Source organism: Quercus robur, chromosome 11 (genome assembly GCF_932294415.1).
Source record: "Quercus robur chromosome 11, dhQueRobu3.1, whole genome shotgun sequence".
NCBI classification, from domain to species: domain Eukaryota; kingdom Viridiplantae; phylum Streptophyta; class Magnoliopsida; order Fagales; family Fagaceae; genus Quercus; species Quercus robur.
The window spans coordinates 42,987,689-43,131,867 of record NC_065544.1 but is presented as its reverse complement, the minus strand read 5'-3'; the positions used below and the strand labels follow the sequence as shown (position 1 = coordinate 43,131,867).

At 34.3% G+C, this 144,179-nt stretch overlaps 4 protein-coding genes, 1 long non-coding RNA gene and 1 pseudogene across 13 annotated transcripts; 2 read left to right on the top strand and 4 right to left on the bottom strand.

Annotated features, from left to right (window-relative positions):
• Positions 1 to 3,634: 3,634 nt before the first annotated feature.
• On the bottom strand, positions 3,635 to 18,015 carry LOC126706645 (putative inactive disease susceptibility protein LOV1). Its single transcript, XM_050406180.1, has 2 exons — positions 17,806 to 18,015; positions 3,635 to 6,656 (listed from the first exon to the last, which is right to left on the bottom strand). The coding sequence occupies exons 1-2, from the start codon at positions 17,898 to 17,900 to the stop codon at positions 3,710 to 3,712; spliced, it is 3,042 nt and encodes a 1,013-aa protein (XP_050262137.1). The 5' UTR covers positions 17,901 to 18,015; the 3' UTR covers positions 3,635 to 3,709.
• Positions 18,016 to 29,198: 11,183 nt separating this feature from the next.
• LOC126704603 (4-hydroxy-3-methylbut-2-enyl diphosphate reductase, chloroplastic-like) lies at positions 29,199 to 123,526 on the bottom strand. Of its 3 annotated transcripts, none has more exons than XM_050403636.1 (10): positions 123,416 to 123,526; positions 120,472 to 120,668; positions 31,150 to 31,329; positions 30,921 to 31,049; positions 30,720 to 30,794; positions 30,524 to 30,629; positions 30,318 to 30,409; positions 29,779 to 29,964; positions 29,558 to 29,644; positions 29,199 to 29,411 (listed from the first exon to the last, which is right to left on the bottom strand). In XM_050403636.1, the coding sequence occupies exons 1-10, from the start codon at positions 123,486 to 123,488 to the stop codon at positions 29,346 to 29,348; spliced, it is 1,191 nt and encodes a 396-aa protein (XP_050259593.1). In that variant the 5' UTR covers positions 123,489 to 123,526; the 3' UTR covers positions 29,199 to 29,345. The 3 variants fall into 3 exon arrangements, with proteins under 3 accessions (XP_050259593.1, XP_050259592.1, XP_050259591.1); XM_050403635.1 differs by lacking the exon at positions 120,472 to 120,668 and adding an exon at positions 31,708 to 31,904 and having other exon boundaries at positions 123,416 to 123,520; XM_050403634.1 differs by lacking the exons at positions 30,720 to 30,794; positions 30,921 to 31,049; positions 31,150 to 31,329 and adding exons at positions 119,479 to 119,553; positions 119,680 to 119,811; positions 119,915 to 120,094 and having other exon boundaries at positions 123,416 to 123,503.
• LOC126704601 (disease resistance protein RPP13-like) lies at positions 73,665 to 87,980 on the top strand. 7 transcript variants are annotated; one of them, XR_007648231.1, is made up of 7 exons: positions 73,665 to 74,028; positions 74,114 to 74,161; positions 75,381 to 75,466; positions 76,851 to 77,031; positions 77,364 to 77,493; positions 80,410 to 80,498; positions 81,739 to 82,087. XR_007648231.1 is itself a non-coding variant. In XM_050403629.1 (7 exons), exon 7 carries the CDS (start codon positions 84,794 to 84,796, stop codon positions 86,474 to 86,476), a length of 1,683 nt encoding a protein of 560 aa, XP_050259586.1. In that variant the 5' UTR covers positions 73,666 to 74,028; positions 74,114 to 74,161; positions 75,381 to 75,466; positions 76,908 to 77,031; positions 77,364 to 77,493; positions 80,410 to 80,498; positions 84,680 to 84,793; the 3' UTR covers positions 86,477 to 87,980. The 7 variants fall into 7 exon arrangements, 6 of the variants coding, with proteins under 6 accessions (XP_050259586.1, XP_050259585.1, XP_050259583.1 ...); XM_050403629.1 differs by lacking the exon at positions 81,739 to 82,087 and adding an exon at positions 84,680 to 87,980 and having other exon boundaries at positions 73,666 to 74,028; positions 76,908 to 77,031; XM_050403628.1 differs by lacking the exon at positions 81,739 to 82,087 and adding an exon at positions 84,680 to 87,980 and having other exon boundaries at positions 73,666 to 74,028; positions 76,856 to 77,031.
• Positions 123,509 to 126,550, bottom strand: LOC126704599 (putative disease resistance RPP13-like protein 3). Its single transcript, XM_050403624.1, has one exon. The coding sequence runs from the start codon at positions 126,398 to 126,400 to the stop codon at positions 123,509 to 123,511; it is 2,892 nt and encodes a 963-aa protein (XP_050259581.1). The 5' UTR covers positions 126,401 to 126,550.
• A 1,612-nt stretch (positions 126,551 to 128,162) lies between these two features.
• On the top strand, positions 128,163 to 128,834 carry LOC126704605 (uncharacterized). Its single transcript, XR_007648232.1, has 2 exons — positions 128,163 to 128,478; positions 128,798 to 128,834. It is a non-coding gene; the product is annotated as an uncharacterized LOC126704605 (long non-coding RNA).
• Positions 128,835 to 130,426: 1,592 nt separating this feature from the next.
• On the bottom strand, positions 130,427 to 133,564 carry LOC126705060 (disease resistance protein RPP13-like; annotated as a pseudogene).
• Between the last annotated feature and the right edge of the window lie 10,615 nt (positions 133,565 to 144,179).

The window sequence follows — 144,179 nt, the reverse complement described above, 5'->3', positions numbered from 1 at the left end:
CTCTACCGCCATACTCTTCAAAAGTGGATCCCCATCAACACTACACAACTGCTGCAATTGATCTTCAATGCTAATTAGCTTATGGAAGTATGTATTAGAAGTGACAAACAAGGACCCAGAAAATCTAAGTGTTGCCTCATAAAATATGCCTAGAAATTTCACAAAAGTCTTGACATTTTCCCAATCAAGATAGTTAGGAGGACCAATAGGCTTTTTCCCATTCCCATCCACTTCACAAAAATAAAGTTTGTAATGCCCATCCTCTTCTTCCAACCTATCAAATGCTCTTACAAATTTCAAAGCACAATCTAACATGAGATAAGTGGAATTCCACCTTGTTGGCACATCAAGGGACAACAAACATTTGGCTTTGATTTTCTCATTTTCAACACATTCTTGAAACTTTTCAAACCTTGCAGGAGAGGCTCTCACATATCTCACCGAATTTCGAACTTTGGCAATTGATTCATAAATGGACTTCAACCCACTTTGCACAATCAAATTCAAGATATGCGCACAACAACGCATATGCATAAACTCACCACCCAATATGCTACTATCTCTTTCTTTTGTTTTCTTCTTCACATAATCAATTGCCACCTCATTAGAACTAGCATTGTCCGCGGTGATTAAAAACAACCGGTCTATACCCCACTTCAACAAACATGACTCAATCGCTCTACCTATGGTGTCCCCTTTGTGATTAGCTATAGGGCAAAAGTTCAAGATTTTCTTTTGGTAAGTCCAATCCCCATCAATGAAGTGCGTGGTGACTACTATGTAATTCAAGTTTTGTATGGATGTCCAAGTATCCGTTGTCACACAAACCCATTGCCCAACAAAAGCCCTTCTCAAAACATCCACCTCACTAGAATAAATCTTCATACAAGCCCTTGCAATGGTAGTGCGATGGGGAATTGGAAACCTAGGCTCAACTATTTCCACAAATTCTTAAAAGCCTTGATGCTCCACAAATTTAAAAGGCAATTCATCAATGACAATCATCCTTGCCAATGCCAACCTTATCCTCTCTTCACTATAATTTGCAACCACTAACACATTTGAACCACTTTCCCCTTCTCTCTTAGCTTGGAAAGACAAAATTTTTTGCTTATCATCACGAGGAAAAGGCCACTTCTTACACACCTTCATGTGTTGCAACATGCCCGAAGTACCATTTTTCTTGCTATGACATTTATATTGATTTTTACAATACTTGCATTGAGACCTAGGATTATTGGAATCAGAACCCGCCAACTTAATGAAGTGTTGTCATACTATAGATGGGTCCTTACCACCTTGTTTAGGTGATAGTGGGGGAAATGATGCACCAAGTCCAATTGGTGCTGCAGGTTCAGGTGGGTTAGGGTTAGCACTATCAAGACTAGGAGGAGGTGGGTTAGGGTCCCCAGGTGCACCAAATCCAGGTGGAGCATCGACATCCATCTAATAAAAAAATTTCCAACCAACAAAAAAACAAAGTTTCACAACAATATCAAAATATAATTAATCAATTTAGTTACAACAATAACAAATTAACAATCATTAGTCATTACTCAACAATTCATGTCACTAATATTAACAAGGGATTTATTATATTGTTCCCAATATAAATATAAAATAAAAGCTAATTATATATATATAAACTTAAAACAATTCTTACTAAGTACTAAAAATTTAAAATTAAAATGCTGAATATAGTGAGTGATTAGTGATTACCTCTCCGTGAATGATTGAAAGCGTGAACTCTATCAATCTCTGTCTCCCTCAAAAATTAAAATGCTGAAAAAAAAAGAAAAAAAGTTAGTACTTAATAGACTAATAGTTACTATAAACTTACTAAAGTAACAACTAAGACTAATGACATAGTTAAGACATAGTTTATACTTTATACTGTTACTATAAACTTACTAAAGTAACAACATAGACTAACGACATAATTATTTTATGTAAGCATCCGTATATATAATATTATTATTATCTAATGACATAGTTATTTTATGTAAGCATCTGTATATATAATAATAATATTATTATTATTATTATTATTATATGTGTAATATAAGCCGCTACAGTACAAACAGCCAAGCCAACCTTAATAGTTAATATTATATTATCGTATATATAAGCATCCGTGTATAATATATAATGCTACAAACTCTCAAACAGCCAATCTTACACTGTGTATTACTGTATTATATATAATATATAATATAATATTATATTACTTGGAGTTAGACATGATTACACTATGTATCCAGCTTCGTGTAACAGCCAACCTTATATATAATATTAATATAATATTATATTACTTGGAGTTGGACATGATTACACTGTGTATCAGCTTCGTGAATGATAAAACTTTCAGGCTGCTTACATCCATCCAACCTTACATATATCGAAGTGTAAGCGGCTCACATTAGTCCAACTTGGACCCCCCACAAAATAGAAAGACACAATACAGACACACTCACACTCACACAAGCTTTGCTTTGAGAGACACAGTCACACAGCAATGGCAATAAAATCAATCATTCTTGCTTTCAGCTTTCCCAAACAAATGAAAAAGAAAAAACAGTAAAACACGAAGACAAACTACAAAACTGAAAACACAAAGAAGCTTTACGGCTTACCGGTGTTCTGCATCAGGTGAGACTTGAGTAGAGAGGCGAGAGCGAGAGAGAGAGTTAAAAGATACTGAGAGAAACATACGAACTTATATACCCCTGTGAATCTGAAAACCTAGATAAAACGCACCGTTTTGCTTCTTTTTTTTTTTAATAACACCCATACATACGAATACAATGTCGTTTATCAGCTTCATTAAAAAAAAAAACAGAACGGCAAAACAGATCTTGTATCGGTTCGGTTCAGTTCGGCCACAGCTCGGTTTCGAATTTGTCAATCCAGTGATTTCACCGCACCGGCATCGGAATGGAGGACGAAGTCCGAACGCCAGCCTCGACTCATTCGGTCGGCACAACAGTCGGAACGGTGTCGTCAGCGCCGATCGGTTGGGTCGGTTCCAGTGAAATTTTGCACACCCCTAATTTCGGGTTTCCTTCCTTTTTACGTATTTGAAAAATGGACTATAGTGGCTTGGATGTACCTTTGCTTCAGATTTTACAGTATCCAATGAGAAATTACTCCTCGAACATGTTCTCTTTACCCCAGTGGACCTGAGTAAGAATTGCTTGGACCCTGCTGACTCCTCGGATGGGCTACGTCCATGGACGGACCTCGGGCCCAGCCAACCTGTTATTTTGGGCGGTCCCCACACATAATATAATCAAGCCCAAACACAGACTTACTAAACATTTCAATTAACCTCCTCCAAGCCCAAACACAGACTTCTAAACATTTCAATTAAACTCCTCCAGACCAAAATGGATATATCACCATATACATAATACAAAATAAATTATTATAAAAGGAAAAAAAAAAAAGAAAAAAAAAAGAAAATAGCAATAAAAGCTTAAAAGCTTGGATAATTAGGAAATAAAAAAGGACTTGTTCCACAAACTATTTTACAAAAAATTAGAAGTAATCCTAAAAACAGCAAAAATCAGGGAATTAGAAAAAAAGTAACAAAATACATGTGATATCATATCATACAATCAAAACACGAATAAACGGACAAAGCAAACGACCATTGACCCCTCAGGTCTCAGCACCGCACCAAAGCATAGCACAACTTATCAACTTTTTCTCAATTAATTGGATTGAGAGGTGGATAGACATTGAGCTTACATCCATCCCTCATCTGCAACTGTCGAAGCCTCTCTGCGAAATATCTATCGGGATGTAAAACTTCCACATCCCGCAAGGCACTCAGGCACCATAGTTCGTCCGGGAGCAGACAAGGACCAATGCAATTTTCGATAACCAAACGTTGAAGGTTTGCCATTGCACCTTGCCCCATATGCCATTCAGAACCGTCCACATATGCCATTTTAAATACTTCAAGTTGCTGAAAACTTCTTTCATCGCAATTGAGGAAACCAGAGATGTGATGATCGGCAGATCCTCTTACTTTGAGTATTCGAAGTTGGGTAAGGCTACCCAACACTCGCATGATGGCTGAAGTAACGGGTGCACCTACTAAGGTTATTTTTGTGAGGGTCAACCAAATTGAAGTTGGATTTGATTCATTTGAAAACTCATAACGTTGATAAATCTTCAAAGTTTGTAGATGACACAAGGGACGGAGGCTTGACAATATCCCTGACTTTAACCCTCTCAAAGGATACAATCCTAATTTTTTTAGGTTAGGGAATCTGGCCTTGGCAAAGTGATGATTCTTGGTGTCTTCATTTATAGCTATACCAGTAAGGACTTGAAGATTGGGTAAAGCCGCAGTTTCTTTTCTAGTTTTAGGTAGAGATGTTGGCCCATCCAGGTACAAATGTCTTAATCTTTGTAACTTCCATATCCCCTTCGGCAAGCATTTTGTTTTCATTGCAGAATTTCTCATGTCCAAAGTCTCTAGATTCCAAAGGTTGCATATGGAATTTGGAATGACATGAAGCTCACTAGACGAAATGCTTAAGTACCTCAGTAGGACCAGCTTTTCAATTCCCTTGGAGATTAAGCAACAAATGCCTATATTTCTGAGCTCTACCACCCGAACCAACTTGTTACTTGTGCAAATCCATTTCAAGTAGCTTTTATCAACAGGACGCTCATGCTCAACAACCCCCTTGAAAACTATTATAGAGCGACTATTTGAAGGCTTACAAGGGCTCGGATTGTTGCCATAGTGGATGGAAATTCTCCGAGATTTGCCTTTTGGTGAAAGGTTAACATTTGAATCAACCTCAAGAAACTTCTCTCCAGAACTCTCCGATATACAGAGGTCTCGCAGAAGATCATGGATACGACATGATTTGACTCCTCCATCTAGCCTTTTCGCTGCCACTTGAATCAAGCTTCGATTAATGAGTTCCTCCAAGTAGTCCTCAGCAACATCCTCTATATTTCTATTCCCAATTTGCTGTATGAATCCCTCAGCTATCCAAAGTCGGATTAGTTGCCTCACTGGTATCTCAAAGTCTTCTGGGTAGATTCCAAGATATAGAAAGCATGGTTTCAAGCACCGGGGTAAGTGATTGTAACTTAGAGCCAATATGTCTATTGATCCATCTTCAGTCAAATATGAATTGACATGACCCATATATTTTGACCATATTCGATGTGTTTTCTCCTTACCCGCCAAAAGACCTCCCAATACTACAATAGCAAGTGGTAAACCATGACAACTTTTCACAAGTTGTCTACCTAGAGTTTCTAGTTCTGGAGGACAGGTACCTTCCCAAAATACCTTTTTACGGAAGAGTTCCCAACTTTTATCTTCTTTAAGAAATGGGAGTTCATAAGGGACAATAGAAGGAACACCATTATTAACACTAGTTGCATGTAATGCTACTTCTTTTATTCGGCTAGTGATCAATATTCTACTCCCATTTGAGTTATTCGGAAAGGCAGGACTTACCTCAATCCATACGTCAGTTTTCCAGATGTCGTCCATGACAATTAAGTACCTCTTGTCTTCCAAGCTTTCAAGCAGTACACTTTTCAATTCATCATCTGTCATATCTTGCAATTTAACACCATTCTTCTTGTAAAAATTTTGAACGAAGTCCGACAACAAATTTTTCAAATCTAGTATCTCTCTCTTTCTTTTTTTTTCTTTTTTTTCTTCTTCCTTTTTTTTTTTTCCTTCGTCTCCTTCTTCTTCTTCTCCTTCTTCTTCTTCTTTTTTTCTTCTTCTTCTTTTTCTTCTTCTTCTTCTTTTTTCTTTTTTTTCTTCTTTTTTCTCTTTTTCTTCTTTTTTTTCTTCTTTATCGGTGCAACCATCTTCCACTTTTATGCTTTCCAAGAACTTAGACCATGCCTTTCTGAATTCTTCATCATTCATTTTCTCGATAAGTTTAAGGTCCAGAATTTGTGTCCCGTCCAATATTTCCTCATTCAAGGTATACATAATTTCCAACTCACTGAGTAATTTCTCTTTCAATTCAGCTCTACACATCACTCTTGGCAGTGGTGTCAGTCCCTTCAAAATTTCAAGCAACAGCTCTCTGATTCTATATTCTTGAGAGACAAAAACCCACCCACGGAAATCAAAGGAATTCTCGACATCATTGTTGTTGTAGATCTTCCTAGCAAGAGTGGTTTTGCCTAAGCCGCCCATGCCAATGATTGAAACAATATTCCGTTGCAAACTCCCTTCCATAAGCTCCTTCACCAATACCTCAGCGTCATGAACGAAGCCCACTACTTGATCTTCCTCAACATGTTTCCTGCGCCTGTGCAGTATCCCCTCTGCTTCTGCATCTCCTCCGGATGATTCAGCAATTTCTATGCCGTACTTGCTCCTATTGTCGTTAATTTCCTTGTTGATGCTCTTGATGCGCTCTATCTTGCTTGCAACCTCGTGAAACGTAATTGCTCGGTCACATGAATGGATTAACTTCCTCAGCTTGCTTCTTCTCCTGTGCTCTGTCACAGTAATGATGAATGTATCAATAACATCCTCAGCCTCATAGGCTACGTCCCTAATTTGGCTGACTACCTCCTTCACCAATTCGTCTCGTCGTTTGCCTTCAGTATTTTGGAGGAAGAGGTTGATCAGAGACAGCTCGTTCTCAAGTGACCTGACTTCATCCTTAACTCCAAGTAGCAATTTTGATTCTTGGATAAGCAACTGAGTCAGGTTCTCCAACAGGAAACTCACAACACTGTCTGCCATGTCTGCTTATTTATTTTCCCTCCTTTGTGGGTAAAACACTAAAACTTAGTACAACAATTACAGGTTTTTTTCTCAGGGGGCAGAGGGTTGTTGGGAAGGGAAAGTCTTGAAGGATGAAGGAAGGTTTTTCCCGTATCAAAAGTCTGAAGTCTCTTTGAAGAGTGAAGACAAAACTTCTTAGCTGGAAAGTTTACGTGTATCATTGGTTTTGCCTTTTCTTTATTTCTTTTTTTTTAATATGGGAGAGTCGGGAAGCTTGAAGTGAAATTAGTAAAAGGCAAAGCATTAGCGTCTTTCCAAAAAGTGAAGTTACTTTCCTATTTATTTATCTAAGATTGTAATTTTATTACTAAAAATATTATTAAAAAAGTTAAAAATTAGTTTAATAATGTGGTGAAACTGATAAATAATACTAAAATTTAAAAGATGCAACGAGACTCATAAATAGTAACAAAAATAAATTTTAAATTACAACTTTCATCACTTCCCAACCACCATTTATATGTGAGTTGTGAACATTTTCTTTTCTTTATATATAATAATAATAATAATAATAATAGTTCATCTTTCACTCTAGAAAAAGAAAAAGCAAAAGCAATGTTACATAAAGATAAATATATAAAAAAAATCCTTGATTTTTTCTCAAAAGAAGAAAAAGAAAAAAAAGGACCATTGATCAAAGCAATATTTAAAATTCCGTTACATTTCAACCCAAGTTGCAAAGGTAGCCCCGCTTTCCTATCTTAATTATTGAATCCAAATGGGTAGAGAAGTCAGATTTTGAATCTTCAATATTTGAGGTTTTTCTCCCAAATTAAAATCTAAAGTAGCCATGATAGGCAAGTTGAAATTAATTTGACCCATCTGCCTTTCTTCTCCTATTTTTGGGTAACAATAGTAACAAATTACTGTAATCCATTCGAAGAAATCATAGTTTCCATTACTTCTTCAGTTGGCTATGTCAATTTTTCCTTTGTAGTTTGCCATTTGTTATTTTTACCGTTGGGATTTACATTTCTAATTTGTTTGTTTGGTTTGCTCAATCCATTTCTAGTTTTCCGACTATAAAATTCAAGTTGTGTTCTATAAAAATATGAAAACAGTGCAGAATTTATTTTACAATTTGAATTATCAAATTTTCATCAAAAAAATTTTTGAATCATCAAATGCTGCAGAAGCAAATCCGTTTGGAAAGGTTATCAACAAAATCATGTTATTGTTATATTATTTTAAAGATAAAATTTAGTTACAAAATTAATTGTAACCTAATGCTACTATCTTATTTATATTTTTATATTAAAAAAATTTTTTGACAAATCTACCATCTTCTAAAAAATTGAAGACCAATAGTACAACAATTACAGATTTTTTTTCTTCTCAGAGGGCAGAGGGTTGTTGGGAAAGGAAAGTCCGGAAGGATGAAGGAAGGTGTTTTATGATAACTATCAATCATGTGGACTTTGAAGTTGGAAATGAAGGGAGAAGGAAAGGTTCCTAATTTCTAACGCCTAAAATTCTTAGCTGGAATGTGGGGTAGTGCAAACAGCAATGTTCATGTCTTGTTTCATAGGCTTGTTGGTCTTTTCCGTCGTGGGATCTATAATAATGAGTGCTGCTTTCATTTCCTTTTTCTTTCGCTGGTTAGAGACATTACTACATTAATATTCATTTTACAATACTGCCGACACATATTATTTATATGATATGTTGTGGTAGTAAAAGTGGCTTGATTAATTGAATTGATATTTGACAAGTAAATTAAATTAATTTCAAGTACATGTAATAAACTAAAATCTCCAATTTTATCATCCACATTAACAATCAGTGAGATTTTTGGGATGTCTCACAAGAAGGGAGTGTGAATATTGAAACACCGTTCTCTTAAATCCAAAATTAAAAAAATAATAATAATAATTATAACATATTTGTAAGGACTCAATTTGTAACGACCCTAAGTTGGTGTGTTGGGTTCAAACGTTAAAAGCCTAAATAATAAAATTTATAGAGAATGGGCTGAAAGGCTAGGCCTTAGTCACTGGTCGGTAATAAGTCACGGTTTTCATGATGATCGCACTAGGATGAACCTAGCGTATCTAACAAGACTTTTTCCTGGCACGGCCTAAGTGGCTCCGATCCTTAGACCTCGTCCGAGGAACTTCATGATCTTATCATTCTCTTTTCTTAGGGCTCAATGGTCCGGAAGACGATCTGTCCCCCATTTTTTGGCGCATGAACCCTTACATTATATAGCTCTTCCCAATTGATCCTGACCTTCCATCTATCGATCAGGCAGGTAACTACTCAAGTGTTTGTCCCATTAGCCGCCTCTCTCTACTTTCTGTTAGTTGCAATAACCGAAACCACACTATTCAGGGGTCTTTTCCCATCAATGTAGTTAGGACGTTTGTTGGCGCATTCAATGCAGATGTGACGTCTTTTCCTTGATCCATTCCCACACTGCACCCCCGTACGAGTCCCATTCCATTCGCCTTTCTTCTGGGAGCACTTTGGAGGCTGCCTTTGATGACATGTCATTATTCCCTCTTAGTCCTCGGGATGTCAAGGATAGAGTTATCCTCGGCTGCCTCCCTAGGCCATTGGGACTTTTGCTACTTGTCCTCGGCAATTACTCTCCTCGGTGCGGGTCTTGGGCCCTAACGGGAAGTAGGCCCTAACGGAAAGTGGGCCGAGACCAGAAATTCTCTGGCCCCACAATATTGTATAAACAATAGTTAAAAAAAGAAATGCACCTTGTCTTTACAAATTTTATAGGCCAAACAATTGTGGGTGAGTTTAGGCTAGCTTTTTAAAATATGCTTTTATAAAAAATTGACGGTTTTAAATAGTGCCGTATGAATTTTTTTTTTTTTAAGCAGAGTATTTGATAAAAGTTGTCAGAAAGTAATTTTTGAAAAAATTGAGTGTTTGATAAGTACTTATCAATATTGCGGTTTGATATATTTGTGTTCTTTTTTTTTTTTTGCTGAATTTTTATTTATTTTTTTTTAAATTCATACTTGTGGCTTTATTATTATTAATGGTTTCACAATAATAATAAATTATTCTCTTAAAAAAAATTGTTAAAAAGCATGTGGATTTATCAGTTTTTATAATACAAAATTATTATCTTAAAAGTTAAAATCCAATAATTTTGGTAAAATGAATATTTTTAAAATAAAATTTCATTAACACTTATGTTTTAAATGAGTAGCTCTAGCACTGCAAACTATTTCAAAATTTTTTTATCATAATTATTTAGAGAAATATTATGGGTAATTGTCTATCACTTATATATAAATCCAAATTTTTTTCCCTACTACTCAATATAATTTGTGAGAAAAAAATTATAAAATAATTTGTAGTACTATATTTTTTTTTCTTTTAAATTTTTATAATTTAAAATTTTATCTTTAAAATTTTATTTACTTCAGTGCATGTCATTCATATATATATATATATATATATATTTTACCTGAATGCATGTCTTCCACGTATCTCCCTTTTTTTTTTTTTTTTTTTTTTTTTCTCATCCACTTATTCGCTTCTTCCTCATCTTCAAAAGTCTCTTTGCAGCGTTAAGACAAAAATTCTTAGCTGGAAAGGTTACATCAGTAAAATTACGTTGTCACGCTTGTCTATCTTAATTATTGAATCCAAATGGGTAGAGAAGTCAGATTTTGAAGAGTGAAGACAAAAATTCTTAACTGGAAAGGTTCCTATCTTAATTATTGAATCCAAATGAAGAGTGAAGTCAGATCAAGTTGAAAAGATGGTCACGCTTTCCTATCTTAATTATTGAATCCACACGGGCAGAGAAGTCAGATTTTGAAGAGTGAAGACAAAAATTCTTAGCTGGAAAGGTTCAAACCAAGTTGAAAAGATCGTCACGCTTTCCTATCTTAATTATTGAATCCAAACGGGCAGAGAAGTAAGTCAGATTTTGAAGACTGAATTTTAATTATTGAATCCAAACGGGCAGAGAAGTCAGATTTTGAAGACTGAAGACAAAAAATTCTTAGCTGGAAAGGTTCAAACCAAGTTGAAAAGATGGTCACGCTTTCCTATCTCTGAAGACAAAAATTCTTAGCTGAAAAGGTCACGCTTTCCTATCTTAATTATTGAATCCAAATAGAGAAGTCAGATTTTGAAGCTGAAGACAAAAATTCTTAGCTGGAAAGGTTACATAAGTAAAATTCCGTTACTTTTAAAACCAAGTTGAAAAGATGGCCACGCTTTCTTATCTTAATTATTGAATCCAAATGGGTAGAGAAGTCAGATTTTGAATCTTCAATATTTGAGGTTTTTGGCCCAAATTAAAATCTAAAGTAGCAATGAATCCAATGATAGGCAAGTAGAAATTAATTTGACCTGTCTACTTTTCTCCTCCTATTTTTGGATAATAATAGTAAGAGCATCAGTATTATTGAAAAATTTTAATGTTATTTTATTTTACCATTCTAAAACACTACTTTATCAATATACTATACAATTTTATAATATTTTCACATCCCAAAACTCTATTTTTATTAAAATATATTTTTTAACCCATTCTTTATTATTTCTTTCCAACAGTACAGTCTCACTTTCCTGAGCTTTCCAACAGTCATTTTTATTCCTCTCTCCTCTAGCACCGGTTCAACACACAACACACACTCATGATACACCGATCAACTTATCCAAACCCATCACCACACCCACACACACAAACACAAACATCAAACCAGCAACAAAGCCACACACACAAACACAAACCAGCAACAAAGCGAAGTCACACACACAAACACAAACCCATTCAAAAATCGGGCCACCGATCAAAAACCCAGGCCAGGCCACCGATCCACGCCACCGATCAACCAATCCACGCCGCCGATTTGAAACCCAGGCCACTGATCAAAAACCGGAGCAAACCCATTAAAAAAAAATCATCACCGGAGCAAACCCATTCAAAAAACATCATCACCGGAGCAAACCCATTCAAAAAAAATCATCATTGGAGCAAACCCATTCAAAAAACATTATCATCAGAGCAAACCCATTCAAAAAAAATCATCACCGGAGCCATCGGAGCAAATCCATTCAAAAAAATGAGAGAGATGAGAGAGCAGATGGAGAGCAGAGACGAGAGAGCAAACCCATTCAAAAAACATCATCACCGAAGCTACCGGAGCAAACCCATTCAAAAAAAAATCACTGGAGCCATCGGAGCAAATCCATTCAAAAAAATGAGAGAGCAGATGGAGAGCAAAGACGAGAGAGAAGATGGAGAGCAGAGATGAGAGAGAGAGAAGAGCACAGAAAAAATAAGAGAGATGAGAGATAGAGGAGAGAGAGTAGAGATAAAATATTATTATTATTTTTTTTTTACAATACTGCTACAGTGCAATTCTATCTTTAGAATTGCACTGTAGCAAGAATTGCAAAAAATTTACAATACTTGTCTTTACAATTTTCTGATGTAGATGATTTTAAGGTTGCAAATGCTAAATTTCCCTTAGATATGGCATTAGCATTCTCCAATGCTAATGTTCTAACAAACTACTGTAATCTGTACATCAACAAATGGATAATTCAGTTTTTGAAAATAACATTCAAAGAAATCATAGTTTCCTATACTTCTTCAGTTGGATATATATGTCAATTTTTCCTTTGTAGTTTGCCATTTGTCATTTTAAAAGTTGGGATTTACATTTCTAATTTGTTTGTTTGTTTTGCTCAATCCATTTCTAGTTTTCAGACGGTAAAATTCTAGCTGTGTTCTATAAAAATATGAAAACAGTGCAGAAGTTATTTTACAATTTGAATTATCAAATTTTCATTAAATTTTTTTTTTTTTGAATCGTCAAATGATGCAGAAGCAAATCCGTTTGGAGCGGTTATCAACAAAATCATGTTATTGTCATCTGTATATATTAAAAGAATTCGAAAAGTTAATTATTACTTTTTTTTACTAACAAAAATACCCCTAATTTAATTAATCTATTCTTATTCCTTAAAAAGAGAAATAAGGTTAAAATGGTAAATCAACTAAAATTTTCCCACTACCCTCACACTTCCAGTCCCACTACCCCATGATTCTAACCAAAAATAAGGAAGAACGGCTACCCACCCACGGCTCCTATATTATAAAATAAAATAAAACTACCAGCAGTTCCAATAAAAATAAAAAAAAATTCCATAAAATTTAAAAAAAAAAAAAAAAAAACTACTCACATCACATAAAATTTAAAAAATACTAGCCTCTGAGCAACTACTCACATCACATAAAATTATTTCACTACAAATTTTTAACACTCATAACACTCCCAAATTTTTTTTGTGATTGGAAAATATATTAATCCCAAATTATAATTTATGCAAATTATTAACTTTTATCCCAAAAAAATAGAAAAGTATCTGAGCACACACATAAACTCATGCTCAGAGGCTAGTATTATTTTAATGTTTTCTAAACACTTTCTTTAAAATTGTTTTTATGGCAAGCTTTATTAATTTTATGAAGTTTCTATTGCTCACTCTGTTTTGTAAGAAAAAAAATTGACCACTGTGTTTATCAATTTATGGAGAAGTATATAAGGAATTAAAATATTAGTATCATCTTCAGATCATATCTATATAATATCTAATTTTTTTTTTTTTTAAGAAACAAACACACACAAGAAATGGGAAATGAGTTATAACACAAAAAAACATTTTGAAATCTAAACGCTTAAGCGTAGTACACTCATATTGAATCATATTAACATAGCATTTCAATCCTTTCGGTTTGTTTCAATCCAAAATTCTTAGCTGGAAAGTTTGGTAGTGCAAACAGCAATGTTGATTTCCTATTCATAGCTTTATGGTCCTGTGGGATCAAAAATAATAGAGTAGCGCAACACACATTATTTATATGATATGTTGCGGTGGGTGCCTAATAAAAGTGTGGTGACTAATTGATTTTCCATATTAAAAAAAAAAAGTGGTGTGGGTGTGTGACAAACAAACCCAAGCAATAATCATTGTGTCTAGTTTCGTAAGTGATAATTGACAAGTAAATTCAATTGATTTGAAGAAGGTGCAATAAACTAAGATCACAAATTTCATCATCCACATAAATAATCAAGATAAGATTTTGGAAATACCTCACAAAAAGGGAGTGGATATGTTCAGACACCACTCCCTTAAATCCAAACAAATTTTAAAAATGATTATAACAATTTATGTAAACAATTGTTTAAAAAAAGAAAAAGAAAAGTGCACCCCTTAGTCAGGACACGATCAACGTTTTCAACTACTCCATTGTACTAAAATTTATTTTCTTTGATCTCCCTCCTGTGCATTGTGATTATGCTTCTCAATGAACAGTGGTCTGAGCTAAAAAATCACTTTTATATAAATCCATAACAATTTTTTCACTACCGGTCACAATCAACCACACTTTCTCAAAGCTCAATTAATCTGCTTAGGGGAAGAATTCTCGATTCATAATCCTCTTTGGAATCATAATTATTATTCCAAAAGTAGATAAAAAGAAATGCATTTTGAGTAAAAATTCTACATTTTCATGCCTGATTCGACAAATTCCAAAATGATTTTTAAACATTATAAAAAGAGAAATATTATATCCACAACATTTTCAGAATGCTTACACAACAAATCTTTAATGATATTTTGTTATTAATTGTTACTGGTGGGTTAAAAAGTAATTTCAGAATATGTTTAAATAAGAACTAATAGTAATGTTCATGATGCAAATCTCGGTAAGGGGTATTGCCTACACTCTCTCCACTGTAGCAGTGTGTTTCGCTTCCTTTTGCGAAGGATGATGAGGTCCCTCTAGTAACTATGTTACTACTAGAGTTTTGTTTTATTTATTTTGTCTTCTACGCTACTATTTCTTTTGTTCTTTCTATTTGGTGCTTGGTGCTTTTGAGTATTTCCCTTCTTACTCCTAGGGTTCCTGATCTCTTTCTTATCAAGCTTAGGAGGTGCTCCTAAGATAGATTTACCCTTGTCTATGTTCTCACTAGCTAATTCATTTTTAACATCATTGTTCTCATTTTCAACATTATTAGCAGTGAAAACAAAAACGGTAGTACTAGAAGTAGCAATACTAGGAGAAGAGAAATCATACCCTAAACCAATTCGATCGGAAGCATATTTCTGAAAACTGAGCATCTCATCGAGCTTTGCACTTGAAGTCCTTTCCAATTGGGCTCTGACTTGGAACAGTTCTGCCTCAAGCTTCTTGGTCTTCTTAGCCAAGAAATTATTCTCAAATCTCAGTGCTCCAATGGTCTGATTTACTTCATCAAACTTTGTGGAAATTTCTTCTCGTTCAAGCTCCACTTCACTAAGCTTCTTGGTGGCCAACCTATATAACTTCTCATACTTTTCTGAGACCTTGTATAACTTTGCATAGGCTGTGTGGATGTCATCTTACTCATCCATTTTTTCAAACTTAGACTCCACCAATTCCTCTTCTTCATTCACATCTTCAACAATCCCTTCAGTAAGATTTACAGTGTCAGTGAAGGCATTTAGGATTCCATCATCCTCATTATTAGAATCATCCTCAAGCTCATTTTTGCTCAACGTAGTAGCAAGTGCCTTGCTCTTTCCAATAGTCTTGAGATACGTAGGGCACTCTTATTTCATATGACCGAAGCCCTAACACCCAAAGCATTATGGTCCTAAGGGAACAATGTACTGACCGCCATCCTTAATATCCTTCTTCACTTTGTCTTGGCTCTTGAACTGCAAAGAACTAGATTGCTTTCGGTCCATGTCAAATCCTTTCACGTTGGCATTCTTCATAAACTTCTTGAACTACCTCGTGATATAGGATTTCATCTTAGAATCTTCATCGTCTGAAGAATCATCAGTGTCACTGCTCTTGGCCTTCAATGCCATGCTCTTACTCTTGCTTGATTTCCCTATCCTTGTCAACCCCAACTCATAGGTTTGTAGATTGCCAACCAGCTCTGTCAAATAAATTTTGTCAATATCCTTCGATTCCTCAATTGTAGTGATCTTGACATGAAATCTCTCAGGTTGAGATCTAATGACTCATCCTCCTCCATCTTAATCTCTTCAAAGCTCGTAGTAAGCCTTTGAAGTTTTGAATCCTTGACAGTCTTGGTTCCTTTATAGGTTGTCTGGAAAATAATCCATGCTTCCTTAGCGGTTTCAGTAGAGGATATCTTCTTAAACTCCTCATTCGTGACTGCACTGAATAAAACATTCAATGCCCTACTATTGAAGTTTGCCGCCTTGATCTTAGCATCGTCCCAGTCAATCGGTGCTTTCGTAGGCTTGGTCCAGCCTATCTCCACAGCTTGCCACACCTTTTCATTTAGTGACTGCAAGAAAACTCTCATGCATACTTTCCAGTATGCATAGTTAGTGCCATCAAATAAAGGAGGTATAATAAGAGATTGTCCTCTATCCATGACAAACAGGGGTCAATGGATCACACATGAAAGATTAAACCCTAATCAAAGTGAGCCTGTTTTGATACCACTTTATAAGCCAAGAATGTATTGACCCCTTGTGATAAATTAACCAATTGATTTAGTCAAGTTAATTAATTAATTCAATTAACATGTAAAATGCGTGGTAGCACAAACAAATTACCAATTAACTAAATGCAACAGAAATTAAATTGACACAGTGATTTGTTTACGAATGGGGAAAACCTACACGGTAAAAACCCCATTGGATGATTTTAAGATCACCACTCCCTAGAATTCACTATTATCACAACAAGCGGTTACAAATAAAGGAATCTCAATACCTTATACCAACCTACAGTTGAACCCTTACCCCAATACCTAATTGGACTTGTTCTGTAGTGACAATCTTTCCTTTTCAATGATGACTCCCAGTACGTGACTAACTAATAGTTGCACGGATCCCAGTACGCAACTTAATCACCAACTTGAGAAAAAAAATAGTTGCAAATTTTTTCAGTTCATCACACGATGAAGATCATGAAACTCCTTGGTCACAAAACTCAACAATGTACAAACACAGCAGCTTCTTCAAGAGAAAAATGAATTAGGGCAAATTCTGTCTCCGGTCATAATTTGCATGAACAAAACTTTGCTTCACACTTGCGCAACCTTTGACGGTCCTTAAAATAATCCTTATAAATGTTTAGGTTTGTGAGAAAAGAAAATCCAAATATATACCCACGGATTGGATGAAAATCAGTTCTGAAAAACTGAATTTCATAAACGTCTATAGATAGGGAATTTATCGAGCTAGCTGTCGAGCATCAGGTTTCAGCAGCTTTTTAACCTCGATAGACACTAGCTGTCGAGATTTAAAATCCAGCACTTCTTCATTTGTTTCTTGGACAGATTTGTATGGCTTTAACACTTGAACTTGAAACCTTATTTCTTGAAATATTAAACACATCCTAAATCTACCCAATTACAAGTAAAGTGTGTTTTGTCAAAAGATTAGCCAATTATATAAAATATTGACATATGTTCCTAATATGATTCACATATGTCCTAACATTTTGTCTAACAAACTTGTTGATGAGCTAAAATGTGAAAATGAATCTCTTAAGACGTATGCCAAATGTTTGATTACTGAACCTATTTCTAAAAAGGATGAAAATATTTGTTGCAATCATGTTGTGGTACCCGTTTTGTGCCTATTGTGTGTTCTGCCTCAAATGACAAATTGGTGTACATTCCTCCACATACAAAAAATCAAAAGGTGGAAAGAAAAGCTCTTAAGTCAAAGCCTCCGTTTAGGGCTCAACCTAAGGTTTTGGATGGATCTAAGTTTGTTCCAACTTGTCACCATTGTAGTGTGATTGGTCATATAAGACCTCAATGTCATAAGTTGAAGAAAGAACAAAACCATGTTGCTAGATCCTTTCCCAAAAAGCTTAATGGACCTAAACACAGTGTTTGTCACCATTATAGTGCTTTTGGTCATCTAAGACCTCATTGCTCTAAATTTCATGCTCTTAAAAGAATCAAAAGAAAAGAGAAACTTGAACTTCTCGGAAGTTCTGCTAAAAAGAGTAAACCAGAGAGAGCTCATTCTTAAGTGACCTGACTTGATCCTTAACTCCAAGTAGCAATTTTGATTCTTGGGTAAGCAACTGAGTCAAGTTCTCCAACAGGAAACTCACAACACTATCTGCCATGTCTGCTTAATTATTTTCCCTCCTTTATGGGTAAAACACTAAAACTTAGTACAACAATTACAATTTTTTTTTTCTCAGGGGGCAGAGGGTTGTCGGGAAAGGAAAGTCTGGAAAGATGAAGTGTTTTATGATGACTATCAACCATGTGGACTTTGAAGTTGGAAATGAAGGGAGGAGGAAAGTTTCCAAATTTCTAACGCCTAAAATTCTTATCTGGAGTGTGTGGTAGTGCAAACAGCAATGTTCATGTCTTGTTCATAGGCTTGTTGGTCTTATCTATTGTGGGATCAATAATAATGAGTGCTGCTTTCATTTCCTTTTTCTTTTGCTGGTTAGAGACATTACTACATTAATATCCGTTTTACAATACCGCCTACACATATTATTTATATGATATGTTGTGGTAGTAAAAGTGGCTTGATTAATTGATTTGATATTTGACAAGTAAATTAAATTAATTTGAAGTACATGTAATAAACTAAAATCTCCAATTTTATCATCCACAATCAGTAAGATTTTTGGGATGTCTCACAAGAAGGGAGTGTGTATATTGAGACATCGTTCCCTTAAATCCAAAATAAAAAATAATTATAACATAGTGTACAAACAATTGTTAAAAAGAGAAGTGCACCCTGTTTTTACAAATATTATAGGCCAAACATCTAAGGGTGAGTTTGCTTCAATTTTTTAATATGTGCTTTTATGAAAAAGTGGCGGTTTTAAATTTTGCGGTGTGAAATTGTGTTTTTTTTTAAAAATGGAGTGTTTGATAAAAACTGTTAGAAGATATTTTTAGAAAAAATTGAGTGTTTGTTTAGCACTTATTAATATTGTGGTTTGAAGTATAAATTAGCAAAAAGGACAACATACTGAAGGAATTCTTTATATTTGTATTCTTTTATTTTTATTTTTTAAGAATTCATACTTGTGGTTTTATTATTATTATTATTATTAATAATAATGATTTCACGAAAATAATAAATGATTCTCTTAATAATAATAAAAATTTGTTAAAAAGTATGCGGATTTATCATTTTTTATAATACAAAATTAGTATCTTAAAAGTTAAAATCCAATAATTTTGGTAAAATGAATCTTTATAAAATAAAATTTTATTAACACTTATGTTTTAAATGATTGGTTATAACACTAAAAATTATTTCACAATTTTTTTGTCATAATTATTTACTAACATAACGTGGGTGGTTACCTACCACTTATACATAAACTTATAATTTTTTCTCTACCACTCACACACTTTCACATTACAATTATGAGAAAAAAGTTGTAAAATAATTTGTAGTTCTATATTTTTTTTCTTTTAAATTTTTGTAATTTAAAATTTTATCTTTAAAATTTTATTGCTTTAGTGCATGTCTTCCACATTATTTTTTTACCTGAATGCATGTCTTCCACATATCTCCTTTTTTTTTTTTTTTTTTTTTTTTTTTTTTTTTTACTTTTTTCTCATCCACTCATTCACTTGTTCATTATCTTCATATTTTTCCTTTTCTTCACTTTCCTCCACACGGGTCTCTGTCTCTCGCTCTCCCTATGCCCTAAAATGAAGAGCAGCATTGTAGCACCAAGCCACCAAAACATAACCTCCACCATGCCATAGTTACAGACCTTAGTTTTCACTGTCACACATAACCCCACCATGACATCCTCACTAAACCCACAAATCAAGCCTCAGCCTTTACAACTCCAATCTGACCTTCCATCTTCAATGATCTCCTTCACTACGCCGCCACTTCCAATTCCCCAACTCCGTTAGTGAGTCTCTTTTCTTAATATATTTTTTGTTAGAGATTTGGGTAAAATTGGGATTAAAAAAGGCTAAGGACATTAGCTATAAGATTGAGAATAACATTATATTCATTGAATAATTATAAAATTTGGAATACAAATTTGTGACGTAATACACAACTTTTCCTTATTTGTGGTTCGTGAAAACTTACCTTGACTGTGGACAAAGGACATTAGCTATTGAACACAAGGTTACCGCCAATGTGAGAAATTGAGATTGTCTTTATAATTATTTCAAGTAATAAGGGAGAGAGAGAATAGAGAGAAACTCAAAAGTTGGAGAAGATATAAAGATTGGGGAAGCATATTAGAAAGAGGAAAATAACAAATGAAAAAAGGGGAGGTATTTAAGTATAACTCCAATGACTCGTCTGTGTTTATTGTACTAACACATATGAAATGTTTTTTATTTAAATTTTTTGTTAGGAGGAGAACCAGATTTTTTTTTCTAAATAACAATAAATATTAAAAAATTTAGCTAGTTGTCACGTTTCAAAACAATGTTGAAAACTAACATCTCGAGTATCTAAAACTCGAGTTTTTAAGTCTCGATTTGTAAGAGGATGGCTTAAAAGTGAGAAAAAAATCGACATGAAAATCAAGTTTTAAAGACTCGATTTTCGTAAATTGCAGAAAAACGCTGCTATAGTGCTTTAAAACGTCACTATAGGGCTCCTTAAACCTAGTACTTATAATTTTTTTTTTGCAGGAAAACGCCGCTATAGGGCTTTAAAACGTCACTGTAAGGCTTAAAAACGCCATTATAGGTGAAATTTTTTTTGCATGAAACTCGAGTCTTAAAGACTCGAGATCTATGTGGCATTTACTCGAGTTGTAATATGGATCTCGAGTTTCTAAAACTCGAGATGTTACTTTTCTTAAATTTTTCTAACCGTTCCTAACTTACTATTTGGAAACACTATTCACATCTGTTCGGCACAAAATCTCAGGAGAACCATATCAATCATGTATACGGTAATACATGCATGGTATTGTAACTGTACTATTGGTAGACAACTAATTGACCACTTACCATTTTTATTTCACCATTTAATTGATTTACACATTGTCTTTTTGATTTCTTTTAGTATCCATAAAATTGTCTATTCAAATCTCTCTTCTATATTTTTCTATAAATATATATGTCAACTAATACTAATAGGTCATAATGAGGGAATTTAAAAAGTATAAGTGATTTAATTTATAGTATTAGTTAACCGGCCCATGATTCTCAACCCAAAAAAAAAAAAAAAAAAATGTTATACGGCCCATGATTTGTCTATCCAAATCTCTCTTCTATATTTTGCCATAAATACATATGTGCACTAATAGTGATTTAATTATGATATTAGAATTTCTCAATTTCATATAAACTAGTGTGTAACCTCATGCATATGCATGTATACATTTAAAAACAATCACAATTATATATATATATATATATATATAATATTTAGAATCTAATTAGATGTAGACTATTCTATTTTTCCATTCAACAATTTACTTGCTACAAAAATTTAAAAATTAGATAGAATACATGCGCAAAATTGAACTTTAATTCAAATTCAATTTAATTCTAAATTGAATTTAGACTTTTTAATTTTTACACCTAATAATTCACTTGACACACAAATTTAAAAATTAGATAAGACACGTCGTGCAAAATTAGACTTCAATTTAAAATTTAATTGGATTTTCTCTTAACTTTGGCTATCAATATATATATATATATATATGACTTATAAACTTGAATTGTTTTTAGTTATACAAAAAAAAAAAAAAACTCATAAATAAAAAATCATTCAAAAATTATATTTTTTTATGGTTTACATATATTGAACTCCTTGTTTTTTACACTAAATTAGCTCATTTGACACAAAAAAAAAAAAAAAAATAGATTAAATGGGACACATGATACAAAATTAAATTCTAATTGAAATCCAATTTTTACATTAAATTAACTCACTTGGCAAAAAAAAATTAAAAACTTAGATTAGATGGGACACATGGTATAAAATTAGGCTCTAATTTTATTCCAATTTGGAGAGAGTTTTAACTTATGGCGTCCGTTCTTGATGATAACTCTTTATTATCAGACCAAGACACCAATCAGTTTTTGATATTGACAGTAATTGAACCCCAGATCTCTTATACAACCATCAGAGACTTTACCAGTTGAGCTAACTGGAACTCACATTCCAATTTGAAATCTAATTGAATTTTCTCTCAGGTTTACCTATTATTATATATATAAATAACGTGCATTAATTTATAATATGAGTTTTTTTTTTCCTCCTTATCAATTATTCATTAAGTCTTTACAATTATTATGCTTTTTATAAATTACATGTTATGTGGCATAATTGGCTCACGTGTATCACTTAAACAAATTGAAATTGGAAGTTTAGAATGTTTTGGGATGTTTAAAATATAAATTATACAACATCAAATTATCAAGAATAAATTACTAAATGTCAAATAATACAAATTATTTAGTCTTAAGTCTTAATATTAATAAACTTCACACGATAAGAAAATTTATAATAAGTCATTACTCACACAATAGTAATTAATAAAATAATCTTTTACTAATTGCTATTAGAAAGCCAAGTGATATAAATTAATGAAATTGATATGGTGATTTAAAAAAAAAAAAAATCTTAATAAAAGGGATTAGATTGGTTAATTGATTAAAAGCTTCAAATTTGAGTTTTTTTATTTTATTTTTTTATAAATAAATGAATGGAAATGTTAACAAGCACCGTTTAGTGCTTGTTAAAATTTCTCTTTTTGAGTTTTACTTTAAAAAAAGAAAAAAAAATTGTCAAAAACATTGCTAAAAAATTATCAAAAATTGTCCAAAAATCTGAAAAACTGTCAAAAACTATTAGATTGGTCAATCACGAAGCTTCTAGCAAGTTGCACTCCCACCTACAACCCACGTGCATTGACTCCTAATATCACACTTCATAACCTTTTATCATTTTCAAGAATCAAGAGTCATCTCCACTCCCACCTACTATTATGTATTGATGCCGCTTGGATTCTACTATTATGTATTGATGCCGTTTGGATTCAATGTTTACTTTTTTTTTTTTTTTTTTTTTTTTTTTCATGTGTTTCAAGGAGTAATGCGGCTCCTGTTTATAGACGGTAGCTGTAAAGGTTGACTTTTTCACTGTGAACAGTGCATTCGTGCACTGTTTACGGACCCACAAATTCTACTTTTCAACAACTTTTTCATTAAAAATGTGTCTCATGACACTAATCACACATTTAAAAATTACTTTGCTACAGTGTTTTCAATTTCAAATTTCAGTTTTCAGTTCTTATCTCTTTAGAACTTGAGATTGGATTTTTTTTTCTTTTTTCTTCTTCATCATCGACTCATCGCCTTCTTCTCCTTCTCTAGTCTTTTTTTTTTCTTTTTTTTAACAAATCATTTGGTGCACGCACATTTTCTCTCTCTTGTATACTGACATTTTTTTTGGGGGGGGATAGATGCACCCTCGCTAGAACTATCAACTGAGCTAGTTTTCGTCCTACTTGTGAAAGTTCACATTGCACTTATTAATAAATAATTTTTTTAAAAAAATTAATGGACTGTTTAGTTGAAGGAGTAGAAAAGTAAAAGGATAAAAAATAAAGATAAAATAGAAAATGAGAAGATAAAAAAAAATTAATTTTTCGCTTACTTTTGAGTGAAAAAGTGAAAAGATAAAAAATGTAATTCGTATAAATTTATTTTTATGTCCCTGTTAGATTAAAAAAAAAGAACAAATTATAAAATAAAATAATTAAAAAAAACGGTTTAACCAAAAAAAACAAAACACATGAAAAGAAAAACTAATGGACATGACAAAAGAAAAAAAAACCAATGAAGGAAATTAAATATTAAAAAAAAAATGTAGCAATTGAATAGAAAATGACAAAACTAAAAAAACAAAACAAAGAAGAAACCAAGCAAAACCCAGTTTGCTTGTCAAAAAGAAGCAAAACCCAGTTAACATTGAGCAACAGCACAGCTGCACATAGGTGCTTTAGTCCATAACATGGCAAACAATCTAGTCATGTTGAGTTTAGGTTGAGTTAATCAAGTTGCGGTCTAAATGGGCTGGGTTAAAATACGAGTCATTTTAAATGAGTTGAAAACATGTTGAGTCAATCAAATTGCAAGTCAGACGATTCGGGCCGACTTGTATTTTCACATTAAAAAAAAAAAAACTTAAAAAAAAATGTCAAATTTTTAGAATGAATGAATTAAATCAATCAAAGCAACGAATTGTACATAATGCCCTTTTTTTCCGCCTGCTAAGTGGGCCCCTACTATTATTAGACTATTTGTGTTATTAGTATACATGTAAAAAGAAAAAAACATAAAACCAAAAAACATAAAACTTTCCATATCTTTCCAATTCTGATCGTTTTGTGCATAACTAAAATTCTTTACACTCATAATAACAAAATCTTCCATGTTAATAACTCACAAGCATAATGCTTATAATTACAAATTTACAACTTGAGAGAGAGAGAGATTTTAAGGAGCACAAAAAGTATATATTAAGTTTACACACTTTTAATTCAAAGTTCACTAATGATATGGACTTTTGAACTTTTTCTTTTACTTTAGTTTTGTATTGTGCTAGTTAGACTTAGTGTTAGTAACTTAGTCTTAGTATTTAACTTAGTGTAGACATGTAATTGTAAATGATTTTGCCTTTTGTATTTTTTTCCTCTACTACTTAGCATTTAACTTAGTGTTAGATGGTTAATAGTGTAGACATGTAGTTGTAAATGCTTTTGCCTTTTGTTTTTTTTTTTTTTCCTCTACTATTTGGTATTTAACTTTGTGTTAGACGTCCCCCTCAAAAAAAAAAAAAAAAACTTTGTGTTAGACGTTTAATAGTGCAGATGTATAGTTGTAGATGCTTTTGCCTTTGTATTTATTTCCAATTAATTAATATTTTTTAATAAATGGGGGCATGGCCACTGCCACCAGTGGCTGCTAAATGGCTTAATAGTGTGTGTGCAGTACTTTATGCATTTATGATTATATACCTAGCACCTTGGTATGTAGTCTAAATATTTTTAGGAAAAAAAAAAATTTAAATGGGTCAATTGGTTGGTTAGGTTGCCCCACAAGAAACGGGTAGGCCACAGGTTGGCCCATTTTTAAATAAGAAAAAATGGGCAAGTTCGAGTCAAGTTAGCAACTTTTGGTCCTTTTTCCATGTCTATCCATTTTTGTTCTCTCTAGTTTTTCCCCAATTTGGAGAGAGAAAATTTTGGTGGGCCCGAGGAGAAAACAGTTAGGCCCCACTAGTTTTTTTTTCCTCCCCTTCCTTCAACCAAACACTTACAAAAAATGTTTTCTCTCCCATTCTCTCTCTCTCTCTCTCTCTTTGGAGAAATAGGTCCGTGCCTGAAAATTATTATTAAGAAATAGAACAATCCGCTAAAACAAAAGCGTCTACATTTGACGGAATAGATTCCATCCAAACTAACAAAGAAAAAGAAAGCCTAGCTCTTTGGCTTAAAGTATGTGCAACAACATTGCCTTACCTAATGGTGTAAGAGAAAAAAAAAATCCGAAATGAGTTTACATGAAATAAAGTGTCCCTAACTAAATGACCATAAGATGAGGAAAACAACTTGCCCTTTTGAAGAGCTTTGATACAAGTCTCCAAGTCTCTTTTTTTTTTTTTTTTCATCCTCCCAAAATCCACCCAACCAAACATACCTTAATACTAGGAAATATATAAAAAATTTATCAAAAATTTAGTTATTTCTTTCTCATAAAAAAATATTTTACCTTTGTAAATATTTTACCTCAAAACAAGCAAAGCATTAGTGACTTAGTTTATCATTAGAGCATTGCAAAACAAAATTCCTTCAAAATATGCATACTCAAATACTCTATCTCTCTCAAAGCGTTAGTGACTTAGTGTAGCACAAAAATTTTAGATGGATGATTACACTGCACAATATTGTGAGTGTCTATTATATGTTCAAAATGCTAAAAAATAGGCATGATTTAGATTAAGCCTCCATGATAATGTTAGTGTGAAAAGAGCAATGCCACACCACTACACACCCTTAGTGTAATGGTCACTCCACAAGTATAAGTACCACTATATTAGGATTTGAGAATCTCCGATAAATCACCTTCAATTTAGTTTCTATAGCGGCATAATAAAAGCCAATTAATTGCTCACCACAATAAGAAAGCCGACTCAAGTAATTTTTTTTTATAGACCTGATTAGTATAAGTTTTTGTAGAGTGGAAGGCAAGAGTTAGGATTTTTTTTTTTTTTTTTGAGAAAAAGCAAGAAACAGGATTTAAGTCTTCAAAAGAGAACTTCATGCAAATATACACTTAGATTATACTAAATTATGATTTCTATCTATATAAAATAAATAATAAAAAAAAAACAACAACAACAACAACAACAACAACGACTACTACTACTACTACTATAATAAAAGCCAATTAATTGTTCATCACAATCTTCATAACAAAGAAAGCCAACTCAAGTAAATTGGTTCTCAAAAAAATAAAAGATAAAAAAAACCTCAAGTAATTTTTTTTTTTTTTTTTATAGACCTAATTAGTATAAGTTTTTTTGTAGCGTGGAAGGCAAGAATTGGGATTTTTTTTTTTTTTTTGAGAAAAAGCAAGAAACGGGATTTAAGTCTTCAAAAGAGAACTTCATACCTATATACACTTAAATTATACTAAATTATGATTTCTATATATATAAAAATAAAAATAAAAAAACAACAACTACTACTACTATAAGGTTGTTACCCCCATCGACGTCGCGAGATCTACAACATCAATCACAGCAATCCAATGAAAAGTAAAAAGGTTGCTAATCTAAGAATACATTGTTGTCATTCAGCAAAAAAAAAAAAAAAGAATGCTTTGTTGTCCATTAGAAATTGAAAGTAACCTAAACAACTATCATCAAAGCAGAGAAAAATTGTTGATGAATGATGTCATAAAACTAAGTGCCTAATTGGACAACCCATAAATAGAGATCTACAATTATTGTCCATAAATCCAAGCACCCATGGCCCACCAAGACCCTCCAAATAGGGGTGGCAATTTTTCCTCGCCCCACTTAACCCGCCCCTCCCAGTTTCGCCCCACGCAAGTTTTTCCCATCCCACAAAGTTGGTAAGGTGAGGATGGGGCAAGATTTTAGTCCCACATCACGGGATGGGGCGAGGATGGGTTTAGACTTTTTAGACTCACCTCGCCCCACGTTGTTAAGGGTTATAATTATAAAATTTTCATACTCTAAAACCCTACTATTTAAACAAACATATTAATATTAGCTTATTTTATTGAGAAAGTCTAGTGCCACAGAAAAATACACAACTTATGCCATAACTTGCCACATGGTGAGTTGTGGTTGGTGGAAAGGTAATGTGGGGACACCCTTCCACCAACCATAACTCACCATGTGGCAAGTTGTGGCATAAGTTGTGCATTATGGTTGTAGCACTAGACTTTCTCTATTTTATTTTACCCAATGTGATTTTTTGCCTTTATTTTGTCATGTGTTATACATGAGTTTTTTTTTTTTTTTTTTTCAATGATTGTCTTGTTAAACGTATGGATATATTATTCAATTTTTTCTAAAAATTAATTTGATTTTATGGGATAAATTTAGTTGTAATTTCAAGTATACTTTTATTAATGAAATAGGTTTCATTAAAAAATTTGTACTAGTTGTCAGGTAAATTAACAAAAAATAGAGTTTTACAGGGTGAGACATGGTTTCACAAGGCCCCAAGGGGTAGGGATAGGGTAAGAAAATTTTCCCCATCCTGAGGGGCAGGGATGGGGAAAGACAAAATTTGTGGGTAGGGCGAAGACCCCATCCTTTAGACCCGCCCCGTCCCATTGCCATTCCTACCTCCAAAAACCCAACAACCCATCCACAACAAATAACCCAAACACCACCTAGAAGACAAACCATATGTTCCTTTTTGTACCAAACATATAACAAAAAGTAACATATATACACACAAAAAATTACTGTGAAATGTCGCATATCTCCATAAAGGAAATCATAATAGAGAAAGTCACCAGTTATAGATCTACATTATAGGTAGATAGAAAAACAAAGATTCCATAATATAAGATAACTGCATAGGATAGGAGATGCATATTCGGTAACAATACTATAATAGACTAAACCCAATGGGTTGATCATCCAAAAAAAAAAAAAAAAAAAAAAAAAACCAATGGGCTCCTCATTTTTAACAATTTTAGGGCCTCTCGTTCAAAAAATAGGGATCTTTGTCTTTGAAAATATTTGTCAATTATATCTAGTGATTAATTAATAGTTTTGAACCCAAAGGGAGACAGAACCGATAAAATAATCCTCTAATTTATTTAACAATTTGATAAATAAAAATATACAATATTATGGACAGACAAATGCCATCTCCATTGAAGTAATTAACAGCTTGGGAGATACAAAAAATGTTCAAAACATCTTTAGACCTTTGCAACATGAGGTGAAGGGTGTTTGTCAGCAACACATAAGTCCATAACCAGATTGTTTGGACCAAAATGATCCGAATGGACCAAAGTGAATCAAAATAGATCGAAGTGGACCAATAATTACATTAATATTATATTCCTAAAAGTCTAGGGAAACACTCTTAATGTACATTTTGCCATAAATAATACAGAAGTCAAGCAGTGATTGAATTAATTAGTACCAATGGGTAAGGAATGGAATTCAATCTTGACAAATTTATAAGTTATATCAAAATGTGAGGTAATATAGACTCATACCTATATTCCTGCACGCACGTGAAAGTGCACTAACATCCCCAGAAAAATTACATCACTTTCCATCATATGTGGAGCAAAAATTATACAGACCAAAGAAATTAAAGCCCGGACACAATTATTGACTGATTTTCAAGGATTTGGTTATTTTCATCTACTTCGCTGTACTACAATTTGATCTCTCTCTCTCTCTTCATTGAGATGTTTCCCGTGGACAGCTGTATCTTGGCTAGATTGCTAGAAATATCAATTGAACTAGTTTTCGTACATTTTTTTTTCGAAAAGTTCAATTGATCTGAAAGCAACTTGGACATATTGTTTACACCAAGTGAAAGTAGGTAAATTGAACAGAAGTTTCGAGCAGACCAAGAAGCAGACTTCACTGTCAAAACAGATGACAAATTCACCAATGCCCTACACTCCCTTTCCAGTAAACGTCTTCAAAGAATCAACTTGAAAACATAATTACCTCTAGATATCATGTACACAAGTAATGCTAGAGGCTTTTTTCACAACTTACTTTGCAAGTTGCTGAGGTGAGTATTACAAAATCATTTTTACATGGCTCCCCACAGACTGACATCATGTTTATTGTGCACCATTCACAACATACCACCTCAGTAGTTTTGAAAATTTTTGGGTCACTGAGCATATTAATTAAGAAATTCAAAACATGATAGCCACAATAACCATAACCTTCAATACAACATAAAAATTTGATGGTACATTGGGACTGCATAACATAGACTCTTCAACTATACTCCTGTTTAGTTGTATGGTTACACTGATGCTCTGGCAAATGTATACATCTGAAGCTAAACTAATTACGCAAGTTGCAAGGCCTCTTCACGTTTGATGTCGAACACTTTGATAAGGGCATCCTCAACAACCTAGTTAAAATCCAAATTATTATATCACTTCTATAGCCAATATCATTAAAAATTCAGCATGGCATATAATGGCTGGGAGTTACCCTAGCTTATGACAAAGGATTGCTATGGTAAAAAAAAACATTCTTCTACTGTAATAAAATTACCTTATCTGGAGTAGAGGCACCAGATGTCACACCAATTGTTATGGGACCCTCTGGTAGAAAGTTTTCTTTCTCAACCAACTCCCCACGCTATTGCAAAGTCACATTGAAACAATTCAAAGACAAGTATTTAGAGAAAAGGAGGGGGGGGGGGGGGGGGGGGGGTGGGGGAGAGAAAGAAAATGGGAAACATTGGAACTCTATGCATTCATACTCACTGTCACATTCAGCTTATATGCAATTTTGTTGCCAGGACCTATTCTCTTCTCACTGTCAATCCAGTATGAGGGGATTCCACGTTCTTCTGCAATCTCTTGTAGGTGCGAGGTGTTGCTTGAGTTCCAACCACCAATCACCAACATTAGATCTAATTTTTCCTCTACCAGCTTGTACATTGCATCTTGGCGCTCCTAACAACGAAACAAATTACTAAATTAGTTGAAGTCCACCTGAAAAATCAGAAAGCTGGGACATAAACATATTGGGTGGCAGCTGTCTCAAGGCAGATTAGCTTTTGGCTAAAATGCAAGCTGGTTATGCTACACAAGGGCATATGAGTGGGTAGATGAAGGGCTGCTAATGGGTGTTAGGAGAACATCTTCTCTCTTCCTTTATTGTATTTTAGTACAGCCAACAAGGAGGATAAGTTGAAGATTGTGATCACACGAAGAAAGATTACATATTCTTAAAATTGTTGAACACAACATTTTAATATAATTTTAATGGAAAAGCAATACCATGCACCAAGAAAGGAGAAAATTACTTGAGTAGCATCACAAATGGTATTGAAGCTTAAGATGTGCTCATTAACATTTTCCACTCCATACTTGCGCATCGTCCTTTCTAGTAATTTACCTGTCAAATGATTTTTTTTCCTCTTTTTGGGTAAGTGAAAACTATATAAAAATATCACAAGTAACAACTTCTTGCAAAAATAGAAACTGAAGTAGTTTTAAGTGCATAACTAACCAATCTCTTCTGTTTCTCCTTTGAGCATTGTTGTCTGATTTGCAATGCCAAGCTTTACCAGGTCACTATCTGGATCAAACTCCATTGAAACTGCATATTTAAATTTCTGCAGGCAAGCCAATGATTATCACTAAAACCTTGCATTATACCAAAAGTAGTTGACATTAAAGCTCAAATCAGAAACAAAAATCTTTACCTTTAGAAATTCCTCTTTGGTTGAGCTAGATCCATTAAGTTCATCCCCAAGAATGTAGTCACACACATACATTGCCTGCATTCATTAAAAAGTTCATAGTAAAAGCATATTTCTTGAACAAAAATGTACGTACAGTTCTACACCAAAAACAATGAAATATAATAAAACAGAGTAAAATTATTATCTGCATCTTGGACAAACCTCTGTCATATTCTTGACAATAATATACTTCCCAGCAAAAGATGCAGTTGCTACTGTTTCCTCATGAGCATATTTACCATGAATGATTGAGGTGTAATCTCCTTTCTTGTGCTTAACAGTATTCCAGACCTACACACAAATTTATTAAGTATCATCTGAATATAAAAAGGAATACTTTTTTTTTTTTTAAATGCATGACAAAACAGAGGCCAATATCTGCAAAAGGTACCTTAGACACCCATGGGCAAGTTGTATCAACAATTTGCACATTTTTGTCACTCAAAGTCAACATCTCATCCACTGCAGCTCCAAAAGCAGGCAAAATAACAACATCACCCTTATCAACAACTTCAAATTGCTTCTTCCCTTCCTCAAGGGGAATATTCTGCACTTCCATCTCCTCCAAACGCTGTGATAAAGATTTAAAACTTAATTAGCAAAATTAGTTAAAACCAAATATAGAACAAACACCATATAAACCAATGAGGAACTTCTTCGCAACATATTACACAATATCCAAACTTAAGGAAATTCCCTGAAGTGCCTAGAGAAAGGACTATTTTCTTAAAAAAGTCTCCTATTATGCAGTCGGTAAAGTAGTAAACTCATGACTAACATAATTATCAGCTATATATAAAACATCAGTTGTTTCAAAAGGCATATAACCACAGTTGACTACTTCCATTTTTCTAAAAATTCAGCACCAGAAAACAGCAAAAAGAAACCAAAACTGGGCAAGTTCCTTTCAAATTCAAGCGTATGAAGGCCAAGTATAAGATTGAAAGACCTTATTAACAGTCGGGTTGTGAATAATCTCATTGGTGACCCAAATCCTCTCATCCGGAAACTGTTTCCTCGCCTCATAAGCAATCTGAACAGCCCGCTCAACAGCCCAGCAAAAGCCATACGCTTCGACCAATTTCACAGTAACATTTCCCCATTTATACTCATATCCATTCTCCTTCAAAGTCTTTATGATATCACCTGAAATTTCCCACGCAAAAATATTAGCACAGGAACTAGAGATGTTTTTTTCTGAGACTGATCCCGGTGTGCCAAATTATGCTGGATTTGGGGCTCTAATGCTCACAACTTGCAAAAGTTGTCTATCGTATTCACAGGTCAAATTTCTTTACTTGATAGAGGTTTGCTGTATATGTTTCAAAACTTGCAATTATATTCCTGAATTTTTATAAAGGTTCATAATAGTGTTATAGTTGGTCATACTAATCAGGCTATGATTACAATTTACCTATTGATGCCTGTCATAATAATCAGGAATCTCACTTTTATTATATCTTTAGTAATAAACCAAAGTTGAAATGTTTTTCTAATCTAGTCTAATCTAAGTGTATATGTGTGTGAAGCTTCCTCTTAGAAACTTGAAACCCGGCCCTTACTCTCGACACCCCACAAGTACTTATACTTGTAGGGGATACAAATTTATAAATTATAATTCCTGGTCTATCTCTCATCATCTATTTTTGGGTAACTTTTTTTTTTTTTTTTCCTGAACTATTTTTGGGTTACTGAAAGTGTTCATATTGACAAATTACTGTAATCTACAAAAGGGTAATTAAAACAATAACTCTAGGCAGAAGCAGATATCTAGTTCTTGAGCCAGAACTAAGATGAGAAGTGGCCTTTAGTGAACAACAACTGGGAAAAAACTTAAGATTGTGCAAAGCTTGAAACAAGCCCTAACATCCTCAGAAAAGGTGTGTGATTACATACCTACTATATTTCAGCATGCATGTGAAATATGCCCTAACATCCTCAAAAAAATTAGAGGACCATCACTTTCCATCATATGGTAAGTGGAGCAAATTATATTACCCAAGAACTATAAGTCAAGAATTTCAACAACTCTGTTGTACTAGAATTATGATTTTTCTCCTGTGTGTGTGTTAAGATGTTTCTCATTGACAGCTTGTGTTATTGTCTTTGGAACTATCAACTGAGCCATTTTGCTCTTCTTTATGAAACTTCTAATTCCATTCTTTTTTTCATCTCCTAATACAACAATGACGTAGCTCAATTATTAATTCCCAATTGATAATCTTCATCGAATCATACAAACTAATTAACTACTTGGTAAACAAATTATTTAACCAATTGCAGATAGAAAAAATATTGTTAAGCATTGAAAAGAAAAAGAACAAAAAGGACTAAGAAAATAGTGCATTTACTGATGTACCGATGATAACTACTTTTGAGTACAATCACAGCAGAATTTACTGCCAAAACTGATAACAAATTCGTAAATGCCTCCTTTCCATGATATCTTTGAAGAAAAAAACTAACGGCTAGATATTATATTCCATGTTCATTTTCAAAACCGAAGGCTGTCAGATCAGTAAACTTAAGTTTAGAATACCAATTTAGAACCTCATTCTCTCTCCCTTATGTGTGTGTCTGTGGCTTAGTAATATTATTCAGTCTCAATTGTAGAGAAATCAAGATTCAAATCTCCCACCTAACTTCTTGTAAAAATGAAAAATTTTAAAAATTAAAAAAAAAGAACCTTAAGAAATCAATATAAGATAATTGATCCCAATCACAGACTTATTAAGTAGTGTCCCAAGATACCTTCCTCCAAATCAATGGCAGCTCTATGAATTTTTTTTTAGGGTGGTCACTAAGAAATTTAAATTATACAAAATCTAATAAAGCGATAACTTGAATATTTGCTACAATTGCGAGTCAAGTCACTAAAGAAAGCAAAATTGTTGCGATTGCAAAGCCAAAAAAAAGTATAACTGTCATCACTATCAAAGTGAACTCACAACCACAATATTTTTCATAGTACCATTTATTAAGGAAAAATGAAATTAGAGATTATTTTATTGAATATGTTGAATGATCTACAAATTTAAATGATTAGCGATTTTTATCTTTTTGTTTTATAATAGGCTTTTTGTTGAACAATTTGTTCACTTGTTGTTTGGTATTGTCTTGTTTTTGTTTGGTTTATGTTTATTGTTATTTGGGCTAATATTTATTATTGTTATTTAAGATTTTTTTTAAAAAAATTATAAAAGGGATTAAGGATTATGTTTGGGGGGCAGAATTAATTTTGGAGTAATGCTATATCCACAACATTTTTACAATAAATCTTATGCAAAAAATTGTTATTGATGGGTAAAAAAATAATATCGGTATTTGGGTCAAATTAGAATTAGCAACAGCTTATTACATTGACTTTGTTGTGAAATTATTGTTAAAATGTTGTGAATATAGCATTACTTTTATTTTTGTTGAACCCAAATTTTTGTAATTCTCAAGTCAGGCTATTCAACAATTTTATTAGATTGGTCACAATAGGTTAGTTTAGCATATAATATTTTTTAACAAGTGTATATATACATTTTTTTGCAAGCCAAGATGGTCACACATTTTTTTTGCAAGCTAGGGTGGTCCTGTGACCACCTTGGCTTGCATGTGGAGTCGTTAGTGCTCCAAACCTAAATGAATTTATCATCATAAACATAATAAATTATTAGAAAGTTTATTTTATATTTTTAAGTAGCAGTAAAGATTTAAAAGCTAGGATAATTAGGGATGTAGAAAAAGTAACAAGTACACAGCATATCATACCAGCAAAATGTGAACGAACGGACGAAACAGAGGAGCACTGACCCCCTCAGGCCTCTGCCCCCCGCCAAAGCATAGCACAACAAATGAAGCCTCTCAACTTCTACTCTCTCGTTAAGTTGGGTCGAGAGGTGGATACACTTGGAGCTTGCATCCATCCCTCATCTGATTCTGCAACTGTTGAACCATCTTTTCCAATGTTGGACCAGGATATAAAACTTCAACATTCCAAATGGCAGTCAACCAACGTAGTTCTTCAGGGGGCATAAAAAAAAAATCACAACACTCGATGATCAAACGTTGAAGCCTTGGCATTTCACCTTTCCCCATAGAGCAATGTACAACTTGCATTTTTGCCATTTTAAAGACTTCAAGTTGACAAAAACTACTTTCATCACAATCGAGGGTGATCTGATGATGGCCATCTCCTACTACTTTGAGTATTCGAAGGTTTGTAAGGCTACCCAACACTCTCATCACGCCACCACCAAATAAGTTTGCGCCTACAAATATGGTTATCTTTGTGAGTGTCAAGTGGAATGAAGTTGGACTTGAAAGCAACATAAGTTCATAAATCTTCAAAGTTTGTAAATGCCGCAAGGGATGGAGGCTTGACAAAAGTCCTGACTCCGTCCATCTTATAGAATGCAATTCTAATTTTCGTACATTAGGAAATCTGGCCTTGGCAAAGAGACTCTCAATGTCTTCATTTATAGCTACACCAGTAAGGACTTGAAGATTCGGTAAAGTCACTGTATTGTCAGTTCTCGGTAGAGATGTTGGCCCATCCAAGTACAAATGTCTTAATTTTTGTAACTTCCATATCCCTTTAGGCAAGCATTTTATTTTATAATTTGTCCTTTCAGAATTTCTCAGGTCCAACGTCTCTAGATTCCAAAGGCTGCATATGGAATCTGGAATGACATGAAGCTCTCCAGATTGAATGCTCAAGTACCTCAAAAGGATCAGGTTTTCAATTTTGTTGGGGATCAAACAACAAATGCCCATATTACTAAGCTCTACCACCCGAACCAACTTGTTAGTTTCACATAGCCATTTCAAGTAGTTGCTTTTATCAAGAGGACTCTCGAGCTTGACAACCTCCCCAAAGCCTATGAAAGAACGACTATTTGAAGGCTCACAAGGGTTGGAAGAAATGTCTGGATGGTTGGCACTGTGGATGGAAATTCTACGGGATTTGCTCATAGGTGAAAGGTTAACATTTGAACGAACCTCAAGAAACTTCTCTTCAGCACTCACCGATATACAGAGGTGTCGTAGAAGATCATGGATACGACATGTTTTGACTCCTCCATCAAGCCTCTTCGTTGCTATTTGAATCAAGCTTTGATCAATGAGTTCCTCCAAGTAATCCTCAGCAACATCCTCCATATTTCTACTCCCAGTTTGCTGTATGAATCCCTCAGCTATCCAAAGTCGGATTAGTTGCATCACTGGTATCTCAAAGTCTTTTGGGTAGATACCAAAATATAGAAAGCACGGTTTCAAGTATTGGGATAGGTGGTTGTAGCTTAAAGCCAATATGTCTCTGCAAAATGATTTATTGTGATCCAGATACCAATTGACATGGCCAATCAATTTCAACCATGTTCGATGTGTTTTCTCCTTATTTGCCAAAAAACCTCCTAATACCACAATTGCAAGTGGTAAACCATGGCAATTTTCTACAATTTGTCTCCCTAGAGTTTCAAGTTCCGGAGGACATGTATCTCCCCGAAACACCTTCTTAGAGAAGAGCTCCCAACTTTTATCTTGGTCAAGTAATTGGAGTTCATAAGGGGGAATATAAATACTATTATTATGACTACTTGCATGTAATGCTACTTCTTTTATTCTGCTAGTAATCAATATTCTACTTCCATTCAAGTTTTTAGGAAAGGCAGTACTTACCTCATTCCATACTTCAGTTTTCCAGATGTCGTCCATGACAAGTAGGTACCTCTTGTCTTTCAAGTAATGGAACAACGCACTTTTCAATTCATCATCATTCAAATCTTGTAATCCTTCACCATTCTTTCTGTAAATACCTCGCACGAAACCCGACAAGGAATTTCTCAATGTATGGTCTTGTATGTGTTCCAAGAACTCAAACAATGCCTTTCTAAATTCTTCATCATTCATTTCCACGGTACCTTTCAAGTCTTCAACTAGTGTCCCTTTCAGTTTATCCTTGTTTAGGCTATACTTAGTTTCCAAACCATGGAGTAATTCGTCTTTCAATTCGACTTTCAACATAAATTTTTTCAGTTTTGGCATTGGTGTCACATCCTTCAAAATTTCAAGCAACAGGTCTTTGATTCTATATTCTTGAGAGACATAAACCCACCCTTGGACATCAAAGTAGTTCTTGACATTATTATTGTTGTAGATCTTCCTAGCAAGAGTTGTCTTACCCAGACCCCCCATGCCAATGATTGAAACAACGTTATGTTGCAAATTCCCTTCAATAAGCTGCTTCACCAATGCCTCTGTGTCATGACCAAAGCCCACCACATGATCTTCCTCTACATATCTCCTGCGCCTGTGCAGTATCTCCTCGGCTTCTGCATCTCCTCCAGATGATTCAGCTATTTCTATGCCATACTTGCTCCTATTGTTGTAAGTTTCCTTGATCAAGTTCTTGATGCTCTCTATCTTGTGTGCTACCTCATGAAGTGCGATTGCTTTGTCAAAGAAATGGATTACCTTCCTTGGCTTGCTTCTTTTCCTGTGCTTGGTCATTGTTATGATGAATGTATCAATAACATCCTCAGCCTCATAGGCTACGTCCCTGATTTGGTTGACCAACTCCTTCACCAAGCCACTGTCATGCCGCTTCCCTTCAGTATTTTGGAGGAAGACGTTGACCAGAGACAGCTCGTTCTTAAGTAATTTGACTTGATCCTCTACTCCAGCTAGCAAGTTTGATTCTTGGGAAAGCAACTGAGTCAGGTTCTGCAACAGGAAAGTCACAACAGCGTCTGCCATATCTGCTTATTTCGTTTCTTTGTGAGTAAAACACTAGAAATTGAACAAGAATTACAGATTTTTTTTTTATAGGGGGATAATCCGGAAAGGTGAAGGAAAGTGTTTTATTCATTTTGACTCAATGTCATGTGGACTTCGAAGTTGGGAATGAAAGGTTGGAGTGAAGATGAAAATTCTTGGCAGGAACATTTTGTGGTGCAAATTCAATTATGTCCTGTCACCTGTGGGACCAATTTGCTTATGATAGACACGCAATTTGCTATGATTTTGTTTCACAATTGTTGAAAGTTGAAACTAATTGCAGACCCGCGCTAAAAGTAAAGGCACGCTATGAGAATGAAGGAGACACTGAGGTTTCTTATTAACTCTTGATTACATTGATATACAGTGCTGACAGATTACCAACTAACAACTAACAACACTAACCTCTTAACTAATTAATCAAATAAGAAGCGCTACCTTCACAATATTTTCACTACAAATTTAAGATAATAAGTTGCTATTGGTTCTAATTTAAACACACTATTAAATTTATTTTTTGTCCACTAGTAATAGTTAATAACAACTTGGGGCTTAAGATTTGTTGTTGAAGTATGATGAAAATGTTTGGACATAGCATTTTTCCTAATCAAATAGGTACACGTGGTAAACCAACTAACTCTGTCTATACTCTATCGTTTCTCTCAAAAAAAAAAAAAAAAAAAAAACTCTTGTCTATACTCCATACAAAAAATGACACGGTGGAGATCAAAGACTAAATGTAACGACTTGTAGCACAGCTCCAGTTCTTGTGAGAAGATGATGAATGACATGTCGTAAATACCCAGTTGGCTACACAACTTGTACTTTTTTTTTGCTTTCCTTGAAAATATTGTAGGACGGCCAACGAGGAGGATAAGGAAAAAGACATGTTACTATGTTAGTGTGTTTTTCCTTTCTAGTATTTTCCCTTCATTCTAGTTTCCTTTTCACTTTTCCATTTGGAAATCCAGATCATTGCTTGCTTGTGATCTATAATAACTTGTCACTAAAAATAACAGCTGTACTAATAAAATATAGGATTTTCTTTGACTGCTTATTTTTGTTAGTGTTGGAATTGATCCCGGGGTGCCGATTGTTTATGCTGGATTTTGTTCTCTAATGTTCACAACTTGCATCAGTTTTCTTTTCTATCTCATTCACAGGTAAAACTGTTTTTTTTACTTGATTGAGGTTGCCTGTACCTGTATATCGGAATTATGAATTTTCAAAAAAAAAAAAAAAAAAAAAAAAAAAAAAAAAAAAATACAAACAAACAAACAAACATATACCTGAATTATGATCAATATTCATAATAATGTTATATTTGGTCATACTGAGTAACTGATCTCGCTGTTCTCACTAAAGATAATTTACGTTCTAGCACCTATTATAACAATCATGACTTTTGCTTTTACATTTAAAAAATGACATCTTTAATAATTTTCAAAATTGTATACTGAGGTTCTGGACTTAAGAATGGTTATAAAAATTAATAAAGCGTATTTCCAGCATCGGTACTTTTACACTGTAAGGGTGCACATACAGATGTGTTAAATTGCTCATTTTCTTTTCAATTAATAATTTCATTTTGGTTTGATATTGTCATTGTTAAAACCATGATTCCAATTTAATACATACTCATCTGTTCCACTATTTTCTTTCTTGAACATCCAAAAGATTTGGGCCTTACAAGATGAAACTATGGTTATCGTTGGAGGAAAAACTAATCGAGCCAAGGCTGAATTTCCAGAGGAGATGAACCGCTTACCTGATCAGGTTCCAGAAATGGTTGAATCATCTCGTTCCAAGGAACCTGATAAAGTTAGCGGCTAGGTTATGAGGCATTTAGATGGGAAGAAAGAACACTTGTAGTGGGATGAAAGATGCAATTTTAAACTTTGAAGTATAGCAGAGAGGTGTCTTAAATACAATTTGACGTCCGGCTCACAAATTAAGGACACCACTCCATCCTGATTGAACTAAACTTTGGCACAGAAGGTTCAGTGCCCATTATTTCAGAACCAATTTCTATTACTTGGATTCAACTTTCCTTTCCTACTTGATGTAAAAAATAAAATAAGACCGAAATCTATCCCAGGAAAAAAAAAAAGGAAATTAATATAACATAATTGAATTCAAACACAGTTTCAAGATTATTGTCTCAGTCTCAAGATTATACCTTCCCCCAAACCAAAATGGATTTATCACCATAGGTCAATAGACAAAAAACAAAAACAAAACAGTAAAGGCTTAAACAACTAGGATGATCAGGGAAGAGAGAAACAATGACCACTCAGGCCAAAGCATAGCACAACAGATCAACTACTTATCTCAATTAGTTGTTGGGAATGGATTCAGAGGTGGATAGACTTGGAGCTTACATCCATCCCACATCTGCAACTGTCGAAGCATATTTGCCAATTCTGGATCGGGATGTAAAACTTCCACATCCCTCAAAGCACTCAAGCACCATAGTTCATCCAGGGGCATCGTTTTAAAGTTGCAACGCTCGATGACCAAACGTTGTAGCCTTGGCATTGCACCTTTCTCCATAGTCCATTTTGAATAAGTTACTTTTGCCATTTTGAGGACTTCGAGTTGACAAAAACTACTTTCATTGCAATTGATTGTGAGCGTGCGACATTCAACTACTTTGAGTATCCGAAGGTTGGTAAGGCTACCCAACACTCCCTAGGTAGATGGCCAACATCTAGTTAAATCCAGCAAGGTTATCTTTGTTAACTGGAGTGAAATTTCAAATGAGAGAGCCATAATAAATTTAAAAAACTTCAATGTCTGTAGATGACGCAAGGGATGGATGCTTGACAATGACAATGCAAGAGACTCTGAGTACATCGACCCTCCTGAGGTACACAATCCTAATTCTCTTAGGTTAGGAAATCTGGCCTTGGCAAAGAGACTCTCAGTGATGTGATTTAATGGTATACCGATAAGGACTTGAAGATTGGGTAAACCCGCTTTATTGTCAGTTCTAGGTATAAATATCTCAAATTTTGTAACTTCCATATCCCCTTGGGCAAGCATTTCATATTATATTTTCTCATATCCAGCGTCTCAAGATTCCAAAGGTTGCATATAGAATTTGGAATGACATGAGGCGCACCAAATGAAATGCTCAAGTACCTCAAAAGAACCAGGTTTTCAATCTTTTTGGGGATTTCGCAACAAATGGCCATCTTACTAAGCTCTACCACCCGAACCAACTTTGAAAGTTCAAATAGTGTATAAAATACCTTTGAACGTTTAGACCCCCAATTACAAAATAACCAATTCAAGCTTTATGACAAACAACTAGTGTGCGGAAAATGAACAAAAGCTATGAACAGAATTAGTAAACAATCTAAGCCAATTAAAATCACATCCACAATAGAAAATAAAAGGCAAAAATTAAGGGAAGGAAGATGCAAACACAAGGACAACACACGATGTGTTATCGAAGAGGAAACCGAAGCCCTAGGCATAAAACCTCTCCACCGCCCTCCAAGCGGTAAGTAATCCACTAGAAAATGTAGTTGAGATACATGAATAGCAATAGACCCTCCAAGCCTAATCTACCCAATGTACCTAAGCCCTCCAAGCTTCTTGCTCTAACGAGGTTGCGCTGAACCTATTTCTTTTCTAGCTTCCCGGATTCCGCTACTTGACCATAGCATCAACCGATGTAGATTGGTTCCTTCCTAACTGTTTCCCAGAACAACAAATAGCCCTCTCACAGTAATGGATATGGTGAGAAAATGTTTTGGTAAAAAGACCTCTCAAGGGTTTAACAATGGAGAGAAAGAGAGTTGAGGAATTTGAAAAGTCTCTTATGTGAAGATTGTGGATGAATCAATCTTGTATAACACTAGGGTTTCTCTCTCAAAATTCTCTCTGGAAGCTCTCATTCTTTTGTGGGTATAAGGGGTATTTATACTGGGGTGAGAATGGAATGTGAAGAGTCAGGTTTTTCAAAACAGGGCTGGCTCGCGGCTTGACTGAGTCGTGAGATTCAGCCGCGAGATAACAGAACGGCCAATTGTCCTATTTTGTCCTGTAGTGCTCCAGCTAGCATGACGCTTCAACTTTTGGCATGCCTGGCACGTGTGCATGTTCTGGCGGCTTGCAGCCGCGAGTCACCTGCGAGATCCAATCGCGAGTCTCTGTTTTCTTGCATACTCTTGAGCATTTCAACACTCTATCTCACTCACTACCCTTACAACAATCTCACCTAAATACAGGGTTATTAATTGCTGAAATACAAGCAAATTTGGCACGGAATAAAGCCAACAAGATGGTTGATTAAATTCAACCTTACAAACTTATTACTTTCACATAGCCATTTCAAGTAGTAGCCTTTGTCAAGAGGACTCTCAAGCCTGACAACCCTCCCAAAGCACCATTACATAACGAATATTTGAAGACTCACAAGGGTTGGAAGAAATGTATGGATGGTTGGCAAAGTGAATGGAAATTCTAAGACATTTGCTCATGGGTGAAAGCTTAATATCTGAACAAACCTCAAGAAACTTCTCTTTAGCACTCTCCGATATACAAAGGTCTAAAAGATCATGGATTCGACATGTTTTGACTGCTCCGTCTAGCCTTTTTGTTGCCACTTGAATCAAGCTCCAATCAATAAGTTCCTCCAAGTAGTCTTCAACAACATCCTCTATATTTCTATTCCCGATTTGTCGAATGAATCCCTCAGCTATCCAAAGTCGGATAAGTTGCCTCACTGGTATCTCAAAGTCTTCTGGGTAGATACCAAAATATAGAAAGCATGATTTCAAGCGTCGGGGTAAGTGATTGTAGCTTAGAGCCAATATATCCATGCAACTTGATCTATCCTCAGTCAAATACAAATTGACATGACCAACATATTTTGACCATGTTCAATGCGTTTTCTCCTTATTGGCCAAAAGTCCTCCCAATACCACAATTGCAAGTGGTAAACCATGACAACTTTCCACAATTTGTCTGCCTAGAGTTTCAAGTTCTAGAGGACACGTACCTCCCCGAAACACCTTCTTTGAGAAGAGTTCCCAACTTTTATCTTCTTTAAGTAATGGGAGATCATAAGGGGGAATAGGAGGAATGATATCATTAACACTACTTGCATGTAATGCTACTTCTTTTATTCGGCTAGTGATCAACATTCTACTCCCATTTAAGTTATTAGGAAAGGCAGCACTTACCTCATTCCATACTTCAGATTTCCAGATGTCGTCCAAGACAAGTAGATACCTCTTGTCTTCCAAGTTTTCAAGCAGTATAATTTTCAATTTATCATCAGTCATATCTTGCAATTGTAAACCATTCTTGCTGTAAAAATCTTGCAAAAAACCCAACAACGACTTCTTTAAATCATGATCTCGTATGCATTCCAAGAACCTAGACCATGCCTTTTGGAATTCTTTATCATTCATTTCATTGATATTAACTTCCAACTTTTCATTTAGTGCCCCTTTCAAGCTTTTCTTATTCTTGCTATACATAGCTTCCAAACTTTGGAGTAATTTCTCTTTCAATTCAGCTCTTAACATCACTCTTGAAAGTAGTGGTGACATACCCTTCAAAATTTCAAGCAATAACTCTCTGATTCTATATTCTTGAGAGACATACACCCACCCACGAAAATTGAAGGAGTTCTTGACATGATTGTTGTTGTAGATCTTCCTAGCAAGAGTGGTCTTACCTAAGCCACCCATGCCAATGATTGAAACAACATTAAGATGTAAACTCCCTTTAATAATCTGCTTCACCAATACCTCGGTGTCATGACCAAAGCCCACCACGTGATCTACCTCAACATTTCTCCTACGCCTGTGCAGTATCTCCTCCACTTTCGCATCTCCTCCAGATGATTCAGCTATTTCTATGCTGTACTTGCTCCTATTCTTGTAAATTTCCTTGATGACATTCTTGATGCTCTCTATCTTGCTTGCAACCTCGTGAAGCACACTACCTCGGTCAAAGTAATGGATTGCCTTTCTTAGCTTGCTTCTTTTGTTGCGCTTCGTCTCTGTCATGATGAACGTATCAATAACATCCTCAGCCTCATAAGCTACGTCCCTGATTTAGCTTAGTACCTCCTTCACCAACTCGTTGTCATGGTGTTTCCCTACAGTATTTTTCAGGAAGGCATTGATCAGAGACAGCTCATTCTGAAGTGACCTGACTTGATCCTTTACTCCCCCTAGCAATTTTGATTCTTGGATGAGCAACTGACTCAGGTTTTCCAATAGGAAACTCACAACAGTGTCTGCCATGTCTGCTTAATTATTTTCTCTCCCTCGTGGGTAAAACACTAAAATTTGTACAACAATTTCAGATATTTTCTCAGAGGGAGAAGGATTGTTGGGAAGGGAAAGTCTTGAAGGATGAAGGAAAGTTTTTCCCGTATCAAAAGTCTGAAGTCTCTTTGAAGAGTACGTTAGAAATCAACACTAACTCTGTCTCTAGAAATTTTTAGAGTATTCTAGAAATCACTAGAAACTTCTAGAGTTCCACTCAATTTACTTCTCTTCGGAATTCTTTAGAAAGTTCTCTTGCATTTCGGAAATTTCTCCATGATGCTCTTTCCAGATTTCTCTATGAGATATCTCTAGAGACTTCTATGAAGAAGTAAATCTTAGCCACATGTTTATAGAATAGTCTAGAAGCTTGGTAAATAAAGTATTCAAAAAGGAAGATGCTAGAAGCTTCAAGTTGGTTTCCTAACCAACATACACCTAGTATAAATAGATGTGGTGGTATGTGAAGAAGTGTGTGAGACTAGTGTGAGACTAGTGTGTGAGATTAGTGAGATGTGTGAGGGACTAGTGAGAGCGTGAAGTGGAGAAATAAGTAAGAGCTATTGTGTAGTGTCAATACATAGGTGTCTAGAGAGTTGGTGTGTGTCTTGTAAAAGCAAAGTGTGCTAGAGTAGCTTTGCCATGTGGTGTTACTGAGTCTTGTAATTGTGTCATACGTGGAGCCACATTAGGCTTTCCATAAGTCTTAAGTGTTATCATTCAAAAAGTCAAGTTTTAAATAAAAGCTCTTTATTCAGTCGTTTGTTCAACAATCTAGTGTCAAAGCTTCCGCTAACTCAACAATCTAGTATCAGAGCGAGGCAGTCATGGACCGTGTTTGTGGTGTCTAGGACAGTATTTTTGGAGGTGTTCATTCTGCTCGTGTACAGTCTGAGACTGTGAAGCTCGTGGTCTGGGACCAAGCTTATTTGGTAAAGCGTGAGATTTCACCAAGTTGTGATAGCGGAACTCCAAGCTGTCGGTAGCATTAGAAAGCTCAATAACCAGAATTACAACACATGGTCAACTTGTCTGGAGTCATACTTGCAGGGGCAAGATCTGTGGGAGATCGTGGCTGGTGGCGAAACCACACCTCCTGAGAATGCTGAAACTTTGTGAAAGTGGAAGATTAAAGCCGGGGAGGCTTTGTTTGCAATCAAGACAAGCATCGAAGAAGAGATGTTGGAGCACATCAAACATGTAAACACACCAAAGGCTGCGTGGGACACCTTTTCAACACTATTTTCAAAGAAGAATGATGTAAGGCTACAGTTGCCTGAGAACAAGCTAATGTCAGTGGCACAACGAGATATGACGATTACGCAATACTTCACCAAGGTAAAGTCTCTCTGTTGCGAAATCTCTGAATTAGATCCTGCATCAAATATTTCTGATTCAAGAATGAGAATGATAATAATTCATGGGTTGAGACCCGAATATAGAAGTTTTGTAGCTGCCATTTAAGGTTGGCCTATCCAACCATCATTAGTAGAATTGGAAAATTTGCTAGCTGACCAAGAAGCATTGGTCAAGCAAATGGTTGGGGCCTTACTAAAAGAGTGAAGATGAGGCACTCTTTAGTGGTCAATATAAAGACCGACCCAAGAGAAGATTTAATGTAGGTTCTAAGAATAGAAATGATAAAGATAGAGAAGATAAAGAGAGCTCTCAAGATATAGGAGCTCGAGGAAGTCACGACAATAATGTTCGACGATCTACTAGTCCCAAAAGCCGTAATGTCAAGTGTTTCAAGTGTGGAAAAATGGGCCACTTTGCACGAGACTGTCGATTCAAGTGGAGAACAGCTCAAGGAAATACAGTGACGTTAAATAACCAAGAAGATGATAGCGAAGAAGAATGGGCTATGTAAGGTTGAATTTATTCAACCATCTAATTGGCTTTATTCCGTGCCAAATTTGCTTGTATTTCAGCATTTAGTAAGCCTGTATTTAGGTGGGTTTGTTGTAAGGGTAGTGAGTGAGATAGAGTGAAGTTTGCTCAAGAGTGTGCAAGAAAACAGAGCTCGCGGCTTGGCCTCGCGGGTGACTCGCGGCTTCAAGCCACCAAACGTAGCACACGTGCCACGCATGCCGGAAGGTGAACAGTCATGCCAGCTGGAGCACTACAGGACAAAACAGGACAACTGGCCATACGGTAATCTCGCGACTGGATCTCGCGACTTAGTCAAGTCGCGAGGTCAAGCCGCGAGCGACCCCTGTTTTGTAAAACCTGACGTTTCACATTCCTCTTTCACTCCAGTATAAATACCCCTTTTACCCACGATTGTAAGAGAGCTTCCAGAGAGAATTTTGAGAGAGAAACCCTAAAGAAAAACAAGATTGATTCACCAACAATCTATATATTAGAGTCTCTTCAAATTCCTCAACTCTCTTCCTCTCCATTGTCAAATCCTTGAGAGGCATTTTACCAAACCTTGTTCTCACCATATTTATCATTGTGAGTGGGCTGTTTGGATTTCTGGGAAGCAGTTAGAAAGGAACCAATCTACATTGGTTGATACTATGGAGTAAGAAGCTTGAAGGGCTTAGGTACATCGGGTAGATTAGGCTTGGAGGGTCTATTGCTGTTCATGTATCCCAACTACATTTTCTAGTGGATTATTGACCGCTTGGAGGGCGGCGGAGAGGTTTTACGCCGAGGGCTTCGGTTTCCTCTTCGATAACACATCGTGTGTTGTCCTTGTGTTTGCATCTCTCTTCCCTTTATCTTTGCCTTTTATTTTCTGCTGTGGATGTGATTTTAATTGGCATAGTTTGTTTACCAATTCTATATTATAGCTTATGTTAATTTTCCGCACACTAGTTGTTTGACATAATGCTTGAATTGGTTAAGTTGTAATTTGGGGGTCTAAACGTTCAAGGGTGTTTATACACATATTTGAACTTTCAGGCTATTAAATCGTGTTTGGTTGTGATAGAGCCAGTTAAAGAAGCAGTGGAAGAGGAAGCAATGCTAACAGTTTCAAAGGAAATTGAAGAGAAAATGCCTGAGAGCATGGGGGAGCAGTCTAGGAAAGATCAATTCATGGTAACTGATGAGTTACAATCTTTTGAAGATGAAGCTGAGCTAGAATCTAGAGAAGTAACCCATCCTTGGCAAACTAGTGTTCACCATAGGACACTAGAGGAGGATCGACCAAGAATTAAAGAAGAGATTCACGCATTAAAGCAAGTGCCAATGCCCAAGGATATGAAACCCATTAAATCTTGGAAGTTATGGCAAATAGATGATGTAAAGAATGCTTTCCTGCATGGAGAGTTGGATCGAGAAGTTTACATGGAGCAGCCAAAGAGATTTGAGGGCAAAGCCCAGCCAGACAATGTCTGCAAGCTACGAAGAACACTTTACGGGTTGAAACAAGCGCCAAGGGAATGGTATGACGACAATAGCAAAATTAGGAGAGAGTCAGTGTTGAGGGGGAGTGTTAGAAATCAACACTAACTCTCTTGTCTCTAGAAATTTTTAGAGTATTCTAGAAATCTCTAGAAACTTCTAGAGTTCCACTCAATTTACTTCTCTTCAAAATTCTCTAGAAAGTTCTCTTGCATTCTGGAAATTTCTCCATGATACTCTTTCCAGATTTCTCTATGAGATATCTCTAGAGACTTCTATGAAGAAGTAAATCTTAGCCACATGTTTATAGAATAGTCTAGAAGCTTGGTAAATAAAGTATTCAAAAAGGAAGATGCTAGAAGCTTCAAGTTGGTTTCCTAACCAACATACACCTAGTATAAATAGATGTGGTGGTATGTGAAGAAGTGTGTGAGACTAGTGTGTGAGATTAGTGAGATGTGTGAGAGACTAGTGAGAGCGTGAAGTGGAGAATAAGTAAGAGCTATTGTGTAGTGTCAATACATAGGTGTCTAGAGAGTTGGTGTGTGTCTTGTAAAAGCAAAGTGTACTAGAGTAGCTTTGCCGTGTGGTGTTACTGAGTCTTGTAATTGTGTCATACGTGGAGCCACATTAGGCTTTCCATAAGTCTTAAGTGTTGTAATTCAAAGAGTCAAGTTTTAAATAAAAGCTTTTTGTTCAGTCATTTGTTCAACAATCTAGTGTCAAAGCTTCCACTAACTCAACAGAGTGAAGACAAAAATTCTTAGCTAGAAAGTTTACGTGAGTGTATCATTGCTTTTGCTTTTTTTCCTTTTATATAATGGGAGAGTCCGGGAAGCATGAAGTGAAATTAGAAAAAGGCAAAGCATTAATGTCTTTCCAAAAAGTGAAATTATTTTCCTGTTTATTTAGCTCAGGTAAATTTTTTGCTAAAAAATAAAAATACTATAGAAAAAATTAAAAATTAACTGAATAATGTAGTGAGACTTATAAATAATACTAAAAAGTGTAATGAATAATGTAGTGAAACTTATAAATAATACTAAAAAGTGTAATGAGACTCATAAATAGTAGCAAAAATTAGCTAAAAATTATAAGTTACAACTTTCATCACTTCCCAACCACATTCTATATATGAATTGTGAACATTTTCTTTTTCTTTATATAAAATAATAATAATAATAATAATAATAATAATAATAATAATAATAATAATTAATAATAGTTCATCTTTCACTTTAGAAAAAGAAAAAACAAAAGCAATGTTACATAAAGATAAATATAAAAAAAGACCCTTGATCAAAGCAATATTTAAAATTCCATTACTTTTCAAACCAAGTTGCAAAGATGGCCCCGCTTTCCTATCTTAATTATTGAATCCAAATGGGCAGAGAAGTCAGATTTTGAATCTTCAATATTTGAAGTTTTTGGCCTAAATAGAAATTAATTTGACCCGTCTACCTTTCTTCTCCTATTTTTGGGTAACAATAGTAACAAATTACTATAATCTGTACATCAACAAATGGATAATTAAGTTATTGAAAATAACATTCAAAGAAATCATAGTTTACTTCTTCAGTTTGGCTATGTCAATTTTTCCTTTGTAGTTTGCCATTTGTTATTTTTACAGTTGGTATTTATATTTCTAATTTGTTTGTTTGGTTTGCTCAATCCATTTCTAGCTTTCCGACTGTAAAATTCAAGTTGTGTTCTATAAAAATATGAAAACAGTGCAGAAGTTATTTTACAATTTGAATTATCAATTTTTTATCAAAAAAAATAAAAAAATGAATCATCAAATGATGATGAAGAAAATCCGTTTGGAGAGATTATCAACAAAATCATATTATTGTTATATTATTTTAAGGATAAAATTTATTTACAAAATTGGTTGTAGCCTAAGGCTACTACTTTACTTAATATCTTTTTATTATATGTGACTTTTGACAAATCCACCATGTATTATAATGTTTTCTAAACACTTTCTTTAAAATTGTTTATATGGCAAGCTTTATTAATTTTATGAAGTTTCTATTGCTCACTTTATTTTGTAAGAAAAAAATTTACCCAATGTATTTATCAATTCATGGAGAAGTATATATGGAATTAAAATATTAGCATCCTCTTCTGGTCATATCTATATAATATCTAAGAGCTTAAGCGTAGTACACTCCCATTGAGCCATATTAGTATAGCATTTCAATTAATTTGGTCTGCTTTAGTCTATTTCGGTCCATTATGTCCAGTTTGGTCCACTGTAGTCCAATATGGTCCACTTTAGTTTTTTGGTCCATTTTGGTTCACTTTAGTCCAATAAACTAAGATCACAAATTTCATCATACACATAAATAATCAAGATAAGATTTTCGGGATACCTCACAAAAAGGGAGTGGATATTTTCAGACACCACCCCCTTAAATCCAAACAAATTTTAAAAATTATTATAATAAATTAAGTAAGCAATTGTTTAAAAATAAAAAAATAAAAAAAAAAGTACACCCCTTAGTTAGGACACGATTGGCATTTTCAACTACTCCATTGTACTAAAATTTATTTTCTCTGACGTCCCTCCTGTGCATTGAGATTATGCTTCTCAAAGATAGTTGTCTGAGCTAGATAATCACTTTTATATAAAGCTGTAACATTTTTTTCACTACCACTCACAATCAACTACACTTTCTCAAAGCTCAATTAATCTGCTTAGGGAAGAATTCTATTCTTTTTATTTTGCTAATACAACAATTCCCGATTCATAATCTATTTTGGAATCATAATTATTTTTCCAAAAGTGGATAAAAAGAATGCATTTTGAGTTAAAATTCTATATTTTCATGCCTAATTCACACAAATTCCAAAATGATTTTTAAACATTATAAAAAGAGAAATGTTATGTTCAAAACATTTTCAGAAAGTGATATTTTGTTATTGGTTGTTACTGGTGTGTTAAAAAGTAATTTCAGAGATATGTTTAAATAAGAACAAGAAAACAACTTACTACTTATGATTTATTGTGAAAAATTGTGGACATAACACTTCTCTTAAAAAAATATCCACGGAAGATAGTTTGATAATAGCTATATATTAAAATGTAGTTACTTTCTTTATTTGCTTAGATTGTACATATAGGAGTAGTGATTTATTCTTTCATTCATTGGATTCTTTTCATCAATCAATAAGATCAGAAGTTCTATTTAGAGAGAGAGAGAGAGATACACATAGCTATACCAGTAAGGACTTGGAAGATTGGGTAAAGCTAAAGCCACTTCACTAGCTAGAGATTTTGGCCAGTCCAGGTACAAAGTTCTTAATATTTTTAACTTCCGTATCCCATCCGGCAAGTGCAAGCATTTTTCTGTAGAACTCTCTTTTGGCTTAGAATTTCTTATGTCCAACGTCTCCAAGTTCCAAAGTGTTAGAAATACTGAATGATTGTATTGTATTTCTTGAATAAAAGAATATACATCATTGCCTTTATATAGGAGACATATGTGTGCAGTACAAGTAGAGTGTAGTACAAGTACAAGTGTGATATACAAGTAACCTAATTGGGCCTAAAGCCCATAACACAATACACGTTAACAGCCCCCCTCAAACTCAAGGTGGATGTGAGACCAACTTGAGGTTGTCAACCAAATCACGAGTGCGTCCCTTAGGAAGTGACTTGGTGAAGATATCTGCAAGTTGATCTTTGGAGGAGACGGAGAAAAGCTTAAGAGCACCATGGACAAGATGATAACGGATAAAATGACAATCAATCTCGATGTGTTTAGTCCGTTCATGAAAGACATCATTATGAGCAATATGAATGGCACTCTGGTTGTCACAATAAAGGGGAGTAGCAGAGGAGGTGGACACACCTAAATCCTTAAGGAGCCATCGTAGCCAAAGGAGCTCAGATGTGGTATCAGCAAGAGCACGATATTCTGCTTCAGTACTGGAGCGGGCCACAAAGGTTTGTCTCTTGCTTCGCCAAGAAATCAAAGAAGAACCAAGGAGAAAACAGTAACCTGTAGTAGACCTGCGATCAGTAGGATCTCCTGCCCAATCAGCATCAGAGAATGCACGGAGTACAAGAGGAGACTGAGCTGAGTAGAAAAGGCCATGAAAGAGGGTGCCCTTCAAGTATCGAAGAATGCGCAGAACAGCAGCATAGTGAGTTGATCGTGGAGCAGACAGATACTGGCTCACCTGATGAACAGCATAGGAGATGTCTGGACGAGTAACTGTGAGATAAACTAGGCTGCCAACCAATCGTCTGTAAAAAGAGGGATTAGACAATGGTTTCCCCCCTGAGGGAGTCAGATGCGCATTAAGCTCAACTGGAGTGTCAACAGTCTTGCTATCAGTGAGTCCAGCTCGAGACAAGAGCTCAGAAGCATACTTAGCTTGAGTAAGATAAAGTCCATCAGTAGAATGAGTGATTTCAAGACCCAAGAAGTAGCTGAGATGTCCAAGATCTTTCATCTCAAATTGCTGACTAAGAAAATCCTTGAGTTCTTGAATGCCACTGAGGTCATCACCAGTTATGATCATATCATCCACATACAGGAGAAGTAAAATAGTGCCTTTGTCAGTGCGACGAAGAAATAAGGCAGAATCATAATGACTGGCCATGTAACCCAAATGAGAGATGGTAGAGCTGAATTTGGCAAACCAAGCTCGTGGAGCTTGTTTAAGGCCATAAAGTGCACGTCGAAGGTAACAAACCTTGTTTGAGTCAACAGAGAGACCAGGAGGAGGTTGCATATAAAATTCTTCATGTAAATCCCCATTAAGGAATGCATTTTTGACATCCATCTGAAAAAGATCCCATTTACGGGCAGCAGCAACAGCTAAGAGGGCACGGACAGATGAGATACGAGCAACCGGAGCAAAGGTCTCTTCATAATCAATCCCATACTCCTGTGTAAAGCCTTTTGCAACAAGACGAGCTTTGTAGCGCTCAATGGACCCATCAGAGCGAGTCTTAATCTTGTAGATCCACTTACAACCAACCACAGATTTCCCGGGAGGGAGTGTCACCAAATCCCAAGTATGGTTTTTAGATAATGCATCAAGTTCCTCTTTCATTGCAATCTGCCATAAAGGGTCAGTGGAAGCCTCACGATAGGTGTGAGGCTCATGTAATGTAGCAAGAGCAGTGTAACAATGATAGTCAAGTAAATGTGTAGGAATAGATCTTACTCGAGTTGAGTGACGAGGTGGAATGTCTTGTGCAAGATCTTCAGGCGGAGCAGGAGCAGGGGACCCAAGCTCAGGGTTGGGGTTGGGTAGCTCGTCTTCAACCTGTTCATCTTCCACCTGTTCATTAAAGGGTGAACTAGGAAAGGGATCAGTGATATCTGGTGGTTGGACAGAGAAGTCTACAAGAGAATCAGGAGCAATTACAGGAGGATCAGGAGCAGCTACAGAAAGAATATGTGCCTCATCTGGAAAAAGATCTAAAACAGAAGAGGAAGATAGGGAGGCACGAAAGTGAGAGAGCTCGACAAAGAGGCGATGTTCCCAAAAGACAACATTGCGAGAAATACGAAGACGATGAGAGACAGGGTCATAACACCGATACCCCTTTTGAGTTTTGCCATAGCCAAGAAAACAACAAAGCCTTGACCGAGGCTCAAGTTTGTTATGCTCATGTGGCTGAAGAAGAACGAAACAAGCAGAACCAAAGGAGCGAAGGTGGTGATAGTCTGGACATGACCCAAAAAGGCGCTCATATGGAGTTTGATTTTGGATAACCGGACTCGGAATGCGATTAATAGTATGAACAGCATGAAGAGCAGCTTCACCCCAAAAAGGAGCAGGAACTTTGGCAGAGAGAAGAAGAGCACGAACAGTGTCAAGAATATGACGAAGTTTCCGTTCGGCTCTACCATTTTGCTGAGAGGTACCTGGACAAGTTAGTTGATGAACAGTGCCATAGGAATGCAAAACAGCTTGGAAAGCATATTGAGTATATTCAAGAGCATTATCAGATCGAAAAATTTTGATGCGCTTGGAAAACTGAGTTTCAACCATTTTTGCAAAATTAGAATATACTTGCAATAATTCAGAACGATGTTTCATATTAAAAATCCAGCTATAGCGAGAGTAATCATCAACAAAGACAACAAAATATCGAGATCCACCAATACTAGAGACAGAAGAAGGGCCCCAAACATCAAAATGAATAAGGTCAAAGATATCAGTGGATATTGATTCACTAGTATTGAAAGGCAAAGCTGGTTGTTTTCCTAATTGGCACGAAACACAATCAAAATTTTTTGTAGACACTGAACCTAACAAACCTCTAGAAGCTAATTGTTGTACCCGAGAGGAAGATGCATGACCAAGTTGAGCATGCCAAAGTGCAAGGGAAGGAATTGAAGAAGCAGTAGCAGCTGCAGCAACAGAAACTGGAGCAACAAGTGGAAGACGAAGGTTGTCCACGGGAAACATACGCCCAACTCTGGGACCAGTCCCAAGCTCCTGTCCCGTCCTCGGATCCTGCACAATACACCCAGAATAATCAAAGATAATGCAATAACCCAACTCAGCTAATTGTCCAACAGAAAATAAATTATAAGAAAGGTCAGGAACATTAAAGACTCCAGGAACTGAGAGATTGGAGGTCGCAACGGAACCTATACTATGACCAGACATTGTGGAACCATTTGCTGTGCGAATATTAAGAGGGTGCGGTGCAGGTTTAAGGTCAGAAAATAAGGACGAGTAAGGTGTCATGTGATTGCAACAAGCAGAATCCATAAGCCAAGAGGTAGGAGACATACCAGATAAAGCTGAGAGAGAAGAGGAATAAGATGCATTACCAACCATACGAATGACATTGGCGATGATATTTATAAGGTCATCTCTGGAAATGGTGAAAGTGGATCCAGAAGACTGAGACTTTGCAGAGACGGGAGCCATAGGTTGGACACTCTCAGTGTTAGCAACAGTAGCAGCAGAGATGGAAACAGCTGATTTGTTGCGTTGATAGCAAGTCTCAATATTATGGCCAAAAAGTTTGCAAAAATTGCAAAAACGTTTGTTGGATTGTCGGCGACGATTGTTGCAAGAGGAAGAAGACTTGTCCTTATTCTTCATTTTGAAGCAAAATATGCAAAAATAGACTGCAAAAATGAAATCTACGCGAAAAACTGGGTAAGGAGAACCTGGACTAAAAAAGTCAACCCTGGAAAAGTCAAAGGTCAACGGCCAGTCAAAGTCAACGGTCAACCTGAAAGTCAACGGTCAAATCTAGATCAGAAGGTGACGTCAGCGGATGACGCAAGCAGTGACGTCAGCAAGCTGTTAGGGCTGACGTCAGCGATGACGTCAGCGAGGCCGTTGATGCACGTGACGGCGCGTGGAAGCGCGTGGAGGCGCGTGACGGTGAGTGACGGCGAGTGGTCGGAGCGTGAAAAGAAGATGTGGCGCATGGAGGCGCGTGACGGCACGTGACGGCGCGTTGTCGGCGCGTGAAAAGAAGCTGTGGCGCGTGATGGCGCGTGTGGCGCGTGATCGGCGGAACAGCAACTTTGAACGGCGCGTGGGGGCGCGTGCAGTCTCCGATGGCGACGAGGCTTCCACGAGTGTGTAGATCGGCCCTGGACGATCTCAGTGGTACCTTCAAAAACGTAATCGGAGCAATAATTGCAGCGGCGATGCAAAGAGCAGTGGTCTGTGCAGTGTGAAACTCCTTAACGACGGCGGCTGTAGGTCCGGAACCCAAGGACGACGACGGCTGTAGGTCCGGAACCCAAGGACGACGACTGGATGACGTCAGAAGTTCAACGGCGAGAGGCTGCGGCGGCAGTGTAATAGCGGAAGCGTTGTTAAAAAGAAATTCACACTAATGAAGACAAGACTGCTATGAAAAGGTCAGAGCAGTGGCTCTGATACCATGTTAGAAATACTGAATGATTGTATTGTATTTGTTGAATAAAAGAATATACATCACTGCCTTTGTATAGGAGGCATATGTGTGCAGTACAAGTAGAGTGTAGTACAAGTACAAGTGTGCTATACAAGTAACCTAATTGGGCCTAAAGCCCATAACACAATACACATTAACACAAAGGTTGCATATGGAATCTGGAATGACATCAGTCCAAAAACTCAAGTACCTCAAAACGATCAGATTTTCAATATTCCTGAGCTCTACCACCCTAACCAACTCGTTACTTTCGCTTACTTTATCAAGAGGACTCTTGAGCCCAACAAACCCCCCCAAGGCAATTTAAGAACGACTATTTGAAAGTTCACAAGACTAGAAGAAATGTACTGCTGGTTGGCATAGTGGATAGAAATTCTACAAGAAATAATGCTATAATTTACGTTCTAACACCTATTATAGCAATCACGAGTTTTGCTTTTAAATTTAAAAAACGACATCTTTAGTAATTTCCAGACTTTTACTGAGGTTCTGGACTTAAGAATGGTTATAGAAAGTAATAAAAAGCGCATTTCCTGCATTAGTACTTTTACATTGTAAGGGTGCACAGATATGTTAAATTGCCCATTTTCTTTTCAATTAATAATTTCATTTTGGTTTGATATTCCCATTGTTGAAACCATGATTCCAATTTAATACATACTCATCTGTTCCACTATTTTCTTTCTTGAACATCCAAAAGATTTGGGCCTTACAAGATGGAACTACGGTTATCATTTGAGGAAAAACTAATCGAGCAAAGGCTGAATTTCCAGAGGAGATGACTTGATCGGGTTCCAGAAATAGTTAAATCATCTCTTTCCAACGAACCTGATAAAGTTAGTGGCTAGGTTATGAGGCATTTAGATGGAAACAAAGAACACTTGCAGTGGGAAGATGATGCAATTTTAAACTTTGAAGTAAAGCAGAGAGGTGGCTTGAATACAATCTGACGTCCAGATCTCAAATCAAGGGCACCTGCTCCATCCCAATTGAAATAAAGTTTAGCACAGAAGGTGAATTTGTCTTTCCAAATGTATAGTTTCGGGCCTTTTTCAGCTCATATTGCAGATTCCACAGCCAGGTTTTGAGACACAAGTTTTACAGTCTTTTTCTGCTGAATCGCTTATCCTCCAATTATTTCACTTACCATAGAAGATGTAAATTACAGACTGAAAAAAATATCATAAATACAATATCATTCTTTACTGTCTAGGTCTACATTCCTTTATATTTTTTGTGATTGAAGGGATGTTGTTTGATAATTCAGACTCTAAAGATTGAGAGTTTATCACTGCCCTATTTTTATTAATAACTTGTGTCCTTGATTGCCTGGATGGTTGATAAATTTCTTTCCTCATTTTAAGTACTTATGTTATTGGAGTCGAACATATATTTTCTAGTATTTGATAATTAAGTATTTTCCAATGGGTGTTGTGACAAGCTTGTACTTGAGTAGTAATGGGTGCTAACTAGCCAAAGTTTGATAATTGCAGAGAAGTTGTGGACTAAAAATAGACGAGTACAAGTCCATTGTATGATCTAGTCAACCCCCATGTATGTTGTATTATCCTAATTCAGGTTCATTCTACTAAGAATTCTAATGACTTGTATTAAAAAAAACCTAATCCATTTTTGTAGTGTAAGTAATTAGTCCATCAAACCGAATCACATTAATTCCATATATTTCTCTTGAAATTTTAGTTCTCTTCATATATTTTTTCCATTTACTTTAACAATTAAAAAGCAATTAACAATTAACTGTAATCTACAAATCCACAGAAAAGGATAAATAAAAATAATAACTTTAGGCATAAGCAAATTTCTAGTTTTGGAGCCAAAACTGAGATGAGAAGTGGCCCTAGTAAATGACAATGGGGAAGAACTCAAGATTGTGCAAAGTTTGAGAAGTTAACTATAAGGCCATCAATAAAGGTCTGTAATTACATACCAATTATATTTCAGCATGCTTGTGAAACATGCTCTAACATCCTCAGAGAAAAAAGAAAAAAAAAAAAAAAAAAAAAGGACCATCACTTTCCATAATATGGTAAGCGGGGCAAGTTATACAGAGCCAAGAACTAAAAGTCACGAATTTCAACAACTTTGTTGTACTAGAATTATGATTTTTCTCCTGTGTGTGTGTGTTAAGATGTTCCTCATGGACATCAAGTGAGCTAGCATTTTGCACTTCTTTAGGGAAGTTCTAATTCTTTCTTTTTCATCTCTTAATTCAACAATGCATAGCACAACAGATCAACTACTTTTCTCAATTAGTTGTTGGCAATGGGTCTTGTAGCTTACATCCATCCCCCATCTGCAACTATTGAAGCATCTCTGCCAATTCTTGATTGGGACGTAAAACTTCCACATCCCTCAGGGCACTTAAACTTGGGTAGATTTTTTTTTTTTTTTCCCTAAGGGAGAGAGACTGTGGGGAAGGGAAAGTCCAGATGGATGATTGAAAGGTTTCCTTATCTCTAAAGTCTAAAGTCACTTTGAAGAGTGACAAAAATTATTAGCTGAAAAGTTTATGTAACGCTGCTTTCGCCTTTTGTTTTTATAAAAGGAAAATCAGGAAGATGAAGTGAAATTTGTGAAAGGTGAGCATTATGTGAATTGCAAGGCAAGAGGCTACATTATTAGTAGTATCCAAGGTCCTCTCTCTCTCTCTCAAGCAGAGTATCTTTTAGTTGCATCTTTCACTTTATAAAAAGAAAAAAAAAAAAAAAAAAGCAAAAGCAATCTATATCTATATATTACTAAAAGCTGAAGCATAACGTTTAATGTTACTGTGCTCACGTTGAGCCACATCAGCATCCACGTCATTATCTTTTTTCTTTCCAATTTTCCTATAATTGTTTTTTAACATTTACTTTTTTTTTAATAATTGCACTTTCTCGAACCTCTCTCATGCCTTTACCTTTTCATCTCCCCACTACCCTCAACCTTAATTTCACTTTTCATCTTTCTTTATTTTGTCTCTTCATCTTTCCCTCCCTTACCTTTTCATCTCCCCACTACCCTAAACCTTAATGTTACTATTCATCTATCCATTCATCTTCCTTTATTTTGTCTATTCATATTCACATCATCTTTTATAAATTTGTTATTCTTTCTTCCATTCTTCGCATAATTTTCCATCACAGAAAAGTTTCTTTTCATCTTTCCCTATCTTATCTTTTTATCTCCCCACTACCCTCAACCTTAATATCACTATTTATCTTCCTTTATTTTGTTTCTTCATATTCACACCATCTTCTATAAATTTGTTATTCTCTCTTCCATTCTTTGCATAGTTTTCCATCATAGAAAGGTTGTTTCTCTCTCTCCCTCTCTCTCTCTCTCTCTCTCTCTCACACACAATAATTTTTGGAGTAGTTTTTTTTCCTACATCTCTGCTTAAGTTGATCAATTTTTGTGTTTGTTATAACTCTATGTTGGGTTGGTATGATTTAGTTTTGTGTTTTAAGTTTTTTTGTTCTATTTGATTGTTAAATATTATACTATTGCGATATAAAAAAATTAAAAAAGATAATATATAAGAATATAATATATATTATTCTATTACATAACATGATTTGGGTAATTTGGTGTTTATTGTTATATATATATATATATATATATATTATACTTTTACTTTTTTAATCTTTTCATCTTATTTTATTCAATATTTAAAATCAATCACATCCTCCATATAATTAACTTATTTATATTTTCTTTTTTTTAATTAAACATATAATTTTTTATTTAAATTTAAATAAATTAAATTGTACTCACTTTTTTAACATTTACACTTTCTCCAACCTTTCTCTTTCCCTTTACATTTTCATCTCCCCACTACCCTCTCTCTTAATATCACTCTTCATCTTTCCCTTTATTTTGTTTCTTCTTATTGTTATCCTTTTAATATAAATTTGACTTTCTCTTTTTCATTATATGCATAATTTTTTTCACAAAAAAAAACTTATTTCCCTCTCTTTCTCTCTCAATTTTTGGTGATATATATATATATATATATATATATATTGCATCTCTGCTTTAGGTTGAGAAATTTTTTGTGTTTTTTAGAACTCTACTTTAGGTTGATGCAATTTAATTGTTTTTTTTTTTTTTTTTTCCCACTTTGGTTGTTAAATTTTATCATATTGCATTGTAAAGAATTAAAGATAGTATATAAGAATGTAATATTATAATATTACATAATATGATTTAAATAATTTGGTATTTATTTAGAGATAATTAATTTGGTGTTTATTGTTATATCTTTTATTTTTACTTTTTTCCTTCTCATATTTTTTTAATCAACATTATTATTATTCTTGTTGTTGAATTAATATATTAGATTGTATATTTTTTTAAAGTCAATATATTAACTTGAAAGAAAATGAAAAACCAACTATTAACCAATAATAACTAAAACGATAATATTATCACGCGCAACGCGTGGGTCTACGACTAGTGTTACATAAAGATGAATATAACATTAAACCAATATTTAAAATTTCATTATTCTTTAATCCAAATCATAAAGATGGCCTTGCTTTCCTATCTTAATATTGAATCCAGATGGGTAGAGGAGACAGATTTTGAATCTTTAGTGTGTGTTTGGGAATAGCTTATTTATCTGAAATTGAAAACTTTTTGCTAAAAGTACTGTAGATAAAAGTAAAAGTTAACTGAACAGCACAGTAGGATCCATGAATAGTATCAAAAAGTACAGTGAGATCCATGAATAATAGCTAAAATAAGCTAAAATTGCAAATAAGCTTAAATTTCCAGTTTTTCCCAAACGGAAACTTAATATTTGAGTTTTTTACCCAAATTAAAATCTAAAGTAGCAGATCACAATACTTCAAAAAAAGAAAATTAGCATATCACCCAAAACAATTCTATAAAGCAATGATAAGCAAGTAGAAATTAATTTTTGCTAGATATTCAACAAGGGATACACTATTTTATAGCAGGTGAAAGTAGGTGTATTAAACCTACTTTCAAGTTCAACAAGCAGGGTTCACTGTCAAGAAAGATGACAAATTCAACAATGCCCTACTTTCCCTTTCGTGAATGTCTTCAAAGAATCATATGCTCCCATCACACCACCAATTTGTTTTTTTATATGGGGAATCAATTAGTCAAGCCACTTTTATTAGGCACTCACTGCCATATAAATAATGTGTGTCGATAGCTTTACTCTATTGTTAAAGAAAGTAGTGCTTTCCATTGGATGAGTTGAGCCAAAGATACATTCCCATGCTTAAAATCTAAGGAAAATTACAACTTACTTATTTGTGGTTTGGCCGAAATTTAAGTTGTTTATCTGTAATTTGAAATTTGACACTTTACTCACCCGAGGTTAGCTCAGTTAGAGTTCCAAAACCCACTTCTGTTAAAAACATAGTTAAATATGTAATTTTCCTTCACTTTTATGTCTCTTTCATTTAAAACACAAAATATAAAAATACAAGATCAAATAAGATAAAAAAACAATCTAGCTAAATTCTTGTATCATGAGATTTCAAGCCAAAGGTAGACAACTTAAATTTCGATCAAACCTCAGGTGGGTAAAGTGTCAAATTTCAAACCGCATTTGGCAACTTAAATTTTGACCCAACTACAAGTGAATAAGTTGTAATTTGCCCTAAAAAAAAAAAAAGAAAAAAAGAAAAGAATAGAAGGCATTACTTATTTATTATTGATCCCACAAGACCGACCTGCTATGAATCAATCATCAATCAAAATATCATATCATATCATTTATCTATTATATCTATAATATCTATAAGAAAGCCTCTCATTATAAATAAATAAATAAATAAAAATTAAAAGCCTCTCATTATAAATAAATAATTAACCACTTAAATTGCAATCAAGAGATTTGTTTGCTTGTTCCTAAAAAAAAAAAATGAAAAAATGAAAAAGAAAATAAACTTGCTTGCTATACGGAGAAAGAGGAAGAGAATAGAGTTTGACGGAACTAAACATAGACCAAAAAAAAAAAAAAAAAACAATTCCCTTCAATCCATCGTTTCAATTTCATCTTAATTTATGCTCTAATCGTTCTCAACCCTATATCTGCCCCCATCAACGGTGTATTCAGAAGGTACGCACTAATTTTCCTAGAACTTCTCACCAGCACTTTTTCTTATTCGAATTTGAATTAAAACCCAGCCGTTTATTCTCTTTCTTTGGATGCTTTGGTTTTGATTTGATTTTTTTTTTATTTCTCTCAAAATTTTTCTTTCTCGATTTGATTTACAATAAGCCTATTAAATTATATTTGCTTTTGTTATGTTTTATAGATTGCTACAATTGATTTTTTTTTTTTTTTTTTGGAGTTTTCATTGTAAAGAAAAGGAATGCTTACTAGGTTTCAGGTTCATTAAAACATTGATTACAAGTTTCTCAATATAAAAAAAAAGTGAAAAAAAAAAAATAATAACCAGTTCAGAATTCTGATATGTGACTATTTTTATTCAGTGTTTTCAGTAGTGGGTTTGTTTTGCATTCGTCTCTTTTGGATTTAAATCATTCAATTTCTTTCTCTATAGAGATGATGTGGAATCTTTCTACAATCTATAGCCTCTAATTTTATCAAAGCAGAAGCAGAGGTTGAAGTATTAGTTTATGTTCCTAATATTCTCTTCAATTATGGTTTGTTGTCAATTTAGAAATTTCGACTCATAACCCTTTTCCTCTCTATCTATTGAAATCAAAGGAAACACCCACCAAATGAAATCCTACATGAGTTTTAATGGTTAGTAATCCTTTCAACTTAATCCTTTCAACTTAATCATTTCACTTTAAATCTTGATATTTGTTTTCCCTCTTACCCATTTTGTTATTTGTAAGGGGGATTGAAATTGTTGGACTTTGAAATTTAAAAGTATAATGTTCTTTATAGAAAACATTTTTGGATGAAGTACAGTTTGTCTTCTTTTCTTGGTTTGGATGGAATTAGATTTTTTGTAGTCTAAGTCTAAGATAACCTGGAATTTTTTTTTTTTTTTTTTTGGGTGTGGGAATCACAGACTTTTTTAGGCAAAGATACATATATTTATGGAAGTTAGCACAATTTCCAGTTACGTCTATAACTCCTACGTTGTTGGTAGTTGTTGGGAAATTTAGACCCCGGTTAGTAGAATTAACAAGTTTTAAACCTAAGTTATTAATTAGATTTATTATGAATAAACCTTGTTACAACAAACAAACATCAATATCATGTCAATATTATGCACAACAGAATAGTAAATAAGACAAGTTATGATGACCTAGGAAAACTAATGAAACAAACTAGTTTTACAGTAAAAAAGCTGGGGGGAAACCTTCCCGAAAAGCAATTCACTATAGTAAAGAGAAGTTTTAAATTTAGTACAAAACCTTTGTCCCTAGACTCTACAATCCCTATAGATGAACTTACAACAAAAACCTTCTACCACTTCAGAACCTCTGAACTCTTCAATATATGAACGCTACCCTTTTGCACGAATCCTAGTACGTGATTAACTCCAGCAACTTGAAGATGTTGTTGGTTACAAAGTTCTTCACTTCATCAACAATGAAGATCAAGAAGTACTTGGTTACAAAACCCTAAGGCGCAAAAGCCGCAGTAACTTCTTGTAAAGAGAATAAGGCACTAGGTCACTTTTTGCACGTGTTCTCTATGTATAACGGCCTTTAAAATAAGTCTAATATATGTCTAGGATTGTGAAAAAAGAAACCCTACACATACATGTCAGCATGAGCCGAAAATCAGATTTGGAAATTTTGATTTCGTAGATCTCAACAAATTAAGCTTCTATCGAGCTTCTGTTGAGCTTCGTTCTTAAATCTCAGTGGATACTATTTCTGTCAAGGTATCTGTCGAGCTTTAATGAACAGTTTTTCTTCACTTGTTTATTGGTCCAATCTTCATGGCTTTAATACTTGACTTGAACTCTTGTTTCTTGAAGTATTAAACTCATCCTAGATCTACCCAATTACAAGTAAAGTGCATTTTGTTAAAGGATTAGCTAATTACATAAAATATGCCCTTAACAATCTCCCCCTTTGCCAATCCGTGACAAAACCACAACAAAACAACTAATCATGAGAGAAGTCTTAAATTACTTAACTTATAACCACTAGTTGTATTACAAAACAAATCTATCCATACTACAAACTCTTGAAAAACTTTGCAAGAAGAGAGTTCATGGCAAGATAGACTTTCACAACTTGTATTTCTGAAACACTTAAACAAAACTCATCAAGGCATCATGTGAGAAACAGAAATAAAGATTGCATACATAAAGAAACATGTGTATAAAGATAGAGAAGAAACAACACATGTAAAGAGAGGTGAAGAAGACATACATCATATATATATATATATATATATATATTAAAGATAAGCACAATGTATGTAAAAATGGTCACAAGACCGGTGTACAAGAAGCTAAAAGAAAATCTCCTAAAACAACATGGAAGTAAACACTCCCTCTAACAAGATGAAACACAACTCCCCCTTACAAAGGCATGTATTTCTCCCCCAACATGTAGAATCTTAAAAAGAAACCATATTTTCTCCCCCTTTTTGTCATGATTGACAAAGTGTACAAGAAACTATAAAGCTTCACCCAAGAAACATAAAGATGATCTAAGATGATCAAGGGGGCACAAGGAATCCATATAAATGCATGAAAAATAAAAAATGAGGGTTTAAGAAAACTTACTAGAGGATTGAAACTTGATCTAGGCCGAAAAAGGAGTGGGTTAGGAGATTTGAGTGAGAGATAGAGGTTTGGGGCGAGAGAGAAGTGTTTTTTGTTGAAAGAGAAGTGAAAAAGTGAGATCTGATTCACGCCTCAGCTTTAAATAGAAAATGCAGCTCGATGGATCGAGGTATCTATTGAGATCTGTCAAGCACTAAATCTCGACAGAAATGAATCTGTTAAGGTGTTGTTGAGGATCTGTCGACGACAAAACACACCTTGATGGATCGAGTATCTGTTGAAAAGCTATCGGGCAAATAGAAGGTTCAGAAATATGGCTCGATGGATTGAAGAATCTGTTGGGAATCTATTGAGGAGAAACCCAAAAATCTCGATGGATTGAGGATCTATCGAGATCTATCAAGAAAGGAGAAAGAAGGGCTCGATAGAAATGTATTTGTCGAGGCTCTGTCAAGAAGTTGTCAAGCTTGAAGAAAAGGAGTTTTTTAAGAAGGGAAAAAGACAAAGAGATGAATGCAACAAGCAAGCTACTCAAACAAAGATCCAATCAACATGTTAAGCTCTCAAAACATCTCTCAACATATAAGCAAAGCAACCATAAATCCAAAAACACGCACACAAACTAAACAAGTCTAACCAATTTTATATTTCAAAAACAAGTTAAGACAGTTTAGTGAGCATATATTAACACATGTATTCCCTGTAATGACGAAATCACATTATACCTGCACATGTATCAAAAGTAGCAAAGAATTTGCGTGTTATGTGTAAAACAAAGCAAGAGTGTATAAGTGTCTCATATTATGAAGATTTTAGACTAGAGAGAATCAAATACACTCACACACAATCATAACTGCTTGATGGGGACTATCACCTTCGAGGTTCATCCTATAACTCCCATATCTCCTAGAAATATGCTTGCTACCATATTTGAAAGCATTTTGATTTTTTTTCTTTTGTTTTTCTTTGCATGTTTTCATTTTGAACATATCATGCATGGGCATATAAGAGAGAGAAGAAAAGAAATACCCAATTATGTAAGCCAAAAACATCACAATTTTGCTATACCGAAGCACACAGATGTTATACATGATTGGCGGGCTTTAGTGGTGAGATGGTTATTTATGCCTTTCTCTTAGGATTTTCTAGCCCTTCCCGTCAAAAAGAGTGATATGAGTGTTAAGATATAAGAGATAATCTTAATCATACTTATCACAAACACGAGCCACAAAACTCACTTGCTTAGTTGTGCATTGAGATGCTTATCTAAGTTACAAGAGATACAAAATTTAGAAAACTTTGTTTCAATGGCCATCCAAGGTACATAAGTACTAATATACACAAACACACACTGTTTTTCGTTTTTCTTTTTTTTTCTTTTTCTTTTTATTTTGAAAAACAAACAAAACAAATAAAAAAAAAATAATCAAACAAAAATAGACAAACAACAGGAAAGCATGAAAGAAAGATGCAGTTGCATGAAAGAATGATTCCTAAAGCAAATAAGAAATCAAGCAAAGAGAGTCCTATTTTAAATAGAAAAAATTAAAGTAGAGGACAATAGAAAAGACAATTAAGTCTTAAGCTTCTTTCTCACCCACACAACACGAGTCTTTGGCCATGAAGATGAAAAGACACGTGTCCTAGTATGTCTACTAAAGGACAAAGAAGAATTAGAATTCTCCTGAAATTGAGTTAAAATGCTCAAAACTTTTAATAACTCTCCAAACAAAAGTGTTGAACCTTGAGAGGGAACCTGTGACCATTTGGATACTTGCTTTTGAGGATACAACTTAAAGCAATTAGGACAAATGTGTCCAAAAACACCACAATGGTGACAAACATGAGCACTTTTAAGACTACTAGACTTCCTAGAATGAGGTCTAACAAAGGATTTAGAATTATACAAATCAGTTATGGATTTCATACCTTTATCACCTTTCTCAGATTGGGGCACAAAGACAGTCTTTGATCCAGAAGCTGTGGAAGAGGAGGGTCCGAAGGAAACAACATATCCTAAGCTAGTCTTATTAGAACTAGGCTTTTGAGCACTTAATACCTCATCAAGCTTTGCACTAGACATCCTCTTTATTTGAGTTCTAGCTTGACTAAGCTCAATCTCGAGATTCTTGACCTTCTCTTCTAATAAGGTGTTCTCCATAACAAGAGTCTCAACTAACCTTGTAGTCTCGTCTAGTTTGACTAACAGTTTAGCTTTTTCAGTTTTTACCTCATTAAGCTCCTCAACCAACCCTTTACCTTTTGAATTCTTGGTCTTTTCCTTCATAAGATAGTTTGGACACTCTATCCTCATGTGACCAAAACCTTTGCACTCATGGCACTAGATGAGGGGTTTCTCATTCTTGCCCTTCCTAGAGGATTTAGATTTCTGAGGAGGTTTGTCCTTTTCCTTTTTCCTATATTGAAGAAGCTTGATAATCTCATTAGCTATGAAGGTTAGATCCTCATCCTCATCATCATCTTCATCTTCATCTTCGCTTTCATCTTAATCTTCAAAGTCACAATCTCTTCCTCTATACCCTTAAGAGCCATGTTCCTACTCTTTCCACCTTTTCCCATTTTAACTATGATAGTTTTTAGACCCCTTAAAACCACAATTGAATTAACCTAGGTAATTAGCGAAGTTGTTACTTAGTCCAAATTCCAAATCTAGGTTATCACAATCAAACAATCATATCATGCAAAGCAGCAGAAAGATAAATAACACAATGATATGATCACCAGGATACCAAACCGGTAAAAACCTGAGGAGGATTTAACCTAACTATCCGCAAGATAAACCTGAATCCACTATGAAAGAATCGAAGTTGTTTAACAGGACTTAGACCACTAACATCCTATTGCTACCCACCAGTAGAAACTTACTGACACGACCACGTGCAAGCTCCGAGACCACGGACTCCGTCTTTCTTGGATTCTCCAGCAAGTACAAGCACACCCGCTTATGTATCTTTAAGCTTTTATTGCAGCAACTGAATGATCATCAAGTTCTTGAAGAAATCTCCTTCTTGATAATCCTAAGCTTGTGTGAAGGAAAGCTCCTCACAGATCTCACAAGAGATTCACACAAACAGCAATATGAGCAACCTCTAAAATGTGGCTAGGGTTTGCCTTATATACCTAGGGCAAAACATAAAACCCTAAAACATTTTAATGAGCTAGGGCTGAGTTGAACTTTCTACAGAAAAACGCATCTAACTCGAAATTCGATCGATCCAGCCTAAGCTTCGATCGATCGAGCAAGGCCGAGATGCATAGTAACTTCTGCATCAGCTCGATTCTAACTTTACAAAAAAGGCACAACTTTGAGCAAGTCTAAACAAGACTAAACACCCTGTTTTGATCATGATTTGCCAACAATACAAATTAGAATTCTAAATACATTAATTCTAAGTCTTTAGAACCTAACAACCTAATCCCATCTCATAGGAAGGTTCCCTACAAGCTCAATTAAAGGAATTTGATCAATGTCCTTCACTTCTTCAATGACAGTGATTTTGGCATGGAATCTTTCAGGTAGGGACCTAAGGATTTTCCTAACAATTTTGGATTTTGCAATAGATTCTCCAAGATTGAAGGCAGAATTCACAATATCATTGAGTTTAGCATAGAACTCATCAAAGGTCTCATCCTGCTCCATCCTTATTTCTTCAAAACTACTAGTGAGTCTTTGAAACTTCACAGTCTTTATTGCCTTGGTACCTTCATAGGTGGTCTCAAGAATGGCCCATGCTTCTGTAGCAATTTTCGTGGATGATATTTTCTTGAATTCCTCATTGGTCACACCACTAAACAGAGCATTCAAAGCCCTACTGTTGAAATTTAATGCTTTGATCTTTACTTTATCCCAATCCATCAGTGCTTCCTTTGGCTTAATCAAGCCAACTTCAACAGCTTGTCATACTTTTTCATCTAGAGCCCGCAAAAAAACTTTCATACGAACTTCCCAGTATGCATAATTAGTGTCATCAAATAAAGGAGGAATCAAAAGAGATTGTCCACTATCCATGACAACGGGTGTCTAGGATCACACTCAGGAATTTAATCCAGAGTGTACCCGTTCTGATACCACTTATTGGGAAATTTAGAGCTCGACCGGTTGATAGAATTAACAAGTTTTAAACCCAATCTGTTAATTAGATTTATTATGAATAACCTTGTTCATGTCAATATCATGCACAGTAGAATAGTAAATAAGACAAGATATAATGACCTAGGAAAACTAATAAAAAAACTAGTTTCACAATAAAAAACCTGGGGGTAAACCTTCTCGAAAAGCAATTCACTGTAGTAAAGAGAAGTTTCAGATCTAGTACAAAACCTTTTGTCCTTAGATTCTACAATCCCCGTAGATGAACTTACAGCAGAAACCTTTTACCGATTCAAAACCTCTAAACTCTTCAATATATAAACACTGCCCTTTTGCACGGATCCCAGTACGCGACTAACTCCAGCAACTTGAAGATGCTGTTGGCTGCAAAGTTCTTCACTTCATCAATAATGAAGATCAAGAAGTACTTGGTTACAAAACCCTAAGGTGCAAAAAACGCAGTAACTTCTTGTAGAGAGAATAAGACACTAGGTCACGTTTTGCATGTGTTCTCTATGTATAATGGCCTTTAAAAATAAGCTTTATATATGTCTAGGGTAGTGAGAAAAGAAACCCTACACATACATGTCAGCATGAGCCAAAAATCAGATCTGGAAATTTTGATTTCATAGATCTTGACATATTTAGCTTCTGTTGAGCTTCGTTCTTAAATCTCGATAGATACTGTTTCTGTCGAGGTATTTGTCAACTTTTAATGAACAGTTTTCTTCATTTATTTCTTGGTCCAATCTTCATGGATTTAATACTTGACTTGAACTCTTGTTTCTTGAAGTACTAAATCCATCCTAGATTTATCCAATTACAAGTAAAGTGCATTTTGTCAAAGGATTAGCCAATTACATAAAATATGTCCTTAACAGTAGTAAACTTGGGACTATTTTCAATTCACAAGTAGAATATTAACAAATATGTTATTTGTGCTTGATGAGATGTATACTTTTTTTTTTTTTTTTTTTTTTTAATTTTTATATACAAGATAGAAATTCTACTCTAGCCTAATCTAAGTGTATATGTGTGTGAAGCTCCCTCTTAAAGACTTGAACCCTGACTCATACCCCCCACACCCCACAAGCACTTATACTTGTAGAGTGATCATCACACCAAGGGTGTACGGTGGTAGATGTATATATATTGATTGTGATTTTCATGTTGCAGAATGATTAATAGATTTGAAAAGGACAAACAAAAACAAAAAAGAAGAAGAAGAAGAAGAAGAAGAAGATGATGCATGAGAGCCACTGAGAAGGAAAAAAAACCCTTAAAATTGCTTCAAATATTGCTACATTTGGATGATTTAAAAGTTATATAGGCATGGCTTTATGCATAAATTTGTGGTGTTTCTTTTGTTGCTTTTAAGTGTTTGACATTTGAGTTTTTTGAGTAAATGATCTATTGCCTTTTTCTCCTATGTATGTGTGTTTTTTAATGTGCTATATGTGTGCCAATCTTTGGTATTATTCAATTCTAAGATACAGATGTTGCATTCTGTTAATCTTATAGAAGTTAACACTAATCATCTTGAATGCCATTTGATTTTCTGGCACATGTTAGTTTATTGGTTAAATATTTTCATATTTAAGCTTCTGTTGAGAGATGATGTCTTTAGGAAATGTCTTTGAAATTCCTATCCACAATCTATCTTTTTCGAGTGAGTTATTTTCTTAAACCAATGCTTACTCCTAAATCAGTTTTATATATGTTCATGATTATTGATATGCAGATTATTTACAAATAGACTTTGCTTTTAATGGATATATATATTATTTTAAATGCTTGCTGAACATTGAATTTACATTTTAAACCAGTTTAGTCTTGGTCCTATGAGCATTCAACATTACAAGCTTCTTTTTTTCTTTTTCTTTTTTTGCTTCTACCCAAATTCTTCACATGCATGTTTTTGCTACATATTTCAAAATTTTGAAAAGTGAAAGATACAGAGCTATAGATATAAAGGGAAGCAACCAAATTGATTTAATAATGCCCCCCTTGTTATAATGCTAACAGTTAAGCTGATTGTTTATTAAAATGTCTCATGTTATGCCACGTAGGATAAATATCCACTTAAACTTATACCACATGTATAGTTAAAAAAACGAAAAATTATACTGTATGAATCTAAACCAATGCACTAGTTGAAAATTCCATTGAAATGCATTTATAAAAGTAAAAACACGTTATTCCGCTTAATGTAACAGTAAGTTAACAGGCATTTCCTATTTGCATAGGGAGCAAAGAGTATTTTTGGGAATGGTTATTTTGAATTTGTGTCTTTTGGAAATCCAAATTCTGATCTGTGGTTAGTATTATTAAATCTTTTTTTTTCTCAATGGGTATCTTTGATCTTTTGGTTTTTGTTAAATTTTTTATTCAAAATCTTGGTTTCTCTGTTTATGCTTGCCTTTTGGTAGTGCTTCTAAATTTCCATAGACGTTGTTTTCATGTCTAACATTGAAAATTCATTGCAATGTGGCAACTGTGGAATGACAATGGTTAAACACAAATGCAAAGGTGAATTTAGCCCTTTAGATATAAATATATATATATATATATATTTTTTTTTTTTTAAGGAGAAAAAGCTTGATGCAGTTATTTCCCACCCTCCCTTATTTATGATGCTTTGATATTGAGTATTTTTTCTTGTTATCCATTATTAATTTTTCAATATGCCTAGATAGCAAAGAGTAGATGAGAGAATCAAAAGCATGTCCAACAAAGGTTACTAGAAGATCTAGGAAGCAAAAAAATCATTCTAAGTTCGCTGTATTGGACAAGGGAATTGAAATTTGTTCTAATTTGAAAGAGATCAGTGACTCAAATATGTTATTGCCACACCAGATCCAAGATATGGTTTTGAAAGATGGATAGAAGAAGAACGAGAAGACTATATTTAGGTAATACTAACTATTATGCTCGCTTCTGAATTGGTTATGAATAAATAGTTTAGAAGAAGCTATAATTTTCATATATATTAATAAAAGAAATTTCATAAACCTGAGTGGTTCTGTCACCTGTTACTTTGATTTGGAAACTTGATCCTATTGATACAATTTACTGAATACATTTGACTACATTTGTTTATCCTAAGTGGTTCTATTTGAAAAAAAATCTAAAGGATTTGTCACTTAGTTAAAACTGTGAAATTTGAAAGTAAAATGTTAATTACTTTTAGGTTTTGATAGAGATTTATTTCTTAAGATATTTTTAACTGTTGATTTGATTGTTTACAATGCTCAGTTTTATAGTTTTTTAAAATTGTATTCCATTCTTAAAATTAGATTGGCAATTTATTTGGTGCTAAGAATTAAAAAGAGAAGCAAAGGTAACCGGTTCTCAATTTCGTTCCGTCGTACCCTTTTGTTATTTACTTAATTTTTTGTTTTCTTTCAGATTATGAGAGATTTAATATTCTATATTTAGGTTATGGTTTTATAATTGTTGGAGGATTTGTTTTAGTTTATTAAACCATATTTTTCATTAAATTTTTGGTTTTGTCATAGGATATTCCAAGCATCCTAAGACTTATATCAACATGAAATTCAAGTGATGTAATATTTGTGATTCCAATTTTGAACTCAGTTGTAATTTTTACCTAATGTTGCTTGCTTAATTGTAGTTATGGATATGGTTTTTTAAGGTAGATCTTGCTTACATCTCAATGTGTTAATGTCATTCTTTCCATCTTATCATTTTCTCTGTGTCTTTGTTCATTTTAAACTCTCTCTTTTCCTTCTTTTCTTTTCTTTTTTCTCTTTTGGTGTTTGTTTAGGTGATTTTGCAGATTTTCCTGCACCTAAGTATATCTTACATGCCCACATTGCCTATCATAAACCAAGAACCCATGCTACAAATAAATAAATGCTATGAACAAAATGTTATTGTTGTTCTAGATGTAAGTAGAGCATAGTGTAGACGTAAATACTTCATTCTATTTTTATTACAAATAGATCAAATCAATTGATGTTTGTTTTGTATTGCATTTATGATTTTGCAATTTGTTGGGGAAAACACAATAATAATGGAAATAACACAACAAGAAACTGAATAATACTTTTGAATATTATTAATTTAAAGAAAAAAATTACACAACACTATTTAGACTGAGGTGCGACACTCGCTCTCTTTCAGGAGATTCAAGCCCTTGGTTGGCTAAACTTTGTAACCGGTGCAGACCTTCTTTGACTTGTCTCCTTCAGGATACAACAGCTTAACAAGTGTCGTATGGCTAGAACAACCTTTGCACAAAGTATTCAAGCCCAAAGCTCCACCAGAAAGAACACCCTTCCTTGCCAAGAACCTCTTTGAATGAGTTTATATATAGGTTCAATGGGCCTCACGAAATTACTACCCAAATTAATCTAATTAATTAGGTCAATTATTCTAATGTAGTGGGTGTTACAAGATTAATTATTGGATATTAATCTGATGAACTAGAGTTACACAATTAATGGTGAGATAATTAGCCCATTAATCACCACAATTAAAAAGAACAAAATATTTTCTTTCTTTTTCAATGTGGGATTAAACATTTTCACTAACTCTTCATCTTCCATATTCACTCCCACATCTTTACATTTAATGTTGTAATATTTATTCATTTTAATTGATTAATATTAAAATTCTCCAACATAATTTTTATAGACTTAAAGCTGGAGGTTAATTGCATCTAAAATTCTTCTCCACCTAAATAGAATAATTATGATTACTACGTAATCATTCATTTTAAACTCTCTCATTTTCTGTTTTTGTGGAGGTGATTTTGTAGATTTGCATGCTGATATTGCCTATCATGAACCAAGAACTCACAATATACGCTGTGGATTAGGTTTGGATCAAATACCCCTTTTCCACAAGTTTGCAAACAATGCTAAGATCATTGTTTACGTTGTTTATGACGATTGTTTTTAATTTTTTAAATTTAAAATTAATTTACTTTTAAACTAAATTCTTTTTCTTTAAATTTTGTATCTCAATTAGTACAATTTAATTGTTCTATAAAATGAATGGATGTACTACATTATCTGGATTAATTTTGATGTATTTTATTGTATTGTTATGTCAAGTTGATGATATTTTAAATGTGTACAATGTTTCCGCGCATTGCACAGGTTAAATGCTAGTTTATATCTATATCATATTGTATCATATACTATATATAATAGCATAAGTTTTTTCCTGTAATTAAGGAGGTATACATTATGAGTCCGTTTGGATTGAACTTATTGTTACTGAAACTGAAAACACTGTAGCAAAATAATTTTTAAATGTATAAATAGTATCGTGGGATCCATTTTTAATATTTTTTAATACGTAAACAGTATATGTACAGTACATAAATAGTATATACACTGTTTATAACAATACATTTTGTCTCCCAAAGTCAACAAATGCGGGCAAAAAAAAAAAAAAAAAAAAAAACAAAGGAAAACGCAACACTAGGAAACGTGGACGCAGGATTCTTCTGAGGGTCCGTTTGGATTGAGCTTATTGTTGCTAAAACTGAAAACACCGTAGCAAAATAATTTTTAAACGTGTGAATAGTGTTGTGGATTCATGAACAGTATATGAACAGTATGTGAACAGTGAATGAATAGTATTTTTTGTAAAAAAAAAAAAAAAAAAGGCATGAAAACGCAGGGCAACTTTCAGCCCTGCCCAAACGCTCACTGAATCCAAATGCGGGCAACACTACAACACTGTTTAGAAGGGTATAAAAGGAAAACTAACCGGTTAAAATCCAATTATAAGGGCTTGCAATACTCCCAAATAAAACCTACGATACAGAGAACGGAGAAGGAGAGAGAGATCGAGAGATCAAAAATTGCACGCTTTAAAAACTAAAACCCAAAACGTTAGACACCATTCAAGATGGAGAAGAGTACGAGTTTTTGAATTGACTAATCTCACAACCGAGCCGAAGCGTTGTGTTTCTATGTTTCGAAAGCTTGGAACGGGTTTAGAAAACAGCGATCAAAGATTTTTGTGGGTTGTGAGAAATCCACCGCCAGATAAGGATAAAGATCCAAACTTCTCATTTGGCCGATTAAGCAAACCGCTTCACTATTTTTCCTACCGTTCTGTCACTTCGTCGAAACCTTTACCGGTAAGGGTTTTTGTTTTGTTTTAAAATTATATCATTTAAATATTATTTATGCTTGGTAATTTCAATCGAATTGATTTTGATTTAGGGTTAAGTCTGGGCAGCCACCACCGTAGTGCAGCCGGAACTATTACCGGTAAAGGTTTTCTTTATTCTTTTTAAAATTATGCCATAATTATGATTTATGTTTGGGTGTTTGGTACTATAGATTCTTTTTAGGCATTTGGGTTAGATTTGATTTTGATTAAGGTTATTGGATTAGATTTGGTGTATGGTTAGGCTGTTATGTGATTAATTTTACAATATGTATACTATGCTGCCAACCATATTTTCTTTGTCGGCCGCTTCTCTCTCTACAACAATCTGTCACTAAATAGTTACTTATTCTTTTACGCATTTCTTGTATGAGTTATTCTATTCTCTTTTCTATTCGTTTATAGGACTTCTACTAGATGTTTCTAAGTTTCTTTACTTATATTTAATTTGAATATACTTTAGCCATGTATACCCAAGGTTAGCATAATGTGTTTTATTTTATTTATTTATTTTTTTAATTTTTTTTTTTTTAAATTTGTATTTTTAATCAAATATTGTTTCTGCCAGTAGTTTATGCAATTCCCAGTTCATTGTTTCCCGCGGTTGCTTTTCCTATTCAAATACTATTACTTCAACTGCATAGTTAATTGATGTGGTAATGCTCTTTCTTTGTATGTTTTTCCTTGGCATTTATAACCTTTGGCTTTCTATTTGCTTTCTAATGTATTCTGTGTTTTTTTTTAATTGAAATGTCTTTCATTAATGTTTCCTTTACATTTTTGCTTTCTCTATTTCTTATTGTGTTGATTATAGGGTTTTGATTGAGGCATTTGGGTTAAATATGGTTTCGATAAAGGTATTTTGGTGCTTAGCTTTGGTTTTGGTTTGGAAATTTGGATAATTTTTTTTTGGGGGTAATTTTGCAATCATCATAGATAGCAAACTGAATCAATATTGGATAGTGTCTTTTGCTTTTTTGTTAGATTTCTGATTCAATATCTTGGTTTCTCTGTTTGTGTTTGGCTTTTGGTGGGCAATTGGATTGGAATATATATTGACTTTATATGTATGACATTGAAAATTTCATTGTAATGTGGCAATTGTGGAATGATAAGGTAATGGGCAATGATTACGATCATTGGCAAAGACAATTGTGAATAAGGCTTTAGACCTTTAGATTTGTTCTATTAATGTTCTCTAGGTTTTTTGCTTTCTTACTCTTTTTTCATGCTTGATTTGTTTTTTTCCCCCTATATATGATGCTTTTATTAGATTTTTTTTCTTGTTCATCTATCATTGACATGATTTTTCCATCAAAGGATGTAATTTCCCCGTGATTGGTTGGAGATTTGGAGTTGACAGAGTACCTCTTCACTCTCTTTAAAGCAATCTTTCACTAACACAGGTTTTATTTCTTCTTCACCTTTCTTATATGAGACGCTTTGTAATTTTTCCTATTTGTTTTTGGACTTCTATTACTTCTATTAAATACCTTTTCACACTGATCTTATTTTAAAATTTTTTTATGCCATTTTTTAGTGTGTGCTGCCATGATCAGCATGAAGATTAGTTTTCTGGTGTTTATTAATTATATGTTGTTGAATCACAACTGTTAGGTCCTAAGAATGGCTTTAAGTTCAAGTTTTGTACAAGTTGCATTGGTCCACTTAAGTTTGTAGCCTAAGATATATGGTTATTTATATTTGTATAATTGGGGCACGTGAGGATTGATCTGAAAGTATGTACGTAATCAGCTATATGTGCTGATTCAATAATTACAGAGTATAGCCTGCACGATTGAATTTATGGCCTATGGGACCAAGGTTAGAGTTTGATTTGGGCCTTATTCCCAATGTTAACCATGCAATTCATTTTGTTATGAGTTTCCCTTGATAAGTTGTTGATAGCATGGTCCTTAGAAATCAACTATTTTTAAATTTTTGATTGTCCCTTCCTACTGCTTGCAGTTCATTTGTACGGCCATGTTGTAGTTTTTGAGCACCATGGTTAGTAGCCAAAAAAAAAAAAAAAATCAATGTTATGTAGAAGGTAGAAGTGTTTAAGGGTATGAAACTGCCTTGAGTACTGTTTCTTTTTTGGGAATTTTGGTTAAGAAGGCCAATGATAGGAGGGTTTAAACATTTCCTTGCAATTAAGGCCATTGCGACATGTAGGAAAACTCACCACTTAAAAATCTGCCACGTATAGAGTTTAATTAGAAAAGTTACACCTATGAAAAACTCAAAACCAAACGATAAACCCATTTGTTCAAGACCCAAAAAAAAAAAAAAAAACCTTCCCTTCCTCTCTCAATATTCACTCTAAACTGACATTTGCTATTCCACTTTGTTCCGTTTCTTCTTTGCAATTTCATATTCACAAGGTTAGCATAGCGTTCTTAATTTTCCTCTTTCATATACTCTTCCTGTTGTGTAATTTAGCAATTTTCTGCCACCTGAAGGATAAACTCATCAGTTCAGCCACTTTCTTACAGTTTGCACATTCCATTCTGAACCAACAGTCGGAGGAAAAAGAAAACCCAAAATCAGCCTCTTTAGAAATTGAACAGAGTCGTTCTCTTTGGTCAAGAACCAATAGCATCTCTTACAATCTAAACCATTTTGTGACTTTCAAATCCTCCAAAAATAAAATAATTATTGTCCTATAAATACAACTTATCCCATGATTTCAAACTCTATTGTACATTTTTGTCTGATCTTTCATTGAACAAATGTTGATTCTTGGCTTAGAATATAATTTTTAATTTTTTTTTTTATTATGCCTTCTAGAACAGTTGTTAAAGAGAGAGAGAAATCCGAGGGTTAGCAAGTTTTTTGGCCTTGCAGAGAAAGAGAGAGAGATAAATCTGAAGGTCGCTGCCACCATTTGGCCAGCATCCCGCCACCGTCAAACTCAAATTTTAATGATGGGGTTATTCGACAATGAAATGGGCAACAATGGCTTTCATTGGTAAGCTAATATAAATACTTGAATCCTGCAATATATGTTTTGGTATATTTGCACTGTTTAATATATGTAAATTTTGGTATTCTATATATTCATTTTTATTACATTTCACACGTTTGATGAAATCTCTTTTAGACCTTAACATGTGATGATTGTATTGATTTTTTCATTTATGAAAATGAATATGAACAAAAGTTTTCAAGGATGAATGCTAGAAGATATCAGCATGGTGGATAGAATAAATTATCAACCAAATATGATGCAATTGGTAATATTACATAACATGTACATAGTTTTTTGTCATAACGATGTGATGATGTGTTTATTTATTGCAGATAGTATTGCACCACAATTTCAGATGAATAAGCAACAATCCTCCAAGAACTTCTCTGGCATTTCCTACCCAAATATCAACCCAACTGTATATAATTTGATGGTCTCTATGTTAGAAATATTGCTCTAATGGTAATGGTAACTACATTTTAGTAACACGCTTGCAAAATTTTTGATAAAATTCTAATGTTATTCGAAAATTCCTTTTGTATTGTTCATGGTTTTAAGTTTAATAAATGATGTGTATAATTCTCCCTAAATTACTTACATTACCTGACTACGTAAAGAGTTCACTATCTACATTGGCCATGGTCAATAATATTTCAAATCATTGCCTTCTTTTTCCTCCGTCTTTGTATCAGTTTGTTTTATATTTTCCTCTTTTTTTTCTTTTTTTTTTTTTTTTTTTTTTTTTTTTAATGTAATTAGTAATGTACTTCATATATTATAATTGTTTTCTTAATTTTATAATCACTATGAAATTAGAGGGTGGGAGAGAGAGACTAACTTTTACTATGATATTGGTCAAAGATTAATGAAAATGTTGGGCAATGATGGCATTATCCTTTGAAAGAGCATGTAATTCAGTAACTTATCACTATGCTTAGCTATTTGATTCCATGAAATTTCAAGTTAATTGAGCCACGAGTGAAAGGAAAAGATTTACTCTGACTGTGATATTGCTTTAAGTCCTTTTTCTTTCGGGTTTGTTTTCTACTAAATTATCTCTATCTTTATCTTTATCTTTTTTATAATTCTTTTGTTAGCATTGTATAGATTTTCATTATTAACATAATAAAGCATTGTATTAAAATTACCTAATATATGTGTTAGATGAAGATGACGTTGCCAGTTTTATTTTGTGCAGCAATTGGTTATATGATTTTATTCCTAGGTCACAAATTTCATGTCTTTGATTATTAATAAAGTCAAAAATTTCCAAAATCAAAAGATGAAAAAAAAAAATAAAGAGAAATAAAGGAAAGTCAAAGAAAGAAAAAGAGAATGAAAAATTAAAGGGTAGACAAAATAATAGTTGTTATAGGTGTCATAGAAATTGCAAAAATCATCTTGAGTTTGAATCAAATTTATAAGTCCTGGAAGTATTTTATGTGTTGATATTACTCCAACAAATGGTATTTTAAGAATTACAAGGAATTTTATCATTAGCAGAACCTATATTATATTTTAGTTACTCACTAAAAAAGAAAAACATATTTAGTAGCTTTCTTGGTAGATTTCTATTGATAATTGTTTGTTCTAAGTTTATTTTATGTTTTTACTATCAGATTGTATCTGAAAAACCAATGACTTAAATCATGGTGCTAATATCCTATAAACCATTACATCTTTGTTGGGCTAATATTACATCTTTGTGGCATTCTAACTAATATTATGGTTTTGTATTTTCAGCCAAATCAACTTATAGATAAATATTGACAAATGGTATGTGGTAGTTATACAGTTGACTAAAATCACAAGAAATGTTGGTTAGGGTTAAAAATGTGTCTTTGTTTCAACCTATATGTATTAATCCGAAGGATAACACACTCTATCATGTCTATGAAATTCTATATGTATCATTTTTGTGATCTTTTAAATTTATGAAATTCTATGTCAAGTATTTTCTGTTTTTGTTAGTACCGTGGGTTAAAAATGTGACAAAATGAATGTGTAGAACCTTTGAACATTTGGATTTCTATATTGAAATCATGCAGGTTTAATAAGCATTTGGAATTTACAAGAGATGTGAAATGAGTCATCTTTCTTCTTTTTTTTCCTTTGTAGATAGTATAATACATTTGATTAATCAAAATTTTTATTACTATTTGTAAGGTTAAAGTTAAAAATTATTAATATTTTTTATAGTGCAATTTTTTTTTTTTTTCATTACCATTATAATTTTTTTTATTTGACTAATATTTTTCTAACTTTCTGTTTCAGCCATTTTTATTTTTCTCTTTTAAACTTTTTGGTTGTAAAATTCTCTAATCTCATGGTTTAATTCATTGTGGTTCCTAGGAATGGTAGATTTTGTATTTGAAATTGTCTTGCAAGTTTTAGTTCGGTGTGATTCATTGTGGTTCCTAGGAATAGTAGATTTGCTATTTGAAATTGTCATGTAAGTTTTAATTGCTTAAAGTTAGACTCTTTTTTTTTTTGAGTCTCTCATAGCAGGGAGGTACACGAGTGATTTGAAGAAACTAATTTTTTAAAATTTTAGGTGATATTGGACACTATATGCTTAAATATACTACGTTATTTAAGTTTGAACATATGTAGTAGAAGTATGATAACTAAGTTTATGTTGGATGCAAAGTTCGTTAATATGTTAAACGATCCTGTGCATTGCACGGGTTAAACACTAGTATTACTAAAAACTGAAGTGTAGTATTTATTGTTGCTATACTCCAGTTGAGCCACGTCATCATCCATGTCATCTTTTTATTTTTTTTATTTTTCATTTTTTGTTAATTTATAACCTTTTTTAAAAGAATGCAAAATAAATGATGACTGTACATATTTTCATGACTTTACACATTCTAAATGGTTTTAATTCTTTTGCTTTGCTACATATTCTCATAACTTTAAAATATATCATGACTTTACATATTCTCATGACTTTGTATATTCTCACGACTTTGTTGCATTAAATTATTCTCTCCTCCTATTATTCAAACCTTCTTTAAAAAAATTAAAAAAGAAAAAAAGAAAAAGAAAAACCCAACTATCCATTGAATGTTTTCCTATTTTTCAACTTCCTCGTTGTTTTTTTTTTTGGATAGAATATGTAGAATCATTTCCATAATGACTAAGTGCAACCCACTTATCTTCCCCATTTACTCCATTAAACCCCACCGGCCAACTATTCCAATTCTCAATTAACCGTCCTCCTTGGTCTCTCTCTCCATCAATCAAAGGGATAACATCACCCCACTTTTCCACCACCATATTAAATCCATTTTAACCTCGATTCAGCACTACTTCAATTCTTTGATCTCAACTCCTATTCTCTCTTTATTGATTTATTTTCTTTATATATTGCAGTTGCCTGTTCTCCACTTCTATAGAAGCTGCCGAAACACCATCGGACTTGGTAATGCTACAGTCTTTTTTGCCCTTCTTCAATCAACCAGGTAACCAATTTGTCTCTCCTAATTTCTATCTCATGCTCTCAGTTCCTCCTTTCTACATCTAATTTAATCTATTGAGAAGACCAGAGAACTAGATAGTGCAAAAGCAAAAGAGACAAATTGAAAAAGAGATCAATCTTTAGACCTGATTTTTTGTCAATTATTTTTCTCCTTTTTGTCAATAAATACATTTTAATTGTCACCCATTCGTTTTTTTATCCCATGTGGAATGTCAATAAATTTTTTTTTGGTTATTGATGTGTGACGTATACTTGATGAAATTTCTCTTAAACGTGTGGTAGTAGGTAATCAATGGGGAGAATACTTTTGAACACTATTTCTAAGCTTGGGCAACCTATTCTCTTTTGAGCTTCAAATGTTTTTGTGGCATGTAACGGTTGGGAGAATTTTCTTAAGTTTACGTCCATAAATGCCATCTACATATTGCATGAATTATAGCTCCTTACAGTGAGGGTTTTGATTTTAATATTTTTGTTTCTATTGGTCACATTTGCATATGCACTCTCTCTTTGTAGGGTTTGGCTTAGCTCCAGTATTTTTTTAATTGGAAGTCTCTTTTTGTTTTAAATACACAATAGCAAGTAATTGCAGGAATAAGATTAAAGGGGTAAAAGACCTGCTTTGTTAGTAGTAGAAATAAGATGCTTGATGTGGGTTTGAAATGTTCGATAGTTGTAAAACTATATTTTACACTTTTTGTATAATTTTATAGACATGACTTGAAAAGCTAAAAAACTATAAAAGTTTCTAATTATAAAAATAAAAAATGACCAAACAAAAAAAATGACCAAACTATAAAAGTAATTTATTTATTTATTTATTTTGATGAATTGCAAGATTTTATTGAAGGAAAAAAGCAAAAAAAAAAAAAAAAAAAATACAACAAGGGGACAATTGCCAACATCAAAAGAACCAAAAAAATTGATTTGTAGTAACCAATGTTCCTTTTAAACTAATTTACAAATGTTTTGTTGTTGGAAACAATCAAGCTTAATCAGTTATTGAAGCTTACGGATTTTTGTTGTCACTTATTATTATTCCAATTATCCTTATATCTAGCCCCTTAGATTAATTTTGGGGGGCTCAAGACTTCAAGTGATAGCCTACCAGTAATGACATCTTTTGTAGTATCCCATTATTTACTTCAACATTTCATATATGCAATGCTTATTTCATTTAACATTTTTGAATTAATATTTTTGTTTTTCATTTCCCATTTTAGTCTCTTTGCAAGTTTTGATATTGCATAACTTCTATTACAACATCTAGCACCAGCTAAAGCACTGCACCGCATAAGCTTCTCAATAGTGTTGGTTTCAATGATTAAGTCATTGGTATTTGTAATGCAAACCTAAATGGAGAATAAACTTTGAGATTCCATAACTATGTACAACACATGGAACAAGAGGTTGAATTTATATGTACAAAGTTTTGAACAATAATGTATCAAACAGTTTTGCATAACTACTTTACAATTGTTGTAGTTTGTATATGCCAATGTCATCTTCATTCTAAAAAGTGAGAAACCAGGAAAATTAAAGAGAACACTCACATGGTTGACAGTGATTAAATATTTCTTGATTAATTCCTCTTGGTTGAACATGTACACTCTCTAGGAAAAAAAAATATCTTGGTCTCAATGTTGAGGGCAGTCTACTAGAATTCTTTATCATATGTTACCTTTTAAAGATCTTATCAGCTGTATAGATGGTACTTTTGGTTTATGAGACAAGATCAGCAAAACGGAGGTTTTGTATGATTATATTTAGATGACTTTACAATGCCATGATGGATGTGTTGGTCTTATTTTACCATATAATGCAAGTAATCATGTAATTTATGAATTTAAAGGGAAATATATTGTGGGATTTTTTCATATGTTATAATTTGAAACACAATTTCAAATAACACATATTGACTTTCTAAAAATATACATTCTATATTATATTAATTCAATAATATTCCAATAAAAAGTAATTATATCAAATTTTCTAGTATATACAAAACCAAAGATCTCATGCGGGAGAGCATGAGATTCTGCCATGTGGCGCGCTCTTGAAAAGAAAATTGAAATACTCTTAAGCCACAAGATAAGAAAAAAAAAAAAATAGGGACTTTTTGTTTCTTTGATTCAATGTTTCAAGACTTTTCTCATTAAAGAATAAGGATTTTTTGTATGACTCTTTGTTTTCTTTGGTTCAATGTTTCATGACAAACCTCTTGCACTTCTACTCCTTTATATATAGTCTAGAACCCTTCATGCCATCTCATTTCAAATACATCCTGACAAAGAATGGTGTCATTTATCTTCAACCTTTCAGTGACACATACCTAGCTCCAACTTTGTCATCCTATATAATCTTAACCTATATGTATTGGCTATAACCAAGGAAAAGGGTTTGCTTCTTTTATTGGATGTCGACAAATTGTAGTTTTGATATTAAGGTAAGAAGTTGTGGGTTCTATAAAGGCTGTAATTGGCTTTGGATTTTTGGGTGTTTGGTGTTAGAAAGACATAAATGTATTTTGTTTTAGAACTAAAGAGAAATAGAAAGAAACCTTCTAATTGATTATTGATGAGATCACTCTTTGTAAAGAAAATTGAAATATTCTTAAGCCACAAGATAAGAACAAAAAAATAGGGACTTTTTGTTTCTTTAATTCAATGTTTCAAGACTTTTCTCATTAAAGAATAAGGATTCTTTTGTATGATTATTTGTTTTTTTTTTGGGTTCAATGTTTCAAGACAAACCTCTTGCAGTTCTACTCCTTTATATATAGCCTACAACCCTTCATGCTATCTCATTTCAAATACATCCTAACAAAAAATGGTGAATGACACCTACCTAGCTCCAACTTTGTCATCCTATATAATCCTAACGTATATGTATTGGCTATAACCAAGGAAGAGGCTTGCTTCTTTTATTGAATGTCGACAAATTGTAGTTTTGATATTGAGGTAAGAAGTTGTCATGGGTTCTGTAAAGGCTGTAATTGGCTTTGGATTTTTGGGTGTTTGGTGTTAGAAAGCCATAAATGTATTTTGTTTTAGAACTAAAGAGAAATAGAAAGAAACCTACTAATTGATTATTGATGAGATTAGTTTTTTTTTATTTTTTTATTTTTTTTATTTTTTTTATTTTTTTTATATTATGTTTTAGAACTTATAATTTATAAGTTTCTTTGTAGTTTTTTACTGCTATTTATTACAATATCGATATGAGCCACGATAATAAAAGTAAAAGTTATTGATGATTTTAGAGTGTATTTTGTGCTTTTTTTAATTTTTTTTTAATTTTTAATGTGGAATCTTTGCTAAAGGCAATTAAATCTTTGATAAATGGAAATGTTTTAACCATTATTTCTTTATTTTATCACATTCTCCATATGCCAATACTTACAAATGATTTCCTTTTGTTGAGATAATGAAATGAGTATTTGAGATTTGGGGCTCGGTATTTGGTTGTGAAAATAGAGTAGTTGAGGAAGTATTTGAGGTTGCTTGAATTTTTGTAATTTTAGGGTATGAAAGTATTTAAGGCTTTGAATTTAGATTTATAAATTTCAAATTTCAAATTCATTTGATCAATTTAAAAAATAAAGTCTACAAATAATATAATATGTTAGTCATTTACAAATGTCGAATAACTTAAATGTTCCAACTTTAGAAATTTTAGATTAGTAGAGAAATTCCACTCAATAATCAGAAACTAATTCTATGACAGTTTTTTATTATATAAAATATGATTTAAGAAAATTGAGTTTCAAAGCATTCAACAATATTGTAGTAAAACATATTTATAAATGAGTATTATAATAGGTCTTAAAAAAGATAAAAAAAAATTATTTCAAATGAATTTGCAAAATATCCATGCATCGCACGGAAAATTATCTAGTTGAGAATAATTTTAGGACCACAAAAAAATTACATAATTTTTATTACAGTTTGTCATCGTAAGTGGTGGTGGTGGTGCGGGTAGGACAACAATAAAGTACACAATTTTTATCACACTTTGTCATGTAGCAAGTTGTAAGCTGTGGAAGTATGTACCATTACAGAACATAAGCATTGTTGTTTGCATGCATATTGCTGCTTGCACCCTAAAACTTTCCATGAACTGATCAGGACATGAATATTGCTGTTTGCACCCTAAACTTTCCAGGTAAGAAGTGACTTTAGGCGTTGGAAAAGGAAAACGATTGGGAACCTTCCCTCACTTCATTTCCAACTTTAAAGCAAAACACTTTCCTTCCGGACATTCCCGTTCCCAACAGAGATGGCAGACAGTGTTGTTACTTTCCTGTTGCAGAACCTGACTCAGTTGCTCGCCCAAGAATCAAAACTGCTTGGTGGAGTGGAGAATCAAGTCAGGTTACTTCAGAATGAGCTGTCTCTGATCAACGTCTTCCTCCAAAATACTAAAGGGAAACGACATGGCAATGAGTTGGTGAAGCAGGTAGTAAGCCAAATCAGGGACGTAGCCTATGAGGCTGAGGACGTTATCGATACATTCATTGTGACTGTGACAAAGCACAGAAGAAGAAGCAAGCTGAGGAAGGTAATCCATTGCTTTGACCGAGCTATAGCGCTTCACGAGGTTGCAAACAAGATAGAGAGCATCAAGACTGTCATCAAGGAAATCTATGACAATCGGAGCAAGTATGGCATAGAAATAGCTGAATCATCTAGAGGAGATGCAGAAGTGGAGGAGATACTGCACAGACGCAGGAGATATGTAGAGGAAGATGACGTGGTGGGCTTCAATTATGACACAAAGGCATTGATGAAGCACCTTATTGAAGGGAGTTTGCAACGTAATGTTGTCTCAATCATTGGCATGGGTGGCTTAGGAAAAACCACCCTTGCTAGGAAGATCTACAACAACAATGATGTCAAGAATTACTTTGATGTCCGTGTTTGGGTTTATGTCTCCCAAGAATATAGAATCAGAGAGTTGTTGGTTGAAATTTTGAAGGGTGCGACTCCAAGGCCAAAACTGAAAAAATTTATCTTGAAAGCAGAATTGAAAGACGAATTATTCCATGGTTTGGAAGCTATGTATAGCTCGAATAAGGATAAATTGAAAGGGACACTAATCGAAGACTTGAAAGTTATCGAGGAAATGAGTGATGAAGAATGCAAAAAGACATTGTTTGAAGTCTTGATGCTGAAGAATGCAGAGGACCAAATACAAGACCATATAACGAAAATTTCACAAGACCAAAAATTGAATAAATTGTTGTCGCGTTTTGTGAAAGGTATTTACAAAAAGAATGGGGATGGATGGCAAGATTTGAATGATAATGAATTGAAAAGTGGGCTGTTCGAATGCTTGAAAGACAAGAGGTACCTAATTGTCATGGACGACATCTGGAAAACTGAACTATGGAATGAGATAAGTACTGTCTTTTGTGATAACTTGAATGGAAGTAGAATATTGATCACTAGCCGAATAAAAGAAGTAGCATTACATGCAAGTAGTTTTAATAGTATTCCTCCTATTCCCCCTTATGAACTCCCTTTTCTTAAAGAAGATAATAGTTGGGAACTCTTCTCTAAGAAGGTGTTTCGGGGTGCTACATGTCCTCCAAAACTTGAAACAGTAGGTAGAAAAATTGTCAAAACTTGCCATGGTTTACCACTTGCTATTGTGGTATTGGGGGGTCTATTGGCGAATAAGGAGAAAACACACCGAACATGGTCAAAATATGCTGGCCATGTGAATTCGTATTTGACTGAGGATAGATCAAGTTGCATAGACATATTGGCTCTAAGCTACAACCACTTACCCCAGTGCTTGAAACCTTTCTTTCTATATTTTGGCATATACCCAGAAGACTTTGAGATACCGGTGAGGCAACTATTCCGACTTTGGATAGCCGAGGGATTCATACGGCAAATTGGGAGCAGAAATATGGAGGATGTTGCTGAAGACTACTTGGAGGAACTCATTGATTGAAGCTTGATTCAAGTGGCAACGAAAAGGCTAGATGGAGGAGTCAAAACATGTCGTATCCATGATCTTCTACGAGACCTTTGTATATTGAAGAGTACTGAAGAGAAGTTTCTTGAGGTTCATTCAGATGTTAACCTTTCAGCCAAAAGCATCTCTCGTAGAATTTCCATCCACTATGCCAACCAGCCATATATTTCTTCCAGCCCTTGTAAGCCTTCAAATAGTCGTTCTATAATAGGCTTTGGGGGTGTTGTCGAGCTCGAGAGTCCTCCTGATAATTGCTACTTGGAATGGATTTGCAAAAGTAACAAATTGGTTCGGGTGGTAGAGCTCAGTAATATGGGCATTTGTTGCTTAATCCCCAACAGGATTGAAAACCTGATCCTTTTGAGGTACTTGAGCATTAAATCTGGTGAGCTTGGTGTCATTCCAGATTCCATATGCAAACTTTGCAATCTAGAGACACTGGACATGAGAAATTCTATAATACGACGCTTGCCCAGGGGGATATGGAAGTTACAAAAATTGAGACATTTGTACCTGGATGGGCGAACATCTCTACCTATTACTGACAATGACGCAGCATTGCCTAATATTCAAGTCCTTACTGGTATAGCTGTAAATCAAGACATTGAGAATCTCTTTGCCAAGGGCAGATTTCCTAATGTAAGAAAATTAGCATTGTATTCTTCAAGAGCATTGGAGTCAAAGCTTTTGTCAAGTCTCCATCCCTTGTGTCATCTACAAACTTTGAAGATTTACTTTGATCTTTTCGAGGTTTCAAGTCCAATTTCATTCTACTTGACCCTCACAAAGATAACCTTACTTTGTGCAAGCTTATCTCCAGCGGGCTTGGGAGTGTTGGGTAGCCTTACCAACCTTCGAATACTCAAGGTACGAGGTGTCATGGATGTCCGGTTCCAGTTCACCCTTGATTGCAATGAAAGTAGTTTTCATCAACTCGAAGTCTTGAAAATTGAAAAAGGAGATGTTTTACAATGGACTATGGAGAAAGGTGCAATGCCAAGCCTTCAACGCTTGGTCATCAAGCGTTGTGACTTTCATATAATGCCCCCCAAGGAACTATGGTGCTTGACTGCCTTGCGGGATGTGGAAGTTTCATATCCCTCTCAAAAATTGGCAAAGATGATTCAACAGTTGCGGATGAGGGATGGATGTAAGCTCCATGTCTATCCACCTAATTGAGAAAAAGATTCTTAATTTGCTGTGCTATGCTTTGGTGGGGGCTGAGGCCTGAGGGGTCAATGGTCTTATGCTTATGTGATTGTCTCTTCTTCATTTTCCTAATCACCCTAGCTTGTTATGCCTAAACTGCCCTTTTTAAAAATAAATTTTTTTATTTAAAAAAAATCCTTCCAATAATTTATTATGTTTATGGTGATAAATTTGCTCAAAAAAAGAAGAAGAAATTGGTGATATATCCATTTGGGTTTGGAGGAAGGTCTTTGGGACACTACTTAATCAAAAAATTTTAAGTTTTTATGTTGAGGTTCAATTATATTATATTAATTTCTTAGGCTTTATTTATTTATTTTTATACATGTATTTAAGACTTCAACTCAGTTTTTTTTTTTTTTTTTTTTTTTTTTTTTTTTTTTTTTAATTCTTTTTCCTTTCCAACAAATGAGGGAATTTGAATCTAGATTCTCTATACAAGTGAGACTGAATAATATTACTAATTCTGTTTATGGTGATAGATCCATTTTCGTTTGAAGGTATCTTGGGACACTACTAAAAAAGTTAAATAAGTGTGTGCTTGGTTTCAATTATATTAATTTTTTAAGTTTTCTTTTCTTCTTATATTGGAAACTTCCACTCACTTTTTATTATTTTCAGCAAGTGAGGAGGAAGATATGTACAACTGAACTCACAAGCCTTCTTTCTATCTGCCCCTAGTTAAATAGTTAAATTACATTGTTTGATTCCAAGAAGAATATGAATTGGTAATTGATAACTGAGATGCGTCATTGTTGAATTAGGAGGTGAAAGGGAATGGTATCAGAACTTTCATAAAGAAGTATAAAAAGCCTATCTCAATTGATCGTTCTAGTTGGGACAATTTTACTATCTTTCATGAGAAACATTTTAACACACTCACACACGAGAAAAATCAAAGGATAAAATATTGTTTTTGTCCATAAAATTTATAAGAAAATTGAATTTCATCCGTAAGTTTTAAGAAGTTTGTTGGGGTGAAACATTATATGTACTGGAAAATCCGAGTAAAACACATTTTTGATGTACTCGAGTCTTTAGTTTTTAGTGTCCGAAAATATGTTGAAAAACTACATCAAAGATACAAGAAAACTAAGATTATGAATCAGAAAACTGAGTAATATAGGTAAGAAAATTCAGCATGCATTTGAAACATGCCCTAAAAATTATAGTTCACTGGTGGAATCAGTCAAGTTACCCTGCCATAATTCTATTTTTATGGATACCTATTATTGCCCTTTTTTTTAGTCTATTTTTTTTCAATGCTAAACAATCTTTTTTATTTTGTTACTATGTATATCAATATCTAACAATCAATTCAAAATGGGTGAACCAAGCATGAAAATGAACAATTGTAACTCACAAGGTTTCTTTCTATCTGCACCTGGTTAAATAATTTATGTACCAAGCAGTTAATAACATTGTATGATTACAAGAAAATTATCAAACAGGAATTGATAATTGAGCTCCATCATTGTTGTATTAGGAGATGAAAAAAGAATGGAATCAGAACTTTAATGAAGAAGTGCAAAAAGCTAGTTCACTTGATTGTCCCAGCCACAACAGTTAGACTAGCTGTCCTTGAGAAACATCTTAAAACACACACAGGAGAAAAATCAAAATTCTAGTACAGCAGAATTGTTGACATTTAGCTCCTGGTTCTATATAATTTGCCCCAATTACCATATGATAAAAAGTGATGCTCTTCTAATTTTTTTGAGGATGTTTGAGCATGCTTCACACGCATGCTGAAATATAATATGTGATAGTTTTTTAGACCCCTTAAAACACAATTGGATTAACCTAGGTAATTAGCCAAGTTGTTACTTAGTCCAAATTCCAAATTTAGGTTATCACAATCAAAAAATCATATCGTGCAAAGCAGCGAAAAGATAAATAACACAATTATATGATCACCTAGGAAACCAAACCTGTAAAAATCTGGGGAGGATTTAACCTAGCTATCCTCAAGGTAAACCTGAATCTACTATGAAAGAATTGAACTTGTTCAACAGGACTTAGACCATTAACATCCTATTGCTATCCACCAGTAGAAACTTACTGACACGACCACGTGCAAGCTCCGAAGTCATGGACTCCTCCTTTCTTGGATTCTCCAGCAAGTACAAGCACACCTGTTTGTGTTTCTTTAAGTTCTTATGGCAGCAACTGAATGATCATCAAGCTCTTGAAGAAATCTCCTTCTTGATAATCCTAAACTTGTGTAAAGGAAAACTCCTCATAGATCTCACAAGAGATTTACACAAACAGCAATATGAGCAACACTAAAACGTGGTTAGGGTTTGCCTTATATACCTAAGGTAAAAACACAAAACCCTAAACATTTTAAATAAACTAGGGCTGAGTTGGAATTCTGCAGAAAACGTATTCTGCCTGAATTTCGATTGATCGAGCCTAAGCTTCAATCGATTGAACCAGGCCGAAATGCTTTATTAACTCTGCATCAACTTAAATCCAACTTTACATAAATAAACCAACTTTGAGCAAGTCTAAACACGACTAAACATCTTGTTTTGATCATGGTTTGCCAACAATACATATTAGAGTTCTAAGTACATAAGATCCTAAGTCTTTAGAACCTAACTCCCCCTTTGGCAATCCGTGACAAAACACAACTAAAAGCTCAAGTTTACAAAGAAAAGCCTTTTACATAAAAAATGCTCATAAAAATAAATCCAATCCTAACTACTATCCATCAGTTGCAAGTATAGACAGCAGCTTAATTGAATCAACCTGTATATTTACTGAAACACTAAACAAAATGCATAACCGCATGTGTGAAAAATACAAGTAAACAAAATAAATTCTTGATTTCAACCAACACACAATAAAGACATATATCAATGAATAACTCATAAATATAAATCAATAAGCAGTTGAAACAAGAAACAAATAAAATAATAAAAGTATCTCCCCCTAACATGAATAGCTCAAACAAATAAAAAACGAGCTAAAAAGGTAAATACAATGTGAAACACCTAGATACAATCTAAACTCCACATGCTCCAACCAACAAAAATGCTCTCCCCTTGAAAACAAGAACTTTACAAGTGCTCAAATATGTACTCCCCCTTTTTGTGACGGAATGCCAAAGGGCAATCAAAATCCATCATCAAAAAGAAGTGGCGGTGAGGATCGTCGAAACTGTGCCAACTTTGCTCGCAAAGCATGGATCTCATCGAGCATGTTCACCAAAATCTGTCCATGAGCCACCTGAACGGTCAAGACATGATCCAACGTACGTCGAATGTCTAAATCATCCGAAGTAGTCGGTGGAGGAACATTAGCATCAGCAGCAACAGCACCAGACGCCTTAGTTGTATCAGCACCTGCAGAAGAGGGAGGAGGGGGAACAACACCAGATGACGCACCTCTAGGACGCGTAGGACCAACTCTCAAGTGAGCAGCCCTCTGCCTAAGGAATGTGGCACCTATGGGAGCTATGACATGAACGGGCTCACCGGTAGGGAAATCAGCTACACCAAGAAACAACAAAATCCTATGAATGAAAATAGGATGGATAAGAGCATGCGTTACGGTAGAACTCCTATGAACTTCATTCAAAGAACGAAGAAACAGATGTGGAAAGCTGATAGACGCACCAAAAAAAAAAAGCGTACAAAAACACACATCGCTCAAGAGGGATGGTGTGGAGATGAGAAATAGGCCACAAAGAATGACACGCTACCCTAAAGAAAAGATAGGTAGTCTCAGTAAGCTCAGCAGACATGATCTGAGGATCAAAATCCCACTGGATAGAAGACCCAGTGATGTATGACATAACGACATCTAAGGGTGGAGAATCCTTATAAGGATAGACAAGCTCCCTAATGACCGAAACCCCAAGAACATTAGCCACTATCCGAGGGGTAATGGTGAACTCAATACCTCATATCCAACTTCGAACAAGGGTGTTGGAATCATAGACGTGGCAAGAGAGATTCGAGAAGAACTCTCTAATCAGGGCGGTCGAGGGTGGATGATCTACCTCTAACAAGGATAGCCAACCTTTACTCTCAAGGTTTGCCCTAATGGCAAGATCTACCTTATCTAACACAACAGAACGCTCAGCTCAAATCTTACGCTTACAGTTCAGTTTCTCATAGACCTCTCTGCTTTTGTCATTCCTAAACAACTCACTCCTAGAGGGAGACTCAGAGGAAGTGGAGGGGGTCCTATGGGCTCTAGTCTTCCTAGGCATGGTGCTAGGATAAGGACCAAGACACAAAGAAAAAAAACAAAAACCAAAGGCAAACTGCAAGTTAGCACAAAAAAATATAGAACAAAAATCTATATGATGCATGAACAGTTTAACTGTCATGATACATGCTCTAATGCAGTGCAATTAAGTTCAAATTTAAATCAAGTTCACAAAATTGGCTTGAGTATAGAGTTTCTAACAAAAACCCTAAAAATTGAAAAATCACTTGATAGTTTTTTTAGAAAATTTGACCAGTTGATCATTACACAAGTTAGATTACATAAAATAATGGTCAATTACATCAATTCAACAAGCCAATTTCATCAATTGAAATCAATTTGAACAAAATCCCCAAATTCAGATAAAAACAAGCCCTAGAATTTTCAATTTCTCATAAAACACCAAATTGATCAAATTAATCATCATAGATCATGATTATAACATTATAGGAACAAAACACAATGATCAATTTCAAAAAAAAGAAGCTTGAATCAACAAAAAATCCCAATTTGAAAAGTTCCAAAAATACCCATGAAATTCATGTAAAAATGCATGAAAACTTGAACTAAAATGCAAAAGGAAGGGCAAAATAGACTTACCGGCTTAGAGAGAGGAAAACTTTGCAAAAAAATCCAGAGGAAAATGACAAAAAATTGGTAGGTGAGCTTTGTCCAATTTGGAGAGAGAGAAAAGTTTGAAAAGAACTTTTGAAAAGTAAGTCTGAACAAGTCAAATCTACCTTTTAAAAAACCTGATTCATGACTTTCAATTGATCGAAAATCAGTTTCGATTGATCAAAACAAACAGAGGCTTCTTTTAAAAATTTAAAAACAATTTCGATTGATCGAAAAACAGATTGGATCAATCGAAGCAGACAAAGGCTTCCTTAAGACTTTTAAAACAATTTCGATTGATTGAAAAACAGATTGGATCAATCGAATTAGACAGAGGCTCACAAAATTTTTGAGAAAAAAACACAGTTTTTGAAAATAACAAAGACACATTTTAGAAACACCTCAAAGCATTGAAATTGATGAACAAAATGCATGAGTATGTGAAGTAATGTTTTTCAAAAACAAAGTTTAAGCCTAGTTTTCCCAAAATTAAGATTTTCAAGCATTTTCCATAAGATTTTCAAGCATCAAAATTGTTTTGCATAAAAACTCAAAGTATTTGCAAACTTGGTTAGTCAGACCAAAGACACATGCAATAACATGTACAATGTTTAGTAAAGAGTAACTCGTGTAATGTGTGCAACTAACGAAAACTTGAAATACATGTGAAGTGATATGTGTATAGCAATCAAACACAAAGTCTACAAAATTCATCACATAGAATTTGAAAGAGACTATTACCAAAAGAGTTACATCATATAACTCCCATATCTTCTAGATCATAAGCTTGCAATCATGTAAATTTCTTGATTTTGCCTCATATTGTACACACAAATTTTAATTATTCAGAAACTTATTAAAATAGCCAGGATAATGTACACACCAATTTTAGCATTTAAATCGAGGCTACACCTTATGATCTTTTTGTGCATGTGCTACACTTTCTCGAGTACAAAATCTTACGATATGCACTAAGGTGTTTATGATTGGCTAGTGAACAGTGGTGAGATAGTTACTTATGCCTTTCTCTAAAGGTTCAAGTCCAACGGTCAAAGACATGTGACTTCAAGATCAAGACAAAGTGATCAAAACCATAAACATCTTTCTCACATAACATGCACTACAAAGCTTCAACTAGTAAAGTGCAATAAGTAAGCTCATCAAAGCTAAACAAGGTACAAAAGACATGTTATGTGAAAATAAATTGACCAACCTTGTTTTCAAAAACCAAGAAAATAATGCAAAACACAACTTGCTTCCTTTTTCTTCATTTAAAAACAAAAAAAACAAAAACAAAAACAACTTAGAATGAAATGCATGAATGTTATGCAATGCAAATCCTAGAAACAAAGAAAACAAAAACCAAAGAACAATGGTCACAAAAGATAGCAATGAAGCACAAGGACCATGTCAGAAGGACTCAATTGGATTGAGCCTTTTGCATCCAAAACTTTTTAGATGCACCACGAGCACTGGAGTTCTTATTCACATGGGAATGATTTCCAACTCCAGAATTGGAATAAAGGTTTAGAGCCTTTACCAATTCACCAATGAGTACCATGGGATCTTGTGCTTGAGGCACAGGTACTTTTGGTTTGTTTGCTCTCTTAGTAGCTTACAACTTGTTACAGTTTGGACGAATGTGTCCAGTCTTTCCACAAAAATGACAAACTCATGCGGGCTTATCATGTGACTTGTCCTTAGAAAAGGTGGGCTGCTTAGATTTAGACTCTTTCAGTTCAACCCTAATCTTCCTAAGAGGTGTAACTTCTAAGGGTTTGACAACCTCACTCACAACCTCACTCACAGGGGTTTCAGAAGAAGATGAAGGAATAAAGATAGTGGAATTGGGTGCAGACACATTGATGCTTTCTATAAAACCTAATCCAGTTTTGTCAAAATGAGACTTTTGAACACTCAGCATATGATCAAGTTTGGAACTAGCAGACCTATTAGATTGTTCTTTAGCAACAGAAAGCTCATGTTCCAAATTCTTAACTTTATCAAGCAAAAGCATGTTCTCAGTTTTCACATTATTCAAAAGTTCAGTAGCATCAAACAGTTTAACAAGCAAATTATTTTTATCAAGCTCAAGAGATGCAATTTTCTTCAAGCCTAATTCAACATTCATAGCATCCTTTGCAGCAACTTTGCAAAGTTTATTGTAGGCTTCTTGAAGATCTGCATTCTCAAAGAGTTCCCCATCAGAAGGGTTCTCTTCAGCAGATACGCTTTCATTGACTACAGCTGTAGCAGTGAAAGCAATGAGGTTTCCATCCTCGTCACAACCAAACTTATCATCAGAAACTTCACCATCACTAAAGGTTACAGCCATAGCCTTTCCCTTAGACTTCAAGTAAGTAAGACATTCAGATTTCATGTGACCATACCCTTGACATCCAAAACACTGAGAACCCATAGAATTATTTGAAGATTGACCTACTTTTTCTCTAGGTTTATCAGTGCTGTTAACCTTAGTGGGATCATTCTTCCTAAAATTTCTAGGTTCAGCAGTGTTCTTATCTCTTGCCCTTCTATTGTTGTTTCTAAGAAAATTCCTAAAGTTCTTGGCAAGGTAAGAAATCTCTGTAGCAGAGAGCTCATCATCAAATCCACCAATATCAACATCATCAACTGACTAAAGAGCCATTATTTTGGATTTGCTAGTCTTAGGTAGGTCCAACTCATAGGATTGAAGAGATCCTACAAGTTCATTAACAGGGATGGAGTCCACATCCTTGCTCTCAGTGATGGCAGTCACCTTGGGTCTAAAATCTTCAGTTAAAGATCTAAGAATCTTCCTAACAATTTTTGGTTGATCATAGATTTCACCCAAGTTATATGCAGAATTAACAATATCATTAAGTTTAGCATAGAATTCATCAAAAGATTCATCATCGAAAATCTTAATACTTTCAAATTTAGAAGTTAATTGCTGCAATTTGCTGATTTTGACAGTCTTTGTGCCTTCATGCACAGTCTGGAGGATATTCCAAGCAGTATGAGCAACCTCAATATTAGAGATTCTCTTAAATTTCTCCACAGAAACAGTGTTAAAGATAGCATTCATAACTTTGCTATTGAATGTGGCTGCTTCTTTTTGAGAAATTTGCCACTCACTAACAGGAGTAGTGGGCTTCTCCCATCTGTATTCGATGGAGTTCCAGACTCTCTCATCAATTGATTTCAGGAATGCTTTCATCCTTACTTTCCAATAAGCATAGTTATTCTCATCAAAGTGAGGAGAAATAACAAGAGAATGTCCGAGTTCCATGACAACAAGGGTCAAGGATCAACTCAGTGATCAAAAGATCAACAACAAGAGAGCAACCCGCTCTGATACCACTTGATAGTTTTTTAGACCCCTTAAAACACAATTGGATTAATTTAGGTAATTAGCCAAGTTGTTACTTAGTCCAAATTCCAAATCTAGGTTATCACAATCAAACAATCATATCATGCAAAGCAGCGGAAAGATAAATAACACAATGATATGATCACCCAAGAAACCAAACCGGTAAAAACCTAGGGAGGATTTAACCCAGCTATCCTTAAGGTAAACCTGAATCCACTATGAAAGAATCGAAGTTGTTTAACAGGACTTAGACCGCTAACATCCTATTGCTACCCACCAGTAGAAACTTACTGACATGACCACGTGCAAACTCCGAAACCACGGACTCCTTCTTTCTTGGATTCTCCAGCAAGTACAAGCACACCTGCTTGTGTTTCTTTAAGTTATTGGGGTAGCAACTGAATGATCATCAAGCTCTTGAAGAAATTTCCTTCTTGATAATCCTAAGCTTGTGTAAAGGAAAGCTCCTTACAGATCTCAAAAGAGATTTACACAAACAGCAATATGAGCAATACTAAAACGTGGCTAGGGTTTGCCTTATATACCTAGGGTAAAAACACAAAAACCTAAACGTCTTAAATAAACTAGGATTGAGTTGGAATTCAGCAGAAAACGCATTCTGCCCGAATTTTGATTGATCGAGCCTAAGCTTCGATCGATTGAACCAGGCCGAAGTGCTTTATTAACTCTGTATCAACTTAAATCCAACTTTACATAAATGAACCAACTTTGAGCAAGTCTAAACATGACTAAATATCTTGTTTTGATCATGGTTTGTCAACAATACATATTAGAATTCTAAATACATAAGATCCTAAGTTTTTAGAACCTAACAATATGTATGTAATCAGAGACCTTTATTGGTGACCTTAAAGTTAACTTCTCAGGCTTTCAAGTAGTAGCTAACTTTTAAGGAATTAGAAAAAAAGTAACTTTAAGTACATATTATACAATCAAAACCTGAACCAACGAACAAAACAGAGGACCATTAACCTCTCACATAGCAAAGCAGATGAAGCAGGACAGACGCATAATAAATTATTACAAAGGCCTTTTTTGCCTGAAAACTCATACTTCATTTTAAAAACAAAAACGCAAAAACAACAACAATAACATCGAAGCAAGACAAATGCAATGAAGAGAGAAACAATCACACAAAAGCATAACTTGGCCAATCAGACTCTGCTTGTTCTTCAATGCACTGAGTGAGGTTAGGAGTGAGGGGAATCTTCAATCAATATCTGTTCTTCTTCTCCTTGCTTTGCTAATTTTGCCAACAAATGTGCTGCCTCATTTGCCTCCACAGAATGAAACTAAAGGAAAGTCGGAGAAACTATCTTGCGCTTATGCGAATGCCACCATAGCTTGACCCCAGACGATAAATTAATGGTGGAAAAAAACATAGGAACAGCGGATGAAGCTTTCAACGTTTTTTCAATTTGTACTTTGCAAAGTTGGATAGACGTGGAGCTTACATCCATCCCTCATATGAAAATTTTACCTAAATACATGTTATTTTCGTCACAAGGGGCCAACATCCAAAGCAAATCATCATTTAAAACAAAACCTAATAAAAAAGATTGACAAAATTAAGTTTTCCAACCCCCCATTTAAGAAATTTCCAACTATGAACATAAAACCCCTAAAAACATAATCTAATGATCAAAATCAATGAAAAGAGTTAAAGATTACCTTAGAGATGTTAACGGAATGAAAAACAATTGAATTTAGTTGGGTTTTGATGTAGAAACATAAAAATAGGGGTTTGAGAGAAGATGGGAGAAATTTAAAACAAATGTCCCACGAAATGTCCTTTAGAAAGCTGATCTGGAAATTTTTGCGAAATCTGGGAATTTTTGCAAGTAACTCACTGGTAAGCCCTTCTTGCGAAACACTCATGAAACTCTCTGTTTAAAGTTGAAAAACTTGAGAATTTGACCATTTAAACTCGCAACTGAGCTTACTCATGAAATAAGTCACGAAAACACCTAGAAAACATGTTTTTCACACAAAATCAACTTGAAAAACTTTGAAAAACATGGGTGATATAAATGACTTCCAAAAGCAAGAAAAAAGAACAAAAATCTTTTTGATTTGATCCACATATGGTTAAGCATACACACATCACATTTGAACTTGTACAATCACACAAATGAAATAGACATTCATTAAACATTAGACTTGTGTGTTATGTGTGTAGATCAAGTATGAACTAGTCTATAGTTTAGTATGAAACTTCAATGATCAATTCAATAAAATCATACATAAGTACTACGAAGTCAAGTGACCTATCTCACTTGTAGAAATAAACATATATGACCCCTCACTAATGTGTTTACAATAGATTGAAAGCTTTTCATTTAGCTTCCATTTTTCATACTTTTGATCAAATACAACTCAAATTTTTGAGAAGCGATGCCATAAACATTTTGATAGAACTTTGACAATTGAGCCTTTGGCTTTTACACCATACATTTCAATACAAGTCACTTTTCATTTTTCTTAGTCAAATACTAGTATGTGTGATGACTTTTTCAGCTCACTATCTCTTTTCGAGATTTCACATTAGTGAGCTCTTAAGCAAAAAAAATAAAAATGTGAGGAGATATATAGGCACAAGTCTATGCACATATCTATATCAAACAAGACTATTGACCAATCATTCATAACAAGCGTGAAGATCTATTTACAACAATCAAAACGTAGATTTCTAGATTTTGCTCACACTTAGAAAATACGCATACATAACAAGCTAAGCTTGTAAATTCACTACGCTCTTAGTACGGATATACTAGGCTAAACTCACATATGATATGTGCTCAAACATATATGATCAAACTTTTCAAATTTTTCACTTTTTATGTGGTTTTGGAATTTATACTTACACAAAACTAAAACATAAAAGTAAGATCAAAAAACAAAAGTAATACATACAAATAAATGCAAGATGCACAAATGCATGAATATGTAGCATTTTATGCATGAAGGGTCCTATCAGGATTTTTAATCTCCGAAAGATCATCTGTCCCAGAGGGCATCCCACTGGTGGACCTCTCCTCATCTCATCAAGCAGCGGAGGACGAAGGCGAGTTAGATCAATCTGAGGAGGGATTTGGAGTATTTGACCTAGCTGATCAATCCGAGGATCCTTCTGGTGATATAGGTGACCCGGCCTTGTCCGAGGCGGAATTGTCATCAGTAGGCACATCTTCCCAAACCGAGATGGGACTTAAGAGAAAGCCCCTGACCAGCTTATTCGACCTCCTCGAATGTTAACCGGGGAAGGGTGCGCAGGGAACATCGTAGTCCAGCGCTTCGTCTCCACCACCTCAGCCCCAGACCATCCAGACTAGGTCATCCACCACAAAGTCGCAGCCACAATCTCCCCACCCCAAACTTCCTGCTCCTCCCCAACCAACTCTGCCTCCTCAGCCGGGGCCCACTGACTCAAAGAGAAAGAGGAGTCCCAAGGGTAAGGAAGCCATGGATGGGGGAAAATCTGAATCTTTCAAGGAGAGGGATGAAGCCCCGCGTGTGAAACAATTGAAGATTGGGCACCAAAGCAAAGGTAAAGAGACCGAAGCCCAATCCGCCCAAAGCAAGGGAAAGGGGATCGAAGCCCAATCCTTGCCAAGCGCCTGGCTTCCCGCCCCAATGCTCCACAGGGGTCCACTGTTGGAAACCGCATCCATGAGGGACCTTGGAGATGGCGAAGGGGGTTATGTGGCCGACGCATTCGGGAGAACTATGCTGCTTCCCAATGACGTGGATGAGTTGAAGAAAATGAGGATGCAGGAGGTTTTTCTTAGTACGAAGAGGTACTTGGGAATGGTAAGGCTCTTGAAACCTAAAATTTTATTAACTCTTGCTCTCGGTTTTGTCATTCACAATGTATTTACCTCACTTGACAGACTCTCCAAGCCACATATAGAATGGAGGAGGAAGTTAACAATCAAAGTAAGGCCGCCGAGAATGAACGCTCCAAACGCCTAGACGCCTCACGGACTCTCAAAGCTTCCGAGGACGACCTCGCAAAGGCTAAGGACGCCTTAAAGGAGGCTATCCAAGAAAGAGATAGTGTCTCGGCGGGTTTAGATGGTGCTCAAAAACAGGCCGAGGAACAGACAAAACGTCTACTCGAAGCCGAGGATCAGTTGCGAATAGCCAAGGAGCAGATCAATGATTTAAAGAAAAGACTGATCTTGGCAGAGAATGATAAAGGCGTGGCGGAGTATGCCCGGGACGAAGCCATGAGGGCCAAGCGGGAGGCTGAGTTTACCAGAAACGAGGCTGAAGCTGCCAAGGAAACGGCCGAGGATGAAGGTTACAACACGGGGGTAGCTGAAACCCAAGCCTCCCTTAAAGCCCAAATTCCCGGAGTATGCAGGCTATACTGCTCCCAGGTTTGGGAAGATGCCTTAAAGCGAGCTGGGGTGGATGCTTCGTTTGATTTGTGGAAAGCGGAGGGTATATTTTACCCTACAGCCATCTGTGAGGCCGCCTCCACCAACTCCGAGGCTGTGAGCGATCAACACGAGGGAGGGGTCACTCAGTCGAAAGCTGCACAGGTCGGCGTCCCTCTTGGCGAGTTGCTTAAAGGGGGAAAGCTTCATGATGTGATAGAAGCACCTGAACGTATGGATCCCGAGGTACCCAAAGAGGATGCCGAGCCTATGGTCAGCGCTCAGATCCCTGATGCCGAAGAGCCAGCCATACTTGCCCAGTCCCTGCAGGCAATTCCCCTCGCTGTGGTCCCCAAGAGTACCAACACCAATCCTGCTCAGTCTTCCCCAGAAGGGACTATCCTCCAGGGCATTGAAGCTGGTCCTATTCTGCCTTCCCAGTATGTGGCCGACACAAAATTAAAGAAGTAGAAACCCTGGCCAGCCTCCGTATTTGTTTTTAGTTTAATGATTAACTAGTTTTTTTTTTTTTGAAAACTTTGTAGTCTACTGGTAGTTTGAACCTATTGAACACATATATGAAATTCTTTTCTTCTTCTTTCCTTTTGATTACTTGTTAGTTGCCCTCGTCGATACTTACTATTGTTTATGATTTTTGAACTAATTATCTTAACATGTATGAATGGTTGTGCATGTGATATATTTAAAATCATGTTTCGGAACGTTAGCTTACCCGCACCTATAGAGCCTTGAACTCATGTCTGAACCTCCTTCAATGGAGATATAGGCGTCATCCGAGATGTCCCGTGTATTGTTAGGTCCAACTTAGTATCCAAATTTCCTTTAAGTAGTTGGCTTCCCTATAGGTTTGAGTCCGAGGACCATGCAATACCTTGGTTCTGTCCAAAACTTAGCTTTTTTAAGTAGTTGGTTTCCCCATAGGTTTGAGTCTAAGGACCATACAATACCTTGGTTCTGTCCAAAACTTAGCTTTTTTAAGTAGTTGGTTTCCCCATAGGTTTGAGTCCGAGGACCATGCAATACCTTGGTTTCGTCCAAAACTTGATTTTTAAGTAGTTGGTTTCCCCATAGGTTTGAGTCCGAGGACCATGCAATACTTTAGTTCTGTCCAAAACTTAGCTTTTTTAAGTAGTTGGTTTCCCCATAGGTTTGAGTCCGAGGACCATGCAATACCTTGGTTCTGTCCAAAACTTAGCTTTTTTAAGTAGTTGGTTTCCCCATAGGTTTGAGTCAGAGGACCATGCAATACCTTGGTTCTGTCCAAAACTTGATTTTTAAGTAGTTGGTTTCCCCATAGGTTTGAGTCCGAGGACCATGCAATACCTTGGTTATGTCCAAAACTTAATTTTTAAGTAGTTGGTTTCCCCATAGGTTTGAATCCGAGGACCATGCAATACCTTGGTTCTGTCCAAAACTTAACTTTTAAGTAGTTGGGGGAATTAACCCCTCGGCTATGGTGTGGGACATCGGTTTAAGGGGACTAGCTCCTCGGCGAAGCCCTTAGAACCGTCCGCGTTACTAACGCTTCGAAGCATAGCCCCTAGTGAAGAAACATAGCCCCTAGTAAAACTTTACGCTAGAACACTACAACCGGCTGTTGGAAATGACAGGGGGACTGTCTCAACCCACCGCCTGTGCCAACACACAAGCCTTTCCCACAGATGGCGCCAATTGTAAGAACTCAATTTGTAACGACCCAAAAATGATATTGGGTTCGCACGTAAAAAGGCCCAAACAATATCATTTGTAGAGCATGGGTTTGAAAGGCTAGGCTTTGGTCACCGGACGGGGGTTAGTCGTGGTGTTCATACAGAATTAAGCCGTGTTCGTTCGAGGAGTCTTTCTCCTTGAGGCGGTCTGGGAGGCTCTGGTTTTTAGCCTTTTTTCCCAGCCCCCTCTTTTTGGCGCATCAACCTTCACTTTATATAACCCTTCTTGGTTGTTCCTAACTCTCCACTTGTTGATTAGGCAGGTGCCTACTTAAGTACCCGTCCCATCAGCTGCCTCCTCTTACTTTTTGTTAGTTGCGATGACCAAAGTCACCCTATTCAGGCGTCTTTTCTCATTAATATGGTTAGACGTTTGCGGGCGCATTTAATGCGGAGGGGACGTATTTACCTTGAACCAGTTCTGCACCGTACCCCCATGTGGTTCCCATTCTACTCGCCTCTTCTTCAGGGGGCTTTTTGGGGGTAGCCTTCAACGAGATGTTGCTCTTCCTTTTGAAGTCTTGGAATGCCGAAGACAGGGCCATCCTCAGCTGTACCCTCGGCATTTCGGCCTTTCCCTATTCGTCCTCAACAAATACCTTCCTCGGCACGAGCCCTGGGCCCTAGTAGAGCGTGGGCCGGATCATAAATTCTCTGGCCCCACAGTTTTTAACAATTTTTTTTTAATATTTACACTTCTCCAACTTTTCTCCATCCCTTACCTTTTCATCTCCCCACTACTTCTTCAACCTTTCTCCCTCTCTTACCTTTTTATCTCTTCACTACCCTCTACATTAATATCATTCTTCATTTTTCTCTTCATCTTCGTTTATTTTTGTCTCTTCTTATTCACACCCTCTTACTATAAATTTATCATTCTCTCTTCCATTCTATGCATAGTTTTTCCCTTACAAAAAAGGTTCTCTCTCTCTCTCTCTCTCTCTCACATACACACACAATTTTTGGGTGGATTTTTTAATTTTTCTAACATTTCTGCTTTAGGTTGATAATTTTTTATATTCTTTAGAACTCTACTTTGAGTTAATGCGATTTAGTTTTGCTTTTTAAATTGTTTTTGTTGGGTTTTTTTTTTTTTTTTTTTTTTGTGTTGGTTCTCTTAGATTGTTAAATGTTATCCTATTGCATTCTAAAGAATTAAATATAGTATAGAAAAATATAATATTATTCTATTACATAGCATGATTTGGATAGTTTAGTATTTATTGTAATTTGGTATTTATTCTATCACATAGCATAATTTTTTATAATGCTCAATTTAGATATTAAACAATGAGACTTTACTAATTTTTGTTTATTTTTTAATCCTTTGTGGTGGATAAAGTACTCTTAATAGTCGTATTAGAAGTACTCTACAATGTCATTTGTAAGGACTTGATTTGTAACGACCCAAAATGATATTGGGTTCATACGTAAACAGGCCCAAACAATATAATTTGTAGAGCGTGAGTATTAAGAACTAGATTAACTTTTGTAGAATGAAAAGATTCACCCTCACGTATATTGAAGGCTCAAAGCGGGCACAACGTTCGGTTTTTTTCTTGAAATAGATATAGTTCTTTTGCTTTTCACATTTTTCTTCTTCAGTATTTGCTTTTCTTTTTTTTTTTTTTTCTTTTTCTTTTTTTATGTTTCGATCCCTCTCTCTGCATATTCTTCTTTCAGTTTATATACCACCCTCTGATGCTAAAATCCAAGTTCCAAAAATGATTCAATGGCAAGATGTTAAACTTCCTAATGATTGGTTGTTAGAACAAGAAACCCCTCCTGCTAAACCCATTTTTGATGCGCTTGATCTCACCCATATTCAACAATATCTTGATGGTACTGTTAAAATAAGTTTTCAAAACAATCCACCTTTAAGGATCAACGAAGGAAGACATTCCTTTGCTGGATCTGAAAGTATTTCAAAAAGAGATCGAGAGATCAATGAATTTTTGAAAAAGAATTTGGAAACATCCTCTGATTTAAAGCTAAAAGGTATTTCAAGTGATAAATCCCAAATTAGCTCTGTTTACTATTCAACTAAACCTGAAACTTCCACTCCATTCAATAAAACTGCTAATGAAGATGAGGAAGACAATGTTTCTGTTACTCCATCTGATTTTGATTCTCCTATTGAAACTCCTCCTGTTTACCAAAATCAATTAAGAGTTTTGACTGTTTTAAATGATGATTTTGAAATTGATTGGGATTCTCTGTACAATGAGTTTATGCTTGCATCAAACAAAACCAAGAGAAAATATTTCCAAGATAATTTTGCTCAGTCTGATAAAGACCGTGTTAAAAGAAAATGGTTGGAAATGATGAATCAATTGAAAAAACATATTTTGTTTTTTGATTTTCTTGAAAACCATTATGTTCCAAATAATGAGGTTTCAAAACAACATTTATATGTGATAAAGAAATCAAATTTTGTTAAGATTGATAAAACCATTGTTAGGTCTAGTCATCCTCCTCTTGATTCAATTTTGATAACTACTAAGAAAGATGAAGTGACAAAAGAGGAAGTGAAGGCCTCTCATTTCAAAATTGCTGATGATCAAACTCCTATTGTTAGCCTTATTGAACAAAACAATTTTACTAATCAATCTTTGCATATTATTGGTCAATAGCTTGATCGTATTGAAGAAAAATTTGTTGAAAAATCTGTTTCTGTTTTTGAAAAATCTGTTCCTGTTAAAACTGAGAAACCTTTGATTGATTTACCCAGTCAAAGAGAAAAAGTTATGTTTAAAACTTCTCAGTCCAAGACTCTTGAAATTGTTGACAAAATGCTTTCTAATCTAAAGATTAAAACTGAGGGTACTGGTACTTCTACAAGTACTCCAACTGCTCGAACTATTTCCAAAAAAGAAATTGTTTCTGAAGAAAATACAGATTCTGATACTGTTTCTTCTGTTCCTGCAAAAAGAATCCTTGATGATGATTTCCCAGAAATTAAGAGATTTGTTGGGAACTCCAAACCCATGTCTTTTACAAAAAATTGGTATCCAAAACCTACTCCTCCTGATATGTAGTTTGAAGAGAGATCTTTTCAAACACAGTTTTCTGTCTCTGCTGATAAGCTCTATGAATGGAATATTGATGGTTTGTCTGAACAGGAAATCATTAATAAAATGAGTCACATGTCTATGGTTGGTATTGCTTATCAAAACAACCATGATCTTGATCAACCTGAAATTGTTAACTTGCTTCTTACTGGTTTTTCTGGTACTCTTCGTGGATGGTGGGATTCATACATCACTGAAGAATCCAAAGAGTCTATTAAACATGCTGTTAAAAAGAATGATGAAGGTTTGCCTATTTTTGATGAAAGTATTGGTCGTGGTATTCCTGATGGTGTTAATACCTTGATCTATACCATCCTCAAACATTTTGTTGGTACTCCATCCAATATTTCATCCCGTGTTTCTGATTATTTAAATAATTTGAGTTGTCCAACTATGTCGGATTACAGATGGTATCAAGATGTTTTTACTTCAAGGGTGATGCTCCGGAAAGATTGCCATAAGCCTTATTGGAAAGAAAAGTTTATTGACGGTCTGCCTCCTATCTTTGCTCATAAGGTAAAACAAGAATTAATGGGTAAAGATGATTCTATTGATTATGATAATTTAACTTATGGTGATATTTTCAGTACTATTAAAAAACTTGGTATTAATATGTGCAATGATGAAAAATTGTTAAAACACCAATTAAAGAATAAAAGAAAAGCTAAATATGAAATGGGAAATTTCTGTGAACAATATGGTCTGCCCCCTATTGCTCCTTCTAGGCAAAAAAGTAAAAAACATGATAAAAGCCATAAAAAATACAGAAATAACTTTATTAAACCTAATGATTTCTATGCTAAGAAGTAAAATGTTTCTAAAAAACATGTTAAACAAAGACCAAGTAAAGGTAAATGCTTTAACTGTGGTAAACCTGGACACTTTAGTAAAGACTGTAAAGAAAAACCTGGTAAGTTAAAAAACAAGTTCAACATGTTAAACATTGATGATAATGTGCAAGAAGAATTATTCAGAATCCTTGAATCACACACCCCGTCTGATTCTTTGGAAGATGATTTTTCTTCTTCATCTGATTCTTGCTATCAATCTGTTGATGATTCTTCTGATTCTCCTAATATTAAAATTGGTTGTAGAGATTCCTGTTGCAATGTTATTAATGCTCTCACCAAGAGTGAAGAAGATGAAAAATTGATAATTCAGCTAATAAATCAAATTCAAAACCCTGAACTCCAGAAAGAATATTTGGATAGGTTTAAGAAAAACTTGATAAGAGATGAAATTGGTAAAAAACCAAAATCAACCATAAGTTTTGAAGAAACTTTGGAAAGATTTAATAAAAAGAAATCTAAAGATCTAACTGTTAATGATCTCCAAAATGAAATTCATATTGTTAAACAAGAGATAAATGAATTAAAACATGAATTTAAAAGCATGAAAAGTGATAACCATAATCTCAAACAAGAATTGACAATGCTAAAACTTGATAAAGATCTTAATAAATCCAGTAACGAACAAAATGAGCACAGTGATGGAAATGATTCCAGTCAACAGGCTCTTCTTTCTGATAAAGGTACTCCTGATACTTTCACTAATCCCCAACTTGCTTTTGTTAATAAATTATTTCCTCCAAAATGGTTTACAAAAGTTAAAATTGTTGTTTCTCCTGATTATCATTTCACTGTTATTGCTATGATTGATTCTAGTGCAGATATGAACTGTATCCAAGAAGGATTAATTCCCTCAAAATATTTTGAAAAATCTACTAAAAGATTGGTTTCTGCTAATGGTTCTCAAATAAAAATTAAGTATGAATTGAATAATGCTCAGGTGTGCCATGATAATGTTTGTTTCAAGATTCCTTCTGTTCTTGTCAAAAAATATGACTGATAAAGTGATTCTTGGTCTGCCATTTATTAACGCTTTGTATCCCTTTCTTGTTGAACATGATGGAATTACTACTGATCCATTTGGACAGAAAGTAAAATTCAAATTTGCTTCAAAGTTTGAAATTGATATTGATAGTCTGTCTTATAAGAAAGACTCTCCCATGAATGAGCTTGTTCAAGAACTAATAATGAATTCTGATGATTTTAAAGGTAATTTTCATAATACCAAAATGTTAAAAACTATCCATTATCCTAACAATATTAATGATTCTTTGCAGGAATCGGATAATGATGCGTGGATAAATACCACTAATAAGTGGGACAATAATAATATTCATATTTATACCACTAGTAAGTGGATTATTATGGAAAGGAAAAACAAGGGAAAAGCTCCTGCACAAGACTATTCTCAAAACAAAGAGTTCCCAGCGGGACGACCTTTTAAAATGCATGAAGGCGCATCTTCTGGTGTAAAACCCAGTGGATCAACATCCCTTCAAGGAGATGTCCCGACAGAGGTGACATACTCTAATGGTGATATATTAATTGCTTTACAGGAAGTTTTGTCAAAAAATCTACAATTCCACAATGGAACCTATTCAGAATTACCAGATTCTATTAAATTCATTCTTGATAACCTTCAGTTTGCTTTTACCAAAAACCACAGTAATGTTTTTCACAAAACCCTTAGAACCCTTGAAATCCACCTTGTTAACCTTACTGCTCAAAACGAGATTTATATGAGCCATTATGGTAACCTTATTCCAGAAAATGACCTTGCTTCAAATATTGACTTTGTTCCAGAAAATAACCTTGTTTCAAAAAATGAGGCTCTTGTGGGCCGTCTTAAAGCCTACATTAGTCAACTCTTTGGCAAAGAGGAAATCCATTCGATGGATAAAAAGACTATAATAGGCACTGATTATGCTAGATTGAGTCTTAAGACCCAATCCATGTTAAGAAGTGCTGTTGCCAACTTGCCTTCAGATTTACAATCTCGTATTCTGGATAGCAAGGCTATGTCTAGGTCTTTTGACCTATGGTCCAAGTATTTCAGAAAACTTGTTACTGCTACTATTCCTGACCCTAATGAAATAGACGAAGGTGATAATGTCTTTGTTCAGCTTGAATGGGAAGATCACTTTGGGAGCAGTCTCAGAGTATATGAAAAGAAACATCCATTTCCTGGTCTCCTTATTAATTTTGATGATGGTTCATATTTCACTGATGAAGATTCAGATGGTAGTGATAATGATGATCCTAATTCTAGCTGGCTTTCCCAAATGTTTGAATATGGCTTTGTTAGGTTTGTAAAGTTGACAAGTCATAAACAGGCCAGCCAACTTCCACAGATCATTCAGAATGCTATTAAAGGGTTTGAAAACTCTTCCACTAGACCTTTTGTTACTATTAGATGCTGGAGCACTCTACCAAAATGGGAGAGAAATAACTGGATGAATGTTAACCTCTCAAAGCATCTCATTCTCATTAATGGTTATACTCACCAAGGGCCATGGTTCAAGGGAAATTCTCAATTGTCCTTTAAAGATCCTTTTGGTCTTGCAAAATGCTGGAGAAATTATTTTAATAATCAAATTCGTGAAGTTGCTCATGATCTATGGAAAAATTATCATTTCATAGGAAGCACAGGTAGAATTGCTGTTTTTGGCCCCAAACCCTATGCTGATGCCTTTGTTCACGTACAAACAAAAGATCATCCTAATCTAAACAGTCTTCTTATCCCAGGAAAAACTCCAAAGTTTGTGCCAATTTTATATTGTGAATTCTATAATAAGTATGCTATTTACCATGAGCATGTATGTGATTCTCCACAAGGTCCTTTTGATCCTTTTGATGGTTATCCCTCCGATGCTCCCTCTACTGATTGATGAGGTCACTACTATTTCGAGACTGGTGTTACTTTATTTGTCTGGCTTGCACAACAGCCAAGATAAAATATTATCCTTCACAAATATGTTGCGGAAATTCCGGTACTGGTTCATAATACTCCGGATTTTGCGGAAGATTTTGATTCTCTTATTTGTCTAGCCTGCACAATGGCCAATGCTCCAACATTTACTACTGCTAGAAGCTGGTTTTCCACTATTATGATGCTTCCAAAGGATCCCAAAGATTAATGTTCACGTGAAGACAACAAAATGCATGCCTATTAGTTCCTTTTGTTGGCTTCTTTCTTATTGGCTTCTTTTGTCTTTAAAGGACACCAATAATGAGGCCTTGTTCCTACACTTCTAGGGCTATTGTTGATCACTACGGAGGATTCCCATAATCCTACAAGATTCCTCACAAGATTGGGTCAAAAAAGAGGAGAAATTCCAATTTTTACTATTTAGTCACTATTCACCTGTCACTATTCATCTGTCACTATTCACTGTTACTGTTCATGACACTGTTCACTCCGAATTTTGCCTATTTAAGGGGGGTTGTCCCTTATGTTTGGGGGCTTTTTCTCAAGCAAAGTTAGAAGCAAAGTTTTAGTTCTGATTTCTCTTCCCTTAGAACTAGCCTTCTTAGAGAGAGAACCCACTTGCTTCTACTACTACTACTACTACTACCTTGTTTACTACCTTGTTCACCATTGTTCACTACAAGTCTTGTAATCCTACAAACTTTGTAACTAGGACTAGTTCAAGCTTTGTAACTGTTAACTTGTAACTGTTGAGATCTTGTATTCACTACTACTACTGTAAGTGTTTATCCTACTTTCAATAAGAAGTATTTTCAGTTCTATGTTCATTACTTTACTTGTTGCTACCACCACCTTGGACGGATTACCGCCATACCGGATGGTTCTAAATTGCTTTCATTTATTTTGAACTATTGTTCTTATTTACTTTGAATTATTTTGATATATACTGCTTGGTTGGTTCTACCGCCTTATTATTGTTCTTACATTCAAGTTACTTACTTTCAAGCTATTTTCTTTCAAGTTCTTTACATTCTAAATATTATATATATATATATATATATATATAATATATTTAGAATCTAATTAGATCTAGACTATTCTATCTTTGCATTCAATAATTTACTTGCTACAAAAATTTAAAAATTAGATAGAATACATGCCTAAAATTGAACTTTAATTCAAATTCAATTTAATTCTAAATTGAATTTAGACTTTTTAATTTTTACACCTAATAATTCACTTGACACACAAATTTAAAAATTAGATGAGACATGTCGCGCAAAATTAGACTTCAATTTAAAATTTAATTAGATTTTCTCTTAACTTTGGCTATCAATATATATATATATATATATATGACTTATAAACTTGAATTGTTTTTAGTTATACAAAAAAAAAAAAAAAAAAAAAACTCATAAATATAAAATCATTCAAAAATTATATTTTTTATGGTTTACTTATATTGAACTCCTTGTTTTTTACACTAAATTAACTCATTTGACAACAAAAAACAAAAAAAAAAAAAAAAAAAAAAAAAAAAAAAAAAAAACCTTAGATTAAATGGGACACATGGTACAAAATTAAATTCTAATTGAAATCTAATTTTTACATTGAATTAACTCACTTGGCAAAAAAAATTAAAAACTTAGATTAGATGGGACACATGGCGTAAAATTAGGCTCTAATTTAATTCCAATTTGGAGAGAGTTTCAACTTGTGGCGTTCGTTCTTGATGATAACTCTTTATTATCAGACTAAGACTCCAATCAGTTTTTGATATTGACAGTAATTGAACCACAGATCTCTTATACAACCATCAGAGACTTTACCAGTTGAGCTAACTGGAACTCACATTCCAATTTGAAATCTAATTGGATTTTCTCTCAGTTTTACCTATTATTATATATATAGATAACGTGCATTATAATATGAGTTTTTTTTTTTTCCTCCTTTTTAATTATTCATTAAGTCTTTACGATTATTATGCTTTTTATAAATAACATGTTATGTGGCATAATTGGCTCACGTGTATCACTTAAACAAATTGAAATTGGAAGTTTAGAATGTTTTGGGATGTTTAAAATATAAATTATACAACATCAAATTATCAAGAGTAAATTACTAAATGTCAAATAATACAAATTATTTAGTCTTAAGTCTTAACATTAATAAACTTCACACGATAAGAAAATTTATAATAAGTCATTACTCACACAATAGTAATTAATAAAATAATCTTTTACTAATTGCTATTATAAAGCCAAGTGATATAAATTAATGAAATTGATATAGTGATTTAAAAAAAAAAATCTTAATAAAAGGGATTAGATTGGTTAATTTATTAAAAGTTTCAAATTTGAGTTTTTTTTTTTATTTTTTTATAAATAAATGAATGGAAATGTTAACAAGCACCGTTTAGTGCTTGTTAAAATTTCTCTTTTTGAGTTTTACTTAAAAAAAAGAAAAAAAAAATTGTCAAAAACATTGCTAAAAAATTATCAAAAATTGTCCAAAAATCTGAAAAGCTGTCAAAAACTATTAGATTGGTCAATCACGAAGCTTCTAGCAAGTTGCACTCCCACCTACAACCCACGTGCATTGACTCCTAATATCACACTTCAAAGCCTTTTATCATTTTCAAGAATCAAGAGTCATCTCCACTCCCACCAACTATTATGTATTGATGCCGTTTGGATTCAACCACTCCCACCTACTATTATGCATTGATGCCGTTTGGATTCTACTATTATGTATTGATGCCGTTTGGATTCAACCACTTCCACCTACTATTATGTATTGATGCCGTTTGGATTCAATGTTTATGTTTTGCATTTGCGTTTTTTGGCTTTTTTTTTTTTTCACGCGTTTCAAGGAGTAATGCGGCTACTGTTCATGAACGGTAGCCGCAAAGGTTGACTTTTCCACTGTGAACAGTGCATTCATGCACTGTTTACGGATCCACAAATTCCACTTTTCAACAACTTTTTCATTAAAAATAGGTCACACGACACTAATCACACATTTAAAAATTATTTTGTTACAATGTTTTCAATTTCAGTTTTCAGTTCTTATCTCTTTGGAACTTGAGATTGGATTTTTTTTTCTTTCTTCTTCTTCGTCATCGACTCATCGCCTTCTTCTCCTTCTCTAGTCTTTTTTTTTTTTTTTTTTTTTTTTTTTAACAAATCATTTGGTGCACACACATTTTCTCTCTCTTGTATACTGACATCTTTTTGGGGGGGATAAATGCGCCCTCGCCAGAACTATCAACTGAGCTAGTTTTCGTCCTACTTGTGAAAGTTCACACTGCACTTATTAATAAATAATTTAAAAAAAAATTTTAATGGACCGTTTAGTTGGAGGAGTAGAAAAGTAAAAAGATAAAATAGAAAATGAGAAGATAAAAAAAATAATAATTTTTCATATGATTTTGAGTGAAAAAGTGAAAAGATAAAAAATGTAATTCGTATAAATTTATTTTTATGTCCCTGCTAGATTAAAAAAAAAAAAGAACAAATTATAAAATAAAATAATTAAGAAAAAAAAAAGAATGGATTAACCAAAAAAAAAAAACAAAACATATGAAAAAAAAAACTAATGAACACGACAAAAAAAAAAAAAAAAAAAACCAATGAAGGAAATTAAATATTAAAAAAAAATGTAGCAATTGAATAGAAAATGACAAAACTAAAAAAACAAAACAAAGAAGAAACCAAGCAAGACCCAGTTTGCTTGTCAAAAAGAAGCAAAACCCAGTTAACATTGAGCAACAGCACAGCTACACATAGGTGCTTTAGTCCATAACATGGAAAACAGTCTAGTCATGTCGAGTTAATCAGGTTGCGGTCTAAACGGGCTGGGTTAAAATACGGGCCATTTTAAACGAGTTGAAAACATGTTGAGTCAATCAAATTGCAAGTTAGACGAGTTCGGGATGACTTGTATTTTCACATGAAAAAAAAAAAATTAAAAAAAATGTCAAATTTTTAGAATGAATGAATCAAATCAATCAAAGAAACGAATTGTACATAATGCCCTTTTTTCCCCCCCGCTAAGTGGGCCCCTACTATTATTAGACTATTTGTGTTATTAGTATACATGTAAAAAGAAAAAAAACATAAAACCTTCCATATCTTTCCAATTCTGATAGTTTTGTGCATAACTAAAATTCTTTACACTCATAATAACAAAATCTTCCATGTTAATAACTCACAAGCATAATGCTTATAATTACAAATTTACAACTTGAGAGAGAGATAGATTTTAAGGAGCACAAAATGTATATATTAAGTTTACACACTTTTAATTCAAAGTTCACTAATGATATGGACTTTTGAACTTTTTCTTTTATTTTAGTTTTGTATTGTGCTAGTTAGACTTAGTGTTAGTAACTTAGTGTAGACATGTAATTGTAAATGATTTTGCGTTTTGTATTTTTTTCCTCTACTACTTAGTATTTAACTTAGTGTTAGATGGTTAATAGTGTAGACATGTAGTTGTAAATGCTTTTGCCTTTTGTTTTTTTTTTTCCTCTACTATTTGGTATTTAACTTTGTCTTAGACGTCCCCCTCAAAAAAAAAAAAAAAAAAAAAAAAAAAAAAACTTTGTGTTAGACGTTTAATAGTGCAGAGTATAGTTGTAGATGCTTTTGCCTTTGTATTTATTTCCAATTAATTAATACTTTTTAATAAATGGGGGCATGGCCACTGCCACCAGTGGCTGCTAAATGGCTTAATAGTGTTTGTGCAATACTTTATGCATTTATGATTATACACCTAGCACATTGGTATGTAGTCTAAATATTTTTAGAAAAAAAAAAATTAAATGGGTCAATGGGTTGGTCAGGTTGCCCTACAAGAAACGGGCAGGCCACAGGTTGGCCCGTTTTTAAATAAGAAAAAATGGGCGAGTTCGAGTCGAGTTAGCAACTTTTGGTCCTTTTTCCATGTCTGTCCATTTTTGTTCTCTCTAGTTTTTCCCCAATTTGGAGAGAGAAAATTTTGGTGGGCTCGAGGAGAAAACAATCAGGCCCCACTAGTTTTTTTTCCTCCCCTCCCTTGAACCAAACACTCACAAAAAATGTTCTCTCCCATTTTCTCTCTCTCTCTCTCTCTCTCTCTCTCTTTTTTTGAGAAACAGGTCCATGCCTGAAAATTATTATTAAGAAATAGAACAATCCGCTAAAACAAAAGTGTCTACATCTGACGGAATATATTCCATCCAAACTAACAAAGAAAAAGAAAGCCTAGCTCTTTGGCCTAAAGCATGTGCAACAACATTGCCTTACCTAACGGTGTGAGAGAAATAAAAAATCCGAAATGAGTTTACATGAAATAAAGTGTCCCTAATTAAATGACCATAAGATGAGGAAAACAACTCGCCCTTTTGAAGAGCTTTGATACAAGTCTCCAACTCTCTCTTTTTTTTTTTTTTTTTTTTTTCATCCTCCCAAAATCCACCCAACCAAACATACCTTAATACTAGGTAATATATAAAAAAAATTATCAAAAATTTAGTTATTTCTTTCTCATAAAAAATATTTTACCTTTGCAAATATTTTACCTCAAAACAAACAAAGCATTAGTGACTTAGTTTATCATTAGAGCATTGCAAAACAAAATTTCTTCAAAATATGCATACTCAAATACTCTATCTATCTCAAATAACAATATCTCTCTCAAAGCGTTAGTGACTTAGTGTAGCACAAAAATTTTAGATGGATGATTACACTGCACAATATTGTGAGTGTCTATTATATGTTCAAAACGCTAAAAAATAGGCATGATTTAGATTAAGCCTCCATGATAATGTTAGTGTGAAAAGAGCAATACCACACCACTACACACCCTTAGTGTAATGGTCACTTTACAAGTATAAGTACCACTATATTAGGATTTGAGAATCTCCGATAAATCACCTTCAATTTAGTTTCTATAGCGGCATAATAAAAGCCAATTAATTGCTCACCACAATCTTCATAACAAAGAAAGCCGACTCAAGTAATTTTTTTATTTTTATAGACTTGATTAGTATAAGTTTTTGTAGAGTGGAAGGCAAGAGTTAGGATTTTTTTTTTTTTTTTTTTTGAGTAAAAGCAAGAAACAGGATTTAAGTCTTTAAAAGAGAACTTCATGCAAATATACACTTAGATTATACTAAATTATGATTTCTATCTATATAAATAAAAAATAAAAAAAAAAAAAAAAAAAAAAACCAACAACAACAACAACAACAACGACTACTACTACTATAATAAAAGCCAATTAATTGCTCACCACAATCTTCATAACAAAGAAAGCCAACTCAAGTAAATTGGTTCTCAAAAAAAAAAAAAAAACCTCAAGTAATTTTTTTTTATAGACCTGATTAGTATAAGTTTTTGTAGAGTGGAAGGCAAGAATTGAATTTTTTTTTTTTTTTTGGAGAAAAAGCAAGAAACGGGATTTAAGTCTTCAAAAGAGAACTTTATACATATATATACACTTAGATTATACTAAATTATGATTTCTATCTAAAAAAAAAAAAAAAAAAAAAAAAACAACAACAACAACAACAACAACTACTACTACTACTACTACTACTACTATAAGGTTGTTACCCCCATCGACGCCGTGAGATCTACAACATCAATCACAGCAATCCAATGAAAAGTAAAATGGTTGCTAATCTAAGAATACATTGTTGTCATTCAGCAAAAAAAAAAATAATAATAATAAAGAATGCTTTGTTGTCCATTAGAAATTGAAAGTAACCTAAACAACTATCATCCAAAGCAGAGAAAAATTGTTGATGAATGATGTCATAAAACTAAGTGCCGAATTGGACAACCCATAAATAGAGATCTACAATTATTGTCCATAAATCCAAGCACCCATGGCCCACCAAGACCCTCCAAATAGGGGAGGCAATTTTTCCCCGCCCCGCTTAACCCGCCCCTCCCAGTTTCGCCCCGCGCAAGTTTTTCCCATCCCACAAAGTTGGTGAGGTGAGGATGGGGTAAGATTTTAGTCCCGCATCATGGGGTGGGGCGAGGATGGGTTTAGACTTTTTAGACTCACCCCGCCCCACGTTGCTAAGGGTTATAATTATAAAATTTTCATACCCTAAAACTCTACTATTTAAACAAACATATTAATATTAGCTTATTTTATTTTACCCAATGTGATTTTTTGCCTTTATTTTGTCATGTGCTATACTATGAGTTTTTTTTTTTTTTTTTTAAATGATTGTCTTGTTAAACGTATGGATATATTACTCAATTTTTTCTAAAATTAATTTGATTTTATGGGATAAATTTAATTGTAATTTCAAGTATATTTTTATTAATGAAATAGGTTTCATTAAAAAATTTGTACTAGTTGTAAGGTAAATTAACAAAAAATAGAGTTTTACAAGGTGAGGTGGGACTTCGCAGGGCCCCAAGGGGTAAGGATAGGGTAAGAAAATTTTCCTCGTCCTGTGGGGTGGAGATGGGGAAAGACAAAATCTTGCGGGCAGGGCGAAGACCCCATCCTTCAGACCTGCCCCGCCCCATTGCCATCCCTACCTCCAAAAACCCAACAACCCATCCACAACAAATAACCCAAACACCACCTAGAAGACAAACCATATGTTCCTTTTTGTACCAAACATATAACAAAAGGTAACATATATACACACACAATATTACTGTGAAATGTCGCATATCTCCATAAAGGAAATCATAATAGAGAAAGTCACCAATTATAGATCTACATTATAGGTAGATAGAAAAACAAAGATTCCATAATATAAGTTAACAACACTACATAGGATAGGAGATGCATATTCGGTAACAATACTATAATAGACTAAACCCAATGGGTTGATCATCAAAAAAAAAAAAACCCAATGGGCTCCTCATTTAACAATTTTAGGGCCTCTCGTTCAAAAAATAGGGATCTTTGTCTTTGAAAATATTTGTCGATTATATCTAGTGATTAATTAATAGTTTTGAACCCAAAGGGAGACAGAACCGATAAAATAATCCTCTAATTTATTTAACAATTTGATAAATAAAAATATACAATATTATGGACAGACAAATGCCATCTCCATTGAAGTAATTAACAGCTTGGGAGATACAAAAAATGTTCAAAACATCTTAGACCTTTGCAACATGAGGTGATGGGTGTTTGCCAGCAACACTTAAGTCCATAACCAGATTGTTTGGACCAAAATGAACCGAATGGACCAAAGTGAATCAAAATAGATCGAAGAGGACCAATGATTACATTAATATTATATTCCTAAAAGTCTAGGGAAACACTCTTAATGTACATTTTGCCATAAATAATACAGAAGTCAAGCAGTGATTGAATTAATTAGTACCAATGGGTAAGGAATGGAATTCAATCTTGACAAATTTATAAGTTATATCAAAATGTGCGGTAAGATAGACTCATTCCTATATTCCCGCACGCACGTGAAAGTGCACTAACATCCCCACAAAAATTACATCACTTTCCATCATATGTGTAGCAAAAATTATATAGACCAAAGAAATTAAAGTCCGGACACCATTATTGACTGATTTTCAAGGATTTGGTTATTTTCATCTACTTCGCTGTACTACAATTTGATCTCTCTCTCTCTCTCTTCATTGAGATGTTTCTCGTGGACAGCTGTATCTTGGCTAGATTGCTAGAACTATCAATTGAACTAGTTTTCGTACATTTTTTTTTCGAAAAGTTCAATTGATCTAAAAGCAACTTGGACATATTGTTTACACCAAGTGAAAGTAGGTAAATTGAACAGAAGTTTCGAGCAGACCAAGAAGCAGACTTCACTGTCAAAACAGATGACAAATTCACCAATGCCCTACACTCCCTTTCCAGTAAACGTCTTCAAAGAATCAACTTGAAAACATAATTACCTCTAGATATCATGTACACAAGTAATGCTAGAGGCTTTTTTCACAACTTACTTTGCAAGTTGCTGAGGTGAGTATTACAAAATCATTTTTACATGGCTCCCCACAGACTGACATCATGTTTATTGTGCACCATTCACAACATACCACCTCAGTAGTTTTGAAAATTTTTGGGTCACTAAGCATATTAATTAAGAAATTCAAAACATGATAGCCACAATAACCATAACCTTCAATACAACACAAAAATTTGATGGTACATTGGGACTGCATAACATAGATTCTTCAATTATACTCCTGTTTAGTTGTATGGTTACACTGATGCTCTTGCAAATGTATACATCTGAAGCTAAACTAATTACACAAGTTGCAAGGCCACTTCACGTTTGATGTCGAACACTTTGATAAGGGCATCCTCAGCAACCTAGTTAAAATCGAAATTATTATATCACTTCTATAGCCAATATCATTAAAAATTCAGCATGGCATATAATGGCTGGGAGTTACCCTAGCTTATGACAAAGGATTGCCATGGTAAAAAAAAACATTCTTCTACTGTAATAAAATTACCTTATCTGGAGCAGAGGCACCAGATGTCACACCAATTGTTATGGGACCCTCTGGTAGAAAGTTTTCTTTCTCAACCGACTCCCCATGCTATTGCAAAGTCACATTGAAACAATTCAAAGACAAGTATTTAGAGAAAAGGAGGGGGGGAGAGAAAGAAAATGGGAAACATTGGAACTCTATGCATTCATACTCACATTCAGCTTATATGCAATTTTGTTGCCAGGACCTATTCTCTTCTCACTGTCAATCCAGTATGAGGGGATTCCACGTTCTTCTGCAATCTCTTGTAGGTGCGAGGTGTTGCTTGAGTTCCACCCACCAATCACCAACATTAGATCTAACTTTTGCTCTACCAGCTTGTACATTGCATCTTGGCGCTCCTAACAGTGAAACAAATTACTAAATTAGTTGAAGTCCACCTGAAAAATCAGAAAGCCTGGGACATAAACATATTGGGTGGCAGCTGTCTCAAGGCAGATTAGCTTTTGGCTAAAATGCAAGTTGGTTATGCTACACAAGGGCATATGAGTGGGTAGATGAAGGGCTGCTAATGGGTGTTAGGAGAACATCTTCTCTCTTCCTTTATTGTATTTTAGTACAGCCAACAAGAAGGATAAGGTGAAGATTGTGATCATACGAAGAAAGATTACATATTCTTAAAATTGTTGAACACAACATTTTAATATAATTTTAATGGAAAAGCAATACCATGCACCAAGAAAGGAGAAAATTACTTGAGTAGCATCACAAATGGTATTGAAGCTTAAGAAGTGCTCATTAACATTTTCCACTCCATACTTGCGCATCATTGTCCTTTCTACTAATTTACCTGTCAAATGATTTTTTTCCTCTTTTTGGGTAAGTGAAAACTACATAAAAATATCACATGTAACAACTTCTTGTAAAAATAGAAACTGAAGTAGTTTAAGTGCATAACTAACCAATCTCTTCTGTTTCTCCCTTGAGCATTGTTGTCTGATTTGCAATGCCAAGCTTTACCAGGTCACTATCTGGATCAAACTCCTTTGAAACTGCATATTTAAATTCTGCAGGCAAGCCAATGATTATCACTAAAACCTTGCATTATACCAAAAGTAGTTGACATTAAAGCTCAAATCAGAAACAAAAATCTTTACCTTTAGAAATTCCTCTTTGGTTGAGCTAGATCCATTAAGTTCACCCCCAAGAATGTAGTCACACACATACATTGCCTGCATTCATTAAAAAGTTCATAGTAAAAGCATATTTCTTGAACAAAAATGTACGTACAGTTCTACACCAAAAACAATGAAATATAATAAAACAGAGTAAAATTATTATCTGCATCTTGGACAAACCTCTGTCATATTCTTGACAATAATATACTTCCCAGCAAAAGATGCAGTTGCTACTGTTTCCTCATGAGCATATTTACCATGAATGATTGAGGTGTAATCTCCTTTCTTGTACTTCTCAACAGTATTCCAGACCTCCACACAAATTTATTAAGTATCATCTGAATATAAAAAGGAATACTTTTTTTTTTTTTTTTAAATGCATGACAAAACAGAGGCCAATATCTGCAAAAGGTACCTTAGACACCCATGGGCAAGTTGTATCAACAATTTGTACATTTTTGTCACTCAAAGTCAACATCTCATCCACTGCAGCTCTAAAAGCAGTCAAAATAACAACATCACCCTTATCAACAACTTCAAATTGCTTCTTCCCTTCCTCAAGGGGAATATTCTGCACTTCCATCTCCTCCAAACGCTGTGATAAAGATTTAAAATTTCATTAGCAAAATTAGTTAAAACCAAATATAGAACAAATACCATATAAACCAATGAGGAACTTCTTCGCAACATATTACACAATATCCAAACTTAAGGAAATTCCCTGAAGTGCCTAGAGAAAGGACTATTTTCTTAAAAAGGTCTCTTATTATGCAGTCGGTAAAGTAGTAAACTCATGACTAACATAATTATCAGCTATAAATAAAACATCAGTAGTTTCAAAAGGCATATAACCACAGTTGACTACTTCCATTTTTCTCAAAATTCAGCACCAGAAAACAGAAAAAGAAACCAAAACTGGGCAAGTTCCTTTCAAATTCAAGCGTATGAAGGCCAAGTATAAGATTGAAAGACCTTATTAACAGTCGGGTTGTGAATAATCTCATTGGTGACCCAAATCCTCTCATCCGGAAACTGTTTCCTCGCCTCATAAGCAATCTGAACAGCCTGCTCAACAGCCCAGCAAAAGCCATACGCTTCCACCAATTTCACAGTAACATTTCCCCATTTATACTCATATCCATTCTCCTTCAAAGTCTTTATGATATCACCTGAAATTTCCCACGCAAAAATATTAGCACAGGAACTAGAGATGTTTTTTTCTGAGACTGATCCTGGTGTGCCAAATTATGCTGGATTTGGGGCTCTAATGCTCACAACTTGCAGAAGTTGTCTATCATATTCACAGGTCAAATTTCTTTACTTGATAGAGGTTTGCTGTATATGTTTCAAAACTTGTAATTATATACCTGAATTTTTATCAAGGTTCATAATAGTGTTATAGTTGGTCATACTAATCAGGCTATGATTACAATTTACATATTGATGCCTGCCATAATAATCAGGAATCTCACTTTTATTATATCTTTAGTAATAAACCAAAGTTGGAATGTTTTTCTACTCTAGTCTAATCTAAATGTATATGTGTGTGAAGCTCACTCTTAGAAACTTGAATCCCTGCCTTTACTCTCGACACCCCCACAAGCACTTATACTTGTAGGGGATATAAATTTATAAATTGTAATTCCTGGTCTATCTCTCATCATCTATTTATGGGTAACTTTTTTTTTTTTTTTTCTTGAACTATTTTTGGGTAACTGAAAGTGTTCATATTGACAAATTACTGTAATCTACAAAAGGGTAATTAAAACAATAACTCTAGGCAGAAGCAGATATCTAGTTCTTGAGCCAGAACTAAGATGAGAAGTGGCCTTTAGTGAACAACAACTGGGAAAAAACTTAAGATTGTGCAAAGCTTGAAACATGCCCTAACATCCTCAAAAAAGGTGTGTGATTACATACCTACTATATTTCAGCATGCATGTGAAATATGCCCTAACATCCTCAAAAAAATTAGAGGACCATCACTTTCCATCATATGGTAAGTGGAGCAAATTATATTACCCAAGAACTATAAGTCAAGAATTTCAACAACTCTGTTGTACTAGAATTATGATTTTTCTCCTGTGTGTGTGTTAAGATGTTTCTCATTGACAGCTTGTGTAATTGTCTTTAGAACTATCAACTGAGCCATTTTGCTCTTCTTTATGAAACTTCTAATTCCATTCTTTTTTTCATCTCCTAATACAACAATGACGTAGCTCAATTATTAATTCCCAATTGATAATCTTCATCGAATCATACAAAGTAATTAACTACTTGGTAAACAAATTATTTAACCAATTGCAGATAGAAAAAAATATTGTTAAGCATTGAAAAGAAAAAGAACAAAAAGGACTAAGAAAATAGTGCATTCACTGATGTACCGATGATAACTACTCTTGAGTACAATCACAGCAGAATTTACTGCCAAAACTGATAACAAATTCGTAAATGCCTCCTTTCCATGATATCTTTGAAGAAAAAAACTAACGGCTAGATATTATATTCCATGTTCATTTTCAAAACCGAAGGCTGTCAGATCAGTAAACTTAAGTTTAGAATACCAATTTAGAACCTCATTCTCTCTCCCTTATGTGTGTGTTTGTGGCTTAGTAATATTATTCAGTCTCACTTGTAGAGAAATCAAGATTCAAATCTCCCACCTAACTTCTTGTAAAAATGAAAAATTAAAAAAAAAAAAGAACCTTAAGAAATCAATATAAGATAATTGATCCCAATCACAGACTTATTAAGTAGTGTCCCAAGATACCTTCCTCCAAATCAATGGCAGCTCTATGAATTTTATTTTAGGGTGGTCAATAAGAAATTTAAATTATACAAAATCTAATAAAGCGATAACTTGAATATTTGCTACAATTGTGAGTCAAGTCACTAAAGAGAGCAAAATTGTTGTGATTGCAAAGCCAAAAAAAGTATAACTGTCATCACTATCAAAGAGAACTCACAACCACAATATTTTTCATAGTACCATTTTTTAAGGAAAAATGAAATTAGAGATTATTTTATTGAATATGTTGAATGATCTACAAATTTAAATGATTAGCGATTTTTTATCTTTTTGTTTTATAATAGGCTTTTTGTTGAACAATTTGTTCACTTGTTGATTGGTATTGTCTTGTTTTTGTTTGGTTTATGTTTGTTGTTATTTGGGCTAATATTTATTGTTGTTATCTAAGATTTTTTTTAAAAAAAATAATAAAAGGGATTAAGGATTATGTTTGGGGGGCAGAATTAATTTTGGAGTAATGCTACGTCCATAATATTTTTACAATAAATTTTATGCAAAAAATTGTTATTGATGGGTAAAAAAATAATATCGGTATTTGAGTCAAATTAGAATTAGCAACAGCTTATTACATTGACTTTGTTGTGAAATTATTATTAAAATGTTGTGAATATAACATTACTCTTATTTTTGTTGAACCCAAATTTTTGTAATTCTCAAGTCAGGGTATTCAATATTTTTATTAGATTGGTCACAATAGGTTAGTTTAGCATATAATATTTTTTTAACAAGTGTATATATACATTTTTTTGCAAGTCAGGGTGGTCCTGTGACCACCCTAGCTTGCATGTGGAGTCGTCAGTGCTCCAAACCAAAATGAATTTATCATCATAAACTACGTCTACAATATTTTTACAACAAATCACAGGTGGCTAATTGTTATTGGTTCAAATTTGAAACTAACACTAAGATTACTTTTTTGCCTTAACAATAATAACCAATAACAACCTGCCACTTAGGATTTGTTGTAAAAATATTGTAGACATATCATTTCTCTAAATTATTAGAAAGTTTATTTTATTTATTTTATATTTTTAAGTAGCAGTAAAGATTTAAAAGCTAGGATAATTAGGGATGTAGAAAAAGTAACAAGTACACAGCATATCGTACCAGCAATATGTGAACTAACGGACGAAACAGAGGAGCATTGACCCCCCTCAGGACTCTGCCCCCGCCAAAACATAGCATAACAAATGAAGCCTCTCAACTTCTACTCTCTCGGTAAGTTGGGTCAAGAGGTGGATAGACTTGGAGCTTACATCCATTCCTCATCTGATTCTGCAACTGTTGAACCATCTTTGCCAATGTTGGACCAGGATATAAAACATCCACATTCCAAATGGCAGTCAACCAACGTAGTTCTTCAGGGGGCATAAAAAAAAAATCACAACACTCGATGATCAAACGTTGAAGCCTTGGCATTTCACCTTTCCCCATAGAGCAATGTACAACTTGCATTTTTGCCATTTTAAAGACTTCAAGTTGACAAAAACTTCTTTCATCACAATCGAGGGTGATCTGATGATGGCCATCTCCTACTACTTTGAGTATTCGAAGGTTTGTAAGGCTACCCAACACTCTCATCACGCCACCACCAAATAAGTTTGCGCCTACAAATATGGTTATCTTTGTGAGTGTCAAGTGGAATGAAGTTGGACTTGAAAGCAACATAAGTTCATAAATCTTCAAAGTTTGTAAATGCCGCAAGGGATGGAGGCTTGACAAAAGTCCTGACTCCGTCCATCTTATAGAATGCAATTCTAATTTTCGTACATTAGGAAATCTGGCCTTGGCAAAGAGACTCTCAATGTCTTCATTTATAGCTATACCAGTAAGGACTTGAAGATTCGGTAAAGTCACTGTATTGTCAGTTCTCGGTAGAGATGTTGGCCCATCCAAGTACAAATGTCTTAATTTTTGTAACTTCCATATCCCTTTAGGCAAGCATTTTATTTTATAATTTGTCCTTTCAGAATTTCTCAGGTCCAACGTCTCTAGATTACAAAGGCTGCATATGGAATCTGGAATGACATGAAGCTCTCCAGATTGAATGCTCAAGTACCTTAAAAGGATCAGGTTTTCAATTTTGTTGGGGATCAAACAACAAATGCCCATATTACTAAGCTCTACCACCCGAACCAATTTGTTAGTTTCACATAGCCATTTCAAGTAGTTGCTTTTATCAAGAGGACTCTCGAGCTTGACAATCTCCTCAAAGCCTATGAAAGAACGACTATTTGAAGGCTCACAAGGGTTGGAAGAAATGTCTGGATGGTTGGCACTGTGGATGGAAATTCTACGGGATTTGCTCATGGGTGAAAGGTTAACATTTGAACGAACCTCAAGAAACTTCTCTTCAGCACTCACCAATATACAGAGGTGTCGTAGAAGATCATGGATACGACATGTTTTGACTCCTCCATCAAGCCTCTTCGTTGCTATTTGAATCAAGCTTTGATCAATGAGTTCCTCCAAGTAGTCCTCAGCAACATCCTCCATATTTCTACTCCCAGTTTGCTGTATGAATCCCTCAGCTATCCAAAGTCGGATTAGTTGCATCACTGGTATCTCAAAGTCTTTTGGGTAGATACCAAAATATAGAAAGCACGGTTTCAAGTGTTGGGATAGGTGGTTGTAGCTTAAAGCCAATATGTCTCTGCAAAATGATTTATTCTGATCCAGATACCAATTGACATGGCCAATCAATTTCAACCATGTTCGATGTGTTTTCTCCTTATTTGCCAAAAAACCTCCCAATACCACAATTGCAAGTGGTAAACCATGGCAACTTTTTACAATTTGTCTCCCTAGAGTTTCAAGTTCCGGAGGACATGTATCTCCCCGAAACACCTTCTTAGAGAAGAGCTCCCAACTTTTATCTTGGTCAAGTAATTGGAGTTCATAAGGGGGAATATAAATACTATTATTATGACTACTTGCATGTAATGCTACTTCTTTTATTCTGCTAGTAATCAATATTCTACTTCCATTCAAGTTTTTAGGAAAGGCAGTACTTACCTCATTCCATACTTCAGTTTTCCAGATGTCGTCCATGACAAGTAGGTACCTCTTGTCTTTCAAGTAATGGAACAACGCACTTTTCAATTCATCGTCATTCAAATCTTGCAATCCTTCACCATTCTTCCTGTAAATACCTCGCACGAAACCCGACAAGGAATTTCTCAGTGTATGGTCTTGTATGTGTTCCAAGAACTCAAACAATGCCTTTCTGAATTCTTCATCATTCATTTCCACGGTACCTTTCAAGTCTTCAACTAGTGTCCCTTTCAGTTTATCCTTGTTTAAGTTATACTTAGTTTCCAAACCATGGAGTAATTCGTCTTTCAATTCGACTTTCAACATAAATTTTTTCAGTTTTGGCATTGGTGTCACATTCTTCAAAATTTCAAGCAACAGGTCTTTGATTCTATATTCTTGAGAGACATAAACCCACCCTTGGACATCAAAGTAGTTCTTGACATTATTATTGTTGTAGATCTTCCTAGCAAGAGTTGTCTTACCCAGACCCCCCATGCCAATGATTGAAACAACGTTATGTTGCAAATTCCCTTCAATAAGCTGCTTCACCAATGCCTCTGTGTCATGACCAAAGCCCACCACATGATCTTCCTCTACATATCTCCTGCGCCTGTGCAGTATCTCCTCGGCTTCTGCATCTCCTCCAGATGATTCAGCTATTTCTATGCCATACTTGCTCCTATTGTTGTAAGTTTCCTTGATCAAGTTCTTGATGCTCTCTATCTTGTGTGCTACCTCATGAAGTGCGATTGCTTTGTCAAAGAAATGGATTACCTTCCTTGGCTTGCTTCTTTTCCTGTGCTTGGTCATTGTTATGATGAATGTATCAATAACATCCTCAGCCTCATAGGCTACGTCCCTGATTTGGTTGACCAACTCCTTCACCAAGCCACTGTCATGCCGCTTCCCTTCAGTATTTTGGAGGAAGACGTTGACCAGAGACAGCTCGTTCTTAAGTAATTTGACTTGATCCTCTACTCCAGCTAGCAAGTTTGATTCTTGGGAAAGCAACTGAGTCAGGTTCTGCAACAGGAAAGTCACAACAGCGTCTGCCATATCTGCTTATTTCGTTTCTTTGTGAGTAAAACACTAGAACTTGTACAAGAATTACAGATTTTTTTTTCTTTCTTTGGGGGATAATCCGGAAGGGTGAAGGAAAGTGTTTTATTCATGTTGACTCAATGTCATGTGGACTTCGAAGTTGGAAATGAAGGGTTGGTGTGAAGATGAAAATTCTTGGCAGGAACATTTTGTGGTGCAAATTCATTATGTCCTGTCACCTGTGGGACCAATTTGCTTATGATAGACACGCAATTTGCTATGATTTTGTTTCACAATGGTTGAAAGTTGAAACTAATTGCAGACCCGCGCTAAAAGTAAAGGCACGCTATGAGAATGAAGGAGACACTGAGGTTTCTTATTAACTCTTGATTACATTGATATACAATGCCGACAGATTACCAACTAAAAACTAACAACACTAACCTCCTAACTAACTAATCAAATGAGAAGCTCTACCTTCACAATATTTTCACTACAATTTTAAGATAATAAGTTGCTATTGATTCTAATTTAAACACGCCATTGAATTTATTTTTTTGTTCACTAGTAATAGTTAATAATAACTTGCGGCTTAAGATTTGTTGTTAAAGTGTGGTGAAAATGTTTGGACATAGTATTTTTCCTAATCAAATTGGTACACGTGGTAAACCAACTAACTGTCTATACTCTATCGTTTCTCTCCAAAAAAAAAAAAAAAAAAAAAAAAAACTCTTGACTATACTCCATACAAAAAATGACACGGTGGAGATCAAAGACTAAATGTAACGACTTGTAGCACAGCTCCAGTTCTTGTGAGAAGATGATGAATGACATGTCGTAAATACCCAGTTGGCTACACGACTTGTAGTTTTTTTTGCTTTCCTTGAAGGTATTGTAGGACTGCCAACGAGGAGGATAAGGAAAAAGACATGTCACTATGTTAGTGTGTTTTTCCTTTCTAGTATTTTCCCTTCATTCTAATTTCCTTCACTTGTCCATTTGGAAATCCAGATCATTGCTTGCTTGTGATCTATAATAATCACTAAACACCCAAATGACACAGATGGTACAAGTTATTGTAGATGGAAAAGGCCTTAGTGGCCTTGACCTGAAGGTGATGACTAAAAATAACAGCTGTACTAATAAAATATAGGATTTTCTTTGACTGCTTATTTTTGTTAGTGTTGGAACTAATCATGGTTTTTTCCCAGACTGATCCCGGGGTGCCGATTGTTTATGCTGGATTTGGTTCTCTAATGTTCACAACTTGCATCAGTTTTCTTTTCTATCTCATTCACAGGTAAAACTGTTTTTTTTACTTGATAGAGGTTGGCTGTACCTGTATATCTGAATTATGAGTTTTCAAAAAAAAACAAACAAACATATACCTGAATTATGATCAATATTCACAATAATGTTATATTTGGTCATACTGAGTAACCGATCTTGCTGTTCTCACTAAAGATAATTTACGTTCTAGCACACCTATTATAACAATCATGACCTTTGCTTTTACATTAAAAAAATGACATCTTTAATAATTTTCAAAGTTGTATACTGAGGTTTGGACTTAAGAGTGGTTATAAAAATTAATAAAGCGTATTTCCAGCATCGGTATTTTTACACTGTGAGGGTGCACAGATGTGTTATATTGCTCATTTTCTTTTCACTTAATAATTTCATTTTGGTTTGATATTGCCATTGTTGAAACCATGATTCCAATTTAATACATACTCATCTGTTCCACTATTTTCTTTCTTGAACATTGAAAGGAATTGGGCCTTACAAGATGGAACTATGGTTATCGTTGGAGGAAAAACTAATCGAGCCAAGCCTGAATTTCCAGAGGAGATGGACTGCTTGCTTGATTGGGTTCCAGAAATAGTTGAATCATCTCGTTCCCAGGAACCTGATAAAGTAGTGGCTAGTTTATGAGGCATTTAGATGGAAAGAAAGAACACTTGTAGTGGGATGATAGATGCAATTTTAAACTTTGGAGTAAAGCAGAGAGGTGGCTTGAATACAATCTGACGTCCAGCTCTCAAATTAAGGGCACCGCTCCATCCCATTTGAACAAAACTTTGGCACAGAAGGTGAATTTGTCTTTCCAAATGTACAGTTACAGGCCTTTTTCAGCTCATATTGCAGATTCCACAGCCAGGTTTTGAGACACAAGTTTCGCAGTCTTTTTCTGCTGAATTGCTTATCCTCCAATTATTTCACTTACCATACAAGATGTAAATTTCAGACTGAAAAAAATTTCATAAATACAATATCATTCTTTACTGCCTCTAGGTCTACATTCCATTATTTTTTGTGATTGAAGGGATGTTGTTTGATAATTCAGACTCTAAAGATTGAGAGTTTATCACTGCCCTATTTTTATTAAAACTTTTGTCTTTGATTTCCTAGATGGTTGATAAATTTCTTTCCTCATTTTAAGTACTCATGATATTGGAGTCAAACATATATTTTCTAGTATTTGATAATTTGTATTTTCCAATTGGAGTTGTGACGAGCTTGTACTTGAGTAGTACTGGGTGCAAACTAGCCAAAGTTTGATAATTGCAGAGAAGTTGTGGACTAAATATAGACGTGTACAATATTGTATGATCTAGTCAAGCCCGAAGTATGTTGTATTATCCTTATTCAGGTTCTTTCTACTAAGAATCCTGATGTTACTAGTATTAAAAAACCTAATCCATTTTTGTAGTGCAAGTAATAAGTCCATTAAACTGAATCATGGTAATTCCATGTATTTCTCTTGAATTTTTAATTCCTTTTTTATATTTTTTCCATTTACTTTAACAATTAAAAATCAAGTATTTAGTGTCAACCAAATTTATGAAATTAACTTGACCAATCCATCTCTCATCATCCATTTTTGGGTAACTGAAGCGTTCATATTGATTAACTGTAATCTGCAAATCCACACAAAAGGATAATGAAAAATAATAACTTTAGGCAGAAGTAGATTTCTAGTTCTAGAGCAAGAACTGAGATGAGAAGTGGCCCTAGTAAATGATGACCAGGAAAAACTCAGGATTGTGCAAAGCTTGAGAAGTTAACTATGAAGTCATCAATAAAGGTCTATAATTACATACCTATTATATCTCAGCATGCTTGTGAAACATGCCCTAACATCCTCAGGAAAAAAAAAAAATAGAGGACCATCACTTTCCATCATACATGTGGGGCAAATTATACAGAGCGAAAAACTAAAAGCCAGGAATTTCAACAACTTTGTTGTACTAGGATTATACATTTTCTCGTGTGTGTGTGTATTAAGATGTTTCTCATGGACATATCAAGTGAGCTAGCTTTTTGCACTTCTTTATGAAAGTTCTAATTCCATTCTTTTTCTTCTCCTAATACAACAATGACGGAGCTCAATTATCAAATCTCGTTTGATAATTTTTTTGGAATCATACTATGTAATTAACTACTTGGTTCATAAATTATTTAATCAAGAGCAGATAGAAAAAGCCTTGTGAGTTACAATTGAACGTTTTCATGCTTGGTTCACTCATTCTGAAATGAGTGATATACACCATAACATAAAGAAAAAAGATTGTTAAGCATTGGAAAAAAAAAGGACTAACAAAATAGTGCAATAATAGACATCCATAAAAAGAGCATTATGGCAGAGTAACTGACTGACTCCAATAAGTAATTAATAATAACTAGTTTTGAGTACAATCACAAGCAGAATTCACTATCAAAACAAATGTCTAATTCATTGATGCATTGCGTTCCCTTTCCAAGATATCTTTGAAGAATCATCTTAAAGACAAAACTAACATCTAGATATTATGTTTAATGTTTGTGTTTGTCCAAGCTTTTTATGATTAAAGCAACATTACTTGAATTATATATATAAAAAAAGAGGTTCAGTGCCCATTATTTCTGAACCAATGCCTGTCACTCGGATTCAAGTTTCCTTTCCTACTCGTAAAAAAAAAAAAAAAAAAAAAAAAAAAGAGATGGAAGTCTATTCGAGGAAAAAAAAAATATTAAGAAATTAATATAACATAATTGAAGTCAAACACAGACTACTTAAGCTTTTCAATTATTTAGCAGTGTCCCAATTCCAAGATTATACCTTCCTCCAGACCAAAACAGATTTATCACCACAGATCCATAAACAAAAAACAAAAAAAAAAACAGTAAAGGCTTAAGTTAACAGCTAGCATAATCATGGAAGAGATGAGTTCAGAGGTGGAGAGACTTGGAGCTTACATCCATCCCTCGTCTGCAACTGTGGAAGCATCTCTACCAATTTTGAATTGGGATCTAAAACTTCCACATCCCTCAAGGCAGTCAAGCAACATATTTCCTCCACGTGAATCATATCAAACCTGCAATGCTCCAAGACCAAACGTTGAAGCCTTGGCATTGCACCTTTCTCCATAGTCCATACCATATCAGTTACTTCTGTTATTTTGAAGACTTCGAGTTGACAAAAACTGCTTTCATCGCAACGGAGTGTGAACCCGTTACAATTAACTACTTTGAGTATTCGGAGGTTGGTAAGGGTACCCAACTCTTTCCATAGACATGGCATATAACCTAGCACATCCAGCAAGGTTATCTTTGTTAGGGTCGACTGGAGTGAACTTGGATTTGAAAGATGAATATGTTTACGAAGCTTCAAAGTCTGTAGATGACGCAAGGGGTGGATGCTTGACAACTTCAACATCAATGACCGTCGCTCATCTAACCCATAAAATTCTAATTTTCTAAGGTTAGGAAATCTGGCCTGGGCAAAGAGACTCTCAGTATTCTCGTAATCTAAAGATACACCAGTGAGGACATGAAGATTGGGTAAACCCGCTTCATTGTCAGTTCTAGGTAGATCTGTTGGCCCATCCAAGTATAAATGTCTTAATTTTTGTAACTTCCATATCCCCATGGGCAAGCATTTAATTTCAGAATTTCTCATGTCCAGCGTCTCAAGATTCCAAAGGTTGCATATGGAATCTGGAATGACCTTAGCAGAGGAAATGCTCAAGTACCTCAAATGAACCAGGTTTTCAATCTTTTTGGGGATTAAGCAACAAATGCGGCCCATATTTCTGAGCTCTACCACCCGAACCAACTTGTTACTTTCACATAGCCATTTCAGGTAGTAGCCTTTGTCAAGAAGATTGTTATGCCCGACAGCTCCCCGAAAGCCTAAAACAGAACGACTATTTGAAGGCAAACAAGGGTTGGAAGAAATGTATGGATGGTTGGCAAAGTGGATGGAAATTCTACGGAATTTGCTCATTTGTGAAAGGTTATCATTAAAACGAACCTCAAGAAACTTTTCTTCAGCACTTTCTGATATACAAAGGTCTCGTAAAAGATCATGGATACGACATGTTTTAACTCCTCCATCTAGACTTTTTGTTGCCACTTGAATCAAGCTTCGATTAATGAGTTCCTCCAAGTATTCTTCAGCAACGTCCCCCATATTTCTATTCCCAATTTGTCGAATGAATCCCTCGCTTATCCAAAGTCGGATTAGTTGCCTCACTGGTATCTAAAAGTCTTCTGGGAAGATACCACAGTATAGAAAACATGGTTTCAAGCATTGGGGTAATTGGTTGTAGCTTAGAGCCAATATGTCTATGCAACTTGATCTATCCTCAGTCAGATACGAATTGACATGGCCGATATATTTTGACCATATTCAATATGTTTTCTCCTTACTTGCCAAAAGACCTCCCAATACCACAATAGCAAGTGGCAAACCATGGCAACTTTTCACAAGTTGTCTACCTAGAGTTTCTAGTTCTGGATGACATGTACCTTCCCAAAATAACTTTTTAGAGAAGAGTTCCCAACTTTTATCTTCATCAAGAAGTGGGAGTTCATAAGGGGGAATAGGAGGAATACTATTATTAACTTTACTTGCATGTAATGATACTTCTTTTATTCGGGTAGTGATCAATATTCTACTCCTACTCGAGTTATTAGGAAAGACAGTACTTACCTCATTCCATACTTCATTATCCCAGATGTCATCCATAACAAGTAAGTATCTCTTGTCTTCCAAGTTTTCAAGCAGCTCACTTTTCAATTCATCCTCGGTCATATCTTCCAATTTTACTCCATTCTTCTTGTAAAAACCTTGCACGAAATTTGACAACGAATTTTTCAAATCATTATGGTCTGGTATGCCTTTCAAGAACTCAGACCATGCCTTTCTGAATTTTTCATCATTCATTTTTTTTGAAACGTTTTTTGAGACGTTTAAAGTCTTCAGTTAGTCTCCCTTTCAATTTATCATTATTCGAGCTATACTTATCTTCCAAACCACGAAGTAATCCCTCTTTCAATTCAGCTCTGAACATCACTCTTGGTAGCGGTGACAGTCCCTTCAAAATTTGAATCAACAGTTCCCTAATGCTATATTCTTGTGAGACATAAACCCAACAACGGAGATCAAAGTAATTCTTGACATCATTGTTGTTGTAGATCTTCCTAGCAAGAGTGGTTTTGCCTAAGCCGCCCATGCCAATGATTGAAACAACGTTAAGTTGCGAACTCCCTTCAATAAGTTGCTTCACCAATTCCTGTGTGTCATGATCAAAGCCCACCACATGATCTTTCTCAACATCTCTCCTGCGCCTGTGCAGTATCTCCGCCGCTTCGGCATCTCCTCCGGATGATTCAGCTATTTCTATGCCATACTTGTTCTTATTCTCGTAAATTTCCTTGATGACATTCTTGATTCTCTCTATCTTGTTTGCAACCTCGTGAAGTGCGCTTGCTCGGCCAAAGTAATGGATTGCCTTCCTCAGCTTGCTTCTTTTCCTGTATTTTGTCTCTGTATTGATGAATGTATCAATAACATCCTCAGCCTCATAGGCTACATCCCTAATTTGGCTGACTACCTCCTTCACCAACTTGTCGTGTCGTTTACCTTCACTATTTAGGAGGAAGAGTTTGATCAGAGACAGCTCGTTCTTGAGTAACCTGACTTGATCCTCCACTCCACCTAGTAATTCTGATTCTTGAATGAGCAACTGAGTCAGGTTCTCCAACAGGAAACTCACTACACTGTCTGCCATGTCTGCTTAGTTATTTTGTCAGAGGGAGAGTGATTGTTGGAAAGGGAAGGTCCTGAAGGATTAGGAAAGTTTTTCCCTATCAAAAATCTGAAGTCTCTTTGAATAGTAAAGACAAAAATGCTTAGCTGGAAAGTTTACGTAACTGTATCATTGCTTATGACTTTATCTGATGAGAGGTGTCGCAATATTTTTATAATAAATTATAAGTTGTTAGTTATTATTAGTTTAAATTTGAATCTAACACTAAAATTAATTTTTTGTCTCAATTATAACAATCAATAAAAATCTATCACTTAAAATCTGTTTTAAAAATATTGTGAAAATATTGTAAACATATTATTTATCTTTTCTTTTTATAAAGGGAAAGTTCGGATGAGGTTAAATTAAAGGCAAATATTAACGTCTTTTCCATTATGTGAATTTTGAACGGTTTCTTTTCTTTATAATTTATATATGAGTAATCAGTGTTTTTAAGACAATTATTAATAAACTATATTAGAAATATTTTAACATCACTTTCATAGAAAATATAAAATATAAAATATAAAAATTCTACTCTATTATTAATCTAAGTGTATATTTATATATGTGTGTGTGTAAAACTTCCACTTGGAGCTTAAACCCCAGCTTTTACCCTCTACACTCCACAAGCACCGATACTTGTAGAGTGACTGTCGCACCACCCTTTGAATGTTTGTTGACAATTCCCTTTATATATGAAGGCCATTCGATCAAACCAATATTTAAAATTTGGTTACTTCTCAAACTAAATTACAAAGATGGCCCTGCTTTCCTATCTTAATTATTGAATTTAAATGGGTAGACAAGTCAGAGGGTGAATATTCAATATTTGAGGTTTTTGGCCCAAGTTAAAATCTAAAGTAGCAATGATAAGCAAGTAGAAATTAATTTGACCCGTCTACCTAACTTTCCCTATTTTTGGGTAACAGAAGTAACAAATTACTATAATCTATCTGTACATCGACAAAAGGATAATAAAGTTATTGAAAATAACATTCAAAGAAATCATGGTTTCTTTAATTTACTCCATTCTTCAGTTGGTTATGTCAATTTCTCCTTTGTAGTTTGCCATTTGTTATTTTTTACAGTTGGGATTTACATTTCTAGCTTGTTTGTTTGTCTATTTTTTGTTTTGCCCAATCCATTTCTAGTTTTCAGACTATAAAATTCAAGTTGTGTCTATAAAAATATGTAAACGGTGCAGAAGTTATTTTACAATTTGAATTATCAAATGATGCGGAAGCAAATCTGTTTGGAGCAGTTATCAACCCGGACAGATTGCCATGCTCCCCGGTTTGGACAGCCATAAAAAGAGGTAGGGAGACTTTTAGTAAAGGCAGTTTGATGATGATTAGTAGAGATAGCAATATTAGCTTTTGGCAAGCAATTGGATGAGTAAAGGTCCTCTCCATCAACTGATTTAAGGGCCACTAACTCAAGAAGCAACCCACTTGGAAATCAAGGATGTTCTAACGGATACAGGTTGGGATTGGATTCAAATTCCATTTGATTTACCCTTGGATATAAAATCATCGATACAGGCCATACCTACACCATTCACTAGTAGAGGAAGGGATAGAAATTCTTGGATGGGCAATCCGAAGGGCACCTTTGACTTAAGGAGTGCCTACTCAATTGCCATGGGAACAGAAGCTAATTTGGTTTCTCTTGATATTAGGTGGATTTGGAACCTTGCCCTAAATCAAGATCTTCCTATGGATATGTGCTCATGAAAGCATAGGGGTCTAGGTTTGCCTTGCGAGAAGAGGAGTGGTTGAGGAGGAATTAGGTCCAATCTATCAAAGGGACCCCGAATCAATTATACATGCCCTTAGGGATTGCCCTAAGACCAAAGCAGTGTGGAGGCTGCTGGGAGTTCAGGTGACAGACTGAGCTTTTTAGACAAGCAACTTGCAAGATTGGCTTAAGATTAATGGTAAAGTAAGTAAAAGCTGCATCCAAGGGAATCTTCCATGGAATGTTATTTTCCCAATAGTGGTGAGGAATTTATGGAAAAGTAGAAACATGTTTGTCTTCAAGAGAAAAAGCCAAAATCCTAAGCTATCAACTAAGGTTATTAACCAAGCCATGGAGTTAATGTGTTATGTATCTTCTCCTAGAAACACAATCCGAGTTGTGGTTAGAAGCATCAAGTGGGAGAGGCTAGCAGTGGATTGGAAGAAGTTGAATACTAATGGATCTTTTATGGTTAGTTCTAGACAAGCGGGTTATGGTGGTGTTGTTAGAGATGAACATGGGAATTGGGTAGCGAGTTTCACAAGGCATGTAGGGGCAACAAGTAGTTTTGCAGTTGAACTTTGGGGCCTAAGGGATGGGCTTAATCTGTGTTATTCTTTAAATATACCTTGCCTTGTTGTCGAGCTAGATGCTAAAGTGGTGGTAGAAGTCCTAAGAAATTCTAATTACATTAACAACGTTATATCTCCAATATTGGATGATTGTAGGCAGCTGGTGACACGTTTCCAGCAAATTCAGATCAAGCATTGTTATCAACAAGCTAACTGATGGGCAGACCTGCTAGCGAAAATGGGAGTGGAGCAGGAGTTAGATCTAGTTAATTATCTTAGTCTGCCTGTGGATGTTTTGCATGTTTTTCAAGATGATAGGAATGGTTTGTATGTTAACAAGATCTGTCATGACATGGATGTAACTCTTTAATTTTGTTAATGCATCGCCTTTTTTATCCCAAAAAAAAACAAAAAACAAAAAAACAAAAATTATAGGCCAAACAACTAAGGGTGAGTTTGGTTCAGCTTTTTAAAAAGTGCTTTATAAAAAAAATAGTAGTTTTAGATAGTGCGGTATGAAATTATGTTTTTTTTTTAAAGTAGAGTATTTGATAAAAATGGTTAAAAAGTGTTTTTTGAAAAAGTTGAGTGTTTAGTAAATACTTATCAGTATTGGGATTTGGAATATAAATTAACAAAAAGGACAATACACGGAAGGAATTCTTCATATTTGTGTTCTTTTATTTTTATTTTTTAAGAATTCATACTTGTGGTTTTTTTTTTTAATTATTATTAATGGTTTAATAATAATAATAAATGATTCTCTTAATATAAAAAATTGTTAAAAAGTATGTGGATTTATCATTTTTTTAATACAAAATTATTATCTTAAAAGTTAAAATCCAATAATTTAAATAAAATTTTCTTAACACTTATGTTTTAAATGAGTGGTTTTAGCACTACAAATTATTTTACAACTTTTTTGTTACAATTATTTAGTGGCATACTATGAGTGGTTGCCTACTACTTATACATAAACCCACAATTTTTTCTTTACCACTCACATACTACCACATTACAATTGTAAGAAAAAAGTTGTAAAATAATTTGTAGTGCTATATTTTTTTTTTCTTTTAAATTTTTGTAATTTAAAATTTTATTTGCTTCAATGCATGTCTTCCACTTTTTTTTTTTTTACTTGAATGCATGTCTTCCACATATCTCTTTCTTTCTTTCTTTCTTTTTTTTCCCCTCATTCACTCATTCACTTCTTCCTTATCTTCTTATTTTTCCTTTTCTTCACTTTCCTCCACACGCATCCACCCGGGTCTCAGTATTGTACCACCAAGCCACGAAATTAACATAAGCTTCACTAAACATGGCAAAGCGGGTCAGAATTTTCTGACCTGGCCTGAACCCGATTTTTTTTTACCCGAAGTAAAAACAGGTTGACCCGTAACCTGACCCAACCCCGATAACTCGTGACCTGACCCATTAAAAAAAATTTATTAAAAAAATATTTAAATTACGTCCTAATACTAGGTGCATGGAGCACAAAGTAAAAGAACTAATAGTCAATAGATTTTTAATATAATTATATAAACAATTGACAAGACAAGTCAATGGCACTATTTGAGCTTCACAAAGAGCTAAGCTTCACCAACATCATGAGAATGAGACAACTCAAACAAGACAACCATTTAAAAAAAATTATAAAAAAAAAAAAAAACCACAAACGTGTAGTGCAACTCATACAACTTAAGTCATTTGACTAGCTGCAGTGCAACTCCAAAACCAAAGTCACAGACTCACAAACATGTGAAAGTGTGAAATATGACAATTGACAAACCACAAAAAAGCCAAAGCTTAGGTTATGTTTGATAACAATTTTTATTTTTTATTTTCAAAAACTTACTTTTGAGAATATAAAGAAAAAACTATTTTCTTGTATTTTTGAAATCAAAAAATGTTTGGTTAGTTTGAATTAAAAAGATAATTTTTTTTAAAAAATAGAAAATAGTAAAATATGTTGTTATTAGGTTTTGAACTCTAATACTAACTCATTAAATGAGATATATTAATTAAATTAAATGTCTTTATTCATTGACTTTTGAAAATTACAAACTAAAAACAGTCTTTTGCATGTTTTTAGTTTCTTTTACAAATTAAGTTTTGAGAACCGTTTTTGTTTTTTGTCCTTTTTGGGTTGCCAAACAAGTTTTTTAGTCTCAAAAATAGAAAGTTATTCTTGGAAACATAAAATGAGGAGAAAAAGCAATTACCAAACATACCCTTAACTTCCTCAGTTCCTCACGTGACAAACACAGACCACACTTTTTCAGTTTCACTTTAACTTTCACACAAAGCTTGAGTTGTGCCTCCGGCTCTTCCCTTTCAGCTTTTCTCCTCCTCTACCCTCTACTCTTTTCTCTTTATGTGATTGTGCCTTTGCCATTTGCAAGTATGAATATTTGCAATGCTGAATCTGCTATCAATGTTGAGTAGATTAAGATTGAGATTTAATTCTTATAAAATATTTACTTATTCTTCTTTACTTAATATGTTATGTTTATTTTTAAATCTTTTTTTGTTATGTTTATCTTTCTAAGTAATCTAACTTTACTATTATTTTAAATGCAAAGGGAACGTGTGCACTTAAAAAGACCAATAACTTGATATGGTCCATGACATGTAGTATTTTTTTTTTCTTTTGTGGGAATGATATTATTAGTGATATAAACTTAAAATATACTTTTTACAAGTTTACAAGTTTGCTATCATGTGTGTGAATTACTTACCTTTCTACAAAAAAATCAAACATTTATTTTAAATATCTTGATTTTCCGTGCTAATTATGTATTTAAATTTTTACAGAGCAAGAATCTGAACTTGTACTGGCGCTAGACTTATTGATAAGGATAGGTCGTGATTCATATATAATGGTTAGATATGTTTATTTCTTTCTTGATTCATTGCCACTCTCTTTGGTGGCACTAGTATGTATAGAAGTATTGTCCTCATGTGAAGTGGTGTCCTATGATCTAAGTATGCAAATACTTCTCTGATAAAGGAGTTTGAATGTAAAAGCAAACTCTAGCTTACTAGCTACTACTAGGTGGCTTTAACACCCATTCTGTTTTGGTGGTCTTTAAAGTTGATTAAGCTGTCTTGCTAGCAACTACTGGGTGGATTTTCTATATACTAGTGCAAGACCGATATTCAAATTTGCAGGCTTTATTGACTTTTGCATCATTAGTAAAGTTGATTAAGATGTTTTGCTACTTTGCTAGCTTATTTGTTTTGTTTGTTTTAAGATCTATCACTTTTTGAAGTTGTAAACTTGTAATTATATGCATTTTGCCAATTAACTATTAACATTGAAGACTTTTTCCATCATGAATTTATGATTATAAATAATTTTTGTTATGCTCAAAACTATTAGAATTTGAAGGATATTAACAAGTGGCATTAAGTGCAATTCATTTCCTTAATTGATTTTATTCATTCTCTCTAAACAAGTTGTCATTGATTTGTTTTTGTAGTTGAAAAAAAAAAAGTTTTTTTGAAAAATACAGGTCAATCCGACCCGCAACTTGATTGACCCGCAACCCGTTTTAAAAATGACCTATTTTGACCCGCGACCCGTTTAACCCGCAAACCTGATTGACCCAACCCGAACCCAACCCAACTCGACCCGCCCATTTTGCCATGTCTGCTTCACCATGCCATAGTTACAGACCTTAGTTTTCACTCTCACACATAACCCCACCATGACATCCTCAACTAAACCCACAAATCAAGCCTCAGCCTCCACGACTCCAATCTGACCTTCCATCTCCAATGATCTCCTTCACCATGCCACCACTTCCAATTCCCCAACTCCGCTAGTGAGTCTCTTTTCTAACTATATTTTTTTTAGAGATTTGGGTGAAATTGGGATTCAAAAAAAGGCTAAAGGTAATATAGGGACAATATTAAGGATGTCAATACCGTACCGGAGGCCATATCGGTTTGGCTATCGGTACGATATATTTCGGATACCGGTCAATACCGGTGTACCGTTTCGGATTTACCGCTATTTTATATATATATATATATATATGTATGTGTCTGTGTATATATATATTATAATAAATATAAAAGTTTACCATAAAATATTTTCTCAATTCAGAACTAATCATTCATGGTTTTAGACTTTAGTATCAATTTAAAGGGAAAAAAATAAAATAGAAAGCTTAAAAGTTACCATTGCATACTAAGAAAACAAATAATACTAATAAGTTAATGCAAATAAATTACCATTCTGTCCTAACAAAAATTCAAAAATTACAAAACTTAAAAAAAAAAAAAAAAAAAAAAAAACCTTTTTCTGTACCGGCCGGTATTGCCCGAAATTGGCCGATACGTCCGGTATTTTTTCCGGTACGAAACAGGGGGGTCAAGCGTACCGGATTGCTGGCCGGTACGGTATATGCCGACCGTACCGGCCGGTATGGTATGGAATCGACAACCTTGAACAATATACAAAATAATCAACAATAACATGGAAAGCAACCGTGTGTTCTGGAATTGCACCTCAGATGGCCTGAGTAATATAGAGACAATATACAAAATAATCAACAATAACATGGAAAGCAACCGTGCGTTTTGGAATTGCACCTGTGATGTGTATTGAGATTATACTTCTCGTGGACAATGTTTGTCTTAGCTAGTACTATCACCTTAGCTTATTTCCGTACTTCTTTCTAAAATGTTGGTTAAAGTTCATGAGCTCTTCTAAGATTACACCATTTATTACAACTTGTTGAAATGATAAACTTAAGTGATGGAAAAACACTTTCACATAAACCTATCACCTTTTTTTCTACTACCACTCACGATCAATCACACTTTCTCAGAGTTCATTAATCTGCTTGAGGGAAGAATTCTATTATTTTTTCTTTTCTTTTTTTTCTTTTTTTCCTGCTAATACAACAATTCCTAATTCATAATCCGTTTTGGAATCATAATTCTTATTCCAGAAGTAAATAGAAAGAATGCCTTTTGAGTTAAAATTGTAGATTTTCATGTCTGGTTCACACAAATTCCAAAATGATTGCTAAACATTGAAAAACAATATCCATAGAAAATAATTATATAATAGCTATCTATAAAAATGGCAGTATCATAGTGTAACACGTTTTTGCACAACTGTTTTGACTAAATTTTTACTTTAAACTCAATGCGAGATATATTGTTTACACCAGGTGAAAGTACGTCTATTGAACCTAATGGACCATTGGTATATTGAAATCGGTTTCTTTTTGTGATGAACTGGAAAATTTTATTCACTAAGGAGAATTACAAGGGGCTCTGTTGAACTCCACAATAATTACAAATTCAAAACAGGGAGGGCCACAGCCCAAATCAAAAGAGCCAAACTACATTGTTCAATAACGGAGCACAGAGGGGTTTGTGAGTATAACAGAAATTAATATCACAGCAAATGCCCTTAATTCTCTAAGAAATATCTTGGCTAGGGTATATAGATGAAAAATTCACAATTACCCTAAATTTCCCTATCTAGTAATGTCTTTCAAAGAATCATCTTGAAGACATAACAACCTCTAGATATTCTATACACGAGTAATGATAGGGACAATTTTTTAAAAACTTATTTTACAATTTGTGATGGTGCTATGGGTGGTGCAACATCAATATTATATGGTCCGCTACAGACATTACTTTTATTGTGCATTAATCACAACATGTCACCTTAGTAGTTGTGAAAATTATTGTCTTAGTGTCATTAAACTTATTGATTTAGAAGTTCAAAGTAGCTAGCCACCATAACCATAAACTTTCAATCGAAAATAAAAATTTAGGGTGGCTGCATACATATATCCTTCAATTACACTTTACACATCTGTTTAGTTGTAAAATTACATTGATACCCTCCGACTGATGTATACATCCGAAGCTAACCTATGTTACAAGGCCTCTTCAGTCGAACACTTTGATTGGGACATATTCAACAACCTAGTTAAAATCCAAAAGGACATGATTATATCACTTTCATAGCCAATATCATTAAAAATTCAGAATGGCATATAATGGTTAACAAATACCCTAGCCAAGGCCGGCTCAATAGGTGATACAATTAATGCAATCGCCTAAGGCCCTACGCCCCCATTTGTAAAAAAAAAAATTATATATATAATATATTTATTTATATATTTTAGTTAAAAAAAATTTAAGCATTTTTATTGGTCAATAAAATACATTAAAAAAAAATCTCATTGTATCTTAAAACGCAAAAAATTAAAAAGGAAAAAAAAGAAGTCAAACTTCAGCTAACAAAATTAAATTCTAGGAGCCAAATTTATAAACTTATTCTTGAAATATGTTAAAATCAAAATTAATAGCAAACAAATTCATTAATAATACAACATAATTGTCTTGAAATATGCTGAAATAGAGATTATAAATTTAAAAAACAAAAGAAAAACCTTTCATCTCTCTATCTCTCTGCCTCTCCATCTATATTTTTACGGTCTTACCTTTCTTTTCTTCATCTTCATCTTCATCTTGATTCTTGATCTTTTTCCATCAACTCAGTCAGTCAGTCTACCTTGAAATTTTTCTTTGTTGATTCCAGCGTACCAATCGGCGGTCACAAAGAGGTATTCTTCTTCTTCTTCAGCTCTTCCCTCTTTCTCAGATTCTCTGTCTTACCGAAAATAAATACTCAGGTCTATTCCTTTAACTTAAATTATATATATTTTAGTTTGCTTCACACTTTCACTGCACTGTATAGTTGTTTGATGGGATGGGATGGATGCCTTTTTTTGCTATGGCTCTTCTAATCTACCCCTCTTTAGACCTTTTTCTGCCATATATTTGATACTGATAGGACATCTTTTTTCTTTAAATCTTAGCCATAGGAATATATGATGTAGTGGAGTATAGCCCGGATGGTTCTCACACTTTTTTTTTTTTTTTAATGTTACACTTTATCTATTATTATAGATTATTATAACAATTAATAATTTGATGAGTATTATATCAACTCATTTAAATTATAGTGACACTAATTTATTAAATCATGTATTAAATTAATTTTTATTTGTGCAGGTATAAACTTTACAATGGTCATGGCTTTAGAAAAGTTACAATAATCAGGTTCTATTATTCTATACTTTAAATTTTATTTTTAGTTAAATTATTATTTTTAATTATAAATTGTATTTTATTTATCTATAAATATTTTCTCATTATAAATGTCTACTAGAAAATATTTATCCAGATATGAAAAACTTCTAAAAAAGAGAAAAATTGAAAAACAAATTGAATCTGAAAAAGGATCTATGGATAAATTTGTTACTAGTGTTAAAAAAAAAAAAAAAAAAACACACAATAGAAAGTTTGGGTGAAAATATTACAAATGAACAAGAAACTCATCAAAAAGAGTTGGAAGATAATGAAATTATACTACAAAAAGAGAATAATGAAAATAGTCCTAATAAAGATTAAGTGGATTAGCTATATTATCAATTGAAAAAGAAATGTTAGAGAAACTTAAATATAAAAACTTAATTAGTAATTTTGCATCTCAAAAAGCAAGAAAAATAGATTTTAAATAAAATTTTTTAATACACATATATATATATTATTTTATTAATATTTATTTATAAAAAGGCCTCTTTAAAATTTTGCCTAAGACCCCCAAAATTGTTGAGCCGGCCCTGACCCTAGCTTATGACAAAGGATTTCCATAGTAAAAACAACATTCTTTGACAGTAAGAAATTTGCAATATCTGGATTAGAAGCATCAGATGGTACATTAAGGGACTCTCTAGCAGAAAGTGTCTGCCATATTTGCTTATTTGGTTTCTTTGCGAGTAAAACAATGTAACTTGTACAACAATTACAGAGTTTTTTTCTTAGGGGGATAGTCCAGAAGGGTAAAGGAAATTGTTTTATGTTGACTCAATGTCATGCAGGACTTCGAAGTTGGAAATGAAGGCGAAAATTCTTGGCAGGAACATTTTGTGGTGCAAAAATTCAATCTTTATGTCCTGTCTATATCTTCCTCACCAGTCCAGTGGGACCAAAAATAAATCGTGGTAATGTTGGCACCAATGAAGTGGGACCAATATTAAATGATTGTAATGGTAAACATGAAATTTATTTATGATTTTGTTTCACAATTATTGGAACTTGAAACTAATTGCAGACCCGTGCTAAAATTAAAGGCAAGCTAAGAAGAAACTGCAAGTTTTCTTATTAAACTCTTGATTAGTACATTGATGTACTATCCAAGCCACACTTATGGGGTATACCCCTATGTGAGAAAATATACCATACATTAAGTGTATGTATCCCTCTTTTGAATGAGGAGAAACATAGTTAGCCATTATAGATTACCAACTAATCAAATAGGTACACGTGGTAAACCAACTAACTCAGCCAATACCCATAAAAAAA

Excerpts from the sequence above, each read along its gene's own strand:
- LOC126706645 (XM_050406180.1), bottom strand. The coding sequence starts at position 17,900 with ATGGCAGATAGTGTTGTGAGTTTCCTGTTGGAGAACTTGACTCAGTTG. Across the intron at positions 6,657-17,805 it reads GGAGTTAAGGATCAAGTCAG|GTCACTTGAGAACGAGCTGT; the intron begins GTCACTTAAGAA and ends GGATGAAGTCAG.
- LOC126704601 (XM_050403632.1), top strand. The coding sequence starts at position 84,794 with ATGGCAGACAGTGTTGTTACTTTCCTGTTGCAGAACCTGACTCAGTTG.
- LOC126704603 (XM_050403634.1), bottom strand. The coding sequence starts at position 123,488 with ATGTTTTGGCGGGGGCAGAGTCCTGAGGGGGGTCAATGCTCCTCTGTT. Across the intron at positions 30,630-119,478 it reads CCAAAGAGGAATTTCTAAAG|AAATTTAAATATGCAGTTTC; the intron begins GTAAAGATTTTT and ends GCTTGCCTGCAG. Across the intron at positions 30,410-30,523 it reads AGGAGAAACAGAAGAGATTG|GTAAATTACTAGAAAGGACG; the intron begins GTTAGTTATGCA and ends ATCATTTGACAG.
- LOC126704599 (XM_050403624.1), bottom strand. The coding sequence starts at position 126,400 with ATGGCAGACGCTGTTGTGACTTTCCTGTTGCAGAACCTGACTCAGTTG.